The sequence below is a fragment of the Biomphalaria glabrata genome, chromosome 1 (assembly GCF_947242115.1).
Source record: "Biomphalaria glabrata chromosome 1, xgBioGlab47.1, whole genome shotgun sequence".
NCBI classification, from domain to species: Eukaryota; Metazoa; Mollusca; class Gastropoda; family Planorbidae; genus Biomphalaria; species Biomphalaria glabrata.
This window is the reverse complement of record NC_074711.1, coordinates 43,986,062-44,106,119: the sequence shown is the minus strand read 5'-3', so window position 1 is coordinate 44,106,119 and position 120,058 is coordinate 43,986,062. Positions and strand designations below refer to the sequence as shown.

The 120,058-nt window shown below is 34.4% G+C and overlaps 4 protein-coding genes across 19 annotated transcripts; 1 reads left to right on the top strand and 3 right to left on the bottom strand.

Annotated features, from left to right (window-relative positions):
• Window positions 1-2,071: 2,071 nt before the first annotated feature.
• On the bottom strand, window positions 2,072-37,475 carry LOC106070824 (basic salivary proline-rich protein 2-like). 11 transcript variants are annotated; one of them, XR_008779371.1, is made up of 20 exons: window positions 37,262-37,474; window positions 30,548-30,624; window positions 29,372-29,413; window positions 29,168-29,233; window positions 28,174-28,218; window positions 25,832-25,936; window positions 23,118-23,375; window positions 22,819-22,910; window positions 21,552-21,615; window positions 17,376-17,388; window positions 15,211-15,239; window positions 15,038-15,065; window positions 13,229-13,326; window positions 12,301-12,319; window positions 11,482-11,759; window positions 9,702-9,767; window positions 8,659-8,736; window positions 7,374-7,520; window positions 5,074-6,029; window positions 2,072-5,005 (listed from the first exon to the last, which is right to left on the bottom strand). XR_008779371.1 is itself a non-coding variant. In XM_056038304.1 (19 exons), the coding sequence occupies exons 2-19, from the start codon at window positions 30,584-30,586 to the stop codon at window positions 5,925-5,927; spliced, it is 1,569 nt and encodes a 522-aa protein (XP_055894279.1). In that variant the 5' UTR covers window positions 30,587-30,624; window positions 37,262-37,475; the 3' UTR covers window positions 2,072-5,924. The 11 variants fall into 11 exon arrangements, 10 of the variants coding, with proteins under 10 accessions (XP_055894279.1, XP_055894268.1, XP_055894294.1 ...); XM_056038304.1 differs by having other exon boundaries at window positions 2,072-6,029; window positions 15,038-15,062; window positions 37,262-37,475; XM_056038293.1 differs by having other exon boundaries at window positions 2,072-6,029.
• A 12,900-nt stretch (window positions 37,476-50,375) lies between these two features.
• LOC106074885 (pyridine nucleotide-disulfide oxidoreductase domain-containing protein 2-like) lies at window positions 50,376-76,301 on the bottom strand. The gene is made up of 16 exons (XM_056038283.1): window positions 76,034-76,301; window positions 71,694-71,713; window positions 71,413-71,506; window positions 69,851-69,924; window positions 69,001-69,156; window positions 68,521-68,674; window positions 61,875-61,936; window positions 60,400-60,497; window positions 60,010-60,151; window positions 59,720-59,851; window positions 58,813-58,885; window positions 57,694-57,850; window positions 57,397-57,548; window positions 57,180-57,286; window positions 56,875-56,995; window positions 50,376-50,480 (listed from the first exon to the last, which is right to left on the bottom strand). The coding sequence occupies exons 1-16, from the start codon at window positions 76,137-76,139 to the stop codon at window positions 50,407-50,409; spliced, it is 1,722 nt and encodes a 573-aa protein (XP_055894258.1). The 5' UTR covers window positions 76,140-76,301; the 3' UTR covers window positions 50,376-50,406.
• Window positions 76,302-76,615: 314 nt separating this feature from the next.
• On the top strand, window positions 76,616-80,239 carry LOC106074896 (V-type proton ATPase subunit e-like). Its single transcript, XM_056038274.1, has 4 exons — window positions 76,616-76,774; window positions 78,650-78,697; window positions 79,001-79,095; window positions 79,417-80,239. The coding sequence occupies exons 1-4, from the start codon at window positions 76,665-76,667 to the stop codon at window positions 79,446-79,448; spliced, it is 285 nt and encodes a 94-aa protein (XP_055894249.1). The 5' UTR covers window positions 76,616-76,664; the 3' UTR covers window positions 79,449-80,239.
• Window positions 80,240-80,333: 94 nt separating this feature from the next.
• On the bottom strand, window positions 80,334-115,700 carry LOC106074894 (uncharacterized). 6 transcript variants are annotated; one of them, XM_056038239.1, is made up of 13 exons: window positions 115,631-115,700; window positions 111,009-113,845; window positions 95,387-98,852; window positions 95,064-95,286; window positions 89,815-90,036; window positions 89,250-89,445; window positions 88,521-88,598; window positions 86,448-86,570; window positions 86,109-86,311; window positions 84,313-84,478; window positions 83,884-84,012; window positions 83,127-83,357; window positions 80,334-82,721 (listed from the first exon to the last, which is right to left on the bottom strand). In XM_056038239.1, exons 2-13 carry the CDS (start codon window positions 113,581-113,583, stop codon window positions 82,471-82,473), a joined length of 7,863 nt encoding a protein of 2,620 aa, XP_055894214.1. In that variant the 5' UTR covers window positions 113,584-113,845; window positions 115,631-115,700; the 3' UTR covers window positions 80,334-82,470. The 6 variants fall into 6 exon arrangements, with proteins under 6 accessions (XP_055894214.1, XP_055894209.1, XP_055894204.1 ...); XM_056038234.1 differs by having other exon boundaries at window positions 115,512-115,649; XM_056038229.1 differs by having other exon boundaries at window positions 115,503-115,637.
• Between the last annotated feature and the right edge of the window lie 4,358 nt (window positions 115,701-120,058).

Below are 120,058 nucleotides of genomic sequence, written 5' to 3'. Positions count from 1 at the left end.
GTTTGATGATGATGATCGATATAATATCAGGTAGGCTAAGTACAAGTTATATTCTTTTTGAAGCTATAAGCTGAGCTGATATTTAAAAAAATAGTACTTTAAGCTCTTCATTAGTACTTTCTCTGAGCAGTTCTTCTTGTAACGTGACTATATCCATCTCTTCATCATCATCACTATAATTGATTATCCAGAGGTGTCACCATATTCAGAATATCCTCAAATCTTAGCTTAAAATGAGAATACAGGGCATTAAAATGTTTGAAAAAGTCAAAGCATCAGCTTCTTGACAGTTTTAAATTTGAAATTCTGGAAAATTAAACCTCATCAAATGTCTTGCTTTATTATAATTACATACATTCTCAAAGAAAAGCTGCTAGCTGAGATTATGGATTTCATTTATATCAAATTTCATTAATCTCATAAAAGTATTCTCATTAAATTTATGAAGAAAGTCTGTTCAATAGACTTTGATTTTTGCTTGATTACTATTTTGTTTTAAAAGCAGATCTTAAGCATACAATTTTATAAGAATTCTGAAACAATGTTTAAAAGAGAAAAAAATATTGTTAAGCTTTAAGTCTTTCGACAACCATTACACCTTAGCATGAAGAAACAATTGACAAAGGTTTTCAGCAAAGAGCAATTCTTGATGGATTTCTTGATTCATAATAAAACTAGCATATGCCAATAATAAAGATTCATTACCAGGTAAGGTTAACTTGTCCAGATATATGGAGAAATAGATTGTATGCAGCTTTCAATGTCATAACTTATTTCACCAATACTTCTGTGAAATGAATTGTTGCTTGCAGGATTAACTTTATGATATAAAATGCAGGCTTTTGTAAGACAGTTTTTAAAACTTCTTCAATGGCAGGCACACATTTTTGCTTATATAGTGAATTTTCCGGATTTTCTCATAAGAAGAGATATTGTAAGCAACTATTTTGTCCACTGTAGTGGATCTATCCTGAGCTATAACTTTGAGGGTTCGAAAGTATTTCAAATCTCTATCTATTTTATCAGTAGTTCCAACTTAGAAGGTTTTATGGCATCATTACATTAATTTTTTTTGCATAGAAGGCACAATCAACACTGTACTGTCTACATTTCTTGTTTGGAATCAGCCATCTTTATAAGTAATTTTAGTATCATCAGAATAAAAGAGTTAAAAATCAAAGGATTAACTAAGGTACCAAAATTGATATATTATTGTTAAATTGATATATATTAATTTATATAGATCTTCATTATAATATAAATCTACTATCCTTCCACTAACTCCAGAAAGTACTAATTCTAGTGTAGAGTAGTTTTTTTATAATTTTTTATTTTTTTCAACATTCTTTACATAAACTATAGAAGGCAATTATGTTTCTTACAAAAGATGTGATTTAAATAAATGAATCATTTCTTAAATTGATGTGTGTATATATATATATATATATATATATATATATCTTCATTTCTTATTACCATAAAAGAACAAAACCTTTGGCTTAAAAAACAATGAATAACTCTTAGTAACAGTTATAACACTGAAGTCTACTACCTCATAAGAAATGTTTTCAGGTAAGGATAACAAGTCTTAAAAAGCCCGTGGAGTCTGGGAGCGCATGAGGCGCTCTGACCGCACTTCCCCCTTGTGGAAGCTGTCAAGGCCTGAGCAAACTATTGTAGCACAGTGCAGCACAGGCCACTGTCCTGTTGGCTCATATTTCTCACGGCTATGGCCTAATTTCGATTCTTGGTGCCCCCGCTGTGGGGAAGAAGAGGAAACCGTGTCTCATATTCTGTTTGACTGCCCCAGACTTGCTGATCTCCGTCTCAACAGGTCTGGGAAACCAAAAATTCTCGACCTGTATGGTGACGTGTATGCGCTACGCAAGACAGCAGGGTTTCTGTCCAGGGCTTTGGCAAGAGAGGATTTAAGCCTCTCAAACCCTCACTCAAATGGAGTTTGATGATGATGATGATGAACTCTTTGGGTATATGAATTGCATTTACACTTTTTTTTCTCTTTTTGATAATATATATATTTCCAGAATTAATAATAAAACAAACAAATAAATAAATAGATTAAAACAATTTGTCAATATTTATTTAATAAATCTAATAATTATGCTTTTATTCTGTAATATAAATGTTTCATTTTAGACCTTTATATAAACATTTTTATAAACATGGTACATTTTGAATATGATCCAAATCATTAAACAAATGGCAAAACAAGTAAAGCTGTCTTAACTGAACTTTGCATTATTATAGCTTGGAGCATTGTCAGTTTAAAAAAAAAAAAGATAAAATATAAAAAAAAAGATGCGTCTCAGATAGCCTCTGACAACTAAGTCCAGCACCTGGCCTGCTCATGTGGCTTAGATACTAAGCCCGGCAAAACTGCTCTTATTAACAGGTGAAGGCAGATACCTGGTGCCACAAAACCAAGAGCTTCGGGCAGATGGAGCTTGACAGCCTAGTAGGGCAATTCATCTAACAGAGGGATACTCTGACTTCAAACCCCCGCTGCCTTGCGGTAATAAGGCTTCAGGAGACAACCTCGAGGAAAAATCAGAAGTGAAGCCCCTTAGGCGTTGGGAATATCAACTATGAAATTCTTTATGGCAGCTTCTGCAACTGAGTTGGTGACAAATGTAATGCGAAGTGTTCCTTTGGATTACATCAGCAAGGTCAAGAGAGGGACCATGATGCATGGGCCACCCATGACCCCTTTATCTTAGGCCCAGGAATGTGCCCTGGAGAGGAAACTCTGGTGTTAACTAACACAGGAGACAACAGTTACGGGTTATAAGTTCAACTTGATTGGCGTAATAACTGTGACAAACTCTGCCACAGAATTGGCTTGATCAATGACTCAGTGACTCACCTGGACGCATCCATTTCTTCCAAGACAGAAGGAGCTATATATAGAAGGGCTAAATAAAATCATTTAGATATCAATTTCAAGAAGAAATGGAATGTTTTAATTTTTTTTTACTTTCCTTTTGCTTTCTTCTAACTAACAATTAGCACAGAAGAAAGACATTATGTTTGAGAGTCCTATGGGCTGCTTGTATAGCAGCAACATCAACAAATAGTTAGAGGGAGATCTAGCTTCTTTTATTTGTTTTCAACACATTTTAATATTAAGCCAATTTTGTTTGTGAAATGTATGACATACATTAAACTGACAAAATATTTATGTCAGCTGCTTCTCTGAGTAATTTATTGCAATCAATGTTGTTGTTTTTTTTCAATATGTACAACAGATGATCTTTGTGGAATATATATTTATAGATTTAATTTTAATAAAAAACAAAACACAATATGTAATATATACCCTTAAATCAATATACAGGGAAATAAAAATGCCAGCTCACATTTTTAAACCAGATTCAATCATGTACAGACAATTAAGGAATGTTAATGATTTAAAAAAAAAGTAATGAATGTTAATAGTAATAAAAACCTGGATAGAATAGACCAATTCACTAAATTGCTGTTTAAGACCAGTTTTACCCTTTCAATAACAAGAAGTTTAGTTACAGTGTAAAAAAAAGTTCATTTCTCACAGTAAGAAGCAATCCAGATGAATGAATCAAGAGACAAGCAGGTTATCCAATTAGATTTTCATTCAGTTACCTTGCTAGCATCTTGATGTAAGGGATACCCTAAGCGAATGAATTATATGTAACTATGTCTGATGCAAGCCATACTCATAGTTTGATGAAAAACATCATAAAATAATAAAGCATCTTCTTTTTTTTACGGACAAAGTTGCTGAGCAATGTTACTGAAATGTAAGAAATGTTTATTTCCAAATGCTCAGCCAAATAAAAAACAACAACATAATCTACTTAGACAAAAGATAAACATGACAAAAACAGCATTCAGTTTGAGTTGTTAGAACTCATGATTTTGATAAGTTAATAAAACGTTTATCATACTTTTCTTGTTAATATTATACCAAAGCAACATGTTTTTTGTTCCTAAATAGCTTCTCTTTCAGAAATGCAGGACTGGAATCTTACAAAATGTAAAAAAAAATAAATACATTTACAGAAATATGGAATGCTCAAATACAAAATACTGGAATTATAAATCAATAAAGGCACTTAAATTGTATTTTTCAATATAAAGGTCAACAAAATATCTGTTCACTTCTTAATTTTATAACAAGTAAGCTAAACAAATAAGTTTACAATTCGAATCCTCTGTTTAGCACATTAGAATGTGCTTCCAACCCACTAAAAAATTGAACATGATTAGTACTGGTTTGAATTGGTGAAAACTATGCAGACTGTTTAGAATAAGACAAAAAATATAAAAGGGAACAAGAAATGAGAAAGAAAGAGAAAGATAATTAAAATAGTAAATGCATATATACAATTTATTTATGCTCTTTATGTACAAAAGAGTAATCAACTGAACAATAACACCCTACCCACACACTATTTATTTAAAGGAAAAAAAGTTTAAATTTATTGTAAAAATAGAAACAAAATATAAAATAGATGGTGAATTATAATTAAACAAAAATCCTTTGTATGTGTAAAGTTAACAAAGATAAAAGAAAGATAAACAAAAAATCTAAGCTATCTTGTCTTAGCTTAGTAACTGTTCAAAATATAATGAATAATCTGACTTTAAAATTTGACACTCAATAGCAAAAACATATTTAGGATGTCCTATTCTTAAGCAAACATGTTCCTATCTACAAACTTGAGTCCACATTTTTAGCATACAGCTAAAAGCAATGAAATATTTTTTATTATAATACAGAACAAAAAAAATTAAAAAGGAAATAGTTTTGATTTTATAATTTCTTGTTAGAGACTGATTTTCAGATATGGCAGTCATGGTGATAGCTACAACAACACAATGACCTGATTATTAGGAGCATTCTAAGCATTAAACCTGAGAAGTCTTATCTCTTCACCCCAACATTTGCTTTCAAGTAGGAATTTCAATGAATTATACAGCAAAGGGAGTGACTGAGTGGGCACACCTTAATCACACACCTCAGCTAATGCAAAGAGCATGTGTTGACTGAGTGGGCACACCTTAATCACACACCTCAGCTAATGCAAAGAGCATGTGTTGACTGAGTGGGCACACCTTAATCACACACCTCAGCTAATGCAAAGAGCATGTATTGACTGAGTGGGCTCACCTTAATCACACACCTCAGTAATGCAAAGAGCATGTGTGTGTAAACAATTGATTTACCTATTCTCTATCACAGTTGCACGACATGTGTTTAATATTCAATGACACAGTCCAAATTAATAAAGCAGGTTAAGAAGTGTATCACTATTAATATACCCACACACCAAAAAAGGTGGTACTTCATGTTTTAAGACACTAATAGCACTTATCATCACATACATATTTGAAAATTGTGCAATAAAAGTGCCTTGAGAATTGAATGTTGTGCTTGCAGAACATCAGCAGGATGTCCCCAGACTGGACTTATTACACAGTCTGACCAAATTACTTGCGTCTCCATCATAAATACACAAAATAATACTGACATCAAATAAAAAGCTCATTTCTAAAGCATAAATAGAACTAGAAGCATATACTTAGCATTTTCATGTAATTCTAGTCATTAAAAAAAATTTGCACACAATGGGCTTGTTCTTGTGTAAAGAAACAATATTCAATTTTTTAAAGTGTATATAAAAACATTTCTTTTATAACATTGAAATGTTGACTCATCAAAATAAATTTTCTTTCCAATGGTGCACAGTAAGAGAAACAAATTCTGTGCAGATTTTATTTTAAAATGGCAAGAAATACTTTAAAACAAGCAAAGAATGACCAGTGACACTGCTTAGTGTTGTTGATCCATTCTATGCAAAGTTTTGCCACAATATGAAATGAAAGTGTTGTTTTTTTTTAAATTCAAGTCCTACAAAAGCTTTCTATCTTTTTGGCGGTGTATTAGTTAACATAACAGAGCCACCTCTAGTAAGCTTAATGTTGTTAGTCGTGTGATGGGTGATCAGCTGAGGCACTGAGGCAAAATGCTGGAAAATAAATACATCACAGTTTTTAAAAAAATGTATTTAGCATAACAGAAAAAATTCTATACAAGGTATAGCGTACAAACCAGAATATCTAATTCAGTGTTGCTACTTATATATATATATATATTTAAAAAAATTTTTTTTTTTTTACTAACAAACTACCTGAATTATTCATTGTAGATAGTGAAATAAAACTAAGCTCAGTTAAAAAATATTGTTTCCTAGACCAGTTCAACAACATTGTTTTAGTTACTGTTGTTCGTTCAATATTTTATCTCTTTTGTCAATCAAAATTAGTAAACAATAGTAGTACATTACTGGAGGTGTGGTGGATGAGAGGTAAAGCGCTTGGCTTCTGAACTGGGGGTCCCTGGTTCAAATCCTGGTATTTTAAATTTTGGGATCTTTGGGTGCCTCTGAGTCCACCCAGGTCTAATGGGTACCTAAGACTAGTTGGGGAAAAGTAAAGGCGGTTGGTCATTGTGCTGATCACATGACACCCTTGTTAGCCATGGGCCACAGAAACAGATGACCTTTACATCATCTGCCCTATAAATCGCAATGTCTAAAAGGGGAACTTTAGCAGTACATTAAACTTATTTGTATGTCACTCTTGTAATACACTCTGAAATTCAAGAAACACTTCATCTTTTTCTTGTTTGCACTGACCTTGGAAGGGGGAAGAAGAAGCAAAAAAAAAAGCTTCATTTTCTTGCCATTTTCCTACTTAAATAATGTTCTAACCTCATTGCTTCCTTGTAAAAGAAAACAAACCATGATGATGAAGAATGAGCTTAGACATCAGTGTTTCTTGTGTACCAGTCTACTTTTCAAAGCACTCAGTTTTTAAAATATTTTGTACACAATTCTATTTTAAAGGCCACCTAAAATTTCTTTTTCTTAAAGATCTAAGTTTTTCATGTAATTTCTGTATAGAAATCAAATCTTGGACAGTTAATAGAAATCATATTGAAGAAATTTTTTTTAGTATTAACTCTTTCTCTCCTAAGTAACGATAACATTGTTGATTTCACCCCATTAAGTTAAATTTATTTTTGGTTTTATAAACTGTAATTTGTGTTATATAAAAAGAGCATGCAGTCTCCTATAATTCTATGCCAAATGTAACGTTTTGTGATAACAAACAAAAAGTTTGATCAAAACAGGGTAGAATGCAGAAATGTACAAAATAATTCTGTCAGAAAGTGGAAAAATATTTTTTTTGCATATAATAATTTTGAGTGTGTTTGTTTTGAATGACCTTGTTTGCAATAATATTGAGTTAATTACAAAACAAAAAAACAAGGTGACTTTATTAAAAACAAAACAATTTAAGCTACTTACAACTTCATCTTTTTTAAACTGGCCAATAGCGAAACGGTTATCATCACGTTTTCTTAGTGGAAGATTGATGGTGGTGCCATCAAAATATACGACTAAAGTATAAGGGTGATTTTCTTTAGAACTTGTACGCACTAAGTAAGAACCATTCTGAAACAATAAAAAAAAATCCTGGTTATCTACTGTATACATTTATAAAATTCTAATAATAGGCCTATAGTATAGATACTGATTTTGAAGACAGCGTCATAAATGATCCTGAATGTCTATTTATTTATTTCACTCTTTAATGAAGACAGAAAGAATACCAGCTATGTCTGTTCAAATTTAAAGATTGTCAGTACGTGGCACAAGCTTTTTTGGTGTAGGGTATGTTTTGACGTGAGATATTTTAATTAAAATTAAAGAAACATGTAGCTTTTAAAATAAAGTTTATTTCACTTAACTATCTTATTGTATGCTTGGTATGAATTCTATACCCATCCACCAAATTGTTTTATGATAAAGATTTTGCTTATTTCATGAATACAAAATAAGTCAGATTCCTACATGAGAACATGGTAATGACATGCTTCCCTCTCCCCACCCCCCCTAAATTATATGTGAGTTCTGCCAAGCGCATTGGATTACATCCATTGATTTCTATTTCCAAAAGACATTTTTTTGAGTAGTGACATTAGTTTAATGTCTGTAAAAGCTAAGAAACTTTTAAAAGATTACTTAATTTTAAAAAGTATTTTGGGTAAGGGTGATTTGGGTGACACATGTTCTCTTGATGCAGATAAAGACGAAAAACTGAAGACAAGACCTCACCAAGCATATGTTAATTGATTAAATTTAATAAACCATTTTTGGGGGAAAACAAAAAATTGCATACATTTTTTCTATTATTGCTTTGTTTTTGTTTGTAGATTAGCGTAGCAATAATTTTTTTTAAATTTCCAATTAATAAACAAACATGCAAAAGCCAACAAAATTAGAAAATGATGAGAAAACACAAACATGCATATACATGCAATAAATGATACATCAGATTTATTAATGGACATGGTGTAATAATATAGAAATATAGATGGCTGCCTGGTTGTGTGGTATCGCCTCACGATGATGTTGTCTCAAAAGTCCCAGGTTTAAACCCTTCCTGCCGCAATCCCATGCCAATATCAAATTTTGAAGAAAATCGTTAGAACTGTTTTTGAGAACGATGTCCAGGTTTTTGTTTCTGATCTTTTGTTTTTTGACCCAATGAAGAATTCCCAAGCTGAGAAAAGGAATAGTAAATACAAACCTTATTCAATTGAGTGACTCTTCTGTCTCCCTCTTGTCTGTTTATATTAGGATGAAACCATGGATAACATCCTAAGTCCTGAAACCAATATTTTTATCAAAAATACAAAGAAACATTTTAGTTCTGAACATTTGATGTGATAAAAAAACAACAAAAAAACTGTATGTCAGTGTCAAACACATAACATATTTGAGTAACAACTAATGTTAAGTATATATATATATATATATATATATATATATATATATATATATATATATATATATATATAATACTAATGTATTTTATATGATTAACAGCGCGAATTATTTTGATTGAAAAAATTGAGTTTTCCAGGTTGAACACAAATTTTCTATGGGAGTAGAGTTACTAAAACTAACACAACTTTTTAAAATTATTAAATAATCTAACATATTTGATTTTATTTTAAAGGAAAATAAATGGGCTACAAAAATTATAATAAATAAAAATAATTATTCAAGAAAATTTTTTTTTTTTGCATTATTTTAAGCTGATCACGGAAAAAGAAAATATTTTAAAAATTCATTAAAAAATCGATATACTGAAAGATTTAATCTTTTAATTAAATATTTATTCCATAAATATTGAAAAATCACAATACTAAACACATTTAATAACTTCAAATTTTATAAAAGATGAACAAATGCACTAAGAAGTTGTATTATTTACATTTTTAGGGTCCCGGGAAATAAAGTGAAAAAAAGAAACCAATAACACAATGTTGTCTTTTTTTTTAAAAACGTGTTGGTACTGCATAAAATTTACTACCAAAACAAAGTACTATCACTCCCACATCCAGAAAATAAAAAAAAGAGTGAAATAAAAAAGTTTAACATAAAAAGAATGAAATAAATATTATAAACCAAGTTACTAGCTGCGATTAACGCCGCACTGACCAGCGCTAGCAAAGTTACTCGCTGAGAATAACGCCCCACTGAATGAGTTAACAAAATGTAGACACATATTTTGCATAGTATTTTTTAAATGGGATCATTTTTTTGAAAAAATGCTTAATAACTTACTTCAGAAACAGCGTCATCATAGATTTCTTCTGATGGAAGAGTTACAGGATTTTTTATTTCCTGGTGCTAAACATTAGATAAAAAAAGGTATTGTAATGTTGGTGTTGAAATAAAATTATGCAATACTTAAAAACAAATATTTATAGTTTAATATTTACATATCAATGGGGTCCCTTAAACTTAACAATGATAATTTTGAATTAAGAATAATCTATAATTATTTATTTGAAAATAATTACGGTTTGACTATTGTTAAAACAATAACTATAATCTATTGCTACTTGCCCATGCTCTGTTTAGTCTGCATGCATGTGTCAAGCAAATTTCTCCTTAACTAAAGACTAGTTTTGCAAATTGGATTAAATCTATTTAGTCACTTTTGCAAATATGAAAATACAAAACTCTCATTACTGCTAAAGATCTTACAAGCAAAAGCATATTTTAATAATAGTACTTCAAAAACAGACTTTCATATGCAATCAAAATTGAGATTCTTCAATGACGTTAAGAAAAAAAAAAGAGAGACTAAAATGATCATATCTTATAGGTTTAAAAAAAAAAAGTCAAAATTGCTTCACCCTAAATTGTAACTAGGCTGATACTTAAATGAATATCACAAGTTTTTTTTTTAATGAAAGATCTGGTTAACATGTCTGGTCTTTGCATTGCTAACATTATAACAAAAAAAATACAATACATTATAATAGAAGTTAAGTAAGAAGTTTAGTTAGGCAAGTAGTTTTCTTTCACAATGCATGTGTGCTTTATCATACTTCTATTTAGTTTTGTATTATTGAAATTCAATTGCTTAATTTTTAAAAATATAAAAGCCATGCATAAACATAAGCTGCCAAATGAGTGTTCAAAACTGAAAGCAGAAGGTCTCAGTCTAAGCCAAAATTGTGTCAACAGAAAATAAACCAGAAAGATCAAACATTCAATGAACTTTTCAAGCACAAGCTGTTGTTCAAAAATAAGAACAGAATGACATTCAGAAATCTTTTGGGAAAAAATGAAGCATTTACGAACATTGTCAATGCAAACATTGTGTAGCTTACCTTGACCTTCACAACTAAGTATCAAAAAGTATTTCAGAATAATAAGGCCTAAGGAAAAGTTATATGTTAATGCTATTCTACAACACGGAAAATTTAATAGTTTGGAAATTTAATCCTGGTACCTGACTTATAAATGAAATTTCTTGAACTCTTAGTTTTACAAAATGAAATCAATGTGATGACATCTCAAATACCGGTACAATAAAAAAAAAAGAAGAAAAATCAAGCATTTAATTTTTTAAAAAAGCTATTTCAATTAGCTTTAAAATGGTGAATACAAATTTTAAAACACCTATTAAATAAATTAAAAAGTATGCTTACAAAATTCTTCATATTATTTTAAAAACAATTGAACAATGCATCAGACAATGTTTCACTTTAAAAAGTTCTGCATGAAAATATCTAACCATAAGAATTATTCACACATTAATTTAATTTTTTAAAAATCAACTATTCACCCCTTGCCACATTATAGAGCATATATCTAGAAATGAGCTTTTCCAATGTCCATAGTGTTTTGCCTGCCATCCTCAATGTAATTTTAAGGTGTGCCCTATCCACAAATTGCAAGCTTTACAACTTGTGTTAGTAAATTTCTGTTTTCTTGAACATGTATGTAACTATTAGATACATCCAATCATAAGCTACCTAGTGCTAAGACCAGATTGGTGATACAATAATAAAATATATAAGAGCTAGTTTAGCAAGAAAGCAAGCTGAACCTTATTAATGCCATGCTTTAGTGGAATAGTTGGCAAGACTCGCACTTTTGACTGATTTCTAAGATCAGAACCACCATTTGAATGGGCTGTGTCTTGCTGCATAGACACAGAGCCAGAGGAAGTGGAGCCAGCACTGCTGTTATCATCAGACCTGCTGTCTCGTTTGTTTTCTGAAGGTGGTGGCTGAACAACACGCGGTGGAAGCTGAGGGCCGTCTGGTTTCTTTACATTTGAATTGGAAGGTTTTTTAGGTGGTTCTGGTTTAGGTGTTTTAGGAGCTAAGAAAGAAAGAAAGATAAAATTTCCAAGTAACTAAAAAGTAGATTTAATTTAATACAAGAATTTATAAGCACTTAAGTTGTAATTAAATTCTATCCGACACACACACCTCAATTAGAATTATTTTCAATGTCACATTTAGCCATTATATATATGTCTTATCACTAAATCTACTAGCATACATGAATCTTTTATAAATCTAAGAAATAAAATTGTCAACATCTATGGTTTGAGAGCCTGTCACCATGCTTTCAATATTCTAGTACAACTATTGTGCTCTGGTCACATGGCGTTTGTGAACATTTGAGGGAGAAGGGTCTCTGAAAGAGGTTTTTCTGCTGCACTTTGCAGTCAAAAGAAATAAAGACATCAAGGAATGGTTAGAATTACAATGGGTAATACACTTAATACAAGCAGAAAATATAAATCTAAGGGATCAATAAACTTGTGGTGCCCTGACACTTCAACAGTTGACCAATAGTATAAAGTAAGGTTTGCATTAGATTTTTACAAAATAAATCTAGTGAGATGGAAACATACGTAGAATGGCTTTGTGCTCCTGAAAAAAAAAAAAGGAAATAATCTATTTAGAAAAACAAATTTATAATAATATATCAGTGATAAAATGTGTTATTTTAAACCTATTTATAATTTCTTTTTTTTTTTATAAAGTTTATTGGTAAATTAAGTTTGCATGCATTGTTTAAACTGGTGTGAAAAAAGAGATTCTGCTGGTTTTTCTATAAAAACCACTTTAAAAAAACACAATTAGATGTCATTTCAAATGATTCTTCTATTCAATATTAATTCCATAAATAACATTTTTTGGCAATAGGCATGAACATACCAGTAGGCAAAAATGGGGAAAAATTTTTTTTTAATCCCTACATTTATGATAGACTTCTTTTTGTAGAATTAACCACATGGAACAATGTTTTTTTTTTGTTTCAAAAATTCATTTGAAAAATGTGTTAATAACAGTCAAATGCAATTGCTTGCAAGATAGGAGTTACATAGGGCAGGATTTTAATTCAAGACCATGACCACGACAGATAACCAAATGCATAACTGTAATGCTGAGTGTGCTTGAGTTGTGTGGTGATTAGTAATCCTAGACATTTGTCTAGTGACATAATTACTTCATTGAACAGCAATCAAACACATTATAATATTTTAATTATATAAAAGACACAGAATTAATAAGTGATATGAAGGCACAATATTAATGAACAGAATAATAAATCCACATAGTGAAATAAAGCAAAAATAATTATAGATGAATAATTCAACTACTGAACTGGCCTGAACTCACTAACTAAACTAATTTATCCTTCTATTTCATATTTCTAATTTGGAAAGCATTGAGATGGACAACTCTTCTAGAGTCTAAAATAAATAAGACTATAATTATTTCCCTTTCCTTAAAAGGCGTTTCATAGAGTTGTTTATAACAATGCAATGTACTTACCTTAGGAGAAGGTAATCCTTCTGAAACAGGTTTGACATTTACAAGTGGAGGTGGGATGTCTCTTTTAACTGGTGGTCTACCAGGCAGTGGAGGAGGAGCTAGTTTTCCCAACAAAAAATATTTATTCATAAAATTTTAAAAGTTGCAAAAATTAAATGATTGATAATCTTTTTGAATACTATTTGATTGAAAACCTGATACAGGGGCAGGCGATGTGATGTTTAATTATTTGTGAGAGCTGAGTGGACACAGAGATAATTTGAACTTGTAAACAAAATGCCTGGTTGAAATTTTGCACTCATTAAAAAGCGCCATAATATTTGGCAAGCATTTGTATTACTGAATTATTGTATTATATTAAACCAGTATTTGCGACCCCTTTTTACTATTAACAACTCTGCAACGTTTTTGTTCATAAGCATGAGTAACTGAGCTTTTGCTGATGGTATGAAAATGTAATCCAAATGAGAATATCTGATAGATATATGTATTGCCAAAGTTTTATGTTTAATTACAAAACAATATGTACACTGTATGTTCTTGAAATAGATATTTCTACATACAAGCCTAATTAAATTTGAAATTAGTAAAATTTTATGTTGTGCATTTATAGACATTTCTATTTAGTATCCATCATATTCGTGTACCATACTTATGTGACAATTTGAAATGTATGATGGAGCTCACATACTGATCGGGATAAGAGTAAACTATATTGCTACAATTGTTATGACAGTGTGACATAGATTCTGTTTCAACAGATTATGAATTTTTGGGACAGTCTTTGCAAAATCACAATCAAATCTTTTTCTGTATTTAGCCATACTTGATAACTAATAGGCTGGAAAACCCATGTGTTGCAAAAAAATTTATTGAAAACGAAAGAGGAGTGGGCTATACAGATAAATCGGCTTACGACTAAATTTAGCTTTGTGAAACTGACATTAAAAAGAAATCATTTTTCACTAAAATTGCTATTAATGAGTTCAATAAAATCTTTCTGTCTCCAGAACATCTTAAACTTGGCTAAGAATGGACTTCTGGCAAGTGCAAATGGGATGTCTGGTAGATTTGGAAAGAATGATGAAATTTTGTATGCAGGCATTCACAAAATGTTCTTTCACAGAAATTTTCATTTTATTCCTTTGTAAGGTTCAATAACATTTTCTTCATAGATAGTTGATAAGATTGGCAACATGTAAAAGTTATTTTCGTCAAATTTTGTTTGTCAATTTGACATTTCATTTGGAAGGATCAAATTTTTTCCAGACAAATCGAGCCATGTTGCATTTTATACCTTTAGTACTTTAGTAACGTTTTTCATTACTTCTTGTAATTTTTGTGTCTTCGTTACTTATATTAGTTGATTAATCATACAGTGAGTTCCGATGACTTGGTGACTGACTTCTTCAGTACCAGACGTTGAAATTCAGAAAGACATCTGTACATCAATTCTGCTTAAAGAGCTTCATTTCAAATGACCCACTAGGATGTTTCAATTCCTGCTTTAACTATTGAAGTAAAACCAAACAGTAAATAAATCAACGTAATATTTTCTGTTCCAAGTGTTCTTTCTGGTAGAACCCTTATTATGGGTTGTTCGATTATGAAACTATTAAACTTTATTAACAATGACCACTTCCGATGGAAAACTTTATACAATGTCATATTTTACATATTAAACAAATAAATCATATTTTCGATGGTCTTAGGTGACCCCCGGCAAATTGTCATTCGACCCCCAAGGGAGCCATGACCCACATGTTGAGAACCCCTGATTTAACAAAACTTAACATTTAACATATTTACCTTCATCTGGGTTGTGATATTCTTTCTGCTGATTAAAAATAAGTAAACATTAATGAAAAAAGAAATATTTAAGCTCTAAGAGCTTCTAAATTGAAATATAGATAATCTTTTTTTTTAGGTTAAGAAAAAAAATACTATTGTTAAATGCTGATAATTTTCCATTAAATACTTACAACTCCATCAGGGATCACATAATCATCATCTTCATAAAAAAAAAAAATTATTGTAAACATTTAGAAAACTTAAAACTAACATAAGTAACAGACAGAATTAGTTTACTGTAAATATTTACTGTGACCTTTCACAATTCATCTAAATTTTGCATTTTTTTTTTAAATAAAAAATTGGGAAAAATAATTTGGGGATCTATGCTTACATGCCAAATTTAATTGATGTAATATATATGTAAATTTAACATGTAAAAAATATATTAAATGTATCACAAATATTAATTCTACCATGAGCGTCTGCTGACAATTTTAAACATCAAACCATTGGCAATATATAGTGCAATGCAAAAGAGAGAGATAAGTGTTTTGTTCTATTATTACCATAGTTTGTCTACTGTACTTAGAGAGTATAAATACTTTGCAGATTTTGTTTACTGCGGGCAGTCATGGAATGCATCTACCATGATAAAGGAAGGACCACTGTATACAACTTAAAGAAGGAAACACCAGCTAGAATTAATTACTGTAAATACAATATAAAACTTACAGTAGAAACAGAAACAAGACACAATTAATTACTGTACATATTTATACAGCTTAAATCAGGGGGGGGGGGAAAGTATTCAAATTCTAAATATTCATCAAGACATATTGTAACCATTAATGCAAAAATTGTCCTGTTTAGTTTTTTTTTAATGCCGAATTCAAATCAAAATATGGTACATGAGTTAATCTTTATAGTGCTAAGGGGGAGGGGGGCACCTCTTTTAACACCATCATCCTTTAAGCTTGCTAAAGAAGGTAGCCTTTAACATGCTTTTATCATCCATTCTGGATAATTGTCCAACCAAGTATACTGTCGAATGGTAATTAGTGCTTCTATACCATCCACACCGGCAGAACATGGTCATTTGTAATGTAGTTTTGCCAATTTGAGCCCATTATGGAGCCTTCAATAGAGAACCCAGTTCTCAGAGCCAAACAAAAGTGTGGTGAGAATACTGCTTTATAAATATTGATTTTTGTTGTTAGGTGAAGATACCTATTCCGCCCTACTCTCAGTTGGAGCCAAGCAAAAGCGCTGTTGGCCTTAGTGAGATAGTTGTCTGTTTCTCTTGACAATGACACGTCGGTTGACACTGTGCTGCCCAGGTACATAAAAGTGGTCAACATCATTAAGGAAGTAGCCACACCAAGCTGGAGCTTCAACATGCCTTCCATGAGTTTGCTGAGGCTGCTGCATTTTGTCTGACCATCAACCTCAGAAAAACAGAGCTCATCGTTCAAAAGTCTTCTAACAAGAGTATAATGCCCACAAAAAAAAAGAAGATAATTTAGTCCTACTAATTTCATGTGTCAATCTAATCATGCATGTTAATTAATGACTTAAACTCTTCTAAGTCATTGGTTTTCCTGGCTGATTCAGGCAACCCATTCCATGGTCTAATGGCACTAGGGAAGAAAGAGCATTTGTACGAATTTGTAAGCAATTGTCTGACTGAATATTGTGATTTAGAGATACAACTATATTTGTTACGTTTATTTAATTAAAGCCTTCAAATTTCAATTTTAAGAGTATGTTTCTATGCTTAATTCCTAACAAATTATTCTTATGAAAACAAAGAATCTGCTAGATTTAGTTATTAAAAGCCTTTTAATAAAAAGTTAAATCTATTTGATTCCAACATAACATTCCCATCTCAAGCAAGATGAAGACAACAGTAAAATTCAATCTAAAATAGCAAACTTTGTTTCTGTGTAAAAGAAAATGGAAAAACTGTTTATTTGCCATGTTTTACCTTGATTTTTAAATTGGTTGTTTATATATGAAAATCAATGAACGCTTAATTCAAAAAGCTTAGGGTTCATTTTCAGAAACCAAAAGTAGCTGTGCTTTATTAGATCACTCATCATTCTCTCCATCACATGTTTCAAACTTGTCATAACAATATGTATACACTATACATTGTTAGTTTCAGTCAGTGTTTCAGTTACAAATGATGGAGATTTTAAAATATCCATAACAATTAAAATGTAAGCTCAAATAAAGCAATAGGATGTTCCAAAGTACTTTTGAGTTTTTCAATTTTAAAGATGACAGACAAACAAGCAGAGCACAAAACAATAGACATGTGCACAAAGGTGACTGCTACAAATACATAGCTTACCTTTCTTTGGTTCCTGTGTAAAAAAAACACACAAAAATAAAACAGAAAAAATTAAAAAATGAATTCTTGCATTAAAGTTATTTCCTAAAGTAATTCAGTAATAATAAATCATTTTTTAAAACTTGTTAAATAATGTTGTTAAAATGTTGAAGCCCAAAAATCAATAAATCAGTTTAGATTCACATTATATGATCCAAGAATTTTAATTCCATTGTTTTTTTAATTTTCAACCTGAAATAAAAGTTGTTGTTTTTCATAGTTATCACAAAGTGGAAAATGAGTTTTAAGTTATTAATGATGTAGATCATGTAGATCTATATCTGTAATTTAAACTAGACAGTTTTGTTTTAAAATATAATGATCATACACTAAAATATGAATTACTAAACAAATAGATGTTAATATTAATACTGAGTCAATCGCAAATAACTAGCAAGGAAAACAGAGAAACATCGAGGCCTAATTGGGTGCTAAGAAAGGTTAATGTTTTATTTAAAAAGACTTAGTATCCGCCTGATTTGATTTAAACTTTACCTGATCATTGTCTACAAAATACATTGACATAAATACATTAGATACCTTGTACATAAAATCTGATAAAAAGTAAATTAACATAAATAAAAAATCTATGTATATACATGAAATTCTATTTGTTAAAACTCATTGGTCAACAGGAAGCAAGAATAATAGTGATGTTAAAAAAAAAAAAGAAAAAAATTCAAGTGTAAATCAATAATTTATTTTTGGTGTCAATTACATGTTCCTTATGCATATGCACAGTTAAGTTGAAAGCTGAAGTGAAACATTCAAGTATTAGATTTAAACTTATGTATTCAGTAACTAGCTCATAATTTTTGTGAAGTGTAAACACTACATTGTGTGTGTGTGTGTGTGTGTAGTGGATTGGTAAAACATTGTTTCTCATCTAAAGCTATTGGAGAAATCATTGGAGATAAAAATATATGCCACATCACAAGAATCTTTGACCTAAAATACAAGTTAGAATCATTCACATAGTATTTATAAACAATAAGGACTGGTGCTTTTACAAACTTCCAGCATACTTTAAGGTAAGCAGATGAGAAGGTGACTTGCACACAATGGAAAACCTTTACATATTATTAGGCAATCAAAAGGAAGCAGGCTTCTTCATGGCAAAGAAACATAAAGATATACAAATAATAAACAAAGAAAACTTAATAGCACAAGATCCAGAGATAATGTTATTGGTAACTCACATTGCTCTCAATTTGTCTATTGTGTTTACAAAAGATGGCATTTATAAATTTCAGGGACTTTCTCTATACAATGACGTTGTATACAATTCATAATTTAGCCATCTCTTGCACCCAGCAAGCACTGTGAGATTTCAATTGAAATGGTGAAAGATTCGTGCTTTAATCAGTCTGGTCAGTGCAGTTTTTTCTCTCACAAAGATTACTAAAAAAAACAACAAATGTAGCAGTTGTAAAAGTTTGAGAAACACTTTTAAAATATCTCTGTATAACAAATTAGAAGAAGGTTGTTAAAGTTAGGCAACCACTAGGAGAAAATCAAAGAGCAGCTAAGAAGAACAATACTGAAAGAAAACTTAAAAGGAGCTGATCTCTGCAAAAAGTATGATAGCATCAAACCCCAAGACCACTAAGCCCACAGAGTTATCAAGAATACTCTTTAGGGCACCTCTGAGTCCATTAGTTGATGAAAGTAAAGGCGGTTGGTTGTTGTGCTGGCTCATGACACCCTAATTAACCATGGTCTGAAAGGGAAAGTTTACTTTTACTATAAAAATGTATATAAAAAAAACAAACTCAGCCATCAAAGATTGGCTGTAGTTATCCGACCTTAGAAATTAAGAGAGCCAAAAAAAAAATGGATAGGTGATTGGACCTGAGAACATTTGGCCAAATGTTCTGAAAGATTAAGTGTTAAAGCTTCATTCCCTTTTGAGAGTTATGAGAGTTAATGGGTCATACCAGCAAACTGGAAAGAAGATCATATGATCAAGCTTCCCAAGTAAGGTAACCTTAGTAAATGTAATAATTAAAGACACATCAAAATCCTATGATTGCCATAGTGTGTCTTTTGAGAAAGAATGAAAGATATACATATTCCATAAACTGAAAGGTGAACAAAAAGGTTTCCAGAAGAATCATCAGCGATATGTTTTGTATGTTGATAACTAATAAATTACTAACACAGAGAAATAGGAAAAACAACCAAAAAAAGCAAAGAACTCTAATTCAACTTACTGATGAACTTGCCCTAAAACACCACCTACCCAATAACAGAGAAAAAATTACCATATTTTCAAACATAACGCCCGGACTAAACTACAGACAACCAACTATTAAAACACATTTACTAAATAACACCTTAACAAAAGAATCAAATCCACTGGAGCTCAAAGTAGGCACGCTCGAAACAATTGAAAACTATCCAAAAACAGCTATCCATATATATACCGATGGATCAGCTTTCAAAGCCACCATCAATGCTGGTCTTGGTGCCTTCCTGGTCTTCCCTAAAAATAAACACTTTGAAATAAGTGCACAGTGTGGCGATTACTGCTCAAACTTTCAAGCCGAAATTGAGGCAATTACCATAGCACTATAGACAGTGGAAAACAATTTATATGAAGGAGTGCAATCACCATCAGATATTGTTGTCTTTACAGACTCCCAATCCACTCTGCAAGCACTTAACAGCAACACCTCAAACAGCCCAAGAGAGTTGACAACACTAATTGTGATAATCCAGCAGATGATATCAAAATTAAATATCAATATCACACTACAGTGGATCCCTGGACACATTGGCATCATGGGAAATGAAAAGGCAGATAAGCTATCAAAGGCAGGTTCATCTATGGAACAACCAGACAGACCTGTAAGCTACCTCACCCTGAGGTCAGTGTTAGTCGACAATCAATGGGCATCAGGAAACAGGCAGAGCCATGTACAAAGAAATGAATATGCCTAACAAACTGGACAGTATTAACTTCTTCCCCCGCAAAGAACAATCTACAATTTTCCAACTAAGAACAGACACACACCTCTATTAAATTACCATCTGAACAAAATAAACTCCACACAACTCCCCCTTTGCAGACACTGCGCCCACCCTTATGAAACCTTAAACCATATCCTCTCTGAATGCCCTTCCCTAATTCACCTCAGGCAGACCCTACTTCCACTATATCCCAACATAACCAACACCCTGTACGGCAGTGCTGAACAACTGAAGAAAACAGCACACTTTTTTCCTTGGCACAGTCTGCAAAAGAGCTCACAGCTCAGCAGCAATAAAGCTGGCTAGAAGAAGAAGAAGAAGTATGTTGATAAGAGTGTGGAGGAGGTTGTGTAAAACTGAGAACTGTGCTCTTAAAGCAAGTGTGCAGTGACATGGTTTAATGGTTTAGAAAGCTGAATATTATGAACAATAAGATGTATGTGTTAAACAAATATCTGACTCAAACACAGTCTGTATAAGAAAGGTATATAGTCATTAAAAACATGCTTGCCTTACAAAAAGTAATTAAATCTATATTATGTAAGTTTGTATTATTATAATTATTTATTAAATTTTTTTTTTCAATCTATTAGAATTTGCCCATTTAGGCTGATGGTTAGTAAATAACATTTTACAATTTATGCTGTAAATGTTGTATTATAAAAATAATTTAAATAAAAATAATCATAATTTTAAAAAAATGGGTTAAAGGGATGATAAATCAGGCAAAATATTTTTTTGATGATTAATTGATAGAGTTAAGAGATTATTTCCACTTTTAAGAGTTAGTCAAAATTAAAATGTGTAATAAATGATGTAGACCTGCTATGCATCTAAGAAAAAAAACTCAACAATTCTCAAAATAAAGTAGCATCCTGGCTAGGTCAGAGTTCAAATGACACAAAACTGAGTCACTCTAGATCAATCCAAAAAAAAGATCAATGAGTGGGTGTATATGACAAGCAAGCTACTTCAATCCCAATGTAGGTATAAAAACAACAGCACACTAAATGCCATGCAGCGTGACGTAGCTGTACAGCCTGCCTGTTCCTTCCTTCTATACCAACATTGAATTGAAAGGAAATGCTGCAGTGCAAGTATCGATGCTCAGAAAAGTAAAGTAATCAGCACACAGAAAAGTAATCGTGCTTGAAGAGAACAAACCTGTACCTCATCCCAATCTTCATCCCAATCATCATCAGTATCATCATCAACAGGAGGCTGTATGCTTGCGAAATATAGAATTACCTTCAGATAAGTATTGGCTTCAGCATGGAAGTGTGTACAATGCTTATTTCTACAGAACTACGTGATATGTACATTCATTGAGAAATTAACATTTTCATTGAGTGATTATTAGTTTCTGAATTTGAAATGAAGATAAAAGAAAGTTTGCTTTTTCTTTTTTTTTAAATCAGCAAAAGATTTGTTAAAAGGCCCTACATGCTGTGATCTAAATCAGGGGTTGGCAAACTATGACACAAGCCTCATACCAAGAACCAACTAAATTAATTAATGGAAAAACAATTCAAGAAGAAGTGAAATGAAAGATTAAATTATTTGCTTGTTCACATTGTAGAGAGAAATTGTCTCCAATTAATAATCAAAATAGAAATATTAATAATGTACAAGAAATGTTTTTATTTTCATAAAACAGTCAAAGAAGTAATAGAATAAAATTAAGCATATTTCAGTTTTTATTGACTTGTTGCATCTAGGACTTATTTTTTCGGCACATACAATCATAGCCACTCTTTTGTTCCTTATTGGACTCTTGTAACCCAAGACAACTTATATCCATTAAGTCTTGTTCAGCTTTCACACTTCCTTTTAGCTGAACAATTCAAATTAAATTTTGCCACTGTCAGTAGACGTTTATGGTCTTTACACACAACTACTTGCACTTTTTAGTCCAATGGATAAAACATTTTAGCTTGGTTTAGAAGAGGAACCTAATGCCCCGGATCCAACAGTAGTAAATTTCAGAAGAGCACTGACTTTGTGTTAGTGTTTTGAAAATTCATATAATGGAAGGCGAGAGAGTGAAGGAAAGAAAATGAATGAGAGATTAAGGAGGATGAATGAATCTTGTAGCAGATACTAGTAAGATAGCTTTTTTCCCCCACTTTTCTGTGTTACAACTTTTTATGGGACTTCAAGTTTTGCACCGCGATTCTCTGTCATTCTCTCAGGAGTCACTTTACTGAACACTCTCTGAGACCACTAATTTTTACTGGTAACAGAATGCAAGAAATGAAGAAAGATTGGAATTTAAAATAAATGAAGCTCAGAAGGTCATAATAGACTTTACTATTTCAAGAATTTATGTTGGTATTGGCATGTCAAATGTTTTAGAAATCCAAGCTTGGTTCAATACAATAATGGCTTGCCAACCCCTGCCCTAAACTAGATTCATTTATGTAGATTGTACCTTGGGTTCATCTGAGGGATTCTAGGGGGTGGGCCTGAAGGTAGGCTTGCAGGTGGACCTGTTGGTTCTTCATATATATCATCAGCTACAGGCTGTCAACAATTTAACATTGGAAGTGTTAAACAAAAGTTTAAAAAAAAAGAATTATTTATGAAGATCAATAACATGATATACTTTATAATCCAGCCATTAAACCAATTTGACAACATTCATTATCTTTCATACTACAAAGTTTTATCAAAATACCAAGTACATTGGGTGTACATGAATAATTACAAACAATAAATCAATCACTTCACCATGATGGGGGCAGTGTCTTCAACTGTAGTCCTCCTTGGCTTGTCCAGAGCAGGTAATATTGGTGCTCCATACTTAGGTTTCACAGGGTCACTAATTTTTCTCTCCCTTTCTGTACTTGTGTTTGACTGGCCAATACTTTGAAGAAAACTTTTGGCTAAATTACTCTTTTCTATGGTCTGTGGACTTGAACTACTGGGTTTTATTTTCTTTTCAATCTCAGTTTCATTTTGTCTTTCTTTTCTTTGTTTCAGTGCTTTCTAGTGAAGTAAATGGTGAGTAGGTTATTATCTGTCTAGGGTTATTTCAATAGTTTTCTTTCACAGGAAGTAGGGCACAGAATTCAAGAAATGCATCAAAAGCAGAAGTGACAGCCATGAAGCTAACAGCATAACAATTTAAAACATACATGTTTAAATACAGATTAGGTTTGAAATGACACAACAAAAAAAAACTACTCAAAAGCAACAAAACTTGGTATTAAATGCAAATCAATTTCTTTTTTCTTTTACATTAAGCATTGGAAAATTATTTTTTTTTCTTATTTTATAAATTACAGATGTCACTTCAAAAGAGGCAATCATGTCGTGCATTGTTATAAATCTCATGACACTATTATGTGTCTATTCTTGTTTCATCTCATGACACTATTATGTGTCTTTTCTTGTTTCTTTATGTTTTCCTGAATTTTCTTCAATATTGGGGGGGGGGTCAATGATAACTTTTTCATTTATTATTACACCTAGACATCGAGTTTTTAGTCTGTGTGACTGGTTTATAAAATAAGAAGTTTTTATTCATTTTAGATTTTTTGTAACTCTTAATACAAGGCATTTTTCTGGGTGGAAAGACATGCTCCAATTTGATTCCCATTTCTTCTGATTCTTTTTGTAAAATTCCAGTATCTTGTATAGTTTTATTGTTCTACATATTATGCAGTTTGCAAATAATCTGACTTTTGTTCCTGAACTAATGCAATATGGTAGATCATTTATGTAAATTAGAAACAGTAGTAGGCCTTAGGTACATCTGAGTTCAGTGTTATTGGTGTTGATTTAGCGTCATTTATTATAACAGTTTGTTCATTCCCTATCAGGAAATCCTGAATCCATTGATGTAATGAATTAGTAATGCCAAAATATTATTATTTTTTTAAGTAAGCTAAGGTGATGAACTTTGTCAAATCACTTAGAAAAGTCTAATAAAATTGCATCTATTTGCTCATTTTTGTCTAAGCCCTTTGAAAAATCATCAATTAGTCCTATTAGTTACGTATCACATAATCTATATTTCCTAACGCCATGTTAGTATGGAGTAAGGACATCATGTTTAACTAAGTGATTTATGATATCGCTATTATCTGTTCTAGTATTTACATGCGATGTTGGCTGGTAATACTGGTATGTTTCTTAGGTCAGACTTTTCTCCTATTTTAAATAGGGGAGTGGTGTTAGCTTCTTTCCAGTCCCTTGGTACTCTACCCTGATTAAGTGATGCCTGAAAAAGTATTTTGAACATGGGTGCTAGCTCATTGCTTAGTTCTTTGAGTAATCTAACTGGAATACCATCAGCTTCAGATGCTTTATTTGGTTTTGTGTTGGCTAATAGTTTTTTTTTCAATCCCTTTTTCTTTTACATCTATGTCTCTCATTTTTTACTTGGTTTCAATTAAGCAATATGTCTTTGTCTCCTGATGCAAAATATTTATTTAGAATGTTAGCTTTAATTGTGTTATCATTTTGTGTTATCTTCTCCTTTTAATGGAGCTAATTCTGTTGTTTCCATTTTCTTAGATTTAATGTAGGATTTTTATCATTATCCTTAGCTATTACTTTGTATATGCATTTTTTTTTAAGATACAAATTACTTATGAAACGAAAATTAATTACAAACTATTAAGCTTTTTACATCAAGGCATTATTTTAAAAGCAAAAATTTACAACTACATTTTTGGATGGCATCTATTTTGGTTAATTGGCTTTTCTACTACAATGGTTTACAATAGTGGACAAAAAAAAGAAGGTTAAATTTAAAGAACATAAGAAACAATATTTACATTAATAATACTATTTTAGAAAACCTCAACATTTGAAGACAAACAATAATGTTAATCTACCTAAGGATATTTTAAGTGCACTAGATACATTCCAGAATTGTCAGAGGCAATGAAAGGTGTTTGGAATTAAAAAAAGAATAAAAAAAAAAAAGCATACAACATGTAGTTATGTGTACTTAATATAGATGTAAAATTGCATGCTGGAAAGCATCTGCAACAATGCAAACACTTTTCAGAATCTGTAATAATTAAAGCAGCAGCTATTTAGTTTACATACGCAATATCCTTACCAAAGTACATGCGCACAGCTATTCTGACACACAGACTTATTAATGAAAATAAAAATTATCACTAAATTCACTATTAATTTCTAGGCTTTTACCCTAACAGTTATGACATATTAAAAATATACATTTCTATAAAAGCATTAAGGTGTACATTCCAAAAACATAGCACATATTCCCTTAGAGTTGTCTCATTTTTCTGTTAGTACAATAATAAGTAAACATCAGCGAATGTGTGTATATTAAACATCAGTGAGGGGGTGAGCTTGGAAAACATGCTTTGTTAATGTTTCTGGTTCACAGGTAGACCTAATACCACAGTTGGAATGGTCATGAAAGGTTTTAAGCGAAATGTGTTTAAACTTGACCTCGTTACCTCTAAAGTACTTATGATGTCATTTGGTGGGGGTAGAGCTAAACCCTGTTTTCTTTGCACTGATGTATTGACAGGGTTAGGTGCTGTCATTGGCTCATAGAGATCCTTGAAGTTAAAACAAAAAAATGCAAATAAAACATTCATAAGCCTATAATTTACTTATGGCAACTGTAGAAAAAAAAATCTTTTTAAGTTTTGTTAGCAAAAAAATTGACATTGACAAGCTTATCTGTGGAACCCAAATAATAAGTAAAAAGAATTTTACAAGATAAACTTGTACAGGCAAGAGTTCACATAAACATATTTAAATAATCAACAGTTTTAATAAGTAACATTTGTATTTAAGATTTATAGATATCTTTTAAGTCACTAAGTCATAAGTTTTATTGTCTTATGTACTGTTTTGTATCAGAAGTTCACATATTTAAAGCCACAGAGTTTTGTTACATAACAAGGATGTATTGGTGATGGATGTTTTGGTATGGAGGTCTTAGTAATTTTTTTCAGAAGGATTGCTTTGATCAGCTTTTTAAAAAGAAACATTATTGCTCTAATGTCTAGTGCTAACATGTCCTGCATCAAAACAGTGGCACTAAAATGTCATGAACTTTTAAAGGGAACAAATCAGGAAATACAATTTTAGAAATATGTATAAAGCTTAAAAGGTAAGGATCAAGATACCTTTATGATAAGGTAAGAGGTCTCAAACATAACGATGTAATTGTTATGTTAATATAATAGTAAATTGACTTTAAAAACTATCTGTTTTTTTTTGTTTTTTTTTAAAGTTTCTCTTTAGATTTTAAAACTAACAAAGTTTCGTTTTAACACTAATGACTCTTTAGCACAAGTCAAACAGATTGACAGACTGACAAAATGAAAAAAAAAGCTGTGTCTATTTTATGTTGCACATGCACTCCAAGCTACACTGACTTCAAAATATAAATCTTAAGAACAAGGTTTAACACTCAATGAACAAACTTCAAATAGCATTTTATCTAAAGTACTGTTTATACTTCATTGTAAAACATTTGTTAAAAAGTAAAAAAAAAATATGTTAAAAGATGTCAGGATGCTACTTGCTTATTTCACATGTTTTTTGAAGGTGTGTTTTGAGTTCAAAGCTAAAGGCTCCATTTTTTTTATTTATTTTAACCAAGAGAATTCAAATGATATAAACTTAAAGCTATCCTAAAAAGGCAGGTTTTTTTAAATAAAAAAAAATACATTCTGGATTTTTCTAAAGTGTCTGAGTAGTTCAGATATACTTGATCAATATGATCACTGCATACATTGGGACTGGATAGGAGGTGTGAAGTGTTGAAAGTCTATAATTTTCTTCCACTAATATAAGGGCATGAAAGCCCTAAAAATAGGCCAAGTTTAAGAAAGCATTTATAAGCCACTATATTCACTTATTACACATTCAAAACAAACATGCCAACTTCAACTGCAAACAATGAAATCCCATAGCTCCTTTAAAATTATGCTTCAAAACTTTTGGATTAGCTAATTCAGAATAATTAATTTGTTATATTTCACTGTGTTAAGAGCAATTACAAATATAAACATGTTAATTAAACAAAATACCAATTTAAGTAAAAAAAAACAAAAAAAACTGACCAGCCAAATAACCCCAACTTCATTCAATAAATACCCCATGAACAAAATCAATAAGCTTAATACAACAATAAAATGAAGATTTATTTTTAAAGTTTGGTTATAAACCTAATATTTGAGATTTAATTCATACTGGGCTCTAATTCTCAAATGGTTCATTCAAAAATAGTTGTTGTTTTTTTAAAAAGTATTTTCTCACTATTAAATAAAATGAAAATATTTAGGATGGCTGTACAATTAATAAGTAAATTAGTTACCACATTTGGTATTGGATTTTTTGTTCTGTTAGTATAATAATAACTATGCTTAGTATAATATGTTTTGGTATTGGATTTGTTTTTCTGTGTAAGTATAATAATAACTATGCTTAGTAAAAAGTATTTTTTAACAAACTCAACAAACTTAGTATACATTATGATGTTGACATCACCAATGCAATGCAGTTCACCTTTATAAGAAAATCAACTAACAAGCAAGCAACAAAGGAAACGCTACTCAATGAACTAGACACGTCACACTACAAATCATAGCCTTAGCAGACAAGAGCAAGGTTGTTACATTCTATACAATTTACTCAAGAAAGGAGAAAAAAAATATAAACAATTGAAAAACTTGATAAGAACTAGATCAGGGTCAAAGTTGGATAGGAGTGGCAAATTTGAAAGAAATTAACTACGTAAAGCAAACAATTACTTGGCAATATGAGAATAGAGAATAACTACCTGAGCCTGCACTACTGGCTGTAGGTACTCATCATCAGAAGTTTCCTGAGTAAATATGTAGAGTATAATAACACTGAAGATGAAGAGTTTTCGTTAGCCCTCATAATTTTTGTTTAAAAAAAAATTATTAAAAAAAATGTTTGATATTTCTTTTGAGTTTAAAACAAAGTCACGTGATCTTTAAAAAAACTACTGTATTATGTATATATAGTTTTAATAAATATTATTCACATTCTGTCTAAAGAATTTAAACAAACATCTGATCTACTTTTACAGTTCAATGGGAATAAATTCTATTGTTTATATTTGATGTGTAAAAATCATTTTGACATTAAAATCAACAAAACAAAAAGACACACACAAGAAATATTTTAAACATGCATTTATTTCTCTTCTCAAACTGAAGAATATAACTCAAAGAGGATATTTTGAAAGAATTTCACATTTTAAAACAATGGCCACTACAAAACTGACAACATTCCTAAGCTAAAACCCAAATAGCAATTATCAAAAATTTTTTGGCAATATGAACAATGTACATTTCACTGTGATAATGTCATGAAACAACAATCTTTCACACACAAATACACACACACATTTTCATGCTCAAAAAATGTAATATGAAGTGGAAAAAAATACAAGCAAATATATATCATATACATAGTATATATAATATTTATGAATGTATAACATATTGGTGAACCCCATCCAAGAAGTTGAAAAAAAATAAATTAGAAATTACTTATATTATTTTGTAAGAAAAAAAACAAACTGAAAGTCTATATTTAATCATGCTTCTATTTTTTTTAAATTTCAGTAAATTCTAATTACTGTTCTTAGCCTTGCATTGATGGTCAAACAATGAAAAGGTGTAAATCATGCACAAATTATTAACTTAATTCAATTAATTAAAGAAAAAAAATTATGTAAGGTGTATTTCATCTCTAAACCCCCCCCCCCTTTCCAATAACACAAAGACAAAAAACAGTCTTACTTCTGGCTCATCTTTTGATTTCCCTTGTGTAGGCCTTCTAGGCAGTGGTGGAGGTTGACCAGAGTCCTGATGTTGAGAATAATATAAAATCATAATTGTAATTAATACAAGAATGAAAGCTAACAAAATAAAAATAATAAAAAAAGAGAAGTTTTTAAAAAGCTATGTAATAAATGGAAAATACAATTGTTGAGTTGCACTTACTTTCATGGAAGAAGGGAGCCCTGATGGGACAGAAGCACCAGGCTGAAAAACACACAGAACAGAATACAATTTTAAAAAAGTAACTAGATGCCTTTACTAGAGAAGCCACATGTACTAAAAGCACCAAATGAGTTTCAAAATGCCAGGGCTAAAATAATGGATAAAATAGAATCATATGCACTGATTAGTTCATTGGGGGTGAGTAAATATTCTCAATGCAGAGTTGCACTACAGGTCTTTTAGGACACAGACCACTGTAGCTTGCATAAAATGTAACCCAGATATCAGGTCACAGCAGAGACTATGTACTACAGTGAACTCAAAGAGCATTATATAAGCACTCAATTAGAGTCTCAGTTCTGTGGGACTATCATTTTACAGAGAAAGAAAATTGGAAGAAATATTATATTGCAATGGAGATGTGGAAGAAAAAGTCTGTTATAGCCATCCTGTGTCTCCCTCAATCTAGTGAAGGCTACAATAATAATATCCTCCATATCACACTTCTTCCCAACATATTTTTGCTTTGTAAGTTTATATAAAAAAAATATTGCTAAAAATATATATACATATATGTGTTAATTTAAAATAAAACATAAGAATAAAATAGAAATTTTCAGTACATTTTTTTCCAACAAAAATACACTAATATATTTTTGCTTATTTAGATCTACTAAAAATTGTTTTAAAAAAACATTCAATTAAAATATAGATACTGAACATTAATATGAAGCATAAATAATAATTAAAAAAAAAAAAGACAATACCTTCTTCATAAAATTTATAAAGCAATTTTTTTTCACTTAACAACTAATGAATGTTAGATTTAAAAAAAAAAAGGAACAGTTTTACCCCGAGCCATACCCCCCCCCCTTTAAAGAAAGAATTCTAGTGAAAGGAATTGTATAGATCTACTAGACTATAATATTACAATGAAAATTAATGACCCATTTTTGAGATGCATGTCCACCCAGGTTTTTGAGCACACCCACCTAGAAATTTCCACAAAGGTATGAGTTAAATAGAGGTGTAAAATAACACAGCTTGTTAAACCCTATGTTAAAAAAACATAGCTTCAGTCTGATTCAAAGTATGCTTAAAAAGAATATGATTGCTTGAGACTATAGAAAAAAAAAGTGTCAGCAAAATACAAGATTTTATTTGTTCAGTACTTACGGGTGGAGGCGGTGGCCTCCGGGACCCTGAAGGAGGCATTCCTAGTTTTCTACGAGCCCAATTTTTTAAAGGAACAGCTTTGGAAAAAAGAAAGTAAGCTCTTGATATAAATATGACACTTAAGCGTACCCTAAAAATCAAATCTATTTAAAATTCTTATCCATAATGTCACTAAATACTATCACAATTTTTTTAACTAATAAATTTTTTTTAAAATTAACACAATGCCACAGTCTATAGTCCAACAGAAAGATAAGCTGGATATTATGTGCTACATACAAAATGTGATAAATAAACATGTTAGCTCATTACCATATAGTGAGTAACTCATGTCTATTCACATGACAGCACAATATAACTGACAACATAGTGTCAATTTCACATTTGACTTTCTATCAGTGGTTGTTTTGAAAAGGGGAGGACTGCATTGAAGCTATTGTTGTTTTAGCAAATAACCTAGCTGTTCATTCACAAGCCTCCTTATTTGTACAAGGGAAGACACTGTTGTAGACATTTGTTTTTTCTGCTCTTTTTGTTAAACTGAGCTGCTGGGTCTAATTCAAACAAATGAGGAAGTCAATTTTACATGCACACAAGTCTATCCTTTGATCAGACTGTCAAATGAAAGCCAAGGTAGTAAAAAAACAACAACCTCAAAACCCAACAACTTTACACACCAGTGACCAAGTAATAAATCTGTAGCTAAACCAGTTTAAGCCAAGAAGAAATACATCATTTTTTTTCATAGGATGATGAGTCATTCAATGTTATTTGACCATGTTATCCTATTGCTTTTTATTTTAGATTATATGACACAAAAATGTTTAAATGAATCATCAGTTGATGTTTTAACAGTCAATAATTATTTTTTTTATTTGTGGGGCATTAATTTTTTAGACAAGCAAATCTACTTTCTACTTAAGTTCAAATAAAGTAATCAGAAATACAGTATGAAAACTAATTCATTTAAGTTGCTATTCAATTAAGCAACCTAGCTTTGGAAATGCATGCCCAGACCCAAGCCAAGGATTTATGAAGTATCAAAGTTTTTAATATGCAGTCCAGATTTAGAACTGAAATACTAAGATTTCTAAGTTGTCTCTCAAAATTAATAAAGAACTACTGTTGCAGGTAAAAGAGCACGAAGATATGAAATTTCTACCAGCTCTGAAACATACACCTATTAGGGATAAAAATTCAAGATCTAAATTATGCTATTTTGACAAAATGAATCTTACCATTTAACAAGGATACTAACAATATGATCACAAAACTTAGAGACACTCTAATATGGAAGTAGCAACAATACATAAAAACACTGAACAATAACAAAAACCACAACCTAATAAAAGAATCAGACTTAAATTTTTTTTTAATAATGGGCAAGTTGTGGGAACAGTTAGAGAGATTCACCCAGAACAAAGGCGCCTGGAGGAAGCTGGTTGGTGGCCTATTACCCTGACAGGACCACAGGCAGAAATGAGAATTCTGATTCCATATGCTATAATGAAATCATATTTTCTAAGTGCTCTTTTTTTCCCAAGTGTCATTATTACAGATTGCCTTAATGAGCAAGGAAAACCAATGACCAGATCTACAATAAACATGCACAACTAGACTAGCAAATGGATACCCATGACATAATGATTATCTTTTGAAAACACCCATTTGTTTAAGATAAGATGATGGGCAGCTAAGCACTTTACTTATCTTTTGTGTGTGTGTGTGTGTGTGTGTGTGTGTGTGTGTGCGTGCGCGCGTGTGTGTGTGTAAACCTACCTAGCTCTACATTAATCATACAAACATACCTATATGAAAATTAATGAATGATGCAAATTAACAACAGATAAAGCATTTCTTAGTACATCTAACATATAGAAACATGAATCCTTTTCAAGTTAAAGACAAGTACTGATTTCCCCAAATACTGAGGTCCAGCTCCATCGCCTGCTATCATATGGTATGACAGTTGAGGCAGTCAAATGGTAAGATGTGCTTCTATACTGTCCACACAGCCCTCTAGAAAAATATGGTTCTTTGTTAGGTACTCTTTCCAAATGCACCTATGATGGAAGCTTAGGAGACACCCTATAAACATGCCTCCAATAGAGTATCCAAGTCCAACAGCCATACAAAAATGTGGTGAGGACCACTGCTTTGTAGACATTGATTTTTGTTTACAAGAGAAGAAACCTATTCTGCCGTATTCTCCTACGGAGGCAACCAAAAGCACTGTTATCCTTGGCCAGACTATTATCTATTTGTTTGGACAGTGATGCATCATTTGACACTGTGCTTCCCCATGTAGGTGAAGTGGTCAACAACATTAAGGAATCAGCCATTCATACTGATATGTGGAGCTGAGTTAATTCCATTAGGGACTTCTGGAGTATGACCTCCCTTTTCCTGAGGTTGATAGACCACTGTCAGACAACGACTTTGTCTGCTCCAGATGCAGAAAATTATGCAGGTCGCTACTGGGTTTGCATAGTCATATAAAACACTGCACTCATCCTTAACCTTTGGAACTGAAACATTGCTATTACTATACATAATTTAAACTAGCATTACCCACCGGCTTGGCCCATTGATCTGTTTCTTATTACATCCTGCAAATACTCACATAATGCTTTGGCCGTACCCCCTAAGCCTCCAAATAAAAATGCCCGCATTTCAACAACGCCCCCCCTCCCCCAATACGCTCACTTATGGTTTGTAAACTGTATAAATTCTGTTTTAACTTTTATATTGACCGAAATACTAAAATTAAATTGTGCCCATACATTATTTTAAAAAATATCTTAAAATATTTTTTAAAAGTTATCATGCCATAATCAGACCTGCCTACCAAAAAAAGTCCAAATGCGTAACGCTGATGGTCAAAATGCGTATTTTGGCACCAGAATGCGTAACACTTACGCGATCCACTATTTTGTCATATATATATATATATATATATATATATATATATATATATATATATATATATATATATATATATATATATATATATATATAATATTAGATCTCGATGTCATGATTAGATCTACAATCTAAATCTAGATCAATACGACAATACAATAGAGATGATATCTAGACTAGATCTGGATCTATGTCTATATAATTTATAATGAATATAATCTACTAATCTACTCTAGATCTGGGCTCAAGTGTTACCGATGCCGTGGATCTATTCCTGTATAACAAGTTATCTAGATTCGAGATCTAGAATCCAGATCTAGATCTAGACTTGATATCTACAATGTCACTCAATGTGTTTTGAATCGATAGCACTTCGATATTTTTTTCTATACAAATGAATACGGGAATCAGGGATTCAACATAATTAATTTCTACTAATGAACTTATAAAAAAAAAAAAAAGTCACGTTGGTCACCGTTTGTATCAGCTAACTGACGGTACCAACCTGGTACCAACCCGCCACTCCCTCACTCTTGCGTTCTTCATTTCTAGACTAAATCTAATTGCTATTAAGAACCAATCAACGTATAGATCTGGACACAATGTGTTCCCCCACCTTTTCTGTTACCAGCCCAACAGGACGGCTTAGCGTGACCTCCGTGACCGCTCGTAAGCTAGTCAAGAGAGGGGGAAAAAAAATACAAAATGCGTAACGCGACGGGTTCAATGCGTATTTGCGTACTGACTGTCATTTTTGGGAGATTTTGCGTAACGAATACGCATTTTGCGTAACGGTAGGCAGGTCTGTGCCATTAGAGATTTGAACCACAGACATTCTTATCTAAAATCTAAATCTCTAATGAAAGAAAACCGGTGGAAATTATGCATAAAAAGTAAACAAAAGTATAATCTTGTAATTTTTTAACATGTTGGATCTAGAAAAAAAAGATGTGTCAATATATCGCTTAAGGTAAATTTAACCGCTGCGGTTTCGATTGTGAAATGTGCTTAGTAGTTATAGGCACATGGAAAGTGTGAACTGGTTAAATTTTCATATTTATTTTTATCCAATGAAAGTGGAAGAATTAGTGATATGTCAGTCCATACATAAATCAATCAGGGCCCATTGCGCTTATAATATAGATTATACTATAGACTAGAGACTAAGATGCAGATGTAATAGATCTATCTTACTATAAGTATTTATTCTTAATTTCAGACCTAGATAGATTTATATAATCATGAGTACTCATACTAATTAATCATACTGGAAAACTGAAATGATACAGATAGATCAATATTATCTAGACTCTAGACAGACTTAGCTAGACTAATGTAGAGAGGTCTCTAGTCATAGTGACAGTCACATCAGTCATCATGATAATATATTGTAGTTTTGTTTAAAACATTTTTTAGTAGTAAGTAAGAAGTAGACTACACCTGGAGACTGCAGTAGCTAGGCTAGGCCTAGGGTCCACTAGGGTGAAGACTAGAGTATTCTAGTCTTCTAACTAAATAGTGGAGTAGTGGAGATATAAATATAAGTATAGTTAGTATTTAAGATAGACTAGATCTAGATCTATATGTTATACTAGTCGACTGGCGGCGTAGCATACGCCGCTATTTTGCTGGGCCGACCTTAGGCCACTGCAACCTATGCGATCGCAGTGGGCCCTGCACGTTTATAGGACCCGCGCTAATTTTAGGTGTATAAATTATTAAATTAAACCATTTTATAACTTATAAGGGATTTCCAGCGGCCTCCTGTCGATTTAACAGGAGGTCCTGGAAATCTCCTGAAATTGCAAAATATACGAAAAAGTCCTGGAAATATTCGGAAATTATTAAAATCTTTTGAAAACTCATACTAATCTCCTGAAATAGACGAAAATTGTCATTTTGGGGTGTCATTCAATATGGAAAACGCCACTCATACGCGCGTTAAAAAAAGAACAAAAAATGGCGTTGTGCAATACCCGCAATTATGGAATCTAGTGAAAGAAGCTTCTCGTGCCTCAAACTAATGAAGAATTACTTGAGATCAACAATTCTCATAGATAGATTGAAACATTTGGTAATTTTTGCTATTGAGCGTAATCTATGTTGGAAATAGATGTACTGTATGACTTCGCTACATGCAAGGCTCATAAAGTAATTCTGTACATAGTAAAGGATGAATAAAATGCAAAGACGAATTTATTTTCTAATACAAACTCTTAATTTTTACTTATTATCCGTATCCGTACCCAAACTTGGCCCCGCGAAATCCGTTTTGCATAGGGCTCTACAATGGTTAAGTCCGGTTCTGCTATTTAGTGACGGATGAGTACTTCTTGCTCCTCACCCCTCTTTTTTTTTTTGTCTCTTAAATTACCTAGGATAACTCCCTCCATCCGAGTTGCAAAAATAAAAGAGTGATCTTTCCATGGTGTCCAAACTCTTGATCGTGCTCTGTCGCCTCGATAGTTACTTCAGAGTAAATTACCCCCCCCCCCTTTTTTTTAACATGAGGTAGAAATAAAAAAAAAAGAGTGATATTTCTTTTTTACAACAGTCCAGTCCTGCTATTTTGTGACTACATGTTCTCCCCCCCCCCCTCTTGTTTTCTCGTGGACTATCCGCAGAAATAAGAGAGTGATCTTTCCTTTACTTCTTCTTGTTTAAACTGTTGAGGGATACGCCGCTATTTTGCATGGCCGGTCTTAGGCCACTGCAACCTATGCGACCGCAGTGGGCCCCCACTTTCAAAGGATTCGCACTTTCATAGGACCCGCTCTAATTCAAGGTGTATACATTTTTAATTTAACCATTTTATAACTTAAACCAGATTTCCCGCGCCCTCCTGTCGATTTACCAATAACTCCTGGAATCGCAAAATATACAAAAAAGTCATTAAAACATATGGAAATATATACACACAAATTTTCATTTTGGGATGTCATTCAATATGGAAAACAATTATCAAAGATAGATTGAAACATTTGGTAATTCTTGCTATTGAGCAGGATCTATGTAGGAAACAGAATTATTATGATATACTGTATGACTTTGCTACACGCAAGGCTCGTAAAGTAATTCTGTATGTAGTAAAGAATGAATAAAATGCATAGACTAACTAATACAAACTCTTAAATTTCACTTATTATCCACTTCCCTACCCAAACTTGGCCCCACGAAATCCGTTTCGCATAGGGTCCCACAATGGTTAAGTCCGGCCATGCTATAAAGTTACATATAGTAGATTATTTAGATTAGTTCCTCGTCCAAACCTCCCGCAAGACAAAGGGGGATGGGAGCGGGCAGAGTTTGATACATTTCAACGACAGTCAAGCGTGCAGCCAGTCATCCGTAGTGTGAATACAACTCTTGTTTTCTCGTGGACAGAAATACTTCTTACTACTCGACAAACTCTTGAGGGAAGAAGAGAATTATATCTAATATATAGATACTAATAATAGAAGTATTAGTTTTATATAATATATAGGCCCAGTATTAGTAGGCCCTATAGGACTATAGGCTACTATAGTACTATAGTAACTAGCAAAAAATTAGATCTACAGTTTCTAAAGATTAGGTATTAAGGTATAGGGCAGGGTCTAAGTCTAAGTCTAGGACAGTAGGACAGTCTAGGTCTAGAGTAGACTGTCAGTGACACTGTCACAGCTAGATAGTAGATACTTATATATAAATAACTTAGGATACTAAGATTTAAGATAGATTATTATTAGATAGATCTAGATCTAGAAGATATCTAAATCTAGATTAGAAAAAAAAATATAGATTAATGTTTACCAACAAAATTCACAACTTAAAACACTTTAAACAGTAAATCCGTCATCTAGATTAGATCTATCTAGACGTCTATATCTGGAATCCAGTTTGATTTACAACTCAAGCACAAAATATTTCGTCTATTTTTTCTTCCTGGTTTGAACTTCCTAGTGTAGATAACTTCCCGAAACAACTGAAAAGACCTGCACAGATCTAAAATTATAGATATATGTCATGTCAATGTTGCCCTAGTGAAATCGGCGTAGCTCTTTTTATTTAAAGGTTGAAAAGCACAAATACACGAGCACAAGAAAATCCTCAGCAATATTAACAGGCCCTAGGCGAAGGAAATTTGGTGTAGCCTACGTGGCCCAAATGAAAACATATTAAAAAAAAAGAAGCTTATATTAAGTGTAATTGTATCCATTAGTATAGATCAGTCACATTATATACTTTGATTTATGTAGCTTTTTCTGTTAGGGGGGTCCGTGGGCAAATCTTGACTATATATAATAGAGTCCCCCTCCATACACACACACATCTGCTTCCAACCCATATATAGAGAATTTTCCTACTACAGCACTATGGTGTGGAAAATACTTCGGTCAGATCTAATTAGTGACCTACATCCTCTCACTTTTATTAACGAAAGTTCAGGTAAAAAGCTTATATGCATAAAAATAGGGAGAGTGCACAGCATGGGCGTAGCCAGGATTTTTTTTCGAAAAAAAATATTTGTATGGATGGATATATGTGTGTAGGCTATGTGTGTACATAATTAATCTCTATTACATTCTGACCCTTCATTCTTTTTAAAGACGTTATTGTGCCCCAGAATAGGTTCTTCCTGGAGTTAGTGAAAAAATTGTAGACTCCTCGCCCTTGCCAGCAAGGGGTCTGGGGGATCGCTGAGAGCTCCTCCAGCGCGGGGCGAAGCCCCGCCGCCGAGCACTATTTCTGGAATTGAAAACTAACTAAATGCATATTCTGAGGTACCTACAGTGCATTATTTTGCTATCAAAAAGTTTTATTTTAAAAACCTTATGTGCTATTCTTACTGACTTAGACCCTCCCGCGCCGTTCGGCGCATTTGCTGGCAAGCTGTTTCCACAAAAATCTGTCACTGACAATGTCTGAAGCCTCTTCCCACCTGCTCTGAAGACCTCCATGAAAGTGTGGTTCCAAGTTGTACTAGGATGTCATCGCAACTTATTTATTTTGTCGGAGAACATGTCCCTCAAACCTCATGCGACGCTCTGTCACAACCTTACTAAGGGGTCGACTCCCACTTCGGCATAGGATTTCCTTGATTTAGACCCGATCTCTATAACTGACTCCTAAAATCCGTCTTAGCCATCTTTGTAGAGACACATTTAGTGCTTTTCAATTTCATTGCACTTTAGTAATGGAGCCCAGCCACTGGTAGACATGTGTAACTTCTCTTGACTACGATCTTGGAATTAGTTGACTATTTTGCTTTAGATGTTATATCGAAAAGGGAAGTTTTGTCATCAAAATCATCTGTTCGGGGTTTTAAACTAAAATATATCTGGAGTTGTGTTGTTGTTGTTTTTTTATTCAAAACCACATATAGCTACGGTCATAGAATTTCGGTGACTAGAAATAGGCCTAAAACCTTAAAACCTTAGAACTCTCTGTAGGGGGATTTAAACTCAAAACTATCTTGATGGGTTTTAAACTTTTAACAAATCCATTTGGAGGAGAGGGGTTGAAACTCAAAACCCCTCATTGGCTTGGCTACGCTCAAAGAATTTTAGTGTGTAATTTGCTTTTTTTTTATATTGAAGGTATTTTTTAGCATCAAACCCCTCTGAAGGGAAATTTTAACTCAAAACACCCAATACATAGCTTGGCTACGCCCAAAGCATTTTGATTGCGAAATTTGTTTTTTTTTCTATTTTGAAGTTTTATTTTTAAGCTTCAAACCCCGCTGGCGGCTGTTTAAACTAAAAACCCTTTGGCTATGCTCATAGCATTTTGAGTGTGTAATTTGCTTTTTTATATTGAAGAGGGGTTTATCGTAAATTTTGGAGAGGGGTTTAAAATTTAAAAAAATCTTCCTTAGATGTGCTCTTGGAATTTGGGCTTTGTCGTTTGCATTTTTTTTTTTTGTTTTATAGAAGAGGGGGATTTAAATGCAAAACCCCTTGGTAGGGGGTTTAAACTCAAAACCCCTTGGTAGTGGGTTTCAAACTCAAAACCCCCTGGTAGGGTGTTTTAAACTCAAAACCCCCTGGTAGGGTGTTTTAAACTCAAAACCCCTGGTAGGGGGTTTTAAACTCAAAACCCACTTGGCTGTGCTAGGGCAAGTGATGGTTTAGTACTAAAATTTCATCTAAAATAAACAAAATCAAGCAAAAGATCAGTCACTAAACTCCGACACATCCCCTGCGGGGGGGGGGGGGGGGTTCATTTCGAGGGACCCCCCCCCCCCCCGGCTACGCCCATGGTGCACATATAAATTAAACATGTGAAAGCAAGGGCTAGATTAGAAGATAGAGACAGAAACAATAATTCCCGACTAATTGATTTTCTAAGTTGATTAGGCCTACTTCGTCTATTAAGTAAAAAATATTTTGGAAAATAATAATATTCCTCTAAACTGTAAATATACACTATATGCACAATCTAAAATTGTGGACTAATTAAAGAAAATGATAATAAACTTAAACATATATACATGTATAAATGATCCACCACGTGGTCAGTGGCGTAGCTATGGTGGGGGAGGGGGGAATTTGAAATTCGCCTGGGCCCCCACTTGAGGGGTCCCCCAAATGAGTGTTCATGTTTTTTTTTACATTAAATATTAAGCCATTATCTCATGTCATGATGTCGAATGTCAAAATTCATGGGACCCAAACAGCCTCTCTGGCGGATCCAGGGGGGGGGGCGGTAGGGGCGATCGCCCCCCCCCCCACTCGGCCGACCCCCCCCCCCCCCTTCGGGGAAGAATTTTAGTATAGAGTTCACACAATGTGTATACGAATTTATTACTTATGTTAATAATATATACTAATTATTTATATTTCAACCTATTTTTAGATTATTTCGCCCCCCCCCTTCTAGTATTTTGCAGATTTCGTAGGGTCGGGAGGGGGCGATGGCATCAATCCGCCCCCCGCCCCACCATAAACTTTCGAGTGGGGGGGCGGTCCTATTTATTTGTAGAAATCACAGCTTACTAACAGAATCAATTAAATATCTATATGACTAAAACTTGTTATTGGTATTTTAACCGGTCTTTATATTATGTCGTTCACCTGTTGGCCGATTAGAAGGGGAGGAGCAAATACCTCTACTGCCCTTCCCATCTAAACCCTTTGTGTGTGTGGGGAGGCGGTCCTACTTTTATGGAGAAATCATAGTATGTGAACAAAATTAGTCGAATATCTATATAATATAAACAGGTGGAAGTGCGATACATGCAATCACCTTCCCCCCATCGGTCAAACCAATACTTTTTATTTTTGTATTATAGTAAGAAATTACAAAATTTAAAAAAATCTATCACTAATATAATTTATATATGATATAAAGTAAATTCTTATATCGAGTCGCCTAACCCCTATTCTTTAATGCAAAATGCAATCATTAGGAGAAATTATAAAAAGGAGCGAGGATTAATCGTTTCCAGACAGAGTTTGTGTAATTTCACATGAATTAATCATAACTATTTTAAGAAAGACTTTGCATTAGGAAAAGTTATAATTCAAACGAAAATTTTCAATATAACAGTCACGGTTGAGATGAGTTCAAATACCAGATAATCTTTTCCTAGTCGACTTTTTCCAAACTTTATTCTATCTCATATTTTTCTAGTTAAAATAAATTTAGGACTATAACTCACAATTTATACTTGAATTCTATTGAATATTATTAATCGAACTTTTTTTTTCGGCGGCGATCCTCAAAGCCTTAATCTAATAATGTGGGGTATCTTATCTTTTCAAGGAACAAATCAGTTGTATTTGCAATGTATTAAGGGACTATAAATTCATATTAGAATATTTTTCCACATTATTCAAAAGGCCCTTTATAATAGTATGAATAATGAGCTGTAGGTCAGGAGAATGCGTTATTGCAGTGAAGAATGCCAGAAAACGCTTTTAGCGTCGAGGCTTCACCCCGAACCTCACTGATGAATAATAAGCTGTAGATGTCAGGAGAATGCGTTTCTGCAGTGAAAAATGCAAGAAAACGCTTTTGGCGTGGGGGCTTCGCCCCGAACCCCACTAATAAGTAATGAGCTGTAGATGTCAGGAGAATGCGTTTCAGCCGTGAAAAGTGCAGGTAAACGCTTTTGGCGTTGGGGCTTCGCCCCGAACCCTCTCATAAGTAATGAGCTGTAAATGTCAGGAGAATGCGTTTCAGCCTTGAAAAGTGCAAGAAAACGCTTTTGGGGTCGGGGATTCGCCCCGTATCCAATGATAAATAATGAGCTGTACCCTATGATAAGAAATGAGCTGTAGATGTCAGGAGAATGCGTTTCTGCAGTGATAAATGCAAGAAAACGCTTTTGGCGTCGGGGCTTTGCCCCGAACCCACTCATAAGTAATGAGCTGTAGATGTCAGGCGAATGCGTTTCAGCCTTGAAAAGTGCAAGAAAACGCTTTTGGGGTCGGGTCTTCGCCCCGTATCCAATGATAAATAATGAGCTGTACCCACTCATAAGTAATGAGCTGTAGATGTTAGGAGAATGCATTTCAGCCGTGAAAAGTGCAAGAAAACGCTTTTGGCGTAGTATCCAATGATAAATAATGAGCTGTAGATGTCAGGAGAATGCGTTTCTGCAGTGAAAAATGCAAGAAAACGCTTTTGGGTGTCGGGGCAAAGGCAATATATATATATGGCTTCTTTTGTCTCGAAAGGCAATGGATGCGCCCAAATGAGTCACTGGTTTTGTCTCTTAATATAAATATATATAGTTGTAACAATTAGCTTGGATAAGTTATCTAATTAAATTTTTAATAGATCTAGACTAACCATTATAAATATGTGCGATTATAAATATTTTTACCAACTTGTTTGGTGCAATTTCATGTTTTTAGCTTTCTCAATGCGCTTCGATCATATCACTTGTATGGACCAGTTGGGGGGGGGGGGGGGAAGGGGGGTATACCGTAAATGTGTAGCGTAGCCAGGGGGTGTTGGGGTTGAACACCCCCCCCACACACACACACCGGAAATGAAATGCGGGGGGGGGGGGGAGACGGACTTTAGTGACTGATTTTTTGCTTTGATTTTGTTTATTTTAGGTGAGATTTTAATTCTTAACCATCACTTGCCTAAGCGCACCCAAAGGGGGTTTTGAGCTTAAAACCACTCCCGTGGGGGGTGGGGGGTAGGTTGCGGTTAGATTCCCATCTTCTATAAAAACAAAAGAAAAAAAATAATGCAAACGACAATCCCCAAATTCCAAGAGCATAGCTAAGGAAGATTTTGATTTTAAAACCCCCTCCGAAATTTACTATAAAACCCCCTCTTCAATATAAAAAAGCAAATTACACAATGAAAATGCTATGAGCGTAGCCAAATGGGTTTTGAGTTTAAACCCCCTTTCAGCGGGGTTTAAAGATAAAAAAAATAGGCCTACCTCTTCGATATAAAAAAAGCAAATTACACACTACAAATTCTATGAGTGTAGCCAAAGAGGGTTTTGAGTTTAAACCCCCCTTTCAGTTGGGTTTGAAGCGAAAAAATACCTCTTCTATTAAAAAAAAAGCAAATTACACACTCAAAATGCTATGAGCGTAGCCAAAGAGGTTTTTGAGTTTAAACCCCCATTCATCGGGGTTTGATGCTAAAAAATACCTCTTCAATATAGAAAAAAAAATGTAAATTACACACTAAAATTCTTCTTATCTTATATAATACAGACGTTACTTCAAAAAAGAAGATGATTACGTCCTACGCGTCATGCATTTAGTCATGCATATTAACCAATGACTTAAATTCTGCCAAGTCACTGGTTTTCCTGGCTAGCTCAGGCAAACCATTCCATGCTCTAATAGCACTAGGGAAGAAGGAGTATTTGTACAAATTTGTCCTAGCATATGGGACGAGGAATGTGCCTTTATCTTTGTGTCTTTCAGAGTATTTTATTAAATTTTGTTTTTGTATTTGAAGATTATGGTTCAGTGTTTTATGTATTATTGCTACTTTACTTTTGAGCCTTCTGTCCTGAAGGCTTTCTAAATTTAGTGATTTTACTAAAGGTGTTACTCTAGTCAAATGTGAATATTCGTTTGTTATGAATCGCACTGCTCTATTTTGTGTCTGTTCTAGTTTCTTAATGTTTTCTTGAGTTGAGGGGTCCCAAACAGAGGATGCATATTCTATTATTGGCCTAACCAAGGTTAAATAACATTTTAGTTTTATGTTCTTATTTGATTTATAGAAATTTCTTTTAATAAATCCTAATGCTTTGTTTGATTTTTTTGTAGTTTCATCAATATGTGGATTCCATGACAGTTTTTCATTTATTATAACACCTAGGTATTTTGCGTTTTTAGTCTGTGTTACTGGTTTGCCATGAATAAGATAAGTGGAATTAATTTGTTTTAGTTTTTTTGTTACTCTTAACAACTGACATTTTTCTGGGTGGAAAGACATGCTCCAATTTGATTCCCATTTCTGTAATTCATTTAATTCTCTTTGTAAAATATCTGTGTCTTGTGTTGTTTTTATTGTTCTATATATTATGCAATCGTCTGCAAATAATCTGACTTTTGTTCCTGAAGTAATGCAATTTGGTAAATCATTTATGTAAATTAAAAATAGTAGTGGACCCAAGACTGTTCCTTGAGGTACACCTGAGTTTACTGTTATCGGTGTTGATTTAGAGCCATTTATTATTACAGTTTGTTCTCTCCCTATCAGAAAGTCTTTAATCCACTGATGCAGTGGACCATTAATGTCGAGATATTTTAATTTTTTAAGCAAACTATGGTGGTGAACTTTGTCAAAAGCCTTAGAAAAATCTAGTAAGATAGCATCTATTTGTTCACTATTATCTAAACCTTTTGAAAAATCATCAATTAGTCCTATTAGTTGTGTTTCACATGATCTATATTTCCTAAAGCCATGTTGGTATGGTGTGAGGACATTATGTTTGTCTAAGTGGTTTATGATGTTGCTACATATTATGTGTTCTAGGATTTTACATGTGATGCTGGTAAGTGATACTGGTCTGTAGTTTCCTGGGTCAGATTTTTCTCCTTTTTTAAATAGGGGGGTGACATTAGCTTCTTTCCAGTCCTTTGGTACTCTGCCCTGGTTAAGTGAAGCCTGAAAGAGTATTTTGAACACTGGGGCTAGCTCATTACTTAGTTCTTTGAGTAATCTAGCTGGAATGCCATCAGGTCCAGAAGCTTTATTTGGTTTGGTGTTGGCTAATAGTTTTTGAATTCCATTTTCTTGTACTACTATATCTTCTATGTTGTCTACTTGGTACAAATTCAGTAATATGTCTTTGTCTCCTGGGGCTGAGAATGCTGATGCAAAGTATTTGTTTAGAATGTTTGCTTTAGTTTCATTATCATTATGTATTATGTTATGTTCATCTTTTAATGGCGCTACGCCTGTTGTTTCCATTTTCTTAGACTTAATGTATGACCATAGGTTTTTGTTGTTGTCTTTAGATATTACATTGTTTATGTATTCACTCTGCAGCTGTCTGCTTACTTTTTGGGTTAAGTGTTTAATTTTTATATACTTTTTGTAAACTCTTTCTGCATTAGTTTCTTTAAATTTTCTATATAGGTTTTCCTTCTGTTTACAAAGCTTCTTTAGTCTATTATTAAACCAGCATTTATTTATTTTGTTTGATGTGTATTTAGTTGGTATTTGATTTTCTATAATGCTTTTAAGATGGTTTTTAATGAAATTCCAGAGGTCATCGACTGGTTGGTTAATGTCTTTTTCTAATAAGAATGTTTGTTGAAAGTTTAATGCAGCTTGGTGTAGTTGTGTTAGGTTACATTTATTCCAGAGTAAGATTTTTCTTTTGGGTTTTGTATTGGCTACTGCTTTTATCTGACTGTGTATTTTTATGATCTCATGGTCTGATAGACCAGGGATAATATCATAATCAACTATTAATCCAGGTCTGTTGGTTAAGAAGAGATCTAATGTGTTGTTTAATCTAGTTGGCTTTTTAATGATTTGATCTAAACTTAGGTTGTGTAAAGTTTCTATGAAAAGCTCATTTATGTCCTTAAGGTTTTGGTGTTTATCTATGGTTAGTGTTTTCCAATTTATATCAGGTAGGTTGAAATCACCCATAATCCAAAAAACTGCCTTTTTATTTGTCTCTTTAAGTGTCGTAATCTGATTACATAGTTCCTGCATGTATTCTAAACTAGAATTTGGTGGTCTGTAAATGCTGCCTATTATTAGGGATGTTGAGGTAGTATTAATTTTACAAAATGTTGATTCTATATTTTTTGAGTTAGGTAAGGTAATTTCTTCTGCTATAAGAGTGTTTTTTATTGCTAAAAGAACTCCTCCATGATTATCAGCCCTATCTTTTCTAAAAATTTCATAATTACTATTGAAAATTTCTGCATTATAAATTTCAGGATGTAGCCAAGTTTCTGTGCCTGCAATTATGTCTGGTTTCTCACATTCTAATAAAATTTCTAAGTCTGCTGTTTTGTTCCTAATGCTTTGAAAATTTATTACTAAGGTTTTAAGGTATTTTGAGCTTTGAGCTTAGCCAAGCCAAAGGGGAGTTTTGAGTTTAAGCCCCCTCCTCCAGATAGCTTTTTTAAAATTTAAAACCACTCCAGATGTTTTTGAGTTTAAAATCCCCCTACAGAGAGTTTTGAGGTTGAAAACCCCCTCTTCAATATTATTCTAAAGCAAACTACACTCACCAAATTCCATGAGCGTAGCTAAATGGGGTTTTGAATTTGTTAAAGAAAAAACTCCAGAGATTCGTTAAGTTAAACCCCACAACAGATGATTTTGACGATAAAACTTCCCCTTTCCATATAAAATCTAACTACAGTCACCTAATTCCAAGAGCGTAGCCAAGATAGGTTGAAAAATGTATACCAGTGGCTGGACTCCATTAATAAACTATTATTCTTCCTCCAAGAAAATATGTTTGCATATAAACACACATACAAAAATGCATTGGCCTATTGCAGTGATGCCCAACCTAATTCGGCCCGCGGGCCTTTATAATTTCCTACACTCGTCTCGCGGGCCACATGAACGAAAAGTTATAAAATGAAATGAAATTATTCTGAAACTATTTTGGTAGAAACCTATGGATTTGATACTTAATTATAGGTTATTTAACAATTATATTTTTTTACGCGTTAGACACCATAATATAATCTCTACTTAAATGTGAGCAACACCGGCACATTTTGTGGTCTCTTTTTGATAAATATTTCCATGGATCCTCCAATATCTAAGCATAGTTTAACTATTTTTATTCGCGGCTCAAACCTAGAATGCAATCATATTAATTTTATAATGCCGTTTTATGTTGTTGTTTTATTAAACAGCCACACTTTCTTTATAAAATAAGTATGTTGGCTTATTATCATGTTCACAAACACACAAATGTTAAAGATCATGATACCAATCCATCAGAGAAAAAGTGGGGGCCCAAACGTAGGTAAAGATACTGTTGTAACTCTCGGCTAGGCACTCAACGAATAGGCATGCAACTCAACACAGTGTAACAGGAAATAAAGACAGGTGTTTATTCACTAGGACAAACACATAGCATCCTCCAGCTTCCTCAGAGTCTTTCTACTAATTTACCAGTCCTTTAGACAGCAACCCGAATGTGGACCAACGACAGCCTTCCCCGCTTCGTTCCAGGTCCCTTCTACAACCTTCAGGCAGCACCAAAAGCTTGCTTCTTAGTTTCCAAACATTCAGACTCTTCACAATCCCTGATGCACTGTTCTTCTCTCCATTCTAGTCTCTTCCTGTTTACGTTTACTAGTGCGCTAGTGCGCACCTCAAGCACTGGTGCAAGGCAGGGTTACGTACAACAATACATTTTTTCAACTTTTTTTTTTGTTTGGAATGTAGATTTCTACACTTAGTGCCGACGTTGCGGGTGGGATGGAACCACGTGGCGGGCCGGATATGGCCGCGGGCCGTAGTTTGGGCATCACTGGCCTAATGCATGTTTCTTTCTAAAAAACAATGAACATAGGCCTATATAATTCTAAATCTAAAACTTATTTAGCGCCAAAATGACCACTCCAAAACGTCCGGTAAAGTAGTTCTTTATATATATCTAGATTCTAGAGTCTTGGACTAAAATTGCTACATTGTTCTCTTGTTATAAACTTGGCGCAAGCTATATTATGCCACCATCAGTGTCATTGTTTTACGGGCAATGTTTCTCAGCCTCACCGTGACGGCGTCAGTGTGGAACATACTAACATAGTTTATGGCTCTGGCTGGGATAAATGACGTGAACCAGCCTGGCTTTAGTTTCTTTCTATCTATATTGATTAAATATTTAAAACTTAGCTATATTTTTGTATTCAGTGAATTCTTTTTTGTTCTGTTTAAAAGTTCGAATCGTGTCTTTTTCAAATATATAGAAGCTATGTTTCGTACAAAATGTTTTTTTTTTTTTAAACATCGACAGAATTCATTGCGCCAAAAAGGCCGTCGCCAAAACGTCGCATGCCGGATAGATGAAATCTATTCTCAAACATATATATATAGCTCTTCAAAGAGCCAGTTTTCCATAATGAAGAAAAATTGTCACTGCTGGGGATGATGTCGTAGACCTAGTGTTTTTGGATTAGTCTCCCCGAAAAAACAAAAACAGGTGTAAGGAATTTCCATCTGCTTGAAACCCATTCAGATGAAACAATCGATTTTATTCCGCCCGTTGAATGAATCTTCTACTCAATCCATTGGTCTAAAGCAGTGATGCTCAACCTTATTCGGCTGGAGGGCCATTTTAATTTCCGACACAAGTGTCCCAGGCCACGTCAACAAAAAAATTTTTTTTTTAAAAAAAGGAAAGAGATCATTTTTATTTGAAACCTGTGAACTTAGTAGGCCTACATACATTAATTTATGAGAAATTTATCTTAAACCAACTTTTAAAATCCGGCTGTATGAGATGAGCACTGAATCTAGAATTCTAAATGTTCTTCCGTGAGCTGGATTACATAACATAGATTTCAAAAGATTCATCACTGAAAAGATGTGTCCTCACAAACAGGTAGACCTAATGTTAACACTTATTTTTCGGAGATTTAGAAAAGTTTCTTCAAGCAACACGGATAACAAATCAATTGTCTGCATCAATTAAAATTTCTTAAGTGGGGATGTCTAGCTTTGTAAGTCAATCAGTTCCATTATATCTCTGTCTGGGCACTTGACACATTGACAGCAGATTTTTGAGACTACAAACATTGTTCAATCTGAACACGATCATCATCACATGGTCAAGACTGAACTCCTTGCCACATATATATTTTGTGCATGCATGCTCTTCTCTGATTTCAAAAAAATGTTTTTACCGAGAATAATTACCAAGAATTTGAGCGGCATCAGATATGTTGGTAGACTCGTCAGCTGCAATTGAACATATTTCGAAATCTGGTTTGTCTGTTAGTTTTGAATGGAGATTTTTACTCTTATCTTTCACTCACCTTTCAATAGTTATGAGACAGACTCACGGCTTCAACAGTATTCTTCTTTTCATGAATCTTTTCCCCCACCATTGCTAGCACTTTTCTATGCATTCGTTGTCGTAAAAAGGCTAAAAATACGTCTCTACTTACAATGTGAACAGTTCTGTAGCTCTCTAGCTCTAAAGCCGACTAATTGTCTTGTTTCTTTTTTTGGTTTAGGCCTAATCTTAAAATCGCGTCGCAAACCAAGAATGCCGCCTTATTTATTTATGTGTTTGGTGTCGTAAAGCTGTTTATTCTTCAGAAAACAAATATGTTGGCTTACTATCGGTACCAATCTATTTACTATAACGTAGGGAAAGATTTTTTTTTTAAACATATTTTTTTTTTGTGGCGAGGGGATTTTCTATACTTTGTGTCGGCGGGCTGGATGGACCGGATGGATTCACGTGTCGGATGTGGCCCGCGAGCCGTATTTTGGGCATCACTGGTCTAAAGCTTCAAGAGACATTAAGCTTACTCCAATGACAATTACAACTTAGGTAGGCTGTTGTGAAATGTAGTTTAATATCCTTAGGATATGTCAGTAAAGTTCACCTTTCAGACCTTGCAACATGATGTAAAGGCCATCTGAATTGTGGCCGTCAGTTAACAAGGGTATCATGTGGTCAGCACAACGACCAACTGCCTTCAACTAATGTCAGGTACCAATAGAATTGGGTGGACTCAAGAGGTGCCCTAAAGTTCCCTTAAAAATCCCAGAAGCCAATCACTTATACCACCACTCCTCCCTTAGCTCGATATTCCATCCTTAGTATAAAATAAGGGGTTGGGTTTTTCTTGTACACTAAGATCTTTTTTTTGACTGATTATGTTCTCTGGAGTAGTTGCAATTTATTACCCTCTTCCATTAGGGAAAACAAATGTACTTACATTTTTCTTTGTTTCAATTTCCAAGCTTCTTTTTCCATGCTGGGTCAAAATGTTGTTTGTCTAATGCACTGCTACCACTTAGATAATGTTTATTCAAAGCATTTTTGTTGTAGATTGATAAGACTATCAATCATGATTGGTGGAAATAATTGAAAACATAAACATTAACAGAAATAATTTACAAATATTTCTTCCCATTGAAATTAAAAATTGAAGCTAGTTTAATAGTATTCAAGCAATGTTGCGGACTGAAGAGCCATTACATTTTTTAGTGACCCTAATCCTAAACATTTTGCTATAAATTATTTTCTGTCACAGTGTGTCCTTAAATAAATTACCAACTTATTCTTTTATACAATGTAGAATCTTTAAAATATTTATTCTGTCATTTATGTAACATTAGTTTGGAATAAATTGCCTATACTATAGGATTAATTAACGACTTCTACTGCTAGTATAAATCTTAATTGGATGATGAAATTTATTTTGCCAGAGGTTAGAATTTAACATTTACAATTAGACTAAACACAGAAAATGACAACAGAAAATTTTGAAGCTGAAAAGAAATTGTTTTATTTTCTAAGCCAAGCTTTTGTAGTCATTTAGCACAGTGCTAGCTGCCAGTCGACCAGCTGATCCCATTACACCACCACCTGTTGTCAAAGAGCAAAAACAAAAGTTACTGTTATGAAACAGTTGCTAAATTTAAAGTTAGACTGCTGAGAAACAATATTACTTCAAAACAATAAGGACTTTGAAAGATAAATAAAACTACTCTAAGGATTTCTTTAAATTTGTTACTTCTATAGCCTTCATGCCTAGATATTTAAAAAAAAGTCAGCTCTGGCACACCACTGTTGTTTTGAATAGCACATTTCATTGAAACACATTGGGTTAAGTCTTTAATCAAGATGCTTTCTTGGAAATACACAGAAAGAGTTAATATATTTATGATACCATGGCGATTTGTGTATCTTTTACAAAGTTCTGATCCACCAAGAATCTGAATAAATTATTAATGATTCCTCATGAATCAAAAAAAAAAAAGTACTTTTATAGAAGATTCTTGGTGGGAGTAGCACAGAAGATTTGATTTGATTTGTTGATTTGAGGCACATCGGCACAATTTAGGCCATGTCGTGCCTGCAGTCCCTTAAGGACTACTCTCTCTCTAAACAACAAGGGCCAGATTCTATACAGTCATATACGGTAATTAAAATTAAGGTCTATTCACAGTTAAAATAGTAAAGGTAGTAAAAATTTAAATATTTGGTAAAAATCTAATGTAAATAGTGCATGTTCACAAATTCAGAAATCAGATCTTCGTAGATAGCCCCACTTCCCGAATAAAGCCCAGTACCTTCCCAGGGTCGACATTATTAAATAGTGTTTTTAGATTAGTGGCTCTAAAATGTTTCGCCCTGACATCCTGGTATCTGGGGCAATCAACGAGGATATGTTCCACGGTGAGGCGAGAGTCACAGTACTCGCAAAGTGGGGGCTCCTCTCTCTTCAGTACAAAAGAGTGCGTGATGTAGGTGTGGCCAATCCTAAGTCTGGACATGGTTGTGCTACCACGCCTTGTCAGACCCTTAGATGTGGGCCGCCACCTGACATCCGCCACAATCTGCCTGAGTTTACTGTGAGTCTCAGCCTCCCATCGGTTCTGCCACTCTCGATAGGTGGCAGAGGCAATACTTTGTCTCAGGTCCGAGTAGGGAATTTGGGTTCCTGACACCGCATGATTTAGGGCTCTCTTTGCTTCTCTGTCTGCGGCTTCGTTTCCCTCAATGCCAACATGGGAGGGGACCCAGATGAAGGTGACATCCCTACGGTCGGCTGTTATTAGGTCCAACAGCTTCAGGCTCTTATGTACCAATGGGATGTCAGTCTTCATCCGCCCCAAAGCTTGCAATGCAGATTTGGAGTCGGAGCAGATTATAAATTTACTCCTTTCTGATGCTTTTACGGCCATAAGTGCAAGCAATATTGCGTGCAATTCGGCCGTAAAGATGGAGCAGCCATCGGGGAGTCTACGGGAGATTGTTTTGTTCCGAAAGGAGCAGGCACACGCGACCTTTCCCTCCATTTTGGATCCGTCTGTGTAGATGGTGCCACAATCTCTGCAGTTCCCTAAAGTGGACTTGTAGTATGCTTGGGTCTGTATTTTCTTTTTTGAAATTAAGGATGGATAAATTTAATTTAGGTTTATTCATTAGCCAAGGAGGATTCTGAGGGGTTTCTATTTTAGAGATTTGGTCAATGGGTGGGGTTAAATTTTGGATGGGTTCTCTCATTCGAAGGCCCAACGGCTGTATGACGTTAGGCCTTCGATTGTATAATTCTACCTCTGTGGGGTTAAATATGGAGTCAAAAGCAGGGTTTGTGGGGTTGGATTTTAGCTTGACTATATACTGCATTGCAAGCTTTTTCATTCTTATATCCATGGGGAGTTCTCCAGCCTCCACATGGAGACTTGGGATAGGTGATGTACGAAACGCGCCGAGACAGAGACGCAGGGCAGCATTTTGTATTGGTTCCAGTATTTTTAGGTACGACTTCCTTGCTGCTCCATATATTATGGGTCCGTAGTCTAGCTTGGATCGAATTAGACTCCGATAGAGCAGCAGCAAGGTATCTCTGTCAGCTCCCCAGTCCGTATGGCTGAGTACTCTTAGTATGTTTAATGACTTTTGGCATTTCTTCTTAAGTTCCTTAATGTGGGGGAGAAAATTAAATTTGGAATCTAAGGTGAGGCCTAAAAATTTTGTAGTTTTCACGACAGGGATCTTCTTTTTGTGTATAAATAGTTCAGGGTCTGGGTGGAGCCCCCTTAGATTACAAAAATGCATACTAACTGTTTTGGAGTCAGAGAATTTGAAACCATTATAGTTTGCCCAACCCTGAATTTTGTTTAAACATAACTGTAATTTCCTTTCTAAGGTGTTCATGTTTTTCCCATAAGTAAGAATGACAAAGTCATCAACATACAAAGAGCACTCTATGCCAGGGGACAGCGCATTTATGATGCTATTTATTTTAATGTTGAACAGGGTGACTGACAGAATGCTGCCCTGGGGTACACCCATTTCCTGGTCATGAGTGTCAGAAGCGGAGTTGCCCACTCGGACCTGAAATTTTCGATCTTTCAGGAATTCCTCCACAAAACGGGGGAGGTGTCCCTTAAGCCCCATAAGCGCCAGGTCACGTAGAATGCCATGTTTCCAGGTTGTGTCATAGGCCTTTTCTATATCGAAGAATACAGCTACTAGATGTTCTCTTCTGAGTAATGCATTTCTAATATAAGCTTCCAGCCTTACCAGGTGGTCAGTTGTTGTCCGCCCCTGCCGGAATCCGCACTGGTAGTTTGAGATCACTTTATTCCTTTCCAGGTACCAGACCAGCCTACTGTTAATCATTCTTTCCATGGTTTTGCAGATGCAGCTTGTTAGTGCTATTGGTCGATAGTTAGCTGGGTCAGAGCCGTCTCTTCCCGGTTTAGGTATCGGTATAACTGTGGCTTTCCTCCAGCTGTTTGGGAAAGCGCCTGTTTGCCACACACAGTTATAGACTCCTAGTAGGACTGCCAATGAGGGTTCGGGAAGGTGCTTGAGGAACTGGTAATGGATTTCGTCTTCTCCAGGCGCTGTGTCATGTGACTTGTCCAGCGATTCCCTCAGTTCCTCAAGCGAGAACGGTTTGTTGTAGTCTTCATTGTTCTCTGACCTGAAATCAATGGGGTGTCTTTCCTCCCTGGTTTTGACTTTTTGGAACTCTGGCGTGTAGTGTGCAGTGGATGATTTTTCTGCTATTGAGGATGCAAGGCAGTCAGCTATTTCTCTGGGGGACGTGACAGTTCGTCCTTGGTTTTACAAATGCCCTATTGCATTTGATTCTTTCCCTTTGATTCGCCTTACTGCCTTCCAAACCGCTCTAGCAGAAGTTTTGGCATCCAGACTGCCGACAAAACTTCTCCAGGAATTCCTTTTGGCTGACCGTATGGTTTGTCTAGCCTTTGCTCTAGCTATCCTGAATAGCTTTAGGTTTTCCTGGGAAGGATTCTTTATAAATGCAGCCAGTCGTTTTTTTCTATCACCAATAGCACTTTTGCAAGCTGTATCAAACCATGGTTTGCTAGGCCGTTTTGGATTTGCAGAGGTTAGGGGTACAACTTTCCTGGCTATACTTAGTAGCTTGCTAGCAAAGGTATCAGCTGGGTTCTGTTCATGGAGGATATTTTCTGTGATATCCTCAGAGCATCTTTTTTGGAATTGTTCCCAATCGGCCTTATTCAGTTTCCACCGCTGAGGTTGTCCCAATGAAGGGAGATTGTTAGTAATGATGATTGGGAAGTGATCACTTCCCCGTAGATCATTGCTAACTGACCATTTAAAATCGTCCAGAAGTCCGGGGACGCATACGGTGAGGTCAATGCATGTGAATGATCCAGTTCCTGGGTGCAAGTAGGTCGGTGATGCATCATTAAGTATGCATAAATCATGTTGGAGGAAGATATCCTCCAGCATACGACCTCTTGTGTCGGTATTGTTGGATCCCCACATGGTGTTATGGGCATTGAAATCCCCAAGGATTAAATAAGGCCGGGAGAGTTGTTTCAATAGGTCCTCCATGTCTGTTCGGTTTAATGGAGCGCCTGGTGGTAGATACAGGCTGCAGCAAGTGATAACCTTGTGAAGGGTTATCCTAGCTGCTACGGCCTGTAGTGTGGTCTGTAGTTCTACCCTCTCATGGGGGATGCTATCCTTCACAAGGATACAGACTCCACCTGATGCTCTCTCTGCATCCTCAACATTCTTGGTGTAAGCACGGTAGCTTCGGAAGCTGATGCAATCTTTTAGAAATGTTTCCTGTAGGCAGACAGCTACAGGAGTCTCAGAGTCCATCAGTAGCTGCATTTCCTCGTAATTGGCCTTGAGGCCTCTACAATTCCACTGTACAATTCTGGAATCCATGGCTTATTCTAGATGACCTACTTGGAGCTATTTGGCCTTGGGAGGCCCCCGGAGGGGTTTTCCTTTATTCCAGTGACCTTGGTATTTTTATTCTTGGGTTTGGATGGAGAGGAGGACAACCCCCTTTTGGGGGAAGTCTTTCTCTCTGGAGAGGGGAGATCCCTCTGGTTAGAGCGGAGGTTATTTCCTCCTCTCTCACCTCGGGCATCCTCTCCGCTTTGATTTCTCCCCTTAGGGAGTTGGTCAACCTCTAACTCAGTAGAGGTTGGGGTGTCTGGCTGGGTTCTCTGAGGAAAACCTGTGTCAGACATGATGTCTCCGGGTTCTCCCGGAGTATTGGTTTTGACATGCTGCTCAGTCTCCATGCTCTCATCAGCGAGCACAGAGAACCTGTTCTTTAGCATGACAACAGGGCTTTCTTGTTTCTTCAGAGGTGTGTTCTTTGGCGGTGTTTTCTTCTGAGTTGGGGGAGGAGGAGGGGGTGGTGGGGTCAATGTGTCCGTCTGTGTGGCTATGGATCTTCCTTTCTTAGCAACAGCCTGGGCGTAGGTCTTTGTCAAGCCGAATTGGCCCTTGGGTAGGGCCAGTACAGCCGATTTCGCCTGGCTAAAGGTACATCCGTTTCTTGCCTTGTACTCCTGCACGGCAACCTCCTGTTTCCACACAGGGCAGTCCTTGGAGTAGGCTGAGTGGCCAGCTTGACAGTTTGGGCATTTGAACTGGGCTGTGCAGCCCTTGTCCTCATGACCCTCTCCAGCACATCTGGCACACACAGTGTTCCTCTTACAGACTGCCGCGCCGTGTCCATAACCCTGGCACTTAAAGCACCTCATGGGGTTAGGTATGTAGGGCCTCACTGGAACTCGTAGGTATCCTGCCTTCACATACTCTGGCGGTGTCCTAGTTCCGAATGTGAGGATAATAGTGGCGGTTTTGACCTCCTCACCCTCCCTGCGCCTGGTAATGCGCCGGGCATGGGTGACTTCTTCAATGCCCTCCACCATTTCCTTCTCGGAACATTCCAGTAGGTCCCTAGAGCTGATTACACCTCTGCTGGTGTTCAGACTCTTGTGTGGCATGACTTCCACTTGGAGATCACAGAGTCTTCTGCATCTTAAAAGCCCATCAGAGTGTGTCTTGCTGTCTACTTCTACAAGGAGTTCCATTGTTTTGTGTAGCTTAGACACACTCTTGGGCTCTCCCACTACTGACTTGAGTCCCTTATAGATAATAAAAGGGCTCAACTTGGTCAGGCTTTTTCCCTCCTCTGTGCATCTAACCACCAGAAATGATGGCCAGGTGGCACAGCTTTTTGGGACCTCCTCTTTTTTATCGTCAATTCGTCGTTTCTTGCCCAGACATAGGTTTGGGGCAAGTAGTTTTGTGTGTGTTTTTTTGTCCATATATATTTTGGTTAATTCGGCACCTGTGCTCCCCACCCGCCATCGAGTCCAACAAGGGGACGGGCCATTCGGATGTCCAGAATGAGCCCGCCAGGGCTACACATGTGCTATACTCAGTCAGCTGCTACATCGGACATGTGTCCGATACAGCAGCTCCCTGATTGACCCTCCAGCCACCGCCCTCCAGCATAGGTCGACGACCTATGCTGGTAGCTCGGCATGACCAGCCGGTTGACCCAGAGCGGGCCATCTGGGTCTCAGGTCTAGGGGAACTTGGAGCCAAAGTATTGTGTTGTTGTGGTTTATCCTCAGATAGCCACCACTCAAACACCAGGATCTCTTTATCCCCCCTTACCCGTCGCAGTCCACGGCAAACGGACTGGTCTAGGACGTAGTGAGAATTTAAAGTTAAGGAGACAGTGTGATGATCAATGAAGGCAGACTTAGGAAAAGAGGAGGCAGACACAATGATAGAAAAGAAGTAGGGCACTTTTGAGCTCCAAAAGTGCTAAGGAAAGAGGAGCGCAGTTTAACGTCATGTCTCGGGACGATAGCACAGAAGACACAAATTCCAAATACTAGTTAGCGAATACTCAACTGGACACATATCAGTAGTGCAAAAAAAAATTTAATGAATACAATTTAAACTATTGAAAAAAAAAAGGTTAAACCTGGGTGTGAGCTACTTCCACAAAGATAAAGACCAGTCATGTGACTTCTGTAGTTACTTAGACTAGTAACAGGTCGAGACATGTAAAGCTGATCAAGGGATAAGGCTCCATGAAATATATTCTGTGAAAAAAAATAACACAAAACCTTATGGACATTTTTTTTTTCAAAGTTATTGCTATTTATTACTTTGAAAAGTTGCTATTTAAAAGCTTAGAATTTACATAGATTATTTATTAACAACAGGCTAGTAACAAAAAAAACTATATGAAACATAAGTATAATATTTGAGCTCTTGAAAGCTTACCCCTCCAGTTAAGCCAAAGATTTTTTCTAAATCAGGAGGTGCTAAAACTTCATATCCAATTATTGACTTTGTAAAGCCAGGGGCATAATTTTCTATACTGCTAAACACTGAGGAATCAAAGGTTAACAGAGAATTAATGAATGTCAATTATAAAACCTATTTACTATAAAGGATAGAATAAATATCTTGTAAAAAAAAAAACAGAAATATAAAACACCTTTGTTTGCATACAATTGTCTTTTATCATCAGTCCACTCCCCATCTGATAGATGATAAGGTGTAAATTGTGTGAATAACAGAACCACATGTTGACCAGCTGGACACAGTGTGGGGTCTAGGCTGGAGGGAATGACCATTTCCATCATTGGTCTGAAAATAAACAAAATGTAGATATATTACAGACACTACTTTATTTTGAGTTTTATATAATATATATATATATATAAACTGATTTAACCTTACATAAGAACTATTTGCAAAAAGATTAAAACTCTTAAATCCAAACAAGATTTACTTCTCAGAGACTTTTCCCAACTGAGCATGTAAATAAGCTTCATGTATCAATTTTGAATCCTCACAGTTAATGTGGATTGTGCTACGGTGATGAGGCATGACCTGGTTTTTACTTAAATTAGGATCAGCTATGAAATTTGGAATTTCACTAACAGCCACTGTTTGAAAAAAAAACACACAAAGCAAAAGAGTTAATATTGCAATTGTAACATAATGAAAAATTAATATATTTTAAAACACATTTTTTAAACACAGCGTAACATTAGTCAATCTGTCTCTTTAACAGCCCTAGTAGAAATTTGGTCATAGAACACATTCTTCCATTTACAACTATCTGTTGTCTTTTCCCAAGCTCTTTTTAAGGAGATAATTTTATTGGTCCAAATAAATGGATATTCAGTTTGACTACAATAGTTGACCTCAGCAATGCTACTATAACAATAATGATAAAGATGCATTACAAATAACTTAAAACACACACACACACAACCAGCACATGATGAATTTGGATTCTAGGTACAGTGATGACAAATGATCTTTAAACTTTCGGACTGAAAATGGAATAATGGAGTTTTAAAATCTTTCTGCTCTAGCCTTAATGGAGAGAAGCTAAGCACTTAGTCTACATCTGATGTAACTGTGGTTTAATGGAGAGAAGCTAAGCACTTAGTCTACATCTGATGTAACTGTGGTTTAATGGAGAGAAGCTAAGCACTTAGTCTACATCTGATGTAACTGTGGTTTAATGGAGAGAAGCTAAGCACTTAGTCTACATCTGATGTAACTGTGGTTTAATGGAGACTAAGTCTACATCTGATGTAACTGTGGTTTAATGGAGAGAAGCTAAGCACTTAGTCTACATCTGATGTAACTGTGGTTTAATGGAGAGAAGCTAAGCACTTAGTCTACATCTGATGTAACTGTGGTTTAATGGAGAGAAGCTAAGCACTTAGTCTACATCTGATGTAACTGTGGTTTAATGGATGCAGATTGTCTTTAAGGATTTTTTGGAACGGTATCTTTCTGATATCACAATAATAAATTATCCCCAATTACATTTTACATTGTAGTTTAATAAGATAAAATAATATTGTAAGAACTAAATAATGAGCATTTTTACCATTAATTTTAGTAACAGGTGATGTATAGTCTACACTAGAGATTTCTTTGTAAAGTGATTCTGGTAACGATCCCTAAAAGTTAAACATAAAACAAAATCATTCTGTAATGTCTTTAAAAAAGAAATAATTCATAATTCTTTACAGTTTAACTGAAATAACTGACACGTCTAGGTCGACTTTCACATAAAATTGACATATTGATGTCTTTTTGATGTTTGTAAAAGATATAAAGACACTATATTTGTAATAGGCAGTATGGCATCTTAAAATAATAATGCTCAACTTGTTTTACAGAATTATGACTTGTTAGGAACTGTTAGGTCTGATTAGCATATAGGTATTTCAATTTTATATAGTTCATTTATAACACAAACAAGAAAAAAAAAATTTCAAGGGGTGGAGGAGGTGGCAGGGTAGAAAATGTTATATTTTTCAAAATCTCTCATCCATTAGTTATTAAGAGTAAAGTAATCACTCTTACAAAACAGTCATCTGCTTCATAAAGGAGGAATTGTCTTAAAATGTTTATTATATGGATTAGCTTAACTCAGTGGTTCTCAAACTGTGGTCTGTATAAAATTTAAATAACTACTTCCCTAAAAGCCAGTTTATCAGACTCAATAATTTGAAATATAAACTTGCCACTGTTTAATATGTCTATTACATACTATTATATGATGACCTAGACCAAGGATTTTAAAACATTCTTCACTTGGATATTCCTGGCTGGGCATTGAGTCCTTTTTCGTGCAGACAAACTCAGATCCTATTAACTGATAAATCCATACTAATACAGGAACTGCTTTTTTAAATATCCACAAATGAGGAAAACCAATATTTAAACAAGGATACCACAAGTATTTGTTACAAAAATCACACACAAAAAAAAAATACCAGTGACATTACCTGGGGTAACAAGTTCAAGAAGGTTATCTTAGCAGTGGCATTAGACAACACAGCTTTTGATCTGATTTCTGTGCCATCTTCAAGGACCACACCCTGAGCAACACCATTGTTTGTGAGGATTGAGCTCACAGGCTGGTAGAAAGAAAAGAACTCTGTGTATACAAACAAATTAACATATCAATGCAAACCTACAGTGAACCTACTCCACACCTACCGGAAACCTACAGTGAAAGAAAAAAAAATATGTAAGGAAACATTAAAATAATTTAAAAAAAAAACAAACAATAAACCTTGTTGCAAAAGACATCTGCTCCATGGTCTGTTGCACAGTTGGCTATGGCTTTAGAAACGCTTCCCATTCCTCCTTCTACATAGCCCCATGCACCTTTGATACCTTCCAGCTCTCCCATAACATGATGAAGCAGAACATACCTACACAAAGTGTCAGCAAGTAACTTACTTTTTAAAAACAATTTTTACTGTTAGATGAATCATTAACACTTAATGAAAACATCTCACTTTATGTCCCATGGTATAAATGATGTGTTTGTACTTAAGACAGAAAGACAAGCCTTATTATTAATTTTGTGACTACCTGAAGGCATTCTTTTTTTAGGTTATCAAATTATTTATGAATCAATCAAAGGCTTAATAATAAACATTGCTAATAAACTTCCTACCCACTGCCAGCTTGAAAAGGGCTTATCATTGCTCCAATAACACTATCTGTAGCCAAGGTTGCCTTGAGAGGCTCAGATTCAAACCAGTTGTTTAAAATCTGTTTAGAAAACAAAAATTAAAATAAAATGTACTTGATTGTATTAAATTTATAATGGAATATATTTTATTGAATGATGAAAAAAAAAACACATTTGAAAAGAACAAAAAAAAAAAAAAGGAAAAAAATAAAAAGCATTCATTTTTGTTTGTAGGCATGAAAAATGTAGGAGTATATACAACAAATTTAAAACAATAATTAATTGTATAATAAAATCATTGATTAGTCAAAAGCCCCATAAGATTAAAAAACAAAAAAGCTTTATTTTAGTAAATTTAGTAGGAAAAAGGATAAATTGTTACATTCAAAAACAAACTTGGAAATTTTTTTTTTTAAATGACCTTTTTTTTATTATATTTTACCACCAATAATTAATATACAAAACTAAAACTTTATTTTATGAATGCGTTATATTAATAAATGAAAAGCAGAATGAGAAATGGACATTAAGTCTTGTTTCCTTTGATTGTATTAGCTAGTTAGTAAAGAATAACTAACCATAAATTAAAAACCAACTACACTACATGCTGGTTTATAAAAAAAAAAGAATTTTGTTGGTCTAATAGTGATGAAGCCATTATTGGAAACTACACTAGCACTGACCTCTAACTGCTGCATATGTAAATGCTAACAAAATGAGCATTATCGGTACTGGCAAAGAGAAACTTAAAAAAAAACTTTATTTTTTTTGCTGTTAAGTATTTAGTATGATATTTCTTTCAATCAATGAAAAATAGCTTATTCAGTCAGAGGACTTTTATAACTCTGTTTTTATGTTAGCTACAAGTAACATAAAAAGTCTTTCATAAAAAAAAACATTTTTTTTTCAAATAGAATGTCAGAATAATCAGTAAGTCCCATCATTTAGTTTAACATATTATACACACAGTCAGAGACCTAATCCAGAACATAAAAAAAAGGACAAAGAAATATGTACATTTCTTTCAAGAGCCGTTTCATCATCATCACTAAATACCCCCCCCCCCCCCCAATAATTCCACCTCCCTAAAAGCTTGGTGTACTAGAATCTTTAGATGTCAAGAAAAAAATATTATTTAAAAAAAAAAAGTAAAAACCTTGTTCTATAACTACTGCATGCAGGACAACATGGACACTCCACATACATAGACACTAACAAAAAAAAACAAAAAAAAAACTCAACACAAAAACAATATTTTGTTTACTTACAAGACATAAAATTTGTCACTGTTGAATAGAGTGCAACCATTAGCAAAAAATAAACATCACAAGATGTTGCACTAGAAATATTCTTCAATTTGTTAAATTTTAAATACCAGTGATTTTCAAATTTGCCAGAATTTATATGATAATGGAATACCACAATTAAAACATACTGAAGTATCAAAGGTTAATTACCTTCATTGCTGGTGCAGTCATAAACTCATAGAAAGCTGGGAAATCTTTACCAAGACTTTTCACTACAAACACAAACAAAAATACTAATTTTATGAATCTTTTAAAAACTATCTATTCTGGATTACACCTTGTTCATTTAATAGTAATTACATTTCTATTCAAGAAAATAATTTTCAAAAATATGATGTCTCTGAAGATTTATTTGAATATAGCAAAAGTTAAAGTAGGTTAAAACAATCCACTCATACTATTGCCACACTCAATTATCTGAGTTCAAATGTCAGATGACTTTCTCCAAAGAAAACCCCTCTACTTCCAGGAATAGTATATTTTTTTAGTCTGCATATAATGCAAATATTTAAAAAACAAGGTTACAAAGACAGTTTGTGTGGAAACACAAACTTAAAATCGGCCCCCGAAGTGGTCCACCCAGGCAGGCTTCAATATTTTCAGAAAGAACATCCAAATGAAATGATATCAAAGACAAATGAGAGATAAGAATGGAGAAAGAAGGTTGACAGATCTTGTGTAGTGCCCCGATGGTGCTGCAGATCAAAGGATAGGTGCAAGTGAATGCAAAGTTAGATGTGAACCTGGCCTAATTAGTTTCCCATTCAGACCTTGTGGTCTATAGGGCAGATGATGTATAGTTCATCTGTTTTTGTGGCCTACGGATAACGAGGGTATCATGTAGCCAGCACAACGACCAACTGCCTTTACTTTTCCCCAACTAATGTCAGGTACCCATTAAAGCTAGGTAGACTCAGAGGCGCCCAAGGATTCCGAAGTTGAAAATCCCAGTCTTCACCAGGATTCGAACCCAGGACCCTCGGTTCGGAAGCTAAGTGCTTTACCGAGACTCTCCTGTGTTTACATAATGTAATTGTTTTGAAAATGCTTAGTCTTTTTTTTTTTTTTTTTTTTTTTTTTAAAGGAAACCTCAGAATTTGCGCTATTCAGTTTTAGCTTTATCATCATAGGAATCCTTGGGCTTTATGCCTCTTTTCTTTGCCTCTTTTTTGGGCTTTATATGCCTCTTTTATGGGCCATGTTGCCTCTTTTGTGGGCTTTTTTTTTTTTTTTTTTTTTAATATGTTTTTATTTGTAAGTTATCATAATTCACACGTATTAAATCATAAACAATTGAAAAGTGATTAACCTAAAAATATAATAACAGTAATAGAAATATTATTTAATATCGAAGACATACTACCTAACCAATGAACCCCCTAAAGACAGAAAAATGATACAAGTATACTCTACTCCAGAACAATCAACACAATATCAGATATCCCTGACCCCCAACACCCTATTTCTGAAAAACTACATGAGCATTATACAGGTATATGAAAATCAAACTAGATAATTCTCTACCCTAAAGTCCATTATTTTTCTAAACGTTAATTCCAAGTGATTAGGATCAAACACCTTATTATTATGTAGACATTTGAGCCAGGTAGCCCAAACAAGATTCCTGTATTCGGAAACAATAATCAAGTTAAAGTTATGTATCATTTTATTTTTTAGTTTTGGCAGCTTGTTTAAAATAATAGACAAGTTAACATTTACATAATTGCCACAGTTTGCTTCCAATAGGTCCATTACAGTACTTCTAACTTGAAGGAATAATGGACATTCCAAATACATGTGTTTTTCGTTATCAGCATTTTCAAGGTGGCATAATATACATTCACGGTCATTTGCCCGTCTTCTAACCATAGGGGTCATCCCAAAGATAAGTCTATAGCTAATCTCTCTAGCTTTTGGTGGGATATGTTTACTGTGTAGGTTTATGAATGTGTCCTTGAATTCTGTCACCCCAAGAACTCTCCCCCACTTAATCCTATTCACTAGGCTTTCCTGTAACAGCTTTTTAAGTGTTATGTATGATTCTTTGGTTTTGTTGTGTATTAAATGTTCATTACCAGGTAAAACTCTTGAAATAGATCTGTAAAATGGATGAGTGACTGTACCAAAATAGTGAGGAGTATCATTGTGTATTGGAAGAAGACTACTTAATCTTAAACCATAATAGTAAATTGTCAAGGGAAAGTTTGTTGGGTTTCTAACTACTTGACCTACAAATTTTAGCCTTAGTGACTGTATTTTTGTTTTAACATCTTGCAAGTTTATCCCCCCATCCTCTTTGTTTTGAATGAGTGTAGTGTGCTTAATGCTCCTAATAGTGTTTTTAAATATAAAGCTTCTAATTAACTTGTTCAGCTTGTTTATGAATTTAGGAGGTGGCTCTGTAATGTTAGCTAAATAGACAATCTTTGGAATGACCAAACTATTTATCAATACAGCTCTACCAAATATTGTAGAACCTGTGTGCTGATAACGTTTAATTAAGTTTGAGGCTTTGACAAAAATATTCTCCCACTGGTCTTTACAATAGAACAAAGGATTACAGGTAAAGACAATACCACAAATCTTGATTTTATCAACAATTCTGAAAGCGCAATTCTCTTTGAATTTCCATTTCCCTAGTCCCATTACAGAGGATTTATTTATATTTATTTTTGAACCACTAGCTTCTCCGAAAAGTGTAAACTTCTTTAGTATATTCTCAATATCTTGCTCTGAAGATGGAAAAAAGGTTGTATCATCCGCATAGGCTTTGACTTTGATGGTTGAGAAGGAACGACCCGGTATATTTATCCCAATAATGGATGGGTCAGATCTTACAGATTCCAAGAAGGGTTCCAAGCAAAGGATATACAAGAAGGGGGATAAGGGACAGCCCTGTCTGACAGACCTTTGTATGAGGATACTCCTACTGAGAGAATGATTAATTATCAATCTACTTGTTGCATTGGTATAGACAAGCTTTATATATCTGATTAACAGGGAACTTATTTTACATTTCTCAAGCACCTTGAACAGGAAGCTATGGCTTACTCGGTCAAAGGCTTTTTCTTGATCTACAGATAAAAGAGACACATTGAGGTTTTTATCCTTACTGTACATGATAAAATCCCGTAAAAAATGCGTCATGCCGTCAATGTTTCTGTCCGGGATACAACAGTACTGGTCATGTCCGATAAGTTGGTTTATGAGTGGTTTCATTCTTAGGAAAATCATTTTTGTGAGAAGTTTATAGTCCGTGTTGAGAAGTGAAATGGGCCTATAGTCGCTAGGTGAAGTGTTATTTTCAGATTTCTTAGGTAAAAGTGTGATGTATGCTTTGTTAAAATTTGGAGGAAAATGTCCCAGTTTAATGGCGTCGCTATATAGTCGCAGTAAGAGAGGACCAAGCAGGGGGAAGAAGGTTTTATAGAGTTCAAATGTTAAGCCATCTGGACCGGGTGATTTATTGTTCTTAGTCGAGTCCAGGGCAGTCCTGAGTTCGTCTAGCGTAAATGCACTCCCTAAAAGATCTTCATCTGTCTTGTCCAGCTGGTTGCAAAATTTTAGAAAATTATCTTGAGCATCAGTATATACTGGCTCTTCACTGTATATAGTAGTGAAGTGTTTTGTAAATATATTCTTAATATCTTCATAATCATCTACTTTATTCCCCTCACTATCTATGATGTTGCTTATTATTTTACTTGATTGTACATTCTGTTCAAACGATAGGAATGGTTTACTAGGACCTTCATTACTTAAGTAATTTTTACACCTAATCTCAGCACCCCTATAAGTATACTTGTTTAATTCCTCTAGTTTTAAAAGAGTTTCTGTTTTAACGATTTCATCATCCGTGTGTAATAATGTGTATTTGAGTTGTTCATATTCTTGCCTCCTACGTCCCTGAGCTAATGTAGATATTAACTGGCTTTGCTGCTTGATAGAACTTTTTAGGAGAGGCCATGTCTGTGTTAAATCGAAATGTGGATCTTGTATATCTTGTAAGTAAGAATTTAGATTAGTAGAAACTAACTCCACGAAAAGGGGAATTTCCAACAGAGAATTGTTAAATTTCCAGTGGGATGACTTTCTTTTAATTTCTTTGTTTTTTATGTCCAAAGTAACTAACACCGCTTTGTGGTCTGTGTATTCTAGTGTTTCTTCCAGATGTGACACCTGACTTATATAGAAATGATTAGGAGCATACACTCTATCTAAGCGCGTCGAGACGGGGTATGACCTATGCACCATGGTGGTGTCACGACCCATAGGTTCTAGTGTCTTGTAAGCATCAACTAAATTAAAATTCCTCTCTATCTCCTCTAAGAAATTAAGATTCGGAAAGGTTTTACGAGAGGGAGGACCCACTGCCAAAGTAGTCTGTTTATCTAATGCAGAAGTTATGTAATTGAAATCCCCCCCTATGATAAGCGTATCCTCTCTATAATTATTGTTTAGTATATCGATTAAATTTTCATAAAAATCCTGTTTTTCCGCGCTCTTTGCTGGTGCGTAGATGTTTGCAAGTGTAAATGTTTGATTTCCTGATTCTACTCTAATGATTACTATTCTTCCCCTGCTGTCATTAAATGCATGCACTACTTTAAACCTATCTGAGACTAGAAAAATAGCTACCCCTCTACACTCGTTACCTAGGCTAAACCAGCCCTCTTTCAGCCCTATGTCGGATGTGTATTTGCGTGATTTATAATGTGTGTCTATATTTGTTTCTTGAATGAAAATGAAGTCTGGCCTGTATTTTCTGGATAGGTGTACAATGTATTTTTGCTTGTTTCTAAGACTACGTATATTTAATGATAAGATTGTAATGTCTGTCATGACTGGGTGTAAAAGTAAATTTAACCAGTTCTAGTGGTTAATTATGGGTGTTCCCCCCTCATCTATTACCAATGTGGGTGGAGTCTCAGGAATGTCCAATGCACTAACATCAAGACTCGTGTTAGGAGGGCTTACAACTTCTCTTATAATACGCGGGCTCGCGAAAAGATCCTCACACGAGGAGACAGATAAGCATCTCTTCCTTTTCAATTTTGTAGGAGACCCAGGAGCGGACCTAACATGCTCTTTAGAGCGGAACCGCTTTTTTAGTTTGAAGTCTTCGACACTCTGGGGAGTTTCAACCTCCGCATCAACAGCTATCTCTGGTGTACTGGCAACAACCGATGAAGTAGCTGCATCCGCCATCCTAGATGAAGCCGCGACATCCGACACTTTAGATATCTTCTTTGGCGACACTTTGAAGACTCCTTTTTTTCCCTTCTCTACTATTGTGAAGCCATCCTTCTGCAACCATTTTTCGATTTCCTTCTCCTTGGGATTACCTTCTTTGACCGCCTGTGCATAGCTCAGAGGGCCTGGTTTCTCCTTGGGAGGCACAGTTCGAGCCGGGCCGGCCTTTCGGGTGGGGCACTGATTTGACCAATGCTGGTCCAGTCCACAATGTAAGCCTACGACCTGGTATGGTGACTAGAACTTTATAAATTTTTGGGTCCCCTTCATACCGTAGCTGGATGTAGTGTGGGATGGGTGCATCTTTTTTTGCTTTGATGAAGGAAACCCACTTGTCCGAAGCACCTATTTTCGTCACCTCCACCTTGGATCCTTGCTCTGCAAATGTTTCTATGATTTCAACGATCTTGGTTTTCGCAATTGAAGGCGATACCCAATGTAGGGTAATTTTCAGCCTTTCTTCCTCTATTGGGAAGATCTCGACCTTGAAGGAAGTCTCACTACCGAAAGACTTACCAACAAGTCTGTCTCTTACTTTCGCAGTTGTTGGTACCAAAAACCATGTATAAGGGTTTTCGAACCTATATAATGCTGTTACTTCAGCAGCTGACAACTTGAGAGCCTCTAAAACGCTCCCAATAGAAGATTTCATGGCGTTATTGCCAGATAGTTTCAACAGGAGAGTACCCTTCGGGTGGACAAGACCACCCTCTAAGTCCTTTTTTTCAATCAAAAACGTCGGATAAGACATTCTTTGAATGAATGCACAACAATAACAAAAGGAACAGGAAATAAACAATAAAGGAAGTATGACGTTATTGGAACGCGACCGACTCGAAGAAAATAACAAATATGAAGAAGAACGCAAAATTAACACTGCAATTAGAAAATTCAACTATATCGATATACTCCCCTGACAAATAAACACAGGAGCAATCAAAACTCCTAAGCCAGAAACAAAGAGCGTCCAAAATCCTGCAAACAATGCATTCGAATTCACTAGATCTAGAATACAGATAAAGCATCCGCCATCTTGAAATTATTCTTAGTCTTTTATTCGAATTCTCAAAAGCAATACATAAAAAAAAAATGGTTAAGAAAATGGAGTTTATAAGATTACTATTCGTTCTAAATTAGGTCTAACTTAAAATGCATACTACTTAGCTTTTTCTCTTTAAAAAAGTGCTTGCATAACTGATTTTAAAAATTAGATTTTTCGCTTTCAGGAAAAAAAAAGTAGCCGTTGCATCAGAACTTTGAATGGTCTAAAATATTGTGATGTCGGATTTTCAATATCTTTTCTAGTTTACGAGATCTAAATGGGACAGTCGGACAGACATTTCGCACAAAACTAATAGCGTCTTTTCCCCTTTCAGGAGCCGCTAAAAATGCAAATTTAGTTAAGAATAATTTTGTGTGTATGCATATAATTATCTTTAGTAGTAACAAAAGACGAAGTTAATAGAGTCAATAAGCTTCAATACTTAAAGTGTTAATTCTGTTACATAAACGTTTTGTAATGTCTGATTAAAGTGAGGATTACTTGAATTCAGTAAAACTTTGACAGAGTTTAAGCTGTTCCATTTGTCTTTGAAAGACGAGCTAATCAAGGATGGCAGTGACAGAGGGGGATGATCTAACAAAGTATCAATGGCAGACACAATGCGTCCCAACTGTTCTTCATAAACTGAGAAGGCCTAGATTGTGAAGTAGAAATAAATCATTTATACTATACTAAGATCTCTATTTAAACATCACAAATATAGGACAGTTAATATTTTCTGCTAGAGAACAACTGCTAAAAGTTCATAACAACAATAGAATAGGTAATTTTTATGCTAGAGAACAACTTCTAAAAGTTCATTACAACAATAGGATACTTAATATTTTCTGCTAGAGATCAGCTTCTAAAAGTTCATTACAACAATAGGATTTATTCTATAATAAGTCATGATTAACAAAGTTTCATTTCAGTAGCTATCTACTTGGTTATGGTTATTATAATGATGTTAAAAATACAAACCTTTGCATCCTTCACAGAGAATTGAGCTATCTGTCTAGCTGTTTCCACATGATCACGGCTGATAGTCAAAGATTTTGCTTTACCATTTACACCACCAGGTTCAATTAATGGAGTGTATGAACTAGGATTGCGCAAATAGATCTTCAAACCATATTTCTAAACAAATCAAATAAGTCAAATGAAATTCACTATTTAAAATATTGCCCATACTTAAAATACAATTTTTCTTTTCTTTTTTTTTCCCCAATAGTTTACACATCTTATTCTGGCTTACATTTCACAATGTTTTTTACATAAACATTTTATTATTATTGTTAAATGTTTCAAATTTGTAAGAGAATTCATACAACAGATAGAATCAGAGATTAAGACCAGCTTCATAACAAATAAACAGAGCGAATCAGAGATTAAGACCAGCTTCATAACAAATAAACAGAGCGAATCAGAGATTAAAACCAGCTTCATAACAAATAAACAGAGCTTACTGGTATTAAACATATTAAAGAACACCAGCTTATGCAGAGGTAAATGATTGGCAGATTAAGTAAGAGATCAAAAGCATCACTTTTTGACTACAACAAAATAAAAATCATTTCCCAAAGCTAAAGAACTAATTGTTGTTGTTATGGTTGGATCCACAGAAATACAATAAATATATTGTCTCTTTACTTGTTTAGGTATTTCTCCATTTTAAAGTTATTAAAAAATATGGAACAGTATCGAAAATATTTTTAAAAAAATAATAATATGAAATACATATATAAAACCACTATTTTATGACATGATTTAGGTAATTTTTAAAAACATTTTTTTTTTTACCTATTAACTAAGACTAAGAAAGTGAATTTACCTTTAACTCAAGATCTTCAATAATTTGTGGTCTCAATAGACTCAAGACATATGAAGCCCTTGAGAATTTAAAACCTAGTTTAAAAAAAATAAATTATTCCATAAGTAGTTTGAATTGGATGACGGTCAAGTAAAAAAAGTACTAAAGATGATTACATAAAAATAAAAAAATTGTAAAAGAGTGAGTATTTTTTGTCTAAAAAAGATTTTTCTATTGTTTTTCAATGTGCAATATGCTGACTTTTATTTATAAAATTATAAGATTGTAAAAAAAAACAACAACAACTTAGTTTGTATCACTCTAATGTATCTCTATCACAAAATCTCTACTCAGCCCAACATATACATATGTGTAGTTTACATTAGTTGATTGGATAGGTGTTTTCAGCAAATTATAGCAAACTAGTCGACCGGTGGTGTAGCATACGCCGCTATTTTGCAGGCCGACCTTAGGCCACTGCAACCTATGCGATCGCAGTGGGGCCCGCACTTTTATAGGACCTGCGCTAATTTTAGGTGTATAAATTATTAAATTAAACCATTTGATAACTTATAACAGATTTCCCGCGGCCTCCTGACGATTTAACAGGAGGTCCTGGAAATCTCCTGAAATTGCAAAATATACGAAAAAGTCCTGGAAATATTCGGAAATTATTAAAATCTTTTGAAAACTCATACTAATCTCCTGAAATAGACGAAAATTGTCATTTTGGGGTGTCATTCAATATGGAAAACGCCACTCATACGCGCGTTAAAAAAAGAACAAAAAATGGCGTTGTGCAATACCCGCAATTATGGAATCTAGTGAAAGAAGCTTCTCGCACCTCAAACTAATGAAGAATTACTTGAGATCAACAATTCTCGTAGATAGATTGAAACATTTGGTAGTTCTTGCTATTGAGTGTGATCTATGTAGGAAATAGAATTTGTATTATGTACTGTATGACTTCGCTACACGCAAGGCTCATAAAGTAATTCTGTACATAGTAAAGAATGAATAAAATGCAAAGACGAATTTATTTTCTAATACAAACTCTTAATTTTCACTTATTATCTGTATCCCTACCCAAACTTGGCCCTGCGAAATCTGTTTCACACAGGGCTCTACAATGGTTAAGTCTGGCTGTGCTATTTAGTGACGGATGAATACTACTCCCCCCGCCTCTCTTTTTTTTTTTTTTGCCTCTTAAATTACCTAGGAAAACTCCCTCCGTCCGAGTTGCAAACTCTTGAGCATGCTCTGTCGCCTCGATAGTTACTACAGAGTAGATTACTTCCCCCCCCCCTCTTTTTTTACGTGAGATAGAAATAAAAAAAAAGAGTCATATTTCTTGGTTACAACAGTCCGGCCCTGCTATTTTGTGACTATGTGTTTCCCCCCCCCTCTTGTTTTCTCGTGGACTATCCGCAGAAATAAAGAGAGTGATCTTTCCTTTACTTCTTCTTCTCATTTAAACTGTTGAGTGAAGAAGAGAATTATTTATATAGATTAGTGATAACAAACTGAAAACTCATACCTTTCACATGTACTAATAACAATTTAGAAATGTTTTAAAGGCTTACCAGGTATTATCTCCTCTGTTACTGCAGCCCCACCAATAACATGCCTTCTTTCTAAAACACAAACCTTCAAACCAGATTTTTGCAGATAAGCAGCCTAATAATGAGATTATAGGTAATTTAAAAAGAATTGTTTTATTTTATTAATGCCTATTTTAATATATTGTTCTATTTTAATAAAGTAATGGGAAAAAAATGTAACTAAATAAAAATTACAAGTATTTGATGTTTATCTAAAGCAACATAAAAACAGAAAATATAGAGTTAAATTATTTTTAACTTACTGCAACTAAGCCATTATGTCCTGGGAAAGAAAAAATGAAAAATACTATTTTCAAGTGATTACTTATTTTTAAACTAAGTTAACATGACAGTATGAAGTCCCTATATGTAAATACCAGTATTTGAAATTGTAAGCTTACAGATAGAAATCTTATGACTTTTTAATTTTTTGTTGCTGTCATGCAAAACTTTCAGCAATACATTTCCATAAAAGTTGGCATCAAATAAATCTTTGATTCTAAATAATTATAGAACTTGTACAGGAATAAAAATTATCTTATCTTAAAGATTATCTTATATTGTTATTTAACCTCGGGTAGACTAATTTGCATCCTGTATGTTGGGAATGTGTTTTTTAAGTGTGTGTTAGTGTTACTCTTAAGCTATGCCCCTGTTGTGTATCTGTATGGTGATTAAAAGTGTCAGCCTAATGGAAGTAATATGAGGCCAGGAATGCCAAGAGCAGGTTGAATGGGTCGGCTGTCGTTGTTGATTGTGAGATAGGAACTTTTGTGACTGAATAAAAAGTTGCAGATTTTTATTACAGAACTATATGATGTTTGTTGCCTACAGTTTATACTTAATACACTTATTCATCACTAGAGGTGCAATGGATAGTAGCTCTGGCTGAATATTCTGCCATTTTTCACTATGAAGAATCAGTAATTACAGCAGTGACTGCTACTGAAAGAAAATTAAAGACAAAAATAGATTGTTTCAAGAAATATGGGAGTTAAATCATTTCTGCACATCTGTATCACATAAGATTCACTGCTTAATATGTAATTCCTGCATTAGTGTGCTCAAAGACTACAATGCCAAATGACATTACACTAATCACAAAAAGGTGTATGATGCTTACACCTGGAAAATGAGAGATGACAAGCTACTTGAATTGAAAAATAGTTTAAAAAGGCAACAAACAGTATTTGTCAAGCTTAATTGCAAGCCATAGTAAATCCTTTAGTGAAGGTGATTTTATTAAGAGGTGTATCTTTAAAGCTGTCAAAGTAATTTGTCCAGAAAAGGTGAAAGCATTCACAGAAATAGATAACTAGGATCACTGTGGCAGATAGAATAAAAATGACATATCAGTCAGCTTGCATGAACAATTAAAGAACAAAATAGCTGATTTTGAATTATTTTCATTGGCTCTCAATGAGTCAACTGATGTGATGGGTGTAGCACTGTTGGCTATATTCATAAGGGCCAGTGACAGGAATTTTGTGATACATGAGGAACTACTTGAGTTCTGTTGTTTGCATAACACCACAACAAGGGAGGATGTTTTTGAGAAATTACGGGAGGTGATATTGCAATACAATTTACTTTTGCTAAAGCTAGCTAGTCTAGCAATGGATAGCACATCAACTATGATTGGGCTTAGAAATGGTGTTGGTGCAAAGCGGCTTGCAAAAATAAGAGAGACTGATGCTAATTTTAAATTTGCTCATTTTTAGTGCATCATTCACCAAGAAGCATTATGCGCAAAGCAATTACAGTTCTGACATGTGCTAAGACCAGTATCAGTCACTATCAATTTTATTCATGCTCACGGCTTAAATCATCACCAATTTTCAATGTTTCTGGATGACACTGGACACGAATTTGATTGTGTTCCCTACTACACAGTCCACTGGCTCTCCTGTCATAAAGTATTGAAAAGATTTTATGCACTACATGAGGAAATTGTATTGGTTCTGAACGTGAAAAGTGAGCCTGTTTAACATTTCCAAACTGATGAATGGGTTTAGGATTTGGCATTTGCAGTTGATCTCACTGGTCACCTGCAAGACTTGAATTTGAAACTTCAAGGTATAGATAAAATTGTCACAACTGCATGTGATGATGTGAAGTGCTTTCGACCAAAGTTATGACTGTGAATAAACCAAATATCAAGACTGTTTACTTCTCAATGTGTCAGGAACTAAAATGATACATAGAGTAAAGTGCGAAGTTCGAGCAGCCCCGATTTGTCAAGAGGTTCGAACAGTTCACTTTTTATTGCTAAAACTTTTTTATTTGAATGTTTACCAAATTACTACTATATTGCTACTGCACATGCACCTTTTTTCTTTACTTCCGACGCATACTATTTCCTTTTCCTTGTAAGTTCATGGTGAGGTCAAACTCAGGAGGTGTGGAATTATTCTTTTTTACTACCCGGTAGTGAAGGAAATGGGTAATGGGCTTAAGGCTATTTTTAAGTCTGATTGCTCATCAGCTTAAAGCGAGTATTTGAAGTTGTGGAGGGTGGGAAATGGTGCAATGGATGGTGTTCTTGCGCTGGAGTAAAAAGAAAATGACTTTATAGTGAAAATTAAATATTAAAACATGTTTTTAGATTTTCTTTGATCTGTTCGAACCTTCCATCAACCCGATCGAGCTTACTAACTGGGGAAAAATCTTCTAGAGGAAAAGTACGCTTGGCGATACTTACCCTACACCTCTTTGACTTCATATTTAATTTTAATTAAGCCTAGTGATACATTAAATCCAATCTATTTTTATAGAAAAAAGGATGAGGAATTCAGAGATATCATCAGTTTTTTTCATAGGTCAGACCGTTACGGTGCTATAAAAATCCAAAATGACATGCACAAGACAACAAGTTTAATTAAGACATGCACAGTATAGGCAGTAAATTAATTATCTTATTTATATAAGTTTATTAATAATTTCCTTCAGCACTAAAAGCTAAAAATTCCATTTATGTTTTATTTAAGGTGCACCAGTACTTTAACTAAAGTCTAAAGTTTAACTTTATCAGTTTATGAAGTATACTCAGATAGATCTAGAATCTTATATAATACAGACGTTACTTCAAAAAAGAAGATGATTACGTCCTACGCGTCATGCATTTAGTCATGCATATTAACCAATGACTTAAATTCTCCCAAGTCACTGGTTTTCCTGGCTAGCTCAGGCAACCCATTCCATGCTCTAATAGCACTAGGGAAGAAGGAGTATTTGTACAAATTTGTCCTAGCATATGGGACGAGGAATGTGCCTTTATCTTTGTGTCTTTCAGAGTATTTTATTAAATTTTGTTTTTGTATTTGAAGATTATGGTTCAGTGTTTTATGTATGATTGCTACTTTACTTTTGAGCCTTCTGTCCTGAAGGCTTTCTAAATTTAGTGATTTTACTAAAGGTGTTACTCTAGTCAAATGTGAATATTCGTTTGTTATGAATCGCACTGCTCTATTTTGTGTCTGTTCTAGTTTCTTAATGTTTTCTTGAGTTGAGGGGTCCCAAACAGAGGATGCATATTCTATTATTGGCCTAACCAAGGTTAAATAACATTTTAGTTTTATGTTCTTATTTGATTTATAGAAATTTCTTTTAATAAATCCTAATGCTTTGTTTGATTTTTTGTAGTTTCATCAATATGTGGATTCCATGACAGTTTTTCATTTATTATAACACCTAGGTATTTTGCGTTTTTAGTCTGTGTTACTGGTTTGCCATGAATAAGATAAGTGGAATTAATTTGTTTTAGTTTTTTTGTTACTCTTAACAACTTACATTTTTCTGGGTGGAAAGACATGCTCCAATTTGATTCCCATTTCTGTAATTCATCTAATTCTCTTTGTAAAATATCTGTGTCTTGTGTTGTTTTTATTGTTCTATATATTATGCAATCATCTGCAAATAATCTGACTTTTGTTCCTGAAGTAATGCAATTTGGTAAATCATTTATGTAAATTAAAATAGTAGTGGACCCAAGACTGTTCCTTGAGGTACACCTGAGTTTACTGTTATCGGTGTTGATTTAGAGCCATTTATTATTACAGTTTGTTCTCTCCCTATCAGAAAATCTTTAATCCACTGATGCAGTGGACCATTAATGCCAAAATATTTTAATTTTTTAAGCAAACTATGGTGGTGAACTTTGTCAAAAGCCTTAGAAAAATCTAGTAAGATAGCATCTATTTGTTCACTATTATCTAAACCTTTTGAAAAATCATCAATTAGTCCTATTAGTTGTGTTTCACATGATCTATATTTCCTAAAGCCATGTTGGTATGGTGTGAGGACATTATGTTTCGTTTGTCTAATTGGTTTATGATGTTGCTACATATTATATTATGTGTTCTAGGATTTTACATGTGATGCTGGTAAGTGATACTGGTCTGTAGTTTCCTGGGTCAGATTTTTCTCCTTTTTTAAATAGGGGGGGGGGTGACATTAGATCAATACCATTTATAAATTAAACACCATTTTAATGTTGAGAGATTTGAAGACAGTTATTGAGTTAATCATAATCATAATCTAAATCTCATAATGATGATAATGATTTAAATTATGTAAAATAAATAAAAATGTAAGCCTTGCTTGCCTGCTCCTATTACAATAGCATCGTATTCAGATTTGATTTGGTAATTTCTAACAATGCCCTTTGCATTGCTGCTTCCTAATAATCTTGTTAGCTTTAAAACACGCATAACTTTTGTCCATATGCCTACTCTAGAAGTATTAACTATCTCTAGATCTTTATGATTTATAAATCTAGGTTTGTAGTCTACTATTAAATAACTCTATTCAGACTATTGACTCAATCATATGTTTTGTTGAAGTAGAAAGGTGAAAGGTCAGGTAGTTCAATCGGAAATTGGGGAAAAAAACTAGAGTAAATTTACTAATTACCGACATAACAGCAACCTGAATGAACAAATAGATCTAGATCTAGAACCTAGATCTACGTTATCAAGAATTAGTCTACATCTTCAATTTTAAAAAGTTTAAGTTTAAAAAATTATAAAGAATATATGGATCTAAATCTATCTATAAATCTATATATACATCTGGTGCAATTGTGTTGATATAGATCTATCTAGACTCTAGACTTTATATTCCTACATTTTCAGAAAGTTTACCAATAGTTTCAAAAAGACGTTTAGAAATTTAGACGATTTACCAACCGGAAACAGAAGTGTTTATCATATGACAAAACCTAAACACACTCAAAAATGTCAGAAACTGCAGTTTCTCTTGGTGTTATTTGTGGTTTTTGGGCTTTTATAGCAATAATATGCCCCATACTGATACAATTTCTTATGGCCAAATCACCAAATAAAGGGTAGGTATATATTTCATACTTTTTTGCTTTGCATCTTAGATTCAAGAGCGCAGTTTAACTGAGTTTAATAACACTACTCAGGCTACACAGTGACTAGACCTAACTTAACTAAGTAACCTAAGACCTAAGACTGACTAAGACTAGTATTACTAGTAACACTAACAGTACTAACACTACTAACAGTAACACAGTCACAGTGACTCACAGTAACATTTATACTACTGACTTAACTGTCTTAACTGACTACCTACTACATACTTAGCTATTAAATTAAACTTATTAAACTAACTTTACTAGTTACTAGATCTAGATCTACTCTAGACTAACTAGATCAACTTATTTCAGTTCACTCCACTATATTCTAATTCACTAATTAAAAAGTTAGTAGTTAAAAGTTAAAGTAGTTTAAGACTAAGTTTAGTCAGTAAAGTCAGTTACTAAGACGACTAAGTTAGGCTATGTTAAGTATGTTAGTAAATTATTAACTAGATCTAGATTCTACTAGTACTGACTGTACTAGTCTCAGTACTACTATTAGTACTATCATCTAGATCTAGACCTAGACTCTATTCTAGTATTATATTATTTAATATGTAGTGTCTAAGTCTAGGTCTTAACTCTTAATTGAAAGATTTGGGCATTGGCTAATCATTCATTCAAGTTCTTCATTCAAAGAAACTTACTAAGCCCTTTACTGTCTCTATAACTATATAATATATAGAAACACTGATCTAGATCTATATAGAATATAGTAAAATAGTTTTAAAACTGAAACCATTATGCCTTTTATATGGAAGTCACGACTGCATTGTTACTAGAATCTAGATCTGGAATCTATGTTAACAAAAGTCTAGTAGATTAGTTTATTATTTTTTTTATTTGTTAAAAAGAACAATTTTGTACACATTTCCACCAATAGCACCAAATTTATCATAGTACAAGTAGATCTAGATCTAGAATCATATTTTTTTTTTAAAGGTCAAATGATAACTATTGAAAATTTATCATAGTACAAGTAGATCTAGATCTAGAATCTGATTTTTGTTTTTTTAAAGGTCAAATGATTTACTATTCAAAAATTCAGAAAATCTGTGCCATGCAATGGATGCCGGTTGAGCTACTAGATGTAATTGGGTCAAGTTGTTCTGACCACGACTTTTGTATGATGGTTGTGCAAGGGTCATATAGTGTGACCTATTTCAGTAAAGTTGTGATCGCATGTTCGCAAAGTACATTACTAATGTCAGTGTTTCATTTCAAAGAGTAGGCTATATTCTTTGTAATAATGTTTCATATTTTCTCAAGCGACAAATATGAAATCTTATCCATTTTGGCACCAAATAGGCTTTTACTAGCTTGCATAGGTGTAAAGTTAAAGAAAACAGGCCTAGATTTGTTCTTAAACCCTGTAAAGACAATCCCAAGAAATTTTGTAAATGGTATAGTTACAGAAAAAGGAAGGAAAAAAAATGATACATTGTCTTAGTAAATATGTCTTTTTGCAGAAAAAAGACAAAAAAAAAAGTAGATAAAATGGTAGTATCATCCTTTTGTTCTAATTTTGACCTTGCTGTTAAATGATTAATAGGTCCTCATAGCATAAAATATTTATTTTTTTAATCTGTCTTTCATTGTATTCATCTAGATTTAGTTTTAATAACAAAGTTCATCATCACAAGCATACCTCAGTGTTAGTTTGACCTAGACAACATTCTAACCTACTGTTAGGATCCTCAATAAAAAAAATCCCTAAATGGTACTTATTTATGTGGCTAAAAAGGTTATAAACTGTTGTGATGGTATACTGTAGTTAATTTCTGGCCTTATTATTTTATACAACTTGTAGTAGTTTTTTTTTTTTTTTCTTTCCTTTAGGATTGTTCAAATTTGCCTGGTTCTCACTGGAGTCTGCTGTTTTATTTTGTAAGTAAAAACTTACAAGCTATCAATATGCTTTTATTCTTACTCTTCCTTAAATCATAATTACTACATTTCATCATTTTTAGCAAGTTTAAATTGAATCTTGCATTCTTTAGAACTCTGAGTCTCTCTTAATAAGACTTTTACTTTCCATAAAGATTTCATGCATATTAGTGTCTAATTTACGTTATATTTACTTCAATAGCAAAGTTAAATGTAAACCTTTTTCACACCAGGAATTTTATAAATTATTAATATAAATATATGGTCTCTTTTATATTCTAAATACGTTTATTCCTTTTGTAGCTGGATAGTGACTTTCTTTGCACAACTGAATCCTCTGATTGGACCACAGTTACACACAGATTTAATCAGGTGGATTCTTATTGAGTGGTATGATGGTAAGTCAAATAAAAGAACAAAATTACAACTCTTTTATTACATTGTTTGAGTTGGCTAGCAATAAAACAAACAGGTGTTGTTGTTTTTTTTATTAGAAAAAAAGCGTATTCAATAAAATTTAGTGTTTGTCCACAATGAAAGATTTTTTTTACTATATAAAACTATTGAAGAGATCTTAGTTTGAAATAAAATAGTATTGTTGCCTTACGGTTTACTATTTTTGTTAATGAATTGTCTCACAATTACGTTTAAGATCTTCTTAATATATTTATTGTAAAAATTTTGTGTTAGTAAAATCTTCACTTTTGATTTTATTTCAGAAGCTCCTTGGGCACATGAACATGCTAAATAATGAATGAATCTAAGAACATTTACCGTTGACCTGTGTAAATTATTTCATTGTGGTAACTTTTAATGTAAACTTGACAGACATCTTAATTCCTTCATAAGCTCTATGTTATTAGCTAGATTTAGAATAGTTATCAAATGTCATATTTCATTGATGTGATAATGCTACATGCTTAATGTGATTTAGTTTGAAAATTTACTTTTCGGACCTGTTATTACATCATAGAGCTGGGGGGGGGGAGGGGCTGTGTGGTAAAAGGTAATTGGATTGGAAGCGGTGCATTTCTACTAAGAACAAAAAAAAGCTGCTTAATTATAAGTAACTTTCACAACCTCAAGTTATGTACAAGTAGCATCAATGGTCAAAAGTCTTTTGTTTCTTGAAATCTTTGTTTCTATTATTGTATTATAGGTTTTGTGTATAGTTTGAGTTGAATGATGTCTGTATTAGGCTATTTATTTAACCATAGACATTACTAAATACTTTTTTTTTATGTAGATGCATTGTGTTTGGAATTAGAAATTGTGTTTCTGAAAAACTGACATTCCAAACTAATAATATTTATCTTATACTACCATCCTCAATTTTCAATTCTTCAGAAAAAAAAATCAAGGGGAATTGTTGAAATTAGTAAGTAGTTGAAAAAAAAACAACTAATTCCTTTGTCGTCAGTGTATAGGTACTTATGTTTGTTCTGTTCTTTTTCATTTCAACATTGTGTACATAATTTCATGTTTGATGCATTAGCATGAAAAGTTTTGTGATAATAAGCCAGAATAAAAATGTAAACAAGACATTATTTGTTTCTTTGTGACTCTACCCTAAATGTTCAATGGATTTAGATAATACTCTACTATACCAAAACTTTGGAAACTTTGAAAGCACAAATGAAAGATGTATATTTATTTTTATTAAACAATGGTTGGTTATATTTGGCTATGTGAGAATAACAACAATAATAAAATAATTGTTACAGTTGTATTACAAGGAGAAGCACAGCCTGTATTAAACAATGGTTTATCTTCATCAAAATAATAGCAACATCACTGATACATTCAAATAAATAAATTACATGGTGTATTTCAATGAAGTAATAACTGCCTATACTGGCTGACATTGAATACAACATGGTGGGGAAAAGACCATCATTTAGGATTATTTAATATTGTCCATGACTTAATAATGTGTGTAGATTATTAAAGTTAACATACATAAACCAGTTATAATCTATTTAAAAAAAAAAAAAAAAATTACATTTGTTCCAATTTCTATTATAGTGTATTTCATTATCCAACACAATAGTAAGGCCATTATTACTTTAGATAATTTTCTCTTGGTAGCATCAGTATAAAAAATGAATTATAAGATTAAAATAAAAAAAGTGGCATTTAATTATTTATAATACTACATTTGACACACAAGGTAATAAAAATTGTATATACTAATCAATACATTGCAATCAAATAATTTAAGTACATTAAAAATAATTGAGGTCCTGTTTTGTTCAAAGTGTATTTTGTTTTAAGTAATATCTTTTTCAGTAATAAATCACAAGATGAAACCACATCTATTAAAAAAAAAATAATTCAGTCATTCTTTTCAACACTTCTAGCAGGATTCGGCTATTAATCTGTAAGTTTAAATTTACATGACTAGTTTTAGTGTAAATCCAAAATTTTAAACATTGACTGCATGAGTTTACAATGGATTAAATGTATAGAAATCCTTCTTTAGAACTGTTAAACATCACTATGCAGTTTAAAAAAAAAAGGTTTTGCAAAATTATTAGTAAGATTTGTTAAAAAAAAAAAAAAGTCACAAAATAGTGCTCTGTTTGAATGTTTACATATAATGTATTTTAATTAGAGAATTATGTATTGGAAACACAAAATTTTTATACCAATAAAATGATTTAGAAGCTGTAGAACTTTAAATTAATGCTTTGAAATTATAACTAAACATTTGTTTATACATTTTAAGCATTATAAAGTAAAAAAATATTCTTGCTTTGCTGCTAGACTTATTAAAAAATGTTTTTGTTACATTGTATTTTTAATGCAGAATGTATACATGCAAAAATACAACTCATAAATACAATAACAACAGTAGTAATTGTTTATATAAACAATAAAAATAAAAAAAAATAAATGCTTATTAATAGACTACATCAATATATTAAAATATTTGTTAAAAATATTGCAAAAAAAAATCTTAATATCAAAATAATGGATTACATTAACATTTTGTGCTAATACTTCTGAACACAACAGTTCAACTGAATCTGAACTCTACCTTTAGTGATAATTACTGAACTACAAATTCAAACTTGCACAAATAAAATACTTGGCTTTTGTCTCAAATATTATTAAGAAGTTTATTTTTTGTGGAATAGATTATCTGAATGAATAATTTTTATAAAGTTATTATTCTTGATCTATTTAAGCAGAGACAATATAAACAGTTAATATCAAATTGGATTTGTCAAGCCTGATTCCTCCTCCCACCTACACCTTTTTTAAAACTGATATTGTAATATGATTGTGACAATCTTGCTACAATGTGTATCATACTGTGGCATAAGTCCATGTTGTGGATTACAAAAGGAACAAATGGACGAAATGAAAATGACAATAATCAGATGAAATAATGAGTCACCTGAAAACAAAAAAATGTGTTACAGACTTGAATCATTGCTGTCAACTTTGAGAGAAGTAAACTGTCAAATAAATACAGACTGGAAAGTGAACAAAGGCACACTACAAATTTTTCACATCGTTCAAATTTACTCCTGATGCACTTTAAAGTAACTACAAACAATATATAGATATAAAGGTATTTGCACATTCTGACACAAGGTATATCATCATAGTATCACATGAATAGATTCATCTCAAGTTGTACTTTGAAGAAACTACAAACAATACACCTGAAAAAAATATCTGCACATTCTGACACATTGTAGGTTATGTTATCACTTAGTTTGAATAAATTACCCCCAACACAACTTGACTTGTGCTGATGTCTCCTAGGTTCCCAGGAAATCTACAGCAGCTTTAACCATTTTCCCAGTGGTTATGTCTGTGGCTATGACACTTATCTCTGTGTCACCAAAAGACATCTGGGCTTCAATGGCTCTGGGAAGCTGGGACGTGTCAGCATCTTCCAATGAGGGCAAGGTTAGGCTCAATGTTCCACAGCGCGCTACTCCTGGGTCAGTTATAAACTGCACATTAGGGTCCTGGCTGCTGTATATGTTCAGCACAATACTACTTTGGCCTGAATAGTAAACAATTTAATTTTAGTTTTATTAGTCTTAGTAAAAGTAACTTGCCCTGGAAATATCCTAAATTTAATTATAATAATGTATGTAAAATGATCAACAACATTCATAACATATTGGTGTTTATTGGAAGATCTCATTTAAAGAAAAATTTTGTGACAAAATAATATAAAAGTTGCTACTTAAAACATTTTCAATTATTTGTTTCAAAAAGTTTCTTGAACATTTTTATTTATTTATAAAAAAAAATTATTGATAAAGAATATGTAAACAAACAAACAAAAATTTGAGCAACTATAACAATATATGAGCTGTTATGTATAACTTAAAATACTTTTATAACCTTTCTTGACTTTTGATTTTGATTAAAGAGAATGTTTAAAGAAGAAGAAATAACATACCACAATGAGCAGGGGCATAGCTCCTTACAACAGAGGTGCCTAGCAACACTGGCTGATCTGTCTCCACATATTTATCAAAGATATCTGTGCACCAAGCTAGACCTGAGCGAGTAACTAACTTGGATTTTGGATGTCTGCTTGGATCAAATTTGTTTAGAATCCCAACTCCATAGGTTAATCTTGACCTTCTGACATTCACAATGGATGGGTCAAGACCAAATAACACAGCACCTAGAAATAAATACAAAAATATGTTCCAATCTATTATCTTCATCTTTGCCAATGGTACACACCAAAATTTCATATTTCTTACATATTTTAAAATATACATACGAGTAACAAATATTGTAGAAATATTTTTTTCAATAAAACAATTTTATATCTTAAATTATAGACATTCCTTTGAAAGAGAAGATAATTAAATGCCCAATATTTTTCCATTTGGAGAAATTCTAAATAATAATAATACACAATACCATGTTTTTATTTTAATGTCTCATATTGATTTTCATTTTTAGAATGATTGATACTAAAGCCATTTTCTTCTAAATTAAAGACAAAGCTTTTACTTTTAAGGTTGAAAATGTCTTAAAACTTCTAGTCTCTTATGACATGTTAAAATGATTTAAAACCAGCCTTTGTGAGCATGAGGGAGAACATGTACAAGAAATAGATCTTGGGCTAAATCTTGTTTTTTTTTTTTTACAAATACTTTATTTTACATTGTTTAAAAGAAAAATAAAGTCCACTTTCTTACCTTTTAAAATTGCCAGGCTGACTTCTTGAGGAATCAGTAGTTTCATGATGGTGCCAAACTCCTGTCTCATCTCATGCTGGAGAAGTGGAGACTCAGAGAATCCTCCCACCAGGAACATATATTTCACATCTATCAAGCAGTATACATATCATAACTCATTTGTATTCTCTTTTTTATCTTTAATAATTGTTACATAGGTCATTTTTGTCAAAAGCATTAAAGTTTAATTACTTCTGTTAATATAAAATCAAAAGACTCTCTAAAAATAAGTAAATACTGACAGGGGAAGATTTTATATAGAAAGAGAACTTCTTGTTAGAGACATAGAATGGCATGGGAAAAAAAAAATTCAACTTGTTAAGATTCTATTTTTTATAAACAGTTTAATATTTTTATAAATAATTTTATTATTTAAGTTTAATAATTCACCTCGAGCATTAGGATGGTTGAGGACATCGCCGATGGCCTGTTTTATATGTGTTAGTGTTGGCAGGAATAGTTGCTTCATAGCAACGGGAGATAAACGAAGCATTCCTTGTGGTGACCATTCCACTTCTGGGTCACCATAACGCTTTACAGCTACTTCTGGATCTGTCTAAAATAAAAAAACAAGCAATAAAAAAAAAAATTACTTTAAAAAAAAACAACAAAGATTATCTAAGGGAAAGAGCCGCTAATTACTGACATTTACCTGAAAATGGCAGGGTTTAGCTCCCTTTCTGCTATATAAAATTAAATTAATTATTTAGTACTAATTGATTACCTAATTGATTAATTTTTGGATTGATTCGTGTATTATCATTGACTATGAATAAATATGAAAAATTTCAACTTGACCCGAGAATAAGAAGTGAGAGGAAAAAAACATATTGAAATGTAATAAGGAGATTAAATCCATATATATATATCCAAATTTTTCATTTCTTTCCCTTATTTTGATATCTAAAAAAATTAATCACCAATAATTAATTAACCAATTGATTAATTTTTTAAAATTTATTCATGTCTTGTCAGATACAATAAATAATTGTGCAAAGTTTCAACTTGATCCGAGAATGGGAAATAGGAGAAAAAACATGTTCAAACTTTTTAAAAGACAGAGTGAGTTGATTTAACCTTTGTAAAAAATAAATAAATACAGACATTGTCACTGTCGAGAAACTTTCAGTATTTTACAAAGCAGGGTTTCAAAGTAAAAGCCCATTAATGGATCTCAACTCACCCTTCGCTTTAATTATATCCTTTAAACCAGTGATGCCCAAAATACGGCCCGCGGGCTAGATCCGGCCCTCAACTTGGTGTTTTCCAGACCGCCCAAACATTGAACAAAAATAAATATAGGTTGAAAAATGTATATGTCCATATGTTAGGCACTCACTCTTACGAGCTTGAATTTCATTCTTTGCTATTCTAATATTCATACTTTTTTTTTGTCTTAATTTTTAGGCGAGATGAATCCTCTGTTATTTTTAATTCTTTGAAATGTCCTCTGCTGTCTTGAGCTAGCCTTTTAGTTGACATCTTGTGTGTGCAGCCCAGGGAATCATTATTTGGATTGTGTTTTTGGTATCAACGCATGTGGTGATGTACCATTTAATACGTGTGCCTTAATGAAATGGGAGATCCAAAGAAAACAAAAAAGTTGATTCAAAATATAAAACTTTGAAGAAAAGTCTTGTTGGATGTCACAGAGAACTTGCAACAAGAGTTATCAGAAAAGTTATCACTTCATTTTTTTTCTTTTCGTTGGTATGGCCCGAGTCAGAAAATAAGATGGCCCGCTGCCCGATTTAGGTTGGGCATCACTGCTTAAAACTGAAAGAAGTTACGTACAGACATCATGGGTGTCAAGAAGAAATCACTGAACTTTCTCACTCAGGTGGACCAACAACCGTTTCCAAAATAGTGTCCTGCCCTTTTCCCTCAAACGTGGCCAAAGAACAAATAGGCCTACCCTGTGTCGGGGACTCCCCCCCCCCCCCTCTAGGGTAGATATATTAATACCTTTATGTAAAGACTGTTATAGAAAACTGCTCCACTAATGCAAGGGAAAAAAGAGAGGGGGTGCAGAAGAAATTCTAACTTATAAATAAGCTACAGTCACATAGGCCTATAAGTCTAGGTTACAGTCATTCACTTAGTGACTTTTTTTTTCGTTCATTGTAATTGTGCACGAAAGCTCAAACACAAATTGCTGTTAAAGATAAAAACTAATTTACTTTTACCTTGTGCTTTTTAAAGTCACTGATGAATGTGAATGGTAACGAAACATTCAAAAATGTGGTTTTCAGAGGTGAAGTCGATCTTTTCCTAGACTCAAAATCTGTCATTAGATGAACCCAGCCCATGGGATATTTGCGCTTGTAATGCTCAATAAAGTCCGCACCAAATATGCCACCTAAAAGTTTCTCAAACTCTGCATCTATACCTGAAGCAGGAGAATGTATGTAGTAAAACATGCGAAAAAAACCCTCAGTAAGAATTATTGGAAAAAATGAGTAGCAAAGAAAAATGAGTTTTTAAAATAATAATATCAATATTTATACACATTGATTTCAGTTTACCTATAGAGCCATGAGGTCCACCAGTGGCTTGATGAAGTTCTTTGATATGACCGGATGGATCCAGTTCGTGAACTGTTATGTCTACTGTACCACCTCCGCAATCCACTATCAGATATCTGGATCCTTTAGTGAACAAAATGTATCTAATTAGAATTATATTAAAATATTATAATTCACGTACAGTAACACACACACACACTCGGTGTAAACATTTAGCCTAAATTAGAAGTGAAACATTAACAGATCAAATGTCTGGAAACATCTTGAGAGTTTTGTGAACTCTTCATTTGATTTCATAAATATTATTGAAACTAGCAAAAAATGCATGCAGATAAAAAAAAACTTCATCTCAAGATTTGATGCACTTTATAATTAAAAAGTGTGCCTGTAATTTAACGTAATATCTAATCGTGTTATTTGCAGCATTAATATTCTACGAGTGTGTGTGTATCTAGTGCAAGGGTGTTTGTGCACAAAATAAACTCTACTGATAATTATGAAGTAATCCGAAAATGCCTGGAAGTGATAAAGCATTTAAAATGTGTAGCCCCTACAACCTTTAAAACGTTTTGTATTATACTGATAAAAAAAAAAAAGAATAAAATATGCCTACTAGTTGATTGTGGAGAAGATACGAGTTGTTGCATACAGCTGAATGTCCAAACATTAAAAGAAGTTGACTCATTTTAATACTAAGGTCAAACATAAAAAAAGATGGAGGGTCACTAAAAGCTTGACATCCGCCGTAGTGAGTAAACTGTGGATACTCTGGAAGAGTGACATTAGCTTCCAAGTAAAATTAAAACTGTAGTTTTCGTTAGTCTTCTCAATAACCCTACATGGTTCTTTGAGAGTAAATGCTATAGAAAACTGCTGGGTATTTGATACCAGGAAAGGAAGACAAATGGGTCAACACTCTGGCTAGTAAAAAGGGGGAACTCCTCAATACTGTGAAGAGACTAAAGCTGAGCTGGTTCGTTCATACTGAAAGACATGACTCATTATCAAACTTTATCCTTCAAGGTACAGTGGAGGGAGATGAAAGGGTCGTCAAAACAAACGCTGGGTGAACAAAGTGAAAGAATGGACTCGCAACTTGAGGAACTTTGTTACGCGAACTGTCACAGCATCCCTTCGACGAAAGTCAAGGAACAAATGAGATTTTTAAACAGACTTACAACATAATATGGTCTGATATTTAACATAGTAAATTTAATCATTTGTATACAAATATTGATTTTTTTTTTCTTAAAGTAAGTTTAGCACATGGGAGAGTTCGCTACGGTGAACGAGCCTTAGCATAATGCCAAAAGGATATTTAGATTTGGGTAATCCGGGCAAAAACTATTTTTGAAGACCTATTCCTTGCAGAGTTTACAGAGCTTTACCCTTAAAGAGTGAACTTTTCTGTAAAACGAAATATGTGTGACTTCCTTACTAAAGGTTCAAACTGTATCCCATTTCAGTTTCTCAACAATGCTGGACTTTATTGTTTTCCTGTTAGCACCTATATCACCTACTCTCTTATGAAGGACCATTTTGTGTCTTTTAGTTGGTTCAACTACAACAGAAGTCTAATGTTTAAGACAGCTTCATGAAATAAAAATGTTTATCATAATTGTTCCCTTGCACTTAAAAAAAATACATCATCAACATTTGGTGAATTAAATGAACAATGTATACGCTAAACAATGTCTTAGAGATGCATTCAATGAAAATTGTGATGTATCAGTGGTTCAATGCTATTCCAAAAGTAAACTTGGCCTATTAGTTGTCTACTTGCTTTCTACAAGTCATTTGATCCATTTATTCTTTTCAATTTGCTTGCTTCTTAAATCTTGTGTCATATTTCATGTCTATAATAGAATTCATTTCTCTAAGGCAGTAAATTAGTAAAAGTAAAACAGTGTCATGGTGTGGTTTGCATGTTCTTAGGTTCTTATCAGTCTCATGCTAGAGAACAAAAAAGTCATGCAACATGGAGCAGGCATTGCTTTGTGTCATGTTCAGAAAAATGTCTCAACAAGCATTCATGTGTTTGTGTTTCATTATAGGAAGGCAATAAAATAAAACCTTTGATCTGTGGATCTATAGGTTCATCCTGTACAGTGTCTAAAGTAGGTTGAATCGATGAGCAAGACTTATTCAGATCTGAAATGATTGAACACGCATGTACTTTACATCTCTGTTTACACTGACAATAAAATACAGTCATTCTAACGCCCTTTTTGTTTTTCAGTGCAGAGCAAGTTTGTAATAGCCCCAAGCAATTTAAACAGACAGTGGGGCCTACATGCATTTACTTGAGTCTTGTCTGTCTCCGATACGTCAGCTGAGTCTTTTTATGTAAACATGAACTGACATAGAAGAGATCATCTGGTTGCAGGCGGCTTCAGAACAAGACATCTGGTTGCAGGAGGCTTCAGAACGAGACATTTGGTTGCAGGCGGCTTCAGGACGAGACATCTGGAGGTCACTTACATAGGCAGTGGGATACATATTTGAGACCAAAAGAAAATCCGCTGCCGAGGGCAGACGTAGAAGGCGAAAAAAAATCTAAATCGACCACTGGCGGAAAATGGTTATGCCTGCGTTAGTTGTGGCAAAACATGTAGGACGCAGCTGGGGCTGCGTAGCCACGGGAAATACTGCATTCCTCATTAATCTTCGGACTCGAAGACAAGCCTAATTATTACTATATATATATATCACGTGAGAGAGAGAGAGAGAGAGAGAGAGAGAAAGGAGAGAGAGAGAGAGGTAAAACAACAAATCATTGCAGATGAACAGATGGTTACTTACCAACACTTAATTCTGTGACGGCCATCTCAACATTATTTAGTTCCACATTGGAACGGCTTGGTGATTGTAAAGTCCGTTTTAAAGGATGGTCTGGCACTAGCTGATGAATGCGCAAGGTTCTGCAATATATAGAAGCAGCCTCTGGTTCCAAAGCTATTAGAAGCTGCTCGGGGTAGTTCTCACTGGCCAAACCTGCCTGTTTTATTTAAGATTAGTTATAGCTTAGTTTTTATTATATAAATTAGACATTCATTAAAATAAATAAATAGAGTAATTGAGAACTTCTGAGCAAGTGTAAAAAATGATCAGAAAATACAATTGTTATTATGTAGCCTACTACGGCTTCTACGGTCAATAACGTATGGTAGGGTGACAAAATAGAGTAAAAGTAGTCAGACAATAGAAAAACATCACAAAAAAATAAACATACTTCAGACACAAGGTTAAGGTCAGTCAAAAGGTTAAGGTTAGACAAAACTTAAGTTTAAAAAAAAAGCTTAAGGTCAGACAAAAGGTTAAGGTCAGACATTTGAGTCAACATAGACAAAAGGTAGGCTATACAAACTTCGTATGCTGCTTGTCTCATGAATTGCTTAGCCGGTGCCTTCCAAATGGCTGGCACAGTGATGACCCATCGAATGTCCTCATTCAATATATCCATGCCGGACTGGTCACTTAACTGCTGAAGAGCATGGGTCTTAAAGAATTCCAGACAATATGCGAAAACCTTGACAGCCGGATACGTGGCGCCATTGACAGCGACAAGCTTTGTGTCAAGAGACAGTTCCTGTAGACAATGATCACAAAATAGATGATGTCATATAACCGCCAAGTGATAGTTTATACTTACACTTGTATATAGTCTAGAGTTTGACTGTTTCAGATATTTAAAGTTGTCAGGTTTTCACATAGATACAAAAAAATTTTCGTAACGATTCTTAAGAATTTCATAGGATTCACTCCATCACCCCCCTCCCCCCCCCCCCCCCAAAAAAAAAAGATGTCTACAAGCCTCGTTATTCAAACCATACTTCATCATAGGTAGACCTATATGTCCCACCCTCTAAAAAATCTATTTTCTCTAAATTTGAGACTTTCACGTTATAACTAAAGGACGAGAACCTCTCCAGTGTTGGTAATCTGTAGTTAAATCTATGTTTACAAAGATGCGTGTATGGTTGTTGTCCATTTCATCTGATAATTTATTGTCCAGGATGCTTTGTTGTTGATTTGTCTCCCAAAAAATTTACGTTCTTGACAAGTCAAACTCTGAAAGGTGTCCAGGAGTCTGTCAACAAATTACACACGCACAAAGAAACTTACTCAATGCACAGACACACACATACAAAAGGAATGATACATCTCTGGAAAGCAGCAAACATGGTACTGAGAGCAGTGTCAGCTTAGGTACTCGTACGGTCCCAGAGAGACGAACATCCTGTGATGTTAGACTGAATACAGCTCATCGCAAATATGATGTTATGAGCACAGCTTAATCGTCAATATTATGTTAATGAGCACAGCCTAATCGTCAATATTATGTTGTTAAGTTGTTATAAAAGTATAGTAAAGTTCACCTTTCAGATCTTGTGGTCTATAGGGCAGATGATATAAAGGTATTCTGTTTCTGTGGCCTACGGTTAACAAGGGTGTACATGTACCCATTAGAGCTGGGTTGACTCAGAGGCGCCCAAAGATCCCGAAATTAAAAATCCAAGTCTTCACCCCCGGTTCGGAAGCCAAGCGCTTTACCGCTCAGCCACCGCGCCTCATTGATGCTGTTATACTCACAGCCTAGTCGTCCAAGTGATGACATCAAATACATATTTATAAATACATGTTTATTTTGTTGAATCACATACACGACATGGCTGTGCTAAAGTTTGATGGATGATTTTTATGGATCTATTAGTTTCCGCCTTAGACGACATGTCTAATTATTTTAGAAAATCTTCTGCCAAACAACGAGCCAGATGATAAGGTTGCGCATTGCACAAATCAAAATTCTTGGATCTTTAATGTTAATTATAATCGAACACAATTTCTAGTTTATTTTCTACACTACAAAAGTAGATCCTAACTGTTCATTATTGATTGTTTTTTTTTTTCATTCTTCAGTGCATAGCAATGGACACATGCATCAATAAAGAAAAGAAAACGTACACATATATCACCCTCCCCCCTTCTCTACCTAATGCCTAGGGTTCCATCAGTGTTTTTTTATGTTACATCCTCATTGGTTGTTTTATATTTGTAGTTGACATGTTTGGGGTCTAATTTTCATCATAAAATGCGTAGAATTTAGTTCGCAGTCAGAAGGATGGACAAAATAAATACACTGTTTTAATTACGCAGGCCTACCAATTAATTCTCCGAATTCCTGGCATATTTAAAGTTGGTGGCCTACAAACAAACACACCCCAGTGGTAAGAAATCGCCATTAGGTGTTTTATCATTAAAGAGAGTTAGTTTCTAACTACACTTAGGTCTTCGCATGACTCTCTGAGACCATCTTTCTCCCGCACTCTCTCTCTCTCTCTCGTCCTCTCTCTCTTTCTCTCGTCCCCTGTCTCTCTCTTTCTCTCGTCCTCTCTCTTTCTCTTTAATCTCTTTCTTTCGTCCTTCCTCTCTCTCATTCTCTCTTTCTCTCGTCCTTCCTGTATTTTCCGTCCTCTCTTTCTCTCTTCTCTCTCTCTTTCTCTCGTTTTCTCTCATTCTCTCTCTCTCGTCGTCTCTCTCTTTCACTCGTCCTCTCTCTCGCCGTCTCTTTCTCTTATTCTCCCTCTATTTCTCTCTCTCTCATTATCTCTCTTTCTCTCGTCCTCCCTGTCTCTTTCTCTCTCTTTTTTTCTCTCACTCTATCGTCTCCTCTTTCATTCTCCTATATCTCTTTTTCTCGTCCTCTCTTTCGTCCTCTCTTTCTTTTTCTCGTCCTCTCTTTATCTCTTATTCTATCTCTTTCTCTCGTCCTCCCTGTCATTCTCTCGTTCTCTCTCTCTTTCTCTCGTTTTCTCTTTTTCTCATTCTCTCTTTTTCTCATTCTCTCTCTCTCTCTTTCATTCTCTCTCTCGCCCCTCTCTTTTTTTCTCTTTATTTCTTTCGTCCTCTCTCTGTTTCTCTCGTCCTCTCCCATTCTCTTGCCTTCTATCTCATTCTCTCACTCAGGCTGCCTTTATTTTTCTCTTTTCTCTATTTTAATTTCAAATATTTGGAGATTTTCTTTTTATCTTTTCTTTTTCTCTCGTTTCCTTTATTCTATTTTATTTGTCGCTTGCTCTGTTTAATCTCTCTCTCTTTCTCCCTCTCTCTCTCTCTCTCTCTTTCTCTCTCATTCTACATCTTAAAAACAAAACCTTCAAGTTCCCATGACGTTTCAAAGTTCATGTATCTACGGCCCAACACTTTGGAGATATAAAGAGTTGTTTATATTCAATAAAGTTCATGTATCTACGGCCCAACACTTTGGAGATATAAAGAGTTGTTTATATTCAATAAAGTTCATGTATCTACGGCCCAACACTTTGGAGATATAAAGAGTTGTTTATATTCAATAAAGTTCATGTATCTACGGCCCAACACTTTGGAGATATAAAGAGTTGTTTATATTCAATAAAGTTCATGTATCTACGGCCCAACACTTTGGAGATATAAAGAGTTGTTTATATTCAATAAAGTTCATGTATCTACGGCCCAACACTTTGGAGATATAAAGAGTTGTTTATATTCAATAAAGTTCATGTATCTACGGCCCAACAGTTTGGAGATATAAAGAGTTGTTTATATTCAATAAAGTTTTCCTCGCAAAAATTCCTGCTAGCATAACCATGTGAGTAGTTTCCCATTTGAAACGAAGTATGCAGAGCAGTAAGTAAACTGTTGAAAATTTGTTTCTGTTAGTTTCAAAGAAAATATTGTAGTCATGATATACAGCCACTTGGAGACCCAGGGTACTGTGTTGGGATAGACATCGAAGTCTATGAATTGTAAGTATCAAGGACAGCCTGTTAACAGCTAGACTGGAATTGACTGTAAAATAACATTTGTTTTCTAATCTGTCTGAAAACAATATGGCGGGGACATTTCATGTCTGGGAGATGGCATGTCGGAAGAAAAAATATTAGTTCTAAATGAACGTACTAAAAACACATCACACACACACACACACTCTCACTCCCACACCCTCTCTCTCTCGTTATCACACACTCGCATAAACACACATTCCTTTTGAATGCGTCTTTTTCTATTGATATAGATCTAAGTATGTGTCTATTGCTGTGCTATCATGAATGGAAAAAAAAACTAATCATAATCAGCAATTAGAAATTACATATAAACTGTAGGGTATAAATTGCACTTTCATGTTTCATGTATAAAAGAAAATGATTGGGGTTGTTTGATGATGTAGGCCTACAAAATTGTTGAAAAAAAATGGTACTGATTTAAAACATTTTAATAAACTGAAATGTATCATAATGTACTCGATTCTACGTGTCTAGCAAACAAACATACAAACAAACAAATAAAAAGTTGGTCGTCTGTCTCTCAAGAATGCTGCAGGGTTGGAGAGTTAAAAAAAAACAGTCGTATTATCTGACCTAGGAACGATTATTCAGGTTAATTTATGACACAGTATGAGCGTTATCTCCCTGGACCGAGCCTGCATTGTTACACATCTCTCTCCCCTTTCTTTCCAGATAGTCCTGCTTCTTTCCTTCACTTTTACCACAAGAATTAAAAAAACAACATCGTACCGAGATAAACTCTTTGGGTTTCATTGTTTTACTGAGCACTAATGTCAGGGAGGAGCATACTTGAACAGAATATTTTGTTTTGTAGGCTTTTAGACAATCACATTCTTTAAATAATAGTACAAGAGTAGAAATAATGTTTTTACAAACTTTAAAGTCATTGACTTAAAATAATAAAATAATTGCTCGTATTAACTGATTGCATTTCCTCAGACCGAAGTGTCAAAAACACGTGTCACTAGACCTTCCCACTATTGGAATAAATGAAATGGATTTGTCTACTGCTCACACTTAAATAGATTTGACGAATCAAGAAACAGAAATACTGCCTTTTCCTTTCATCGTCCGAAGTGAAGCTAGAGAACGAGTAATCAATAAGGTCAACAATACGAACAGCTTGGGGAGCCAACAATGAGACCTAAGAAACTCGGTGAGCCAACAATGAGACCTAAGAAACTCGGTGAGCCAACAATGAGACCTAAGAAACTCGAGGAGCCAACAATGAGTCCTAAGAAACTCGAGGAGCCAACAATGAGTCCTAAGAAACTCGAGCAGCCAACATTGAGACCTAAGAAACTTGGGGAGCCAACAATGAGACCCAAGAAACTTGTGGAGCCTACAATAAGACCCAAGAAACTTGCGAGGCAATACTGAGAAATGGCATCTGGGGAGATAACAATCAGACTGAGCAACTCCGAGCTACTCTAGAGTTTAAAATAACTTATATATCTGATTTTTTTAGTAACATAATTCTAAGATCAGCTATGAACGGTATGAAGAGTTTCTGTGCCGTATTTAGCCTTGATAAGGCTCTATGCTATTTGAGATATGGGTCCCTTTTAGATTCCTATATAAGGCTATATATGTCAGTACTAAATATTTATTGGGGGTTTTAAGCTGTAGCTTGTGCTGCATATAGGTAAATCTGGACCTGAAGACTGTTTTTGTATTGTGGCATAAGCAGCTGTGCAAGGAATGAAGGACATATGATATAGATCTTTGAGCACCTATTAAAAGTTAGAAGTACTCTATTTAGATGTAATTCTTTGAAGGTAAGAAGACTTACTGTATTATGATGTAGTTCCATTTTGAACGTACTGAAATACATCCAATGTTTGGCCTCCATTGGAATGAGGTTGAGGTAACTGCTTCGAGCATTGTATCCAAAACTGTGGAATTTGCCTTCAGGAGTCAGCAGCAATGATGTCAAGGTCTTTTGGTTGACAAGCCCAGGCTCCTCCCCAGCCCAGCGTCTCATCATGTACACACAGCCAGGGTCACGTACGAAACTGGAGAATGAAATAATACACTTTATTCATAGATGTCTTGTCATAAACATTGTTTTTTTTTTAATGATGTTAGCCCTAAACGTTTTAAAAAGACTCTTACCTGAAGGCGTATCCACTGTGGGTGGTTCCCACGTCAATAGCAACTACAACAAAATGTCGAGGCTCAGATGTGACACTTGGAAAAGTTTTGGGAGCCTCGTCTTGTTCTTGTTTGGAAACAGATTTGAGAGAAGGAGATTTACTTTGATCGTCAGCTAATCCTTGAGTGACGTCATCCTCTCGGTGATACTGCCCATCAAATCTTTGATCATTGGCTAGAAGGTTATCAAAATTGACGCCCGCTTCTTTCTTAGTGGGCGAGCGTAACATGGGCAAAAACTTTGAGATTTTACTTCCTTTCTGAGACTTTGGAGAGGCAGACTCTGTTGAAATATTTGTTTTGGTTTCCAGCCTTGCTTCAACATCGGATCTTTCTTCTCCAAGTTTATCTTCTGAACTCTGAGTTTGAGAAGAGTGTTGTCTTGATGACTCTCCGTTATCTTCACTGGATGAAGACGACGATGAAGACTCTCCTTTTCCTTTCGATAATAACCTTGTTAGTTTTAGATTTTTTCCTTTGCTTGGTTTATCTGAGGGAGGTTCTTTTTTACGTTTAGTGGATGACTTGGTTTTATCTTTGCTTTGTTCTGTGTCTTTAGTTTGTTGGGTTTTCACGTTTTCTTCTCCTGATAAGGTTGATGGACTCTCATTGAAAAATGATTCATTTCTGTCATTTTGGGTTGAGACATGAACGGAGCTTGTCTCTGGTGCAACTATGCCGGAATCTTCTGATTTAGTCTGAACACTTTGCTCCACAAGAGGGTCTCTATGGCCGGTGGTTGAACCTTTGGACGAACACGAGGATACGGATGTGCTTCGAGAAGATTTCCCAGAGTTAACGCTCGTATCAGATGGTGCTGGTGATACTTCGTCACTGACTTTTACCTGACTTTCAACTTTGTGTTCCTTGACCTTCTGTGGCGTGGAAGTTTGTGTAGCTGTAGACAAGTTTGTGAACTCTTCATTCAAGGCAGTTTCTTCTTCCAAAAAATCACTATTAGATTTCTCTGTCTGATCAGAGTGAACCAGAGTAAATCCAGCTTCTACATCACATTCATCACTGAAGTTCGCATCACTGCATTTCATGTCTTCGTGCTTCTTTTTATTCCTTTTGAAGGGCCAACTAAAAAACTTGTGCTTCTTTTTCGGCATATCAGTTTCTGGAGAATCAACTTTCTTGGCGCTATTCGGTTGATCTGCCTTTGTTGAATCATTATTTATAATGGCTACCATTTGTTCCGTTTGAGGCGATTCACTTTGATCTATTTTGTTTTGGTATTCTTCAGTAGCCATTGTGGTCGAAATTTCGTGTGACTTTGTTGGGTCTGAATTCGACTTTTGGATTTCTTGTCCTATGTCTTGATCTTGGAGTAAGTTGACGTGATCTTGGAGTACGTTGACGTGATCTTGGAGTAAGTTGACGTGATCTGGATTTAGCGCCTGATCGTGAACAGCAACGACATTTTCCACATCACTTACTTCTTCGTGCACTTCCGGTTTTACGACTTCAACTACTTCAATTAAGTCATATGTATGCGAAATTTCAACATCTTCTGCTTCAGAGGAAGATTTTGAACTGACAGTTAGAGAAGCATTTTTTGGGGAGACAGGCTGATGGTGTGTCTGACAAATGTCTTCTTCGTCTCCAGAGGAAGAACTTGAGCTAGAAGAAACAGAAGCAGATTTTTGGGAAAATGTCTGTTCTTGTGTCTGGCAAATGTTTTCTGGCGCACTTAATGTTGATACGTTTGACACAATAGTAAAATCCTCTTTATTGTCTTCAGGAGAGTCTGTCGGACCATCTTCTGGTGAACCATTGTGTATGAACTCTTCACCACGGCGCTGATTAAATTCAGGAATAGCTTTTGTAAGATGAGTTTCTACTTCCTCAAGAAATATATCATCGTTAGTAGTCTCTTCAGGTGAAGGAATAGCTTCATGTAGTGTCGACTCAGCAGAAGGAATAGCTTCATGGAGTGTCAACTCAGCAGAAGGAATAGCTTCATGGAGTGTCAACTCAGCAGAAGGAATAGCTTCATGGAGTGTCAACTCAGCAGAAGGAATAGCTTCATGTAGTGTCAATTCAGCAGAAGGAATAGCTTCATGTAGTGTCAACTCAGCAGAAGGAATAGCTTCATGGAGTGTCAACTCAGCAGAAGGAATAGCTTCATGGAATGTCAACTCAGCAGAAGGAATAGCTTCATGTAGTGTCAATTCAGCAGAAGGAATAGCTTCATGGAGTGTCAACTCAGCTTTGATTTCTCTCACAGAGTTTGGCGCTGTGTCTAAGACTTTTTGATTTGTTTGTAGAGAAGTCAATGTGATATTTTTGATTGGCTCTTCCTCAGCCCCAGAAGATGAATCATCAGAAGATGAAGAGCTGTTTCTGGCATGATGATTGACACTTGATTCGGGCAGGTCCAGGTCAAGTATTTCTTTAACACTTAATGCATGAGAGCTCTCTTTCATTTCCTTATCCGCAGGGTCGAGGTCATTTTTGTTAACAGTCGTAGCTAATGATAACGCCTCATCAGTTTCTAAATGCACTTTATCCGAGATGCCAACATTGCCTGGTGACTTGACTTCATTCATACTTGTGTCTTTACCAGCTGCAGTTAGTGGATGATGTGGGATGTCGGTCGATTTGACACTTACATTAAGCTTTGGAACATACACAATCTCTGCACTACACGGCTGATATACCACTGTAAAGACATCAATGTTCTTCCTCTCAGGCTCCGGCTCAGGGACGCTGTTGACCGTGATGTAATCCTCCGAGGTGTTTATTCTCCCGGTTCCTCCTAGGAACGTTTTGGGCAGCTCTTTTTTACTTTTCCCACTGGTTGAAGACTTGGTGGGAAGCTTCTTGAATTTACTCAGAAACTTGCGTGGGTTTAACAGATGGATGAGTTTCCCATCATGCTTCATGTGGACGTAACCAGATTCAGCTTCATGATTGACAGGATCTTCGGCCTTGATTGGAGAAGGAACTTGGACTTTTATTGGAGAGCTATGTGTCTCACTTTGTACTGAAACACTGGGCTCACTAGAGACACTGGGCTCACTAGAGACACTGGGCTGTAGACTCACTCCGTCAAGACCAGAATCTTCTCCGTTTTTATCATAGTCAACCACTTCAATAGTCTCGGGGGGGCTAGGGTTTAGAACGGGACACTCCACAACCTCCCCACTTTCTCTGTCCTGTACCACGTGACACGACGGCTCAGTAGGTTCTGACTTAAAGCTTATCTCTGGAGCCAGGTCCTCAGATTTCCCAGACTCCAGCCCCATCCCCCCGCTGCCGCCGAAACCATGGTCTATAATTAAAGTTAATTGCTCCATCAGGCCCTCTCCATCTTGACCTGCACTCTCCATGTGTGGTGGCGGAGACAGCACGTGTGTACATACTGTGATGTGCTCCTCGGAGGCTGCTTCAGACCACTCATCTGGTGTGCTCCCAAGTACGTCTAGAAGAGAATAAACAAAAACATTTCAAAGAAACTGAAACCACAAGACTCTCATTAGTATTTGATCTATTCAAACAGTGTTTCTCAAACTTTTTCCTTAACGGAACACTTCGCACATTCCGAGCATTAAGCGGAACCCTTTATTTATTTATTTTAGAGTGGTGGTCTACTACTTAATTATTCTAGTAGTTTGTGAAACACCTATTCAGGCCTTGCGGAACACGTGGGTTCCGCGGAACACAGTTTGGGAAACACTGTAATAAAACAAAAGTTGTATACCTAACAACACCAACCAACCTTTAGTTTTGTATCTATTAAAATACAAATTGTAGTACAACTACAGTAATCATTCTTTGGTATTGTATCTATTAAAACAACATTGTATGCATAGCTACAGCATCCTTCTCTAATACTTCCTCCAAGTCGATATTATTTTGTAAAATAAACCGAAGACTTTAGAAACTGAATTCTGCAGTGCTAAAAAGTACACAAATAATTATCATATATTCTTATTACAATGCAAAGCTTATCAACACTTTCTATATAATCCATACGTTCTATATATACGTTACAAATTATAGTTTCATCTCCCAATTGATGTGAATTAAATTAAATTATTATATCTTGTTTTTACATATGAATTTGAATAAAATATGAAAAAAAAATGTGTACGCTTCTGGAAACCAAAACGTAGCTGTTGCACCTTCGTAAATAAAAAAATTGAAAATACTTTAAAATTACATTTAATGTTTCAGTTTATTTGAAAAGTTTTATGTTTATATAATACAGTCTCTAAGAGGCAAAACAATTGTATCACCTCCCTTTCCATCTTTAGGACGAGATCACATGACAGCATTATAATTCTAAGATCTTCTATCGCGGTTTCATTTTTTTCCAGATCTAAATGAGACAGACAGACGGATAGACAGACATAACAAAACCAAAAGCATCGACTTTTTAGTACAGAGGCCGAATAAAAAAAAATGAAAATACGCTGGTGATAAACTAAACTTTTTTTTTCTACCCCCCCCCCCCCCCTTCTTTTAAAAAATATTTCCAAGGAATGTTTATAGTGTTACAATAGGAAGGTTTTCAAATGTTGTTTCATGTTCCTGTTATAGATATGTCCATTAGCCTATTCATAGGAAACATGCGATACAAAGCTACTATGGAATGTTGCAATTGAAGGTAAACAGAACTCAGGCCAGCCCACAATCGTGTTACATACTTGAGAGAGCCTTGAGTTAATTAATGACTCCCCGCCCTCTGGGAACACAATGAGTTCTAATTAGAAGGCGGGCTTCCTTTTGATTTGTGTCTATGTGTATATAGTCACTGGGGCTCACCAATTCATTTAACATGTAACTAATATCACGGATACAATTTCTGATTCCGATTTACTCACGTAGTAGTTATGATTTGAATTCCAGGAGAATCTCAAACTGATTCGTGAGGTAGATCTGACGTCACGTGACCCCACTCCTCCTCCTTATTCCTTTTTGACATTTATAGTTTTTTTTTAAATTCTTAAATCTCAGATCTATGCTAGTCCTTCTAAAAGAAAACTCACAAGAGATAAGACCAAGCTTTGAAGGCGTGGGAATTGGGCGCTCAATGTAGTGGGAACATTGTTACATTTTTTAATTCAAATCATAAAGCGAGAGAGAACAAAACAGTTATAAGTGAATCCTGTGGGACAAACCTTTATACTTTAGCTCTATTATAATCTTTAAAACCAGAAGAGTTCCAGATTTTGAACATTATATATGTTGCTTTCACCTCGTGTTTTGTTTATAACTCTTCAGACATCATTGATGTACAAGTACTTATGATGGATTGTGATTGCATAAGGAGGCAGCATATTAAATATTTTAATAATTTACTTCTAGAATAAATCATTTAGATTTCATAGTGTAGAATAAAAATTAAAAAAAAAGTTTACATTAAATAAAAATCATTTGTAAAAATGGTAATTAAGACAATGTTAATTACCAACTCCATTACATACAATCTTTGATATAATCTTTACATCGACATTTAATTATCTCATGCAGTATATCTTCTTTTCTTTTCCAATCGCCTAATTCGCTACACGATATTTATCTCCCCTTAACTAAATTGATTTTCTATATAAAAACAAAATTAATGACTAATTGATTAACTAATTGGTTGATATTTTTAAATTGATTCTTGTGTTGTCACAGATCATGAGATTCTATGCAAAATTTGATGATGATTGAATAAGTAGAAGAGGTCACAAACTCGAAACATACAAGAACAAGAGTGAGCGTTGCTAAAATGAATCAAATTTCAAACTCATAATTTAGGTTACATTCGAAACAAAAATTTTGGTGCTAACTATGTGGTTTAGTAAATTACTGCAGTTTATTAATGCGTGATTGTCATCTGTTTTTCTGTCACGGTTCTCAGAAATGCACCTGTGAGTCTGTGTATAACTTGATCTGTTTGAGTAAGACAGACCAGAAGGGGATGTCTAGGAGTTAATGTGTAACACATATTAGCAGTCTTATGAAGACAAGGCATGGGTTGATGGCACATGAAGATTGATTAGAGAAAAAAGCATGTGAAGACAAGAGCACAAATTACAATCCATGAAAACAAGGCTTACATGACAATCCATGAGAACGAGGCTTACATTACAAGACATGAAAACAAGGTTTACATGACGATCCATGAAAACAAGGCTTACATGACAATCCATGAGAACGAGGCTTACAGTACAAGACATGAAAACAAGGTTTACATGATAATACATGAGAACGAGGTTTACATGACATTACATGAAAACAAGGCTTACATTACATGAAAACAAGGCTTACATTACATGAAAACAAGGCTTACATTACATGAAAACAAGGCTTACATTACATGAAAACGAGGCTTAGATAGCTCACAAATATACAACTACATTGTATCAATAGAAGTGGTTATTTTGCTAAGCCTAGTTAAGATCATTTAGAAGTCAAAACCTTGTCGAACAAACAAGCATTTTTTATTCATTCTAGATTATCTTCCTTATTACTTTCAAGACTTTCAGCCATGAATTGGGTGAACTAGAATAAATAAAACTAGATATCTAATAAAGTATTTGGCACTGATTGATTTCAAACATTAGTTTTCATAGTATTTCTACCGTCACATATAACAAAAAATATATGTGTATCAATCCGTTGATCCAGGTCCACCTCTGTGTTTGGAATGCTAACAGAATGTAACGTAGACACACCTTGAAAGTGACAGATAAACTTACTTAGTTGATAGACAGACAGAGAGAAGAGAGAGAGAGAAAATGCGCTGTTTCAACTGATTTTTTTGGTCTTTTCTGTTCTTTCAAATAATTCCAAAGCTCAAGTTTTATGTCAATGTTTCAGTCTATGACACGTATCCATTGACAGTTTAGTTGTCTACAATGTTGCAGTCTTTGAGCAACCTCCCCCCTTTGCACATACCATTCTCTCCCCCACCCTTAGTGCATTGTTCTTCCAGTGTGATAAACTTTTACGACAAAGCCCCGGCACTCTCCGCAGTGGTATTCAGGATCATGTGACCACGAGATAGTGTTTCATAGAGCTAAGGTTCAAGTGAAGAAATATGTTGTAAATAGCTCCCCCCCCTCCCTCCCCCAAGACTATTAGCCACACTTCCCATCTATTTTTTTTTTCTTTCTTTTGCTGCACAAACGCACACACACACGCACAGAGAGACGCATTATTGAATGAATGTACATATTAGCGAACGTAGTGTACAGTTATTTCTGCAGTATCGTGGACAACGTTTGACTGTCAACCATTTCCTAAGAGAGACTACAGCATTGTATTAGTTCCAAGTTTAGTTTAGACTTGCGTTTGTCTGTCTGGTGCAACCTTCTGTTTGTTTCACTTCCCAGTCTCGGATCAAGTTGAAACTTTGCATTATAATTTCCTATTGGTTCCAAAACAAAACATGAATCAATAAATAAAATCAACTAATTAGTTAATTAAATAGAGGTAATTAATTTATTTTTTGAATAGCGAAAAAAAAAACAACTTAAAGTATTGAGATATATGGCTGTAAATGAAGAGTTCTTCTCCTTTGATAAGTTTTGTTATTATTAAGTTTTTAAAAAATATTTTGCTTGTGAAATGTATAGTAGTCCTATTACTAGAACTAGTATCAGTCATGAAGTAACAATCAGAAACAATTCATTGTGACACGTTACAGTGTCCACTGAGAAGTTATAGGCCTAATTAAGGTTCTTTTTCTTTATAATGGAACACATTTTTTTTTGTTGACTTTCTAATTCTGCACTATGTTGATGTGTGGGGCTGGTTGTCTGACCAGACAGCTAATCTAACCTACCCTGTAGTATAGTTGTATTTGTTCATTCACAAACAAATTTTGAATAAAAGATTGAGTTTTAGAACAAAATAATCGTAGTTTTTCTAAACATTATATACAAACTTGTAATATGAGTGGAGACAAAACGCAAATAGAAATGAAATCAAAAGATGTTACATGATTTTAAACTCAACTCTCAACTCACATCTACAATAGTCACACGTGTTTCCGGCTAGGTCTTTTTTTTTTCACTCCAGCTCTTTCCGTTTTTCATCGAAACAAAGCTTCACAGTAGGCCTGAACACTGACTACAACGTCGCAACATGTGGGCAGTCTAGACAATAATAGTCACAGGTCAGTACGACGTGGCAACGAGCTATCGGTCTCCACTGCCCACAGGAAGTGACGTCGCAGGTCAGTGTTGAGGCCTTCTGTGTAAACTGGTCTCGCTTTACTCTCCGGTACATGCAATAACATCTTAGTGAAATTACGTGCAGTACACCAGTCACGTGACGACAGTGTTGCCAACTATGAGATTTGAAGTATTGAATATACATTTTAAAAAATGCCAAAAATTGTTTATGAAAATAAAAAAGTAAAAGTTTTTGTCTAAAGACATTTTTGTATCACTATTGTGGGGGCACCATCTTCTGTAGAGTAAGGGGAAGTAGTCCCGCCTGCTGTCCCTTCAATCCAAAAATGACGTAGAAAAAACAGTCTAATAAAATAATTCGGTATAGAATTTAAACATATTTAGTACTTATAGTCGGCTTCTCTGGTGAGCTCATGCTGTCACAAACCCCAAATTACCACTCCGCTCTTCGTCCACATAAAGTAGCTAGGATACATTGAGACAATTATCTACTTTTATTCATTTGTACTCAACTAGATTTATAAAATATGATTTTTTTCACTTTTACTAGATGGTACACTACTGACCACTAGGTTTATAAATATGTTTTTTTTCATAGTGGTCTATGAATCGGTACACAACGAGATCCATAAATTATAAATCTATTGTATTGTACTAACTTTGTGGTTTCTAGATTATAGCAATAGTTTCTTTAAAAAGTAAGATTATTAAAACTTTTTTTTTTCAGAAAATGAAAGTATTCCCTTTTTTTTTATTATTTGATGTCCCCCATTGTCAACCCTGCCCAAGAGATTTCACTACTAATTAGCCTATATATATATATATATATATATATATATATATATATATATATATATATATATATATATATATATATATATATATATATATATACAAATGAAACATTTTTTTATGTAAATAGTCTAATAAATACTCCCCAAGGCCACATCCCATGTTTTCTCTCAATCTCCAGCAAAACAAACTTGACACATCGAAACATAGATAAACATCTAAGACTACAAGACATGAATATCTTGACATATCTACATCTGGAAGGAACAAAATTGGGGGGGGGGATCTCTCAACTTTGTTATCTCGTGATGTTTTGTTTCTACGAAACACATTATTTAGATCTATGTCAAATCAACGGTCACTATTAGAAAAACAAAAAACTACTTCAGTTTTGAATGACACAACCTGATAATGTCAAGTTGGACTCATTAGTATGCATCTATTATTTTAATCAGTTCACTTTATTATTTTGATATGCAAATATTTCACCACTGTTCACTTATTGTTGAAATATAATCTTTAAACAAAATTGAAGGCCGCCACCTCTGTTATTTACACAAAAGAATTTCACGGCTCGCTTCCTGCAAGAAATGAGGTCAGGAGACAGACCTGTGACAAACGACAAACAAATGTACAACACCAAAAAAATGTGACACTAGAAAAACCTGGACAAGATAATTCAGTGGTCTTAGCTTGTAGGCCTACACACCAACAGGCTGCACTGAAAAGTTGCACTACATACTGCCATATGAGATTTAGAGCGGTTTCGGATTTAATTCTCAATTTAGTCGGTCAAGCATAAAAACCTGGACAAAATAAGTGAGCTTGTTGGCTCAGAAATATTATTTATTTACGAACAATTGTTGCTTGTTATAATTTAAAAATCTTTGTGCGTGCTTGTGTGTGTGTATTAAATGTTTACATGTTTGAATCGCTATTTTTGAAACAAATTATTTGCAATGTTTACATCACAGACATAAATAGGCCTATATGCAGTGGCGTCATTAGGGTCGGTGTCACCCGGTGAGGAAAGCTCAGGGTGTCACCCCCCTCCCAACAACACTCACCAAAAAATTCTCAATATTAATAAGAAAATGTAAAAACAATCTCTATTCTATTTTAAATGTGATGGTTTATGACATTTTGGTTATTACATATATTCAAATGTCAGTTTATCAAATAAAAAACAGACTTAACATCACTGACCGTGTTTTTTCTTTCAAACTGATTCAACATTATTCAAACTGATTCAACATTATTCAAACTGATTCAACATTATTCAAACTGATTCAACATTATTCAAACTGATTCAACATTATTCAAACTGATTCAACATTATTCAAACTGATTCAACATTATTCAAAAAATGTTCGCCGCCCCCTTAGTCATTTATTGGTCAAACTTTTTGTCCCGTGTTTCTGACCTTGAAAAATGTTTTATCTTTGGTTTGAGATCGCATCATTTCTCCTAGGCAGAAATCGCAGGTTAAAAAAATAAATTATAAGAAGAGGTGGATGGGCTGAATCTGAATCATTGGATGCAAATGGACAGTGTTTCTCAAACTTTTAGCTTTGTTTTTTTGTAAGACAATATTTTTTTCGCACCCCCTTAGTTATCTGGGTACTTAAAAGGGGCATTCATCGATGGCTCACACAATGGGTTTCAGAAGGCTTTTAAGAATGTAATGAAAAAGAAAAGATACTTAAAGACACATAATTATGACTTTACTTTTAATATGTAAATATGTATAAATATTCAGATTATGTTTAGAAATGTGCAGAATAAAAGTTCATTAAAAGCTAGCCCATTTAGCTTTTGCTTTCGTAAATATTGCTTGTAGATTCAAAAAAGTTCTTGCTGGAAATAGCATAAGAGAAGAATCTGTTCCCTCCCCCCCCCCCCCCTCCTTTAAGAGAAAAATCTAGGGGAAGCGCCGTAAGCTTCGCCAGGCGTTTTCCTGCCTTCTGGGCTTCATACATTTTTTTTTCTGGCGTCTGCAGCGCTTTTTTCTGTAGTATGCAGAGCCCGTGTCAAAAAGGTGAAACTATAAATGCAAGGACTTTCCGATATGGAAGTATTTTCTTGCAATCAGAGCGCACAATTCATTTAAGTTTTAAAAAAAAGTAAGAGTCGCAAGCTAAGCTAAATCTACTATAGAAGGAGTCAACATTAGTTAATACAGTTATACGAGGGATATTCGAACTACACATAGCGTACGTAAGAACTTACGTTGCGGACCTTTTATTTTTCTCACTCAAAAGTCGTCAAAATAACGACATTCAACAGTTGTGAGAATGTCTGGCCTAAGAAAGACATTTGACTGAGTTCATATTAGGACGTTGAGTAATTACTACAGCAAAAAATACAACTTTTAAATTTTACTATTGAAATAATTGAAAAGGCTTCGCCCCATCCACATTTGTCATACCCCACACAGTTGGAGAAACACTGCTGTATAACATGCAAGTTTTTTAATGGGCTTGATCGTCATTTCATCCTATTCGTGTTTAGCAAGAGGGCTTGTAGCAGGCCTGGTCTGTTCACGTATCATACGTCAATAGTACGATAGTACGTCAGTCGACAGAAATTTATCAATTAAGAATCGCATTGTTGAAGACATTGAAAAGTCTTATTAAAAAAAAACGCTTGAATCGATCTTGTAGTTAATGGGGAAAAGTTCTATTTATAATTAATAATTTAATTTCATTAATTTTGCTAATAATGCCGTTTTAATAATAAATTTTGAAAGAATTTCAATGCAAATATAGATTAAAGTATGTTTGGGTATCTAGCTAATCACTGATTCTCGTCCAAGTTGTCTGCTTTTTCCAAAGTATATTTTTTTTTCCACTTGGGTGTCACCCCCCTGGTGGGTGTCACCCAGTGCGGACCTCACCCTCCGCACCTGCCTAGTGACGCCACTGCCTATATGTATTTCTTTATCCATGGCTTATATTCAAATATTCCATACGCACTAATTGTTTTCGCATTTTGGTGACACTCTATCACGTGATTTTTTGTTTTATTTTAATAATGAAGGATTTTCATAAATGGGATCTCCGTTGTATTCGGAAGCTGTGTATTTAAAAAAAAGAAATAATGTCTGTGTTCTTAGAATCCCATTGCTAAACCACTCTCTATCTAAGGTTAAACCACTCTCTATCTAGGGTTAAACTACTGCTAAACTCTTAGGGTTTGAGCACAAAGTAGTTTTCTAGTAGTAAGTTGGCGACAATCATTTTTCTACTTCGCGTCCTTGACATTGTTTATTCCGTATTGATAGAACTAAAGTTAGAAAAAACTCTTCAAATCGTTCTCTTTTCATTTCTTTTCTTTTTCACGTAGACTCAAGGCTCCAATATACCACCACCACATTCCTCTTCTCCACCTCTCTCTCTCTCTCTCTCTCTCTCTCTCTCTCTCTCTCTCTCAGTGTATTTAGTATTGCTTTAGGAAGGTAACCCGGATGTAATAAACCATGATGTAAACAATGAGCACGTGACTTAACTTTATAATAAAAATAGACAACCATTTTTTTGTTACTCTTATTTCAATACAACTAGCAGTAAAATTATTTTTATCGAATGGATTAGATAATTTATATAAAAAAAAAACACCAAAAACAAGGTTACAAAGACAGTTTGTGTAAAAAACAAACTCAAAATCGGCCCCCGAAGTGGTCCACCCAGGCAGGTAAAAAGGCAGGTTTCAATATTTTCAGAAAGAACATCAGAATGAAATTCTATCACAGACAAATGACAGAGAAGAATGGAGAAAGAAGGTTGACAGATCTTGGGTGGTGCCCCAGCGGTCCAGCAGACCAATGGTTATGTGAAAGTGAATGTGAAGTTAGATGTGAACCTGGCCTAACTGATGTCTTATAATGAATATCTAATTGGTCTAATTGTTTTGTAAAGGGTCAATCTCTTATTCAAATCCTCATTAAAAAAAAATTCATTCCTTTAGTTACGTGTACTATAACTGTAATGTCACAGTACAGTTCACGCGACAATATGAAAAATTATTTTTTAATTGTTGTTTTAAATTCTGTCCAACTTATATGCATACTAAATAGATTTTTTCTCTTTAAAAAAAGTAAACATTTTTTTGTGTAAATGTAGTAGTCAGTAGGACAGAACTTACTTAACGTAGCAATACAAATGTTAAAAAAATATTTTTTTTTTGACAAAAAATCTAAACTCATTTGCATAAATGTGTTAAAAAATATGGTAAATTATTATCTCTCCACTAAACAGCCTTCCGTGTTTGTTACTATTAGCAGTGAATAGTTGTAAAAGTGGTTAATTTTTATGAAAAAACTGCTTGCGTCAGTGATTAAAAAATTAGTTTTTTCGCTATCAGAAAAGAAAAAAATTTGCCGTTGCATCAGAACTTTGAATGGTCTATATTAGTCTATAATATTATGATGTCGGATTTTCACTATCTTTTCTAGTTTACGAGATCTAAACGGGACGGACGGACAGACATTCCCCTCAAAACTAATAGCGTCTTTTCCCCATTTCAGGGGCCGCCAATAATGATTAGAAAAAATACAACATAGTAATTTCAAAGTTCAACATTAAGTCGGAAATAGAATTGAGAGAAAGAATTATAGGTAGTACCTTTTTCAGACCTTACGATCTATGGGGCAGATTATGTAAACCTCACCTGTTTCAATGGCCATCGGTGACGAGGCGTCATGTGATCTGCACAATAAACAACCGACCTAATTTATGTCAGGTACCAAGTGAGTTGGGTGGGCTCAGAGAGTCCTAAAAAAATTGCAATGTTCAAAATCCCAGTATTCAGAAGAATTTGAACTTGGAACCACTCGGTTTGAATGCCAAGCGTTTTATCACTCAACCATCACGCACCACGTTGGACATAACAGCTGGACAAAATCATTCGACATTATCTTTGGGCGTTATCAGAACCAGATTTACATTTGATTGGGCCCTAAGCTATTTGAGATATGGATCTATTTTTAAGTCCAGATATTAAAGTATCAATCCTAAATATGATTTTCGAATACCTGAACTTGACATACAAGTGATTTACAATGAAGAAGTAGACAGAAAGTGAATAAATACATGTTAAAATTAAAATCAATACTATTCAGAGAAAACTCACTCTGTTAATTTTACCCCCCCCCCTCTCCCTAAGAAAAAAAGTGGTTCCCCTAGGGCTATAGCTTGCACTGAACATTTGACTTAATAATATTTTTTTTTTAAAGTTTGATAACAGAGCTTACTGAGTAAGTAAGACTAAGAAAGTCAATTGTTGCTTTCTCAGCCATGCGTCACACATGAGGTATTCGTAGTCAAGGCACGGAGCGTCTCATTTTGAATGTATGACTGAACAGGGGAAATAACCTCATCGATAAGAGAGATAACTCGATCGATACACTTTCACCCCCAACTTTTGTTAAACCAAAATAGGTCAGTACTGGGTACTTAAAGGTAGATATATTCAATGACTTTCCCAGCAAACCTTTGCCTCGTTTTCATGTCTATTACTAAAAAACACAATGTATATCGTCTGCCAGAAAGTTAACTCTCCAGATTGTGAAACAAGGGAAGTTAAAGTATCGGTAATGACGTCCGGGTCAGGACAGGATCTACTTCTAGCCAAGTGTTAACTTCACCTAACACACTAAGTATCAAGAACCACATGTTGATAACACTTGCAGGTATTAAGTCTTTGATTTTAAACTTGCGCGAATGCGAGTGAGAAATTGATTACGGAGAGAAAGAATTTAAAAGAGAAAAAAAAAATATTTAATTACACCCGCCTGGAGAGAAAGGCTCAGCCTTAACCCATAGACATAGAAATATAGGTCAGTGTCCTCACCCTTATTTAAACAAGAAAAACATTTCAAAAAAAAAACTTTAAAAAAAAAAGACAATATTCCTTCATACAACTTATAGAGCGATTTTTTTTTCTCTTAATCACAATGTTAGATTTTTAAAAATATTGGATAATTTTTACCATGCCCCCTTCATTCCCTCCTGCAAGAAAGAATTCTGGTTAAGTGAATATATAGATCTACTAGATTTCATAACATTCCAATAACAGGCCTTTAGATCTACACCTAGAAGACGATGTGCAAATGTTCCTATCCAAATTTAAATTTATTTCTATTTTTACTTTAAAAAAAAGATAACTGTGAAACTTGAGTTTTCCTTATGTGACCAACGAGCTTGTATTTGTATTTCCCAACTATATATAGCAACTGTCAAATTTATAGGGAAATTGTTAGAGCCATTTTCAAGATTCGTGTCAAGGTTTTCCATCCACCCACCCAGAAGGTTCCAGGTTCAACTAAGATACGAGGTATTGCAAAACAATCATAAGGCATATCAAATGGAAAATATTGATATCTACATCTATATATATACAGACAGACAGACAGACAGACAGACAGACAGATAGATAGATAGATAGATAGATAGATAGATAGATAGATAGATAGATAGATAGATAGATAGATAGATAGATAGATTTGATTAACAAGTCCAGCCTTGGGCTACTGATTTTCTAAAGGCGAGTAGACCCTATATATTCGTCCAGTTGTGTACAAAGTATTTCACAAAATCCAATAACCATTCGCAAAGCAATGTAATTAATTAGAAGCATTTTAGGAAGAGACTCACCGTGGTTAATGTTTTGATAGCTCGCTCTAACTTGAATGGAATTTGACTCACTGAGAACTTGTTCATCTTGAATCACGTGACAGAATCCTACTGCGCTATCTTCATGTTGTTGCTGTACTGGTTCAAGCTGCTTATTACCAAGATTAGCGGCCCCCGGACTAAACGTTGACATGAGGTTTCTGGAGAGCTCAGGTGAGTTGGATGAGGACGAAGAAGATGATGTTGATGATCGAGAGGCATTTGTTTTATGTTGTTTTTGGTCATCTGGGACAAGAAACTCATCTTTTTCCTGTTCTGGAAGAGCCTCATGTTTAATTTGGTCATCTTTGTCATGTTCTGGAACAAGAATATCATGTTTGAAATTGTCATCTTTGTCATGTTCTGGGACAAGAATATCATGTTTAACATTGTTATCTTTGTCATGTTCTGGAACAAGAATCTCATGTTTGACAGTGTCATCTTTGTCATGTTCTGGGACAAAAATCTCAGGTTTGACATTGTCATCTTTGTCATGTTCTGGAACAAGAATCTCATGTTTGACATTGTCATCTTTGTCATGTTCTGGAACAAGAATCTCATGTTTGACATTGTCATCTTTGTCATGTTCTGGGACAAGAATCTCAGGTTTGATATTGTCATCTTTGTCATGTTCTGGGACAAGAATCTCAGGTTTAATAAGATCTTCTTTTCTCTGATTAGGGTCAAGAATTTCTACATTAATGTGAGTAACATTTTGATTGCCTGTGATATAAAAGTACTCTTCGCTATGGTGAATAGCCTTGCTGTCAAATAAAACAAAATTGTCTTCAGTGTTGAATGTTTGATTGCCAGGTACGTAAAAAAACTGTTCCGTGTGACAAATCGTTTGTGTGTCAAAGGTTAAAAGTTTATCTTGGCAGTCAGAAAGGGTTTGGTGGTCAGGAACAAACACATTTCTTTCACAGGGCTGGATGGTTTCAAAGTTGGTTTCAAACTGAACACCTTGGTCCTGAATGCTCCCTTGATTGTCGCAGGTCTCCAGGACGTCCACAACGATGTCGCTCTGATCACTTTCACTGTCACACTTTGTGGGCTCCTCGTCTTCAGAGTCTGACGTGTACCTGGAATGTTCATCTGTCAACTCAGGATTGTCATCGTATTGGTTCTTAGCATCAATATTGATGAGTGTCCCCCATCTTTTGACTTGGTCGTTTACTTGGGGCTGATTATTGACATCTATGTAGGAATCAATAGGAATCACTTCATTAAAACTCTGAAAGTCGTAGGGAATGACTCCAAAGTCTGCGTTGGAACCGTTTTGAACATCCTCGTTCGTATTCTGAGAATCAAATAAAACGTCTTCATAATCGTTGGAAGTTTTCTTCTTATTGACGTGTTCTATTGAAGCAGCTTTAATTTCATTAACTAGTAAAGCTGCATTCTCATAGTCTCCCGAAACCGAGCCAGGAAAATCAGTTGTGTGACTTGAATTTGAGCTCAATATAGTGTCTTTTTTACTAAGAGTTATTGCTTTAGCAGTGAAATATTCTGGAGTTAGTTCATCAGCATTGAAGTCGTCGGGAGACATTTCATCACCTTTAAAGTAATCGGGAGTTGGTTCATCTGCGTAGGAGTAGTCTTGGGTTATTTCATTATTATTGAAATAATCTGAGAATAAATCAGTCGTATTAAAGTAATTGTCAGATATTTCAGAGCTTTGGAAGTAATCTGGTTCGGGCTCAGTTTCTTTAAAGTCATTGGCAGATATTTCAGGAGACATTTCATCCGCATTAATTCCAGCCGAAACTGTGACCTGAACATTTTCATAATCCTCGGGGATGGTCTCGCTAGTCACGTTGAAGCAGTTCGGAACTGTTGTTGTAACATTTTCATAGCCACTAGAGGTTACTTCTGTCACGTGGTCGGAATGTTTAGACTCCAGTGATGTTTTTGATCCGTTGTTCGGGAATTTAATCTCAAACATTTCTTTCTCGTTTTTCTTATTGCCTCGCACATCGTCTGATGAACTGGAAGAGCTGTTAGTATCGTCTGCTCGGGAATTGTTTTTCTTTCTTTTCTTCTCCTGAGGAGAGTCGTGTTCTTGTTTTCTCCAGCTTCTGGTCAGACGTTCAAGCAAGCCGACATGTTTCTTCTCGTCTGCTCTCGTTTTGACTTCTGTTGTCTTTGAATCTATAAATTTGAATTGATCAGAAGTGATGTCTGTGATGTCTGTCACTGGCCTGGAGAAATCTGTTTCCTTTGAGTTTACCTTGACTGAATGTGATATGGTGTCTCCATTTTTCTTTTTTCTTTTCGACGTTTTATCGTGGTTTGACCCATCTGGTGCTAGCGAGCTACTGAGTGAGTCTTTGGTTTGATATTTGGTTGCAGGGAACGTAACGTCAACCGCTCGTTCATTATACTTGAATGGCTCACTTGATCTGTTGTTACCTCTACCATTGGAGAGGTGATCACTATTGTCCAGGAATGGCGGTTCCAAGCCAACGCTAAAAGAAGGATCAAGCCTTCGGAAAGTCCCACTGGACGTGGAAGAATATTTCTGCCGACGACTCTCTAAGTCATATTTTCCAGACATTTTTCTGTGAAATTAGTGTCAGGTGTGAACTTGCACAGACAATGTCAACACCAGTTTCATGTCCAAGAAGTGAGTCGAGTCTAACACTGTCTGGTATCAGGTTTCTGCTCAGTTCCTAGCTCGAGTCTTTGATCACGATTGGAACATATAAGGAGAGAAAGCAGGCCAGGGAAGAGAGGATTATAAACGTGTGGCACTAGTATTCATAGAGCTCCAGAGATTGGTTGAGACGTAGTTGAATAGAGTTTGAATGGAATGTACTCTGTGGAGATATAAGAACAGAAAACAAGCTAGAAATCGACATAAATATTTAAAGTCACATGTCATATACATTGTACACACACACACACACACATATATATATATATATATATATATATATATATATATATATATATATATATATATATATATATATAGAGAGAGAGAGAGAGAGAGAGAGAGAATGAGAAAGAGAGAAAGAGAGAAAGAGAGATAGATTGAGGGAGGGAGAAAAAAAGAAAGAAAGAAATTGAAGATCTGATGCGCAATATATCAATTTAATATTTCGAGCCAGTAAAAATTTCATAATTAGAAATGAATCTCCTGGTCATTAGAGTTAAAGTATCGACACTAACACATGTACCCCAGAAGTCATGTGTACCTCATTGTGTACGAGATTACACAAGTCTAACAATACAATTAACATGAATGTACTGAGACTTTGTTTGTCTCAGAATAAACTTTCAATGAATACAGGTCTACTTACACAGACATTGCAAATCTCATTGGAAATATTTCACGCAAAAAATCTTATTATGTTTTTTAGTATAAGGTATAGATCAAGATCAAAATGAGACATATTATCTTTCCTACTACAGTCCGTAAAAAAGCTCGCATTTGTGTACACTTACATTTATGGACAATTAAAACAAATATACACCACTAATGAAAGCCAACCTTTTTTTTTCCCTATTCAAACTCTGCTCAGCAGAAAAAGAAATTCCGACTTGACTTTTCCTTTTCCTTTTGAGTAAAATGTCAACCTTACAGTTAAAGGGCAAGTTCACGCACCTCCCGCTGAACCTCGGGGGCGGGGGCCCCTACCTAAGAATTACCAATTGGACTGTTCCCTGGTCATGCTCTGTTTAGCCTTTTAGTATTTCCCTTAAGATATTCCATCGCACAGGAAGAGGGCAAAGAATGTATCCCAGGGTCAAGTCCAGTATCAAGCTCTAACACCAGGGGAGCACACAGCAGTCAAGGAAGTAAGGAACTTAGTTGTACAATATGAATGCAGTGCTATGTCGTATTGGTGGAAATGGTATTTCTAGATACACTTTAAGGCTATAGCCTAGGCTGTTGTTTTTTATATAATTTAATAGCTGAGACATTTCTTTTTTAAAAGTCGAGATAGAATTAAATATCTGAGGTTTTCTCTATAACAATGTAAAGAATAGATTACTAGGTCCAACAAATGTATTAATTAATATCCAATATCTAATCACATAAAAACATTCACTTACTTGAAAACCTTTAGTTAAGGTTAAGTATTCGTAAATTTTAAGATTTAATTTTGAATCGTAAACATCAGTAATTTGATACCATTGGGCAGCATTCTGATATAAAATGTATATAGTTTGCGCTTAAGATTGTCGTAGCGATGGTCAGAAGTTCAAATCACAGTCGCAATTCCCTCGTGCCCCCCTGCCCTAGGCATTTTTCTTTTTGGACAGGACTTCTGTTACGATTGAATTTAGAATTAATCATAAATAGATCGAGATAAATTCTAAAATTTAAATGAGTTACAGATGTATCTCTGCGTAATATATCCGACACTATAATAGTTTAAATATGTCTCAACATTCTAATACATAAATGGTCATGTGATAATAATGAGTTAATGCAAACCTAGATTACAAGTGGATTATAGCGCTTACATAACCTACAAGCACACACACTGTAAAGTCAAATATAGATCCATTTCGTTGTAACAATGAATTTCTAGAGAAGTCTTCACTAGGTCCCATAACTATCGTAAGACGCACAAGGGGACAGGGTTACCTACCCCTTATAGATGCACTGTGTGCGCACAGCGAAAAGAAAATTTGACAATATTTTTTTTTTTCTAGACCCGCCTTCCATTCCAGGACATGCGCATAACAGATTGCCCCCCCCCCCCCCATTTTTTTCTCAGACAATTATAGGACGAGGGGAGGGGCTCCGAAGGAGTGGGGAAAGAAAGGTGTGGACATTTTCGTATATGGTTTGGGGAGGAGGGGGGCATTGGTTCAAGTGACCAGCATAAGTGTTTAGTCCATGGAGTTTCAGTAATACCATTTCGTATTTTTACATGAGCGAAGTATACATACACTAAATATATGGACTTAAATACATGCATTTTTCACTTGGCATTGAAAACTATAGATAGGACTGTAAGCCTAAGTAACTAAAGATACATCAGTAGGACTATTTCAATCATGGGCGAAGCCAGGGGGGGGTTCTTTGGGTTCAACCCCTCCCCCCGAAATGAAATCCCCCTCCCCCCCTGGGATCGGAATTCAGTAACTCATTTTTTGCTTTGATTTTGTTTATTTTGGGTGTCATTTTAATACTATACCATCACTTGTCCCAGCGCAGCCAAGGGGTTTTGAGTTTTAAAAAAACCTACTAGGGGGGTTTTGAGTTTAAAATCCACTACCAGGGGGGGGGGGGGTTGAGTTTAAAACCCTCTACCAGGGTTTTTTGCAGTTAAATCCCTCTCTTCTAAAAACAAAACAAAAAAAATGCAAACGACAATCCCCAAATTCCAAGAGCACAGTTAAGGAAGATTTTGATTTTAAAACCTCCTATTCAATAAAAATAAAGCAAATTACACACTCAAAATTCTATGAGCGTAGCCAAAGGGTTTTGAGTTTAACCTCCCGCCCCTTTTCAGTAGGGTTTGAAGCTAAAAAATACCTCTTCAATCTAAAACAAGGTTACAAAAGACAGTTTGTGTGGAAACACAAACTCAAAATCGGCCCCCGAAGTGGTCTACCCAGGCAGGCTTCAATATTTTCAGAAAGAACATCCGAATGAAATTATATCCAAGACAAATGAGGGATAAGAATGGAGAAAGAAGGTTAACAGAATTTGTGTAGTGCCCCAACGGTCCCGCAGATCAAAGGATAGGTGAAAGTGAATGTAAAGTTAGATGTGAACCTGGCCTAACTAGTTCCCCTTTCAGACCTCGTGGTCTATAGGGCAGATAATGTAAAGTTCATCTGTTTTTGTGGCCTACGGTTAACGAGGGTGTCATGTAGCCAGCACAACGACCAACCACCGTTACTCTTGAAATCTTGAAAATCCCAGTCTTCACCAGGATTCGAACCCGGGACCCCCGGTTCGGAAGCCAAGCGCTTTACCGCTCAGCCACCGCGCCTCCCCTGGCCTAACTGATGTCTTATAATTGATCTAATTGTTTTGAAAAGGCTCAATCTCTTATACGAATCGTAAAAAAAAAAAAAAAATAGATGCGCAATAAAACAAAATTTACAAAAATGAAGTTTACAAGATTACTATTCTTTTTAAATTAGGTCTAACTTGTAATGCATACTAATTAGCTTTTTCTCTTTAAAAAAACTGCTTGCATAACTGATTTAAAAATTAGATTTTTCGCTATCAGAAAAAAAAAGTTTGAAGCTAAAAAATAACTCTTCAATATAAAAAAAGCAAATTACGCACTCAAAATGCTATGAGAGTTGCCAAAAGGGGTTTTGAGTTTAAACCCCCTTTCATCGGGGTTTGATGTTAAAACAATACCTCTTTAATAAAAAAAAAACAAATTACACCCTAAAATTATTTGAGCGTAGCTAAGCCAATTGGGGGTTTTGAGTTTAAACCCTTCTCTTACAGATGGTTTTTCTTAAAAGTTTAAAACCCCTCCAGATGGTTTTGAGTTTTAAAATCCCCCTACAGAGAGTTTTGAGGTTGAAAACCTCAATCTTCAATATTTTTATAAAGCAAATTACATTTACCAAATTCTATGACCGTAGCTAATGGGGTTTTGAATTTAAAAAAAAAATAACTCCAGATATTTTTTAGTTTAAAATCCACAACAGATCATTTTGACGATAAAACTTCCCTTTTCGATATAAAATCTAAAGCAAGCTACAGTCACCTAATTCCAAGAGCGTATTCAAGAGAGGTTACACATTTCTACCAGTGGCGGTTCTCCATTAATAAAGTGCGTTGAATAGTCATCTGCCGAAATTGAAAAACACTAAATGTGGCTCAACAAAGATGGCTAAGACAGAATTTAGGAGTCAGTTATAGAGATCGGGTCTAAATCAAGGAAATCCTAAGCCGAATTGGGAGTCGACCCCTTAGTAAGGTTGTGACAAAGCGTCGCATGAGGTTTGCGGGACATGTTTTCCGACAAAATGAATTACGCATACTAAGGGTTGCGATAATATCCTAGTACAACTTGGCGCCAGTAAGGCAGTAAGAATAGCATTTTCGGTTTTTGAAATAAAACTTTTTAAAAGCAGGAAAATGTACTGTAGATACCTCAGAATATTCATTTTGTTGGCTTTCAATACCAGAAATAGTGCTTGGCATTTACACATACACACATACATAATTTTTTTTCGCGAAAAAAAATCCTGGCTACGCCCATGATTTCAATAATATATATCTGTATGTCTATGTCTTCAACTTGTGATATATCAATAGGCCTGTATAACTTAAGATACATTTGTAGGTCTTGATAACAAAATAATTACGTATATATCTGTAGGGCTATTTAATTCATATGGGATGCAAGAGATATATTTTAAAGTTGAAAGCAAGAAATAAAAATCAAACGTTCTCAATTATGGAGGAGAGAGTTGATTTAAGATTTAGTTCATTTATGATAATTCTTTAACTAAAGACACTATCTAATAATGAATCACATGTAAGCACTTGAAAGGGGTTTGACAATTTTATAGTGGATCTCATCCCCAACCCCCCAACCCCCCCACCCTCCCCATCTGTCAACGTCACTGGGTAGATGATAGGGCGTTGGGTCTGGGTGCTGGGTCGAGCCGAGACCAATCGTAATTGAAGACCTGAACACTGACCTGCAATGTCACAACTTATGGGCAATGGTGACCAATCAATAGTTGCCATATCACGGGTCTGTATGACTTTGTTAGAGAAGACTGTGTCATCCCCTTTGTAACTCTTGTGTAATAGAAAAAGATATTTGTTCTTCTTGAATTGTACATTTTTTCAATGGCGGATAACTCTAAATAACTAGCTATTTGGTGTACAGAAAATAGAAAGTTTTGATTAGCTTTTGGAATGGAAAAAATACGCTAAAATGTGTGCACTCTTTCGCACTATAAAATCACATCTAAGTTTAATGGCAACTGATCTTTAAATGTAGCGTCCTTGACATTGTTTAGAATTGAAATCATAGACATATATATATAGACTGGACGATAAAGTAAAAATTATTATGGGAAACATTTGGGAAAAGATAAGTTTGTATGAGTTATACAGCAGTTATGAGCAGTGTAAAATTAAAAGTATTTATAGTTTGTTTGTTTTTCAGCCATAACCTATATAATTGATAGAACCCCTTCTGTATTATTATATCTCTAATCGTGCCTAATTATAAATAGTTTTAAATGCTAGATTTAGATCTAGTCTATATAAATACTATAGTAAAAAAATACTACTTACTACTAGATCTAGTACTATACTACTATACTATACTATAAACTATAATTGTAATCTGTATAGTCTAGTCTATAGTTAGTATATATAAATATAAATAGTCTAGGACTAGATTCAAGATTGTCACTAGATTCACTAGATTATAATCTATACTTATACTAGATCTAGTCTATAGTCTGCATGCATAGATGATAGACTGACTAGTTTAATAGTTAGTAGTAAAAAGTATGAAAAGTATTAGACCTAGTTATTACAAATATTAGTCATATTTATTAGATTTAGATCTATCAATATTAAACTAGTGACAGTCACGGTGTCAGTGATACTGAATTATTCTGACTTACTGAAACTGAAAGTTAATGTGTATAATATTCAATTTTTTTTTCAACCTTTAGAATTTATCCTTAGCCTATCGTACTACGAACATTAGAGCACGTTCTGCTCATTTTCTTTGACTTTTTTGACTAAAAACTAATTCTAACAATTTGAATCGATAAGACGACCGCCATACATTAATAAAGAAGCCATGTCAACAAATATAGATCCACATCACAAACCTATATATATATTTGCCTATGTCTATGATTATGAAACAAAGGCAAAATATTGGGAATATGGCAGTTTTGTACTTTTCAAAACTAAAGATCATAATTATATATTGGCTGAAATGTTAGTCCTAGAATTTATAGCTCGATTGCCGCCATTTTTTTTTCACATAGATAGAGTACATAAAACATATTTGACTTCCCCCAAATAAAAATAACTTCCTACTTCCAGTCTATGTTTATTT

Bases quoted from the DNA above. Each gene is read 5' to 3' on its own strand.
- LOC106074896 (XM_056038274.1), top strand. From the start codon at position 76,665: ATGTCAGAAACTGCAGTTTCTCTTGGTGTTATTTGTGGTTTTTGGGCT. The intron at 76,775-78,649 runs GTAGGTATATAT...TCTTTCCTTTAG, and splicing joins GCCAAATCACCAAATAAAGG to GATTGTTCAAATTTGCCTGG. The intron at 79,096-79,416 runs GTAAGTCAAATA...ATTTTATTTCAG, and splicing joins TCTTATTGAGTGGTATGATG to AAGCTCCTTGGGCACATGAA.
- LOC106074885 (XM_056038283.1), bottom strand. From the start codon at position 76,139: ATGCGTGTTTTAAAGCTAACAAGATTATTAGGAAGCAGCAATGCAAAG. The intron at 68,675-69,000 runs GTTTGTATTTTT...TTCACAATCTAG, and splicing joins TCTCTGTGAAGGATGCAAAG to GCCTTCTCAGTTTATGAAGA. The intron at 57,851-58,812 runs GTAAAAATGCTC...TTTTTCAAACAG, and splicing joins ACCTGTTACTAAAATTAATG to TGGCTGTTAGTGAAATTCCA.
- LOC106070824 (XM_056038293.1), bottom strand. From the start codon at position 30,586: ATGCCTCCTTCAGGGTCCCGGAGGCCACCGCCTCCACCC. The intron at 22,911-23,117 runs GTGAAGTGATTG...AATTGTTGACAG, and splicing joins AAGACACTGCCCCCATCATG to CCTGTAGCTGATGATATATA. The intron at 15,066-15,210 runs GTAAGTATTTAA...ATTTTTAATCAG, and splicing joins ATGTGATCCCTGATGGAGTT to CAGAAAGAATATCACAACCC.
- LOC106074894 (XM_056038239.1), bottom strand. From the start codon at position 113,583: ATGTCTGGAAAATATGACTTAGAGAGTCGTCGGCAGAAATATTCTTCC. The intron at 89,446-89,814 runs GTTTGTATAGCC...TAAATAAAACAG, and splicing joins TGAGACAAGCAGCATACGAA to GCAGGTTTGGCCAGTGAGAA. The intron at 82,722-83,126 runs GTATGTTATTTC...TTTACTATTCAG, and splicing joins CTATGCCCCTGCTCATTGTG to GCCAAAGTAGTATTGTGCTG.